This window comes from Schistocerca cancellata, chromosome 3 (assembly GCF_023864275.1).
Source record: "Schistocerca cancellata isolate TAMUIC-IGC-003103 chromosome 3, iqSchCanc2.1, whole genome shotgun sequence".
Classification (NCBI taxonomy): Eukaryota; Metazoa; Arthropoda; class Insecta; order Orthoptera; family Acrididae; genus Schistocerca; species Schistocerca cancellata.
In genome coordinates this window covers 463,064,658-463,208,836 of record NC_064628.1, presented here as the reverse complement: position 1 = coordinate 463,208,836, position 144,179 = coordinate 463,064,658, and positions in this window count along the sequence as shown.

The window sequence follows — 144,179 nt, the reverse complement described above, 5'->3', positions numbered from 1 at the left end:
GACGTTCCACACCTCCAGTCGTAGAACGTTATCCTTTAGTTGATTACTCAATCTTTTTCTCATGGTCACCTCCCCCTTGGCAGTCCCCTTCCGGAGATCCGAATAGGGGGACTATTCTGGACTCTTTTGCCAATGGAGAGATCATCATGGAACTTTTTCAGTTACAGGCTACGTGTCCTGTGGATACACGTTACATTTCATTAATGCGGTGGTTTCCATTGCCTTCTGCATTCTCATGCCATTGATTATTCCCGATTCTTCCGCCTCCAAGGGCAGTTTCTCGCCCCTAGGACCAGAGAGTGGCCTGAAACTCTGTTCGCTCCTCCGCCCTCTTTGACAAGGACTTTCGCGGAATGAGGGTGACTTCCAGTGCCGGAAGTCTTCGGCTGCCAGTTCTTGTTATTAATCAAAATTTAAGCAGTATCGCATTCAGAACCTGGGACCAAGGACGTTTTGATTACTAATCGAAGACGCTGCCCTTAGACCACATACTACCAAGCTATACCTACCTCCGCCTTTCTACCATCTGCCGACACGTTGGAAGATACCAGCCCGCCACCCGACACGGAGTAGCATGTAAGTCGGCAACGGTTGCCGAGGAAACGGAAGAGAACGCCGAACCCCTTCTGGTGACTGCCTCAATCCGATGTCTGCACAGGATGACGACAATGTTACTGGTGGTGCGATGTCCTCTGACGTCCTGACACATGACGACGCCAGGTCCTTCCTCGCTTCCATCTCCTGTCAGCGTCCATCTCCAGACATCGACCTTCCCCCCCCCCCCTCCCCCTGCATCTGATGAGGATGCTTCCCTTTATGTATCTCACGCTACCCGTGAGCGCACCTCTAATTGTGTTCCACTGAACTGTCCTGTTGAGACGTCTGTCTCCTGGGCGGACGACGTCGATACTGAGGATGGAGATTCTGGAGATATACAGAGAGATCGCCCCTGTGGTGGGGTCGGCTTCCTTCCGCATAATCCCTTCGATGGCGTCTTTCCAGACTTATAGCTTAGCCACAGTCAGTGTCATCACCATGCACGTACACCACAAACTGGCTTTACTCAATGACATGCTGTAAGCCGCGGACGTTTATGTTGCTTTCCTTCAGGAGGTGCACGAAGCAACTTTCTCTGCTCCCCATGATTTTACAGCACATGTCGGTCATGCTTCCCGTTGCAGTCCTCTTACGTGACGGTATCAGTTTCCTACCCCCTGGTGCTCCCTGATGCTCTCACGCTTTTGTGGCGTCAGGATAGTCAATGTCTATGCGCTATCTGGTTCGGGTCACTGCCGTGACTATTCCACCTTCTCAGAATTGGTTACGCCTCTCTTCCTGCGTCGGCAGCACGCATTGATCGTGGGAGGCGATTTCAACTGACCCAGGAACCCAAAGATCAACTACCACGTCACTGTCCGTGCGAGGCGCTAGCGACAATTCTCCAGCACCTCAGCGTTGTGGGTTCTTGGTAGCATGTTCACAGCGATCGTCTAGCATTTACTCATTTCACTAGCCATTATTGAAGTCGACTCGATTGTGTTTATATTTCCCGCTATATTGTCAGTGGGGTGCAGGGTGCTGAAGTCAGGTCTGATGTGCTCGTTCACTATGACGCATATATCTGCGCCATCAATCTCTTACGCCAAACGGATGGCGCGGCCGTTGACCATGGAAAACGAATACGATCCACCTTACTTTACCCGACTGCCGGCAGCTCATTGAGACCAAGTGGACAGCTTGTCGTCGACACCGTGATAACTCTCAGTCTGCCCTGCCTTGGTGGGTGCTCTGTGCAAAGCCTACCCTCTGCAATGCCTTGATTGGTTACGGTAGGGAGGTTGCAGCGTGGCGGCGACTGACCCAGGAATTCTGTTTCACCGTTCTCCGGGAATGTACTATGAAGCCGTATCCGCCAGGGTGCAAGGCGATGGTGAATCATGCCAAGGCACAGCTCACATCCCTCTCTCGCGGCCACCTTGCACGAGTTATGGTCAGGGTGCGCACGCGAGATGGGTTGGTGCAGGAGTGTCCATCTATGTATCATGCCATAGCGGAACGATGCCACCGTCAGAGGTCTCTAATTAATGTTCTTACGGCCAGTGTTTTGCTACCCAACGGTATATAGAGTCAGCACATTATGTACTCTGAATAGGAATTTTTAGTAGGTTGGTGTATAGAACCTGCACATATTCTGATAGGGATTCAAACAGTACATAGATATCAGTATGACCATACAAAGATGCAAACAGTGTAAAGAGATGAAAACTGACGTTAAATCGGTAAATTGCGAGAAAACCTGGTACAATCACGAAAAATTGATGTGAAGTAAGTTATAATTGAGGGAAATCCGATGAAATATGTAATATTGCGAAAACTTATTAAAATTACAGAAATTGACTGAGTGTAAAAAAATTTGAGAAAAATACCATAAAATAAGTACTCAGCTAAATCAGTACAATGGCCTGTTCTGGAGGAGGAGAGTAGACTGATGCTACATACACACACGTTAATAGTTGAAAAAGTAGGAATTTTAGACACGTGCCATCAAAGTGAAAGGGCAATACTATTCCACACATGAGCAATACAATCTAACAACGTATTATGACTTCTGTGTGCCACAGGAAGTTTACCAGGGGCTGTGATTAAATGCTATAAGACTGTTATACATCCTCTGGCTACTGATCATGGTGTTTATTTCCTTGTAAGATGTCATTGTTTCTTCATATGCATTTTCGGCTACCGACAATAATTTTATAGGACTGTTGTGAACATATCATAATTTCCGAAGTGTAATCGCTCTTGACCTTCATAAACAGGAGGCGTTATACACCTCCAGAAACCTATGTTGTGCTTGAGTAAAAGGAATGAATCTTTACTTTGCTGTGAAAAGCAATTCCAAATACGAGGGCAACATTTTACAGCCAGAAGCATATCCGAGGCCATTCCATCATAGATTTGGTTTCAGAACACATCACTTGGCATCTGCGGTGTTGACTACGCGACTGCTGGCCATTGACTGCTTCACGTGCTCTCTTTGTCTCTCATGCCGCCCAGACTGACCGCCAATTCCACCTTTTCTTGCGCTCCAACTCCATTCCGTAATGGAGGGGGTTCCCTACGCCTTTTCATTCCTTAGGGAAAAAACTCCCTATGTATGAACCTGTTTTTACATACAATTTTGCTTTTACAAACATACATGCTTTATAAAATTCCATTACTTCAGCACACTATTAAGTTGAACAAATTATACATCATAAAGTTCCATTTCCATTCAACAATTCAAAGATCTTAACTCATACAGAAATAATTCTTCATAGTTACATACACTTAATTACACTGTACCAATTACTCACAGTCGATAATGGTGTTACGTACTATATACTAATAAGGGGTGCTAACCTCTTCAACAGGTACGTATCTGGAGAGAAATCCTACGCACTTAGGTGGATGATGTGAGTAAGACTGCTGTACAGCAGTTATAGATCCAGATCGCCCTGCTCCTTCATGAATCGTGGAATCTATCACTTGTTTGAGATAGAGACACTCTTGGTGGGAGTAACACCTTCCAGGGTTGGCAAGCATATCAGTAATAGTGTACATGACTGCCATATGAGAAAACAATTGAAACGGAATACTGAGACACTTGACACTCCATCGCTGTGTAAGATGAGATTAAATGTACGGGTTATCACCTTCAGGCAGCCGTTTAGAAATGTCACAAAGACTTCCAGTTTTCATATGTCGTGACTCCTTTCCAGATGTTTTCGTCAAGAAAAACGCAGACTTTGTGTTGTGAGAGCAGCCACAACACAATGTACACCATGTGATGTCCAGCTTTCAGTCGGGGTCAGTGGATCTAAACGTATTAATGTCAGTTTAGCACCTGATACAGACCCCAAATTCATACTTGAAAAACAAAATCTATGGCTGTGTACACAACTGCAGTCATACACTGCTTTGATGTGTTATAGCAAACAGTAAATGTATCAGACAACGTCACTAGAATCCTCTCTTGCGATTGATAATCTTTGGGATTAGTCTTCCTAGAGTATAGCCGGTGAAACTTTACACTGGTCCGTGGAAGCGACTTCCGTCACGGCCAACCTGCTCCAATGGACCATATTTATTAGGTTCTCCACATATATTCGATGTCAACACACAGGCGGTATTTGTTTTCAGTATATCTGAAGAGAGGGGCACCGTAATATCTTATCTAATTCTGTACCAGGGGACGTTAGCGACGTTTCTATAGTTCTCAGTTTTTCTCTGCAGGATGGTACAAAATGGCAAGGATTTAGAGAATGTGTGACAAACATGAATCTCTGCAGGATGGTACAAAATGACAAGGATTTAGAGAATGTGTGACAAACATGAATCCACCCTCAGGGATGCAGATCTTCTTCAGACTGCAATATCTGTATGTAGTTTGGAAATGCGCCGCAATGCAGTAGCAAATTCTTCATCCTTGTTTCAGTTCCCATGTGATGTGGAGTCTTCCTAATTTTCCCGATGAGAAACACAGCCGTAAATGCTCGTACTGTATTTTCTGCTACCTCGTACTGCAGGAGAGAACTTCATTTTGCAATGGCCCTATATTTTACGCAGCAGGTTGAGCTATGACAAACATGTTTTCATTTCCACCACGAGGTCAAATCGCGATCGTCTCGCATTAACTCAGCTCACACTGTTTCTCCACGGGATGCAGAAGAGGGTAGATTTAACTCTCTCCTACTTCCTTTCAGACCGAAATGGACCAATCACATGAACAAAGCGGCAGGGAGGGCGGGACAGAGACTGCCGAACAATTACAAGATGCAGAGGTACTGTCAAAAAAAAAAAAAAAAACACACTGGAGTTGTTCTGTATGGGGCTCTTAGCAGATAAGTTAGGTAATGGTGACTCGTTTTCGAGACACGAGAAAGTCGCGAATATGATTCACCAGTGGCTATAATCATTAAAAGACCTCTCCATAGGATATAACGCAAGTGTCTGTGGTTGAATGGACTTGATTCCAAACTGCAGACACCATTTCTACCAGAAAGCGTAACACTATAGATCTGAAAATCCAGTGTATTGGTGATAGGATTTTGTGCATTTCTCATGATTTCAATCTAGCAATGCATTTTGACCGGGTGTAGAAGAATGAAACAGGAATTTTCCTATAGGTGATGCTAGCCGTCCGTATAGAGACCGTGAGGCTACGTCCGCAGCGTCATCTGCTTTCTTTAACGGCTCACGACGAATGCCAACACACAATAACCCAAGTTCCATAAACCGGCATCTGTTTCAAACCTGTAAAAATGTCGAGTTTTGTGCATACGAACTACGATTTGCGGACATTACTGGTTTTCTGTTATCATTTGAAGAAAACTGTAGCAAAATCGCATTTCGAAGCTTTCAGCGAGCATGCTCTTGGGAAAACACAGTGTTTCAAATGGTTCAAAAAATTGAAAAGTGGTGATTTGGACGTGAGAAACTACAAGCGCGAGATATCACCGAAAAAGTTCGAAGACAGCGAATTGCAGGTCACATTGGATGAAGATGATACTCAAATTCAAAAGGAACTAGCGGATCAATTGAATGTGACGCAGAAAGCCGTTTCTCTTCTGTTGAAAGCTATGGGAAAGGAGCAGAACGTGGGAAAATGGGATATGAATTAACTGAATGAAAGACAGCAAGCAAATAGAAAAACCACTTGGGAAATGATACTCGCCAGATGCAAAAGAAATTCGTTCCTCCATCGAATAGGGACAGGTGACGAGAGATGGATGTCTTTTGATAATCCTAAGCATCTAAAGTCGTGGATGAATCCATGCAAACCATCGACATCCACTGCGAGACCAAATCGCTTTGTAAAAAAGACAGTGCTATGTGTTTGGTGGGATCAGAAAGGTGTCATGTATTAAGAGCTGCTAAAGCTTCGTGAAACCGTTAACACTGATCGCTACCAACGACAAATGATCGAATTAAATCGAATATTACGTGAAAAACGACCGGAATATGGTAAACATTGACATAAAGTCATAATTCTCCATGATAACGCCCAACCAAACACAGCAAAATGCGTCAAGGGAACGATCGAGGCGTGCAGTTTGGACGTGCTAGGGCTTATTCTCCAGACTTAGCTCTGTCAGGTTATCATCTATTTGCGTCACTGATACATGTTTTCGCTGAACAACGCTTCAATTTGTATGAAAGTGTACGAAAATGACGCACTGACTGGTTCGCTTCAAAAGGAGAACTGTTTTTCTGAGTCTCATTCGTAGCCTGCCGGAGAGGTAGGAGAAATGTATAAACAAAAATGGAAATTATTCTGAATAAAATATTGCTAATCAGTTTCAAATAACAGACGTGTAATTATTGCAACCAAAACGATCATCGTCCCTCGCCTATAGCCCAATAGACATATCACAGAATTTCTGTTACTACACGGCATCGAGATGGAATGCCTTACACATACTGCTTTTCAGCGTGAGAAATATCTACTGGCTGCATGAGGAAGTTTCAAATATCCGCTTAAGACAACGTTCCTTAGCCGAATCACATTCTAAACTGAATTTATTACGAGCTTACACCACCGTTTACTTGCACCCGCACTGTTGTTCTGTTAACACATACCGCAGCGATCACAGTCTATATTCAATGTCGCGGTATTTGTGTGGAAGACCACTTCATTCGGAAGCAATACGATACCTTGATTTATAAAGCTTATATCTAATTTAACATGGATGTAGTTAGCGATACTTGTGTGCGCCCGAATAACCAAGACCGCTTCTTATGCAGGGTGGCAGTAACAAAGTCGTTGCGATCCTGTTTTTAATTGCTGATCGCTTGTAAAACGATTAGGTCTCTCTTCCTAAGACACACTGGTACCATTCACAAGAATAAGAAATAGGCATGACTGTCCATGGTGGATCTTCGCTCAGTATTATTTGGTGTCACCAGCATTCAGTTATTGGCCAAGTATTATACATAGTAGGGGATGTGTGAAGAGATTCACTGTGATCAGCAGGCTTACTAAGTATTTCTTAGATGTGAGGTTACCGTAGTCAGTGTTCCAACATCCGAAAAGAAAATGACTATGTCTGATCGTTAAGGACATATTGAATTGACGTGGAAAACTGCGATTTCAGAACATCGATAGCCATAATGGGGATGAAAGGTTTTAAGTGGAAAATTATGTGCAGTCATGAGAGGGATATAGATACTGATATTTCCAGAACCACAGCCGTCAGGAAAGGGTATTCCCGATACTTTTCTCATTGTCAAATGTATTCAGACTGAGGCTGCAATCGTAATATTTAATGGAATTACACCGATAAACATGTGGCTAGTTTCGTAGGACGACACTGTATGGTGTGCAGTGCGCGTGGCTGAGTTAGCCAGTGGCCTGAACGAATGGCGTTTCCTGCTTACGGCTCTCGCAAATGGCGGGTACAAAGAGAAACTGCGGCCAGCTGGCTAGTGACTTCTGGCCTGCAGCTGCAGGGGCACGTCCTAGCGGCCCTCTCTGAATAGCGAACTAATACTCAGTACGTGTTGGGTAGCCTTCATGATTGCGTGTGTTGCAAGTATTCTCTGTGGAAATGCCAGATGATTCAGTACGGTCGAGTGTGTGTGTGCTGGGCAATTATTCCCTCCAATATAAATTGACTACTTGATTGCTTGTTCTGCCATTCTACAAATTTCCAGTCTTTATTTGGTTGAGAGAACATTGATTGAAATGTGTGTTGTCTGCTCCTAGACGGTGGAAAACATGTGGAAGAAAGATTTCTGGCATAATGCCAAGCGCTGGCACGCCAGTCGGGAAGGACAGAGCAGAGACGGCTGTGAAGAACACGTCTGCCACCTGCACGCTGATCGACCTTCACCAGGAGGACAACGCGACAGCAGCGGCCTCTATGCGAAGAGGACATAAGCGCCGCGCCCGACTGCCCGCGGCCAGTTCTACAGAAGCTTCAAGACCAGCGACCTGAATAGAAGCGTCAAAGCTCGTTACTTGCTTCTACATTCTATGTCGCTTAATGTTAGAGTTGTTATACTGAAGAAACTCATTAATATGATGTGCTTGAATTGTTTGTCTAGCGACCCGAGAAATCACGTATCCTAGACACCCCATCTTTGACGACCAAGCAGGATTCAACACTCTAGACATGTGAAACACATACGATTATAAGTATTAAAACCTTAGGTACCTCGTGAAGTGCAAGGATGGTTTGGAATCTGTCACATAACTGAAATCAGTATTCCTTAAAAAATACGAGCGGAATTATTGTTTCCTCTCTTTTCGAATGTTCACATAAGGATTTTCAGAGACAAGGTAATTTTCTAGTTACTCAATTGTTTGCAGCAATTCAACATAAAAATCTTGGTAACGTTTTTGGTTTCTACATGTAATTCCCACTCTTTCTCTACGCAATTATATTGTGAAAGCGATTAGTAGCATACTGCTATGTAGTTGATATCGAGAACTATCTCGTAAATGGTACGATATTCTGGCAAACCATGTAAAAATACGAATGTTCTTCTAATCCCAGAGACTGGAAGTGATCGCAGCTCGATGCAGAAACCATGGCAGCAAGCAGGCCAGACCCGAAATGGTACTGTCACAAGACGTCTTTTTGCTGGAGGAACCGGCCCAGCCTTTGTACACCACTTTGTATAGTGGCCGCTGTCTGCAGAGGGCGCTCTGATCATGCATCAAGCCAGTGTGTGTAGCAGCAGTTGCCTCATGACCGTTGGCTGCCTTGGATGACCGACTGACCTCGTGGGAAATATCTAGTGCTGCGACTGTATATGATGACTGTGTCTATGTTTTCGGGATTTGTCTGTCTTCATTGTATGAGTGTCTGGTAGTCGATAGCTCTAAGAAGGATGCAGAAGTGATGATGTTGGTTGGTGCAGGATACGAATTGCGGTTACTACATGGATATGGTATGGTGAAACAATCATCTGTGATGCTATAGCCTGATTGGAGATCGGTTTCCTGCAGAAAAATTCTAGCATTTCTTGATAGTAGCTGAGAACTGTAGTTGAGGTAGTATCTTTAGCGGTAGTTTCCGTATTTAATTATCTGTAGACCACTTTTGTAGTGGTTAACTATCAGTGCAAAATGACTGCTATATGTTTCTCGATCTGTACAAAATAGTTTTGTCGTTGCAAGTCTCCTAATTGTCCATCTGCAGAAAGTGGTGGACAGGGCTCCCACACCGGCAGCAGCAGTTTGGCAGGTAAAATCAGTAAGAACCGGTCAGTATGCTCAGTTCACAGGAAGTTCAATGATGTCAGAGAGTCACAATGCATCATTGTGCAGGGTGTAGGAGCCTCCACAGACTGGTTCAGACAAGACAGGAGCAAGGTATGTATACAAAGCTCCGTGACGTCTGAGAATCATGTGTTGTCTTCTTTGTTCAAGTTTTCAGAGACATGTACAAGCAGACCAGCCTCCTCTGGTTCGAAAAAGTGGGATGCTGTCCCTCACCCTTCGTTGTGGCTTCAGAGCATCTCCACATTAGCAGTTGTAGAACATCGAAAATTCACTGGAGATTCGAGTGATTTCTATCTTTTGTTGGACAGTGCTTTGAATTCTGCTTTTTGTTTCACAATTTGTTGTGGGATACGATATATGTCATGATCCTTTAGAAATGTAATGATTCTGAGTTTTCTGTCTGCGCTTACACACCAGTCTGCTTCGAGAAGCGAGGAAAATAAAAAATAAGAATCTTAACATCCCTGACTCCAGCAGCAAATATAAACCAAACCTACTCAGCGTTTCAGAAAAGTGATGAACACTGCAGCAGCCCTATGACTGAGAAATTTTTCAAACAAATAGTTAAAACTCGAAAAGTGGTGGGTGTTCTGTTTAGATTTACAGAGATATTTATTTAGAGTTCCAAATATTGCCGATTTGGTGTGTAAAATCTGATATTTCAGCTCATATCGGTTTCGGAATCGGTTAATTAATTCGCTGTTGACGACTCATTTCTCAGTGACATAGCTTAGAAAGTAAATGTTCATGCTCACTGCTCCAGCTCCAGCTTTCAAGGTGCTTTGTGTGTAAGTGTGTTTCTAGTAATAGTTTTTCTGATAAATTCAATTTCTGAAGCAAATTGTTTTATAAATAATTCATGTTTCACACCTGCTGTAGAATCATCATTTCAAGACATGTATGTGATAATATTCTGCACATTGCTTGAACAAAACATTTAATAACTTATGAAGTAGTCCGTGTATAAAGACAAGGGTGAATGTGTGCCACAGAGAAAGAAAGCATGTTGGTGAGGAGCAAGCCTAAGGTATTTCCAGTATGATAGGAAGTGCTTAGCACAGTCCTGTGGCTGCCGGTGGCTGCCGGTGGCTGGTGGCACAGTGTAGCGAGCCCAGCACATGGTTTCTTTCAGTGACCATGACAATGGTGCATGGAGCAAGCAGGAGACAGTTTTTCATCTATGTTTAGAGCAATCTGTGACAATGTGATTATGTGATTCCTTTCTCTATTAGAATAAAAAAGGATGGCGACTGTTTAACAGCTACTAAATTGTTTAAGCACCTGCCTCAATTTACTGTAGTGATGTCCTTCCAGTCCAGCAGCTCGGCACTGACTGAACGAAATTCCCCCCAAATTCATGATGGGTGAGGAGGGGAGGGGAGGGGGTAGTCGAGGGCCAACAGCACTCTCTGGTGGTGGTGTTGTGAACTATGACAGTTGGTCTCTGGATGTCAATGTCAACACACAAAATTTGATATTCCCACCAATAAATTTGAATTTCAAGATATTTCCAAGGGTGGGGGTGGAGGGAGTTATGTTAGTGGAGGTAGCCCAATTGATCTAATTTCCGCCAAAATTGTAATTTTCAATCATGATGTCAATGCAACGTTGACATATCTATGGCCGCTATCTTTTATCCGCCACGTTGAATAAACTTGACAGCAATAAAGACTGGGTTGATGCTCGCCTTGTCCCACTACTGATGATTCCATAAATCCCTTACTATAAGTATGGGACAGTATCACCCATAATACAATTCAAACAGTTAACACTGATAATACTTGTTCATAACTGCTCGGTCAGCGTTTTTTCCCTCAGCACTAAAACTGTTAGCCAACTCGGTTCACACTGCTGACGTGACGATGGTACTCAAAGTGCTTTGTCTGCATTACCTAATACTAGGCTTATCAAAGAAATCCATAATGAGAAGAATCTAAACGCTGTGTGTCGTAGTTCACTATTGGGTGTATTTGAATTCATCATCAATCAAATCTTAGTTCGATATAGAGCTGTCCTTATCTTACAAGGCGAGGCCCGGACGGTGGGATCACGGATTTATTTCAAACTTTGTACACCATCAGTATGCCATTAAAACAATACAATGTGCAAGTACTAAGGTGCACTACTATGGTAATTGCGATAAACATGCACGAGAAGTTTTACGAGTCTATTATGTAAGCTATGTATCTGTGCGAAGGTGCGGATTAAAAGAATTTATTGTGGTCAAGCCGTAAGTCAGACTTTGGCTGTGTGAGGCGCGCGCGCCTAGTTCGCGTTTCGCTTGTTGTGCTGCTTGAGAGCGAGCGCGCGTTAGTTTAATTCTACGTTTTTTTTTTTTTTTTCTTTGGTCATCAGTCTACTGACTGGTTTGATGCGGCCCGCCACGAATTCACGAATTCCTTTCCTGTGCTAACCTCTTCATCTCAGAGTTGCACTTGCAACCTACGTCCTCAATTATTTGCTTGACGTATTCCAATCTCTGTCTTCCTCTACAGTTTTTGCCCTTTACAGCTCCCTCTAGTACCATGAAAGTCATTCCCTCATGTCTTAGCAGATGTCCTATCATCCTGTCCTTTCTCCTTATCAGTGTTTTCCACATATTCCTTTCCTCTCCGATTCTGCGTAGAACCTCCTCATTCCTTACCTTATCAGTCCACCTAATTTTCAACATTCGTCTATAGCACCACGTCTCAAATGCTTCGATTCTCTTCTGTTCCGGTTTTCCGACAGTCCATGTTTCACTACCATGCGTAGCGTCTTGTATTAGAGTCTGACTTCATCGACCATCATGGCGTTTTCTAACCGCCAAGCCGCACTTCATGCTTTTGATGACGAACAACCGAACGTGTATCAAGTAGAAAGTTTTACACGGGATGAAATGCATCTCACCCCACAAAATGTTCTTGAGCTACTACTATGTACGAGCTGTGAGCCAACGTTGCGTGGCGCCACAATAACGCTCTCAAGTTCCGATTCCGTGACAGACATACAGGGACTGTCGCGGTTGATGATGCTGGTTTTGGCCTCCGAGCGTTGTGGATTTTTGAACTCCCGTTTGAAGTACCGTCGGACGTTGTGGTGGTCGCCTTTAAATCTTACGACAACGTCGTCAGTCATGTGGCTGAAACATGTAAGACGTTCGAAACATACCGTGTCCTGAAGGGCGTTCGTCAGATAAAAATTGAAAGACGGAAACACGTGTCTTCCTACAAGGTTATTGCCAACAACAGGGCCATCGTCAAGTACGATCGCCACACCTGTTCAGATTGTGGCCGGGAAGGCCATGTCCAATCTGAATGTCTCCGACATAGATTGGTTCAGACGCCGATCGGAGACGTCACTATTCCTGTGGCGCTCACCGTGTTACCTGTGTCTTACACGTCGGCGGCGGTGCTGTCTGTTGCGTCCCTCTGAATCAGTCGGTAACGGCGTCGACTGCTCTCGACAACATCAAGGAAGCTTCGCCTGTCACTAGTACACTTCTACTGGAGGCAGTACAGATGAACAATGTCCGTCAGCAGGTACAAGCTGTCAGGAGGCACCCCATGGTTGTTGATCATTGTACTGCATCTTATTTTCTTCCTTTTTTTTTCTTTTTGTACGGAGGTTGGGGGTCATCAGCCTTCTGACTGATTTGATGCGGTCCTCCACGAATTCCTCTCATGCGAAACCTCTTCATCTCAGAGTAGCAATTCCAACCTACGTCCTCAGTTATTTGCGGCATTTGTTTCAATCTCTGTCTTCTTCTACAGCTTACTCCAGTAGCATTGAAGTTATTCCATCATATCTTAAGAGATGTCGTATCATCTTCATCTACATCTACATCTATACTCCGCGAGCCACCTTACGGTGTGTGGCGGAGGGTACTTATTGTACCACTATCTGATCCCCCCTTCCCTGTTCCATTCACGAATTGTGCGTGGGAAGAACGACTGCTTGTAAGTCTCCGTATTTGCTCTAATTTCTCGGATCTTTTCGTTGTGATCATTACGCGAGATATACGTGGGCGGTAGTAATATGTTGCCCATCTCTTCCCGGAATGTGTTCTCTCGTAATTTCGATAATAAACCTCTCCGTATTGCGTAACGCCTTTCTTGAAGTGTCCGCCACTGGAGCTTGTTCAGCATCTCCGTAACGCTCTCGCGCTGACTAAATGTCCCCATAACGAATCGCGCTGCTTTTCGCTGGATCATGTCTATCACTTCTATTAATCCAACCTGGTAAGGTTCCCATACTGATGAGCAATACTCAAGAATCGGACGAACAAGCGTTTTGTAAGCTACTTCTTTCGTCGATGAGTCACATTTTCTTAGAATTCTTCCTATGAATCTCAACCTGGCGCCTGCTTTTCCCACTATTTGTTTTATGTGATCACTCCACTTCAGATCGCTCCGGATAGTAACTCCTAAGTATTTTACGGTCGTTACCGCTTCCAATGATTTACCACCTACGGCATAATCGTACTGGAATGGATTTCTGCCCCTATGTATGCGCATTATATTACATTTATCTACGTTTAGGGAAAGCTGCCAGCTGTCGCACCATGCATTAATCCTCTGCAGGTCTTCCTGGAGTACGTACGAGTCTTCTGATGTTGCTACTTTCTTGTAGACAACCGTGTCATCTGCAAATAGCCTCACGGAGCTACCGATGTTGTCAACTAAGTCATTTATGTATATTGTAAACAATAAAGGTCCTATCACGCTTCCTTGCGGTACTCCCGAAATTACCTCTACATCTGCAGATTTTGAACCGTTAAGAATGACATGTTGTGTTCTTTCTTCTAGGAAATCCTGAATCCAATCACAAACCTGGTCCGATATTCCGTAAGCTCGTATTTTTTTCACTAAACGTAAGTGCGGAACCGTATCAAATGCCTTCCTGAAGTCCAGGAATACGGCATCAATCTGCTCGCCAGTGTCTACGGCACTGTGAATTTCTTGGGCAAATAGGACGAGCTGAGTTTCACATGATCTCTGTTTGCGGAATCCATGTTGGTTATGATGAAGGAGATTTGTATTATCTAAGAACGTCATAATACGAGAACACAAAACATGTTCCATTATTCTACAACAGATTGACGTAAGCGAAATAGGCCTATAATTATTCGCATCTGATTTATGACCCTTCTTGAAAATGGGAACGACCTGCGCTTTCTTCCAGTCGCTAGGTACTTTACGTTCTTCCAGCGATCTACGATAAATTGCTGATAGAAAGGGGGCAAGTTCTTTAGCATAATCACTGTAGAATCTTAAGGGTATCTCGTCTGGTCCGGATGCTTTTCCGCTACTAAGTGATAGCAGTTGTTTTTCAATTCCGATATCGTTTATTTCAATATTTTCCATTTTGGCGTCCGTGCGACAGCTGAAGTCAGGGACCGTGTTACGATTTTCCGCAGTGAAACAGTTTCGGAACACTGAATTCAGTATTTTGCCTTTCTTCGGTCGTCCTCTGTTTCGGTGCCATCGTGGTCAACGAGTGACTGAATAGGGGATTTAGATCCGCTTACCGATTTTACATATGACCAAAACTTTTTAGGGTTCTTGTTTAGATTGTTTGCCAATGTTTTATGTTCGAATTCGTTGAATGCTTCTCTCATTGCTCTCTTTACGCTCTTTTTCGCTTCGTTCAGCTTTTCCTTATCAGCTATGATTCGACTACTCTTAAACCTATGATGAAGCTTTCTTTGTTTCCGTAGTACCTTTCGTACATGATTGTTATACCACGGTGGATCTTTCCCCTCGCTTTGGACCTTAGTCGGTACGAACTTATCTAAGGCGTACTGGACGATGTTTCTGAATTTTTTCCATTTTTGTTCCACATCCTCTTCCTCGGAAATGAACGTTTGATGGTGGTCACTCAGATATTCTGCGATTTGTGCCCTATCACTCTTGTTAAGCAAATATATTTTCCTTCCTTTCTTGGCATTTCTTATTACACTTGTAGTCATTAATGCAACCACTGACTTATGATCACTGATACCCTCTTCTACATTCACGGAGTCGAAAAGTTCCGGTCTATTTGTTGCTATGAGGTCTAAAACGTTAGCTTCACGAGTTGGTTCTCTAACTATCTGCTCGAAGTAATTCTCGGACAAGGCAGTCAGGATAATGTCACAAGAGTCTCTGTCCCTGGCTCCAGTTCTGATTGTGTGACTATCCCATTCTATACCTGGTAGATTGAAGTCTCCCCCTATTACAATAGTATGATCACGAAACTTCTTCACGACGTTCTGCAGGTTCTCTCTGAGGCGCTCAACTACTACGGTTGCTGATGCAGGTGGTCTATAGAAGCATCCGACTATCATATCTGACCCACCTTTGATACTTAGCTTAACCCAGATTATTTCACATTCGCATTCGCTAATAACTTCACTGGATATTATTGAATTCTTTACTGCTATAAATACTCCTCCACCATTGGCGTTTATCCTATCCTTGCGGTATATATTCCATTCTGTGTCTAGGATTTCGTTACTGTTCACTTCCGGTTTTAACCAACTTTCCGTTCCTAATACTATATGCGCACTATTTCCTTCAATAAGAGATACTAATTCAGGAACCTTGCCCTGGATACTCCTGCAGTTTACCAATATTACGTTAACTTTTCCTGTTTTTGGTCTCTGAGGACGGACGTTCTTTATCAACGATGATAATGTCCTCTCTGGTAAGCCGTCAGGTATTTTATCGTTTCGCCCAAGGGGGGGTCCCTCTAACCTAAAAAACCCCCGTGTGCACGCCACACGTACTCTGCTACCCTAGTAGCTGCTTCCGGTGTGTAGTGCCCCTTATCCTTATCACTGTTTTGCACATATTCATTTCCTCTCCGATTCTGCGCAGAACCTCTTAATTCTTTACCTTATCAGTCCACCTAATTTTCAAAATTCGTCTGTAGCACCACATCTCAAATGCATCGATTCACTTCTGTTCCGGTTTTCCTACAGTCCATGCTTCACTACCATACAATGCTGTACACCAGACGTTCATTCTCAGAAATTTCTTCCTCAAGTTAAGTGCTATGTTTGACAGTAATCGACTTCCCTTAGTCAGGAATGCCCTTTTTGCCATTGATAGTCTGCTGCCGGTATCCTCCTTGCACCCACCCGTCATGGGTTATTTTGCAGCGTACGGAGTAGAATTCCTAAACTTCATCTACTTCTAGACAATCAATCCTGATGTTAGGTTTCTCGCTATTCCCATTTCTGCTATTTCTCATTACTTTCGTCTTTTTTCGATTTACTCTTAGCCCATTTTCTGCAGTCATTAGACCTATATTCCATTAAGCAGATGATGTAATTCTCCTTCACTTTCACTCACGATAGCGATGTCTTCAGCGAATCGTATCATTCATACCCTTTCACCTTCAATTTTAATTCCACTCGTGAACCTTCCTTTTATTCCTATCATTGCTTCTTCTTGAACAGTAGTGCCGAAAGACTACATCCCTGCTTTACATCGTTTTAAATGTGAGCACTTCGTTCTTGGTCCTCCACTCTTATTATTCCCTCTTGGATCTTGTACATATTGTATACTACCCGTCTCATCCTATAGCTTATCACCACTTTTCTCAGAATTTCGAACATTTTGCTCCTTCTTACACAATCGAACGCTTTTCCAGGTTGACAGATCATATGAACGTGTCTTGATTTTTCTTTAGTCTCGCTTCCATTATCAACCACAACGTCAGAATTACCTTTCTCATGCCTTTACCTTTTCTAAAGACAAACTGATCGTCATCTAGCACCTCTTCGATTTTTTTCAGGTCTTCTGTATATTATTCTTGTCAGCAACTTGGATGCATGAGTTGTTAAGCTGATTGCGCGATTTTATTTTCGCACTTATCAGCCATTGCAGTCTTCAGAATTGTGTGGATGATATTTTCCCAAAAGTCAGATGGTACTTCCTCAGATTCATACACTCTACACACCAACGGGAATAGTCGTTTTGTTATCATATCCACCAATGATTTTAGAAATTCTCTTTTAATGTCATCAATCCCTTCTGCCTTATTTGATCTTAAGTCCTCCAAAGATCTTTTAAATTCTGATTTTAATAGTGGATATTCAACCTCTCCTAAACCGTCTCCTGTTTCTTCTTCTATCACATGTCACATCAGGCAAATCTCCCTCCCCCTACCCTCTCCAAGTCATGGAATACTTCAATGTATTGTTTCCACCTACCCGCTGTCTCCTCTCCATTTAGCAGTAGAATTGCCATTGCACTCCTAATGTTACCACTCTTGATTTTAATGTCACCGAAAGTTGTTTTGACCTTCCTTTTCGCTTACTCTGTCCTTCTGACAATCATTTCCTTTTCTATTTCTTCGTATTTTTCGTGGAGCCATTTCGTCTTAGATTCTCTGCTTTTCCTGTTTATTTCATTCTTCAGCGACTTATATTTCTATATTCCCGAGTTTCCGTAACATTTTTTTTCCTTCCTTCTCTCATCAATCAACTGAAGTATTTCTTTTATTAGACATGGTTTCTTCGCAATTACCTTCATTGTACCTATGTTTTTCTTTCAGACCTCTGAGATGGCCGTTTTTAGAGATGTCCATTCCTCTTATACTGTACTGCCTAGTGAGCTATCCCTTATTGCTATGTCTATAGCTTAGAGAACTTCAAGTGTATTTCGTCAGTCGTTAGTACTTTTGCATCCCACTTGTTTGTGTACTGATTCTTCCTGACTAATCTCTTAAGCTTCAGCCTCCTCTTCATCACTACTATATTGTGATCTGAGTCTATTTCTGGTCCTGGGTACGGCTTACAATCTAGTATCCGATTTCGGAATCTCTGTCTGACCATGATTTAATCTTCCTGTAATTCTTGAACAGAGTATTCGCTGTTACTAACTGAAGCTTATAACAGAATTCGATTAGTCTTTCTCGTCTCTCATTCCTTGTCCCAAGCCCATATTCACCTGTAACCCTTTATTGTACTCCTTCCCCTACAACGGTATCCAAGTCCCCCATAACTATTAGATTTTATCTTCTTCTACAACTCTCGTGGGCACTCGTGGTCCAGGGGTAGCGTCTTTGATTCATAATCAGAATGTCTTCGGACCCGGGTTCGATCCCCGCCACTGTCTAAATTTTGATAAATAATCAGCATTCGCGGCCGGAGACTTCCGGCGTAAGAAGTCAGCCTCAATCTGCCAACGGCCTTGTCAAAGAGGGCGGAGGAGCGGATAGAGGTTCAGTGCACTCTCTTGTCCTAGGGGTGGGAAATTGCCCCTAAAGGCGGAAGAATCAGCAATGATCAACGACATGAGGATGCAGAAGGCAATGGAAACCACTGCATTAAAGACACGTAACGTGCATCCACAGGACATGTGACATGTATTTGAAGAAGTGTCATGATGATCTCTCCATTGGCAAAAGATTCCGGAATAGTCCTCCATTCGGATTTCCGGGAGGGCACTGCCAAGGGGGAGGTTACCATGAGAAAATGATTGAATAATCAACGAAAGGATAACGTCGGGGAGTGGAATGTCAGAAACTTGAACGTGGTAGGGAAACTAGAAAATCTGAAAAGGGAAATGCAAAGGCTCAATCTAGATATAGCAAGGGTCAGTGAAGTGAAGTGGAAGGAAGACAAGGATTTCTGGTCAGATGAGTATCGGGTAATATCAACAGCAGCAGAAAATGGTATAACAGGTGTAGGATTCGTTATGAATGGGAAGTTAGGGCAGAGGGTGTGTTACTGTGAACAGTTCAGTGACTGGGTTTTTCTAATCAGAATCGACAGCAGACCAACACCGACAACGATAGTTCAGGTATACATGCCGACGTCGCAAGCTGAAGATGAACAGATAGAGAAAGTGTTAGAGGATGTTGAAAGGGTAATGCAGTATTTAAAGGGGGACGAAAATCTAATAGTCATGGGCCACTGGAATGCAGTTGTAGGCGAAGGAGTGGAAGAAAAGGTTACAGGAGAATATAGGCTAGGGACAAGGAATGAAATAGGAGAAAGACTAATTGAGTTCTGTAACAAGTTTCAGCTAGTAATAGCGAATACCCTGTTCAAGAATCACAAGAGGAGGAGGTATACTTGGAAAAGGCCGTTTGATACGGGAAGATTTGAATTAGATTACATCATGGTCAGGCAGAGATTCCGAAATCAGATACTGGATTGTAAGGCGTACCCAGGAACAGATATAGACTCTGATCACAATATAGTAGTGATGAAGAGAAGGCTGAAGTTCAAGACATTAGTCAGGAAGAATCAATACGCAAAGAAGTAGGATACGGAAGTACTAAGGAATGACGAGATACGTTTGAAGTTCTCTAACGCTATAGATACAGCAATAAGGAATAGCGCAGTAGGCAGTACAGTTGGAGAGGAATGGACATCTCTACAAAGGGCCATCACAGAAGTTGGGAAGGAAAACATAGGTACAGAGAAGGTAGCAGCGAAGAAAACATGGGTAACAGAAGAAATACTTCAGTTGATTGATGAAGTACAAACATGTTCTGGGAAAATCAGGAATACAGAAATACAAGTCGCTTAGGAATGAAATAAATAGGAAGTGCATGGAAGCTAAGACGAAATGGCTGCAGGAAAAATGTGCAGACATCGAAAAAGATATGATTGTCGGAAGGACAGACTCAGCATACAGGAAAGTCAAAACAATCTTTGGTCACTATAAAGGAACGGTGGTAACATTAAGAGTGCAACGGGATTTCCACTGTTAAATGCAGAGGAGAGAGCTGATAGGTGGAAAGAATACATTGAAAGCCTCTATGAGGGTGAAGATTTGTCTGATGTGATAGAAGAAGAAACAGGAGTCGATTTAGAACAGATAGGGGATCCAGTATTAGAATCGGAATTTAAAAGAGCTTTGGAGGACTTACGGTCAAATAAGACAGAAGGGATAGATAACATTCCATCAGAATTTCTAAAATCATTGGGGGAAGTGGCAACAAAACGACTATTCACGTTGGTGTGTAGAATATATGAGTCTGGCGATATACCATCTGACTTTCGGAAAAACATCATCCACACAATTCCGAAGACGCCAAGAGCTGACAAGTGCGAGAATTATCGCACAATCAGCTTAACAGCTCATGCATCGAAGCTGCTTACAAGAATAATATACAGAAGAAAGGAAAAGAAAATTGAGACTGCGCTAGGTGACGATCAGTTTGGCTTTAGGAAAAATAAAGGGACGAGAGAGGGAATTCTGACGTTACGGCTAATAATGGAAGCAAGGCTAAAGAAAAATCAAGACACCTTCATAGGATTTGTCGACCTGGAAAAAGCGTTCGATAATATAAAATGGTGCAAGCTGTTCGAGATTCTGAAAAAAGTAGGGGTAAGCTATAGTGAGAGACGGGTCATATACAATATGTACAACAACCAAGAGGGAATAATAAGAGTGGACGATCAAGAACGAAGTGCTAGATTAAGAAGGGTGTAAGACAAGGCTGTAGCCTTTCGCCACTACTCTTCAATCTGTACATCGAGGAAGCAATGATGGAAATAAAAGAAAGTTTCAGGAGTGGAATTAAAATACAAGGTGAAAGGATATCAATGATACGATTCGCTGATGACATTGCTATCCTGAGTGAAAGTGAAAAAGAATTAAATGATCTGTCGAATGGAATGAACAGTCTAATGAGTACACAGTATGGTTTGAGAGTAAATCGGAGAAAGACGAAGGTAATGAGAAGTAGTAGAAATGAGAACAGCGAGACACTTAACATCAGGATTGATGGTCATGAAGTCAATGAAGTTAAGGAATTCTGCTACCGAGGCAGTAAAATAACCAATGACAGACGGAGCGAGGAGGACATCAAAAGCAGACTCGCTATGGCAAAAAAGGTATTTCTGGCCAAGAGAAGTCTACTAATATCAAATACCGGCCTTAATTTGAGGAATAAATATCTGGGGATGTACGTCTGGAGTACAGCATTGTATGGTAGTGAAACATGGACTGTGGGAAAACCGGAACAGAAGAGAATCGCAGCATTTGAGATGTGGTGCTATAGACGAATGTTGAAAATTAGGTGGACTGATAAGGTAAGGAATGAGGAGGTTCTACGCATAATCGGAGAGGAAAGGAATATGTCGAAAACACTGCTAAGGAGAAGGGAACAGGATGATAAGACGTCTGCTAAGGCATGAGGGAATGACTTCCATGGTACTAGAGGGAGCTGTAGAGGGCAAAAACTGTAGAGGAAGACAGAGATTGGAATACGTCAAGCAAATAATTGAGGACGTTGGTTGCAAATGCTACTCTGAGATGAAGAGGTCAGCAAAAAACGTACCTCATCTTCAGCTTGCAATGTCGGCATGTACAGCTGAACTATGGTTGTCGGTTCTGGTTTTATTTCGATTCTGATAAGAACAACCCTAACACTGAACTGTTCACAGTAACAGTCTCTCTGCCCTACCTTCCTTTTCATAACAAACCCTACTCCAGTTATCCTATTTCCTGCTTCCCAATATTAATCCTACCAGAAATCCTTGCCTTCTTTCCACTTCACTTCACGGACCCCTGCTATATCTAGATTGTGTCTTTGCATTTCCCTTTACAGATTTCCTAGTCTCCCTGCCACGTTCAAGCTCTGACGTTCCACACCTCCAGTCGTAGAACGTTATCCTTTAGTTGATTACTCAATCTTTTTCTCATGGTCACCTCCCCCTTGGCAGTCCCCTTCCGGAGATCCGAATAGGGGGACTATTCTGGACTCTTTTGCCAATGGAGAGATCATCATGGAACTTTTTCAGTTACAGGCTACGTGTCCTGTGGATACACGTTACATTTCATTAATGCGGTGGTTTCCATTGCCTTCTGCATTCTCATGCCATTGATTATTCCCGATTCTTCCGCCTCCAAGGGCAGTTTCTCGCCCCTAGGACCAGAGAGTGGCCTGAAACTCTGTTCGCTCCTCCGCCCTCTTTGACAAGGACTTTCGCGGAATGAGGGTGACTTCCAGTGCCGGAAGTCTTCGGCTGCCAGTTCTTGTTATTAATCAAAATTTAAGCAGTATCGCATTCAGAACCTGGGACCAAGGACGTTTTGATTACTAATCGAAGACGCTGCCCTTAGACCACATACTACCAAGCTATACCTACCTCCGCCTTTCTACCATCTGCCGACACGTTGGAAGATACCAGCCCGCCACCCGACACGGAGTAGCATGTAAGTCGGCAACGGTTGCCGAGGAAACGGAAGAGAACGCCGAACCCCTTCTGGTGACTGCCTCAATCCGATGTCTGCACAGGATGACGACAATGTTACTGGTGGTGCGATGTCCTCTGACGTCCTGACACATGACGACGCCAGGTCCTTCCTCGCTTCCATCTCCTGTCAGCGTCCATCTCCAGACATCGACCTTCCCCCCCCCCCTCCCCCTGCATCTGATGAGGATGCTTCCCTTTATGTATCTCACGCTACCCGTGAGCGCACCTCTAATTGTGTTCCACTGAACTGTCCTGTTGAGACGTCTGTCTCCTGGGCGGACGACGTCGATACTGAGGATGGAGATTCTGGAGATATACAGAGAGATCGCCCCTGTGGTGGGGTCGGCTTCCTTCCGCATAATCCCTTCGATGGCGTCTTTCCAGACTTATAGCTTAGCCACAGTCAGTGTCATCACCATGCACGTACACCACAAACTGGCTTTACTCAATGACATGCTGTAAGCCGCGGACGTTTATGTTGCTTTCCTTCAGGAGGTGCACGAAGCAACTTTCTCTGCTCCCCATGATTTTACAGCACATGTCGGTCATGCTTCCCGTTGCAGTCCTCTTACGTGACGGTATCAGTTTCCTACCCCCTGGTGCTCCCTGATGCTCTCACGCTTTTGTGGCGTCAGGATAGTCAATGTCTATGCGCTATCTGGTTCGGGTCACTGCCGTGACTATTCCACCTTCTCAGAATTGGTTACGCCTCTCTTCCTGCGTCGGCAGCACGCATTGATCGTGGGAGGCGATTTCAACTGACCCAGGAACCCAAAGATCAACTACCACGTCACTGTCCGTGCGAGGCGCTAGCGACAATTCTCCAGCACCTCAGCGTTGTGGGTTCTTGGTAGCATGTTCACAGCGATCGTCTAGCATTTACTCATTTCACTAGCCATTATTGAAGTCGACTCGATTGTGTTTATATTTCCCGCTATATTGTCAGTGGGGTGCAGGGTGCTGAAGTCAGGTCTGATGTGCTCGTTCACTATGACGCATATATCTGCGCCATCAATCTCTTACGCCAAACGGATGGCGCGGCCGTTGACCATGGAAAACGAATACGATCCACCTTACTTTACCCGACTGCCGGCAGCTCATTGAGACCAAGTGGACAGCTTGTCGTCGACACCGTGATAACTCTCAGTCTGCCCTGCCTTGGTGGGTGCTCTGTGCAAAGCCTACCCTCTGCAATGCCTTGATTGGTTACGGTAGGGAGGTTGCAGCGTGGCGGCGACTGACCCAGGAATTCTGTTTCACCGTTCTCCGGGAATGTACTATGAAGCCGTATCCGCCAGGGTGCAAGGCGATGGTGAATCATGCCAAGGCACAGCTCACATCCCTCTCTCGCGGCCACCTTGCACGAGTTATGGTCAGGGTGCGCACGCGAGATGGGTTGGTGCAGGAGTGTCCATCTATGTATCATGCCATAGCGGAACGATGCCACCGTCAGAGGTCTCTAATTAATGTTCTTACGGCCAGTGTTTTGCTACCCAACGGTATATAGAGTCAGCACATTATGTACTCTGAATACCGTCACCACACTGTCAATATTACAGCAGTCTCTCGACTCTCCTTTGGATCGGTTCATGTGGATCAGATGATGGATCAGCTTGAAAACTTTACAGTGAACGAAGTCCATGACGGTGTCCAGGCATGTTCTACGAACAGATCGCCTAGCCCTGATTGCCTCCCACTGGAGTATTATCGGACATTTCGTCCCCTTCTTGCGCCAGTGTGGAACGGATATTTGTCATGACCTTACGTGCCGATTCCAGACGATTTCCTCGATGGTTTCCTCATTCCCACCCACAAGCCTCGGTGTATTTCATAGATATGCGATTATCGTCCCTTGACGTGACTCAACACCGACACATGGATCCTCACCTGTCTATTGGCTATGCTTCTTAAACAGACAGCTCTGTACGTGGTTTCCCCATATCAAACTTCTTTGAGAGGTGCCGGTAGCATTCGCACTGCCCTCTATCGCTATCGGGACATAATCGCTCTTTCTCAGTTCACGGTTATCCAATGCCTGGACTTTTAGCAGCTCTTTACTTCATCTAGGCATTCGATAGGGTCGATCACATCTGGAACGGGTGCTCTGCAATTTGGTTTAGCCTGATACTACCGTCGACGTCGTAATGCGTCTCCTTCATGGTGCTACGTCTCGTGTACTCTACAATGGCCGTCTTACTCCTCCCATCTCGATCTATCGATTGGAGCGTCAAGGCTGCCCTCTCTCCACACTGTTGTATGCTTCCGCCATGGAACCGTTGCTCTACGTCAACTCCTCTCTGGGTTGGCTCTCGGTGACTGTGTATTCAGATGCACTGCTTATGTAGACGACCTCGTCGTCGTTCTTTGTGGCAGTGCTGTGCTCAGGTAGTCACTCTAATGGGTTCCCATCTACAGCGATACTTCTGATAGCCGCCTTAACCCATTTCTGCCTGAATTCTTTTTTCTTCTGATTTCTACAAATTGGATATTTATGTGTTCATTGTCATCAAAGAAAAGCAATACAACAATCAAAATAAAAAATAATCAATAATTGAAACAAAAAAGGGCATAACATATACGTCGCGCTAAGGAGAACATACATTTTAGGCAGAATATATAACAGCAAGTGGGATAATACACTGTATGTGATTTACATCAAGTTCAGGCGGCAGTACTCACTTTCTGTGATATGGCACAAAACATTCTACGCACAAACCAATATCACATTTGCAGCACATTGTTCTAGGAGTTCCTTTGCAGTTTTCCGACGCACAGCGCCTTCTTTTTTTCTGTGCCTCCATGACTACCAGACGATTTGTTTCATCATATCTAATATCATGCAGCACTCTGCCTTGGTTTGAATTACCTGCAGGGCGTCCAGGACCTCTTGGTACTGCAGCATTGGAAGTCAGGTAACATTTCACAACGTAGCGCCAGAAGTGCATCTGAGGCATATTTATACCAGTCTTTCTATGAAGAAGCCACCTTTATGTATAGAGATATCTAGAAGCCATGTAAAAATTGGCCACCACCATTTCTTTCCTCTGACACACACTCTATGTAACGCTGCATTTTCATCCATTCGGTCAGTTCCCCCCATATTTTTGTTGTATTTTCCAATTACATTAGGTCGAGGTACAAGTATTCTTTTCTTCTCTGTCTACAGTATCGGGCAACAGTGCTGACTGACTTTATACCATGGCTTGTGGAAGCAATTGTTACTGTAGAATTATCTAGCCATCTGGCAACGATTATTCCACTTTCCTTGCTGCTCTTGTAATAAAAATCTCCTCTTCTTTAGGCAGACAATTTTCACGAATAGTCCCAGTTGCACCAAAATCTCATTGCTTCAGGTAAATCAAAGTAAAACCTGTAAGGAAGATGTTTGTTCTTTTCAGGAAGATAATCGACCATTTGAATCAAAGGAGCTGCACATTTTCCAAAGGCTTTCTCATATTTTTAATTCCTCTGAGGATCAGCTCCTTGGTATATTTGAAAGACCACTAGATAACCCACGGTTGTGTTAATACACCATACTTTGTTGTTGTTGTTGTTGTGGTCTTCAGTCCTGAGACTGGTTTGATGCAACTCTCCATGCTACTCTATCCTGTGCAAGCTTCTTCATCTCCCAGTATCTACTGCAACCTACATCCTTCTGAATCTGCTTAGTGTATTCATCTCTTGGTCTCCCTCTACGATTTTTACCCTCCACACTTCCCTCCAATGCTAAATTTGTGATCCCTTGATGCCTCAAAACATGTCCTACCAACCGATCCCTTCTTCTAGTTAAGTTGTGCCACAAACTTCTCTTCTCCCCAATCCTATTCAATACCTCCTCATTAGTTACGTGATCTACCCACCTTATCTTCAGCATTCGTCTGTAGCACCACATTTCGAAAGCTTCTATTCTCTTCTTGTCCAAACTAGTTATCGTCCATGTTTCACTTCCATACATGGCTACACTCAATACAAATACTTTCAGAAACGACTTCGTGACACTTAAATCTATACTCGATGTTAACAAATTCCTCTTATTGAGAAACGTTTTCCTTGCCATTGCCAGTCTACATTTTATATCCTCTCTACTTCGACCATCATCAGTTATTTTACTCCCTAAATAGCAAAACTCCTTTACTACTTTAAGTGTCTCATTTCCTAATCTAATTCCCTCAGCATCACCCGACTTAATTTGGCTACATTCCATTATCCTCGTTTTGCTTTTGTTGATGTTCATCTTATATCCTCCATTCAAGACATTGTCCATTCCGTTTAACTGCTCTTCCAAGTCCTTTGCTGTCTCTGACAGAATTACAATGTCATTGGCGAACCTCAACGTTTTTACTTCTTCTCCATGAATTTTAATACCTACTCCGAATTTTTCTTTTGTTTTTCTTACTGCTTGCTCAATATACAGATTGAATAACATCGGGGAGAGGCTACAACCCTGTCTTACTCCTTTCAAACCACTGCTTCCCTTTCATGCCCCTAGAGTCTTATAACTGCCATCTGGTTTCTGTACAAACTGTAAATAGCCTTTCGCTCCCTGTATTTTACCCCTGCCACCTTCAGAATTTGAAAGAGAGTATTCCAGTTAACATTGTCAAAAGCTTTCTCTAAGTCTACAAATGCTAGAAACGTAGGTTTGCCTTTTCTTAATCTTTCTTCTAAGATAAGTCGTAAGGTCAGTATTGCCTCACGTGTTCCAACATTTCTACGGAATCCAAACTGATCTTCCCCGAGGTCGGCTTCTACCAGTTTTTCCATTCGTCTGTAAAGAATTCGCGTTAGTATTTTGCAGCTGTGGCTTATTAAACTGATAGTTCGGTAATTTTCACATCTGTCAACACCTGCTTTCTTTGGGATTGGAATTATTATATTCTTCTTGAAGTCTGAGGGTATTTCGCCTGTCTCATACATCGTGCTCACCAGATGGTAAGGTTTTGTCATGACTGGCTCTCCCGAGGCCATCAGTAGTTCAAATGGAATGTCGTCTACTCCCGGGGCCTTGTTTCGACTCAGGTCTTTCAGTGCTCTGTCAAACTATTCACGCAGTATCTTATCTCCCATCTCGTCTTCATCTACATCCTCTTCCATTTCCATAATATTGTCCTCAAGTACATCGCCTTTGTATAAACCCTCTATATACTCCTTCCACCTTTCTGCCTTCCCTTCTTTGCTTAGAACTGGGTTGCCATCTGAGCTCTTGATATTCATACAAGTGGTTCTCTTCACTCCAAAGGTCTGTTTAATTTTCCTGTAGGCAGTATCTATCTTACCCCTAGTGAGACAAGCCTCTACATCCTTACATTTGTCCTCTAGCCATCCCTGCTTAGCCATCTTGCACTTCCTGTCGATATCATTTTTGAGACGTTTGTATTCCTTTTTGCCTGCTTCATTTACTGCATTTTTATATTTTCTCCTTTCATCAATTAAATTCAATATTTCTTCTGTTACCCAAGGATTTCTATTAGCCCTCGTCTTTTTACCTACTTGATCCTCTGCTGCCTTCACTACTTCATCCCTCAGAGCTACCCATTCTTCTTCTACTGTATTTCTTTCCCCCATTCCTGTCAATTGTTCCCTTATGCTCTCCCTGAAACACTCTACAACCTCTGGTTCTTTCAGTTTATCCAGGTCCCATCTCCTTAAATTCCCACCTTTTTGCAGTTTCTTTAGTTTCAATCTGCAGTTCATAACCAATAGATTGTGGTCAGAATCCACATCTGCCCCAGGAAATGTCTTACAATTTAAAACCTGGTTCCTAAATTTCTGTCTTACCATTATATAATCTATCTGATACCTTTTAGTATCTCCAGGATTCTTCCAGGTATACAACCTTCTTTTATGATTCTTGAACCAAGTGTTGGCTATGATTAAGTTATGCTGTGTGCAAAATTCTACAAGGCGGCTTCCTCTTTCATTCCTTCCCCCCAATCCATATTCACCTACTATATTTCCTTCTCTCCCTTTTCCTACTGACGAATTCCAGTCACCCATGACTATTAAATTTTCGTCTCCCTTCACTACCTGAATAATTTCTTTTATCTCGTCATACATTTCATCTATTTCTTCATCATCTGCAGAGGTAGTTGGCATATAAACTTGTACTACTGTAGTAGGCATGGGCTTTGTGTCTATCTTGGCCACAATAATGCGTTCACTATGCTGTTTGTAGTAGCTAACCCGCACTCCTATTTTTTTATTCATTATTAAACCTACTCCTGCATTACCCCTATTTGATTTTGTATTTATAACCCTGTAATCATCTGACCAAAAGGCTTGTCCCTCCTGCCACCGAACTTCACTAATTCCCACTATATCTAACTCTAACCTATCCATTTCCCTTTTTAAATTTTCTAACCTACCTGCCCGATTAAGGGATCTGACATTCCACGCTCCGATCCGTAGAACGCCAGTTTTCTTTCTCCTGATAACGACGTCCTCCTGAGTAGTCCCCGCCCGGAGATCCGAATGGGGGACTATTTTACCTCGGGAATATTTTACCCAAGAGGACGCCATCACCATTTAATCATACAGTAGAGCTGCATGTTCTCGGGAAAAATTACGGCTGTAGTTTCCCCTTGCTTTCAGCCGTTCGCAGTACCAGCACAGCAAGGCCGTTTTGGTTAATGTTACAAGGCCAGATCAGTCAATCATTCCGACTGTTGCCCCTGCAACTACTGAAAAGGCTGCTGCCCCTCTTCAGGAACCACATGTTTGTCTGGCCTCTCAACAGATACCCCTCCGTTGTGGTTGCACCTACGGTACGGCCATCTGTATCGCTGAGGCACGCAAGCCTCCCCACCAACGGCAAGGTCCATACTTTGTACCCAAATCTATTGGGCTTACCTTTCAGAAGTTGTTTACATCCATGTCTGCCAAAATACTTTATCATGCTCTCATCGTAAGACATATCTTGCTCAGGCTGAAAGTGGAGAGCAAACTTTTTTCTTAGCATATTTATTAACGGACGAAGTTTTCACATTCTGTCATTAGCATCTACAACACTCCTGTCTGCTACTGCTGTACCATAACCTTAAAGCTGTAGGCAGGTCATGAAATAACATTATCTTATTAAAGCAATTATGGTACAACGCAACAGAGCCGTGTTACCCTCTGAGAGGAATTTTGTTATGTTGACCGTGTTGTACCTAATGGAGGTGGCTTATCGAAAATGAAAGAATTACGTAAAATTTTTACCAGTACAAACAATATTTTTGCCTAGCTATACTGTTTAAAGAATAAGGAAAACGGTCGCCAGCCTAATTAGGCAAGAGAAAGATTAACGTTCTCGTTCAAGAAAGTACATATGAGTAACTTCAACGGACAAACGCACCCTAGACTTGGCTACACGCGAGTGCAATGAACTCTGACACATACATATATTTACGGTAAGATTGAAGCTAGCATCTAGAGCAGCACAAACTATTTGCAACATTATAACAGATACCGAAACACACTATTACTTTCAGGGCTTACACAAACTGAATGGCCTTTATAATGTTATTATTACTATTCACTGCAGAATCATTAATTGGATATAGGATAAGTCTCTATCAGTTAAATACTTTAATATTTAAAATGAAAGTTAATTGGAATCCACTAACAGGTTGCTTCTCACTATCATTTAATTAAATAAATTATGTTTTTCCTAATTAGTGGTCTTTCCGTTACTTGTTACCGAGCATTAACGCAATAGACAAACAGTGGATCCTGTTATACTATTAATATGCACTTCTAATACACAGGAGAGACAAACACTTAGCAGACATGAGTATATAACGTTTCACATTGCAGGTTCCCACTTTTACTACATTGAGAGACAAAATAACTCTAGCTCACTCTCTTGCCACATTAACTTTAACTTTCTTTTTACTATGCTCAAGAGGCATTAATTAGTAAAAACACTGATCTTTAATGTTCTTTCAGTAGGGACACTCGGTAATCACTTTAGTTCAAACGGAGAGCAACCTGAGAGGTGTTATGATAAGGAAAAAATCAAGGTAGGTACATAAAGTCAGTTATAAGTTACCTTATATTTGTGCACACTGAAGTAACCAATGAGCTGATCCTTCACTGTACATTATTATAGCATTCCGATATAGTGATTGCGCAATGTAGTGGCAACTGCATGTTGGTAGGGGGATTTGCAGATAGAATTGCAGGACTCTGTCATTTCTTGGTGGCGATGATAGATACAAATTCCAGAATAGTTCCAGCTATTTATCCATCCATCCGAGGCATTGGAAAGTGGCAGAAAAAGCCTCTCTCGGAACCAGCAAAATATGCAATATTTACATGGCAGTGCACAGTTTGGAAGCTTGTCCCCGACTTGTAGCTCGTCCCCAACTGACTCTTGTTTCCACCTTTTCTACCTAGGCCAACCACAATTTGCGCACGCTACTTAGTTCCGTTCCCAAGGGGAACCACAACATCTTTTATGTACTAAAGAACTAAGAACCCTAAGTGAGGATCAGCAATTTACATAACAGCAAATAAACATTTTAAATAAAACAGAACATTTGCACATACTGACATTTCTACAAAAAACTATTCACACAAAATTACAATTATATACAGTACGCTTTGTTCCCTCCAAATGGAACAAAGAATTTAAATGACGGATACACTACATTGCATAGAATCAAATCATGACATCAAAGTTCTTACAAAGAAAGGAATATACAATTTTATGTTATCGATTCAAACAATTTTCAGAAGCTCAACGATGTAACATTAAATAAAACAAAAGCAGAATAAATCAGTAGAGTATAAGAGCTATGGTGTTACACATCTATTTTTGTATTGTCACACGAGTGAATGAATCTCATAATTGTTTCAGACCTGTCCCTTCTCATCGTGCTGTGAACCATTTCATTTCTATGTACAATCCAGAATACCAGTAATATCTTCTGCTAGGTAACGGGTTATAGCGAAAAAGAATTAAAATTCCTATAAAACCTTTTATCTCTTCATGTGTTATTTTTGGATCCGAGCAGTCCTTGAGAAAAGCATACTTCATCGATTCAGTGAGAAGAAATTCAGTTACTTCGTCGTTCCAAAATAATTCGAAGCACTGGACTGGAGACAAATTTCTGTATTTACTATAATCACTCTCAGGAAATACAGAACTAACACTACGCAGATCGTCTTTATTCCAATCTCTGATTACAGCTTTTAAGATCGGTGACTTTTCCTGTTCATCTGGTTTATCATAAGTAGAGAAATTAATCTCAGGTTCACTACCTAACCTGTTTTTTATTTGCTAAAACCACTTCTGCACCAGTCTGGAGTTGTCTTGGCCTAAGATTATCGACGTTTTCTCCCCGATCTTCTTCCCCAGAAATCTTCATCAGAATCCACATTAGCTTCAGAAGGTTCAATAAATGTATTTGTTGCACATTCTTCCTCCCCTTCAAGAATAGCCATGTTCTCATGGAGAGATAGACCTCTAAAGAGAACGAATCGTTATTTTCACTGTTTTGCCTAGCGTGACATATATGCAGCACAAAATTAAAACTGTGTTTGGAGCCACAAAAATAAGAATTGCATTTTCTAGATAACCATTAACATAAATTTCAGTACTCTTAACATTATAATCAACCATAATTTAAACAAATTGTATTATAATTTTAGATAAAAAATGATACTTACTTCTTATTCCAAGACATAATCGCAAACAGAAAAGTCTTCCGTACTTGAAGCACCAGTCACTGACCACTTAATGCTTGCAACTGATTGAACCCTACCTAAACATGAACAACGAAGCCTCCCTATCTGAAAGCCATACAAGAATAGCCACTCCAATTGCAGGCATTATTGCCAACGAGAGAAAACAATGACAGGCTGTTCCGTGACATATATGTTACGCTAGGCAGAAATGGGTTAACGTCCGCAAACGGGGCACCATGGCTATATGTGCGGGGATTTCTGCTGACAGTGCTACTGCTTTGCGTGTAGCTGATATTATCCGATGCTTAGGACTCGATTTAGCAAGTGATCTGCGGCGCACAATTGCACTCAACTACGTTCCCAATTAAGAGCTGAGCTCTTAGATCGCCGTATACGATCACTCGATCTTCTGCAACGGACACAATATATAAATGTATATTCGGCGTCACGCATCCCCCACGTGGTACTGACACTTCCTATTCCGCCATCCATTGCCTGCGGCATGATAGTGGCATAGGGTTCATTTGTTTGCCACGGCTTGTTGTTCAAGATAAGGTAGGAGACCCTCACCCTCCTTCACGTCAGGACAGACTTAGCTCTGTTTCATGTGCCTGACAGAGCGGTAGCCCTTTTCACCCTGTCCATTGGTTCTCACATGGCGTTGTGGCACCGTTGTCGCACGTGTCTTACCAGCGTATTGCTGGAGGTACTTGCTCCACACCCTCAGTCAGCACCTATCCAGCTTTCGGAGGTCCCGACGCCCTTGTTTTACTTTCACCACTTTTTCCTCGAGCTATGTCCGTACTGTGATACTGCCAGCGCACTTGACATCCACGTAGGCGATCTGTTGTTTCCTTCAGTAGCACAAGTCACCGAATGTCATTGAGGGGAAGCATCCCCACGTTGACTGGCGTGCCATTTAGCCATCGGTGTGCGTTCATTATCTTGACACTGATGGGCAGTCTGCATGGTACCTCATTGTCAATAGGAAGCAAGTATGGCAGTCACGCCTCCACAAGATTCACCCCGTTGTGTGTCGCATGTGATGTTTTGGACACAGACGCTCACCGACTGGCGTGCAGATCGACAAGTGGTATTTGGCTCTTGGTGCGCGATGTTGTCCCTAATCACCCGTACGACTCCTCATCAAGTACATAGTCAACTACTCCTCTTTCCGAACGTTGGGTACTTTCCGCGGGCGAGGATGAACTCTGTGAAGTGGATTAGTGGTCACCAAGCTCACTATTTGTTTGCTGATGGTGAGACAAGTATCCTTGATTTTTGGCGCTTCCTCAATGAACGCCATTGTCCGCAATCCTAAATACAGACAATATTTCTCCAACTTTTTTTTCCAGTGTTTTCCTTAACCCACCCCAGAGCTGGGGTGTTCCTATCATGAAGAAAGAGTTAATCCCCGCATCTTCCACACTTAAGAACCCATGTATTCACTTGTGATCGGAATGTTGCTCTCGGAAAAACTATACGTCGATAGTCTTAATGACTCTAACGTCTTTCTGCGCCCTCCTCCTCACAACGCCAGTTTCCTAGTGGTATCGGTGATATTAATGCTAAAGGAAAATAAATAAATAAACGTTCCCTACGATTTCCTTGGTTCCTGGAGGGTGACAACGGGACATGGTGGCCACGCCTCGGGTTGCGACTCTTACCCACTTTGCCCTACCCCTCCCTTTGGGCTCCGGGAAGATCCCTATTAAAAAAAAAAAATTAAAAATAAGAAACAGCGTTGGCACTTTAGAAATGACGTGAGGCCAAGGCGACTGTTTGAATCCCGATATAACTTACTTTTTCATCCTTTATTACAATATTTTCATCACTAATCACATTATTTAATTTACATCACGTTTGAGAGGCAATAGAATGAAGAAAATGACATGGATTTTCATGGGGTTGTAGTGAAGTTCATACGCTATTTGACTGCTTACTATTTATAATGAAATTTTCAAGGACGAGGGACAGGCTTGGAAAGCCCAAGTCAAACCTCGATTTATATAATGATATGAATGACATTTTTTTACAATCAGTATTATGGTAAGTCACAATGTGTCAATACACAATAATAATGTACAGTTATTCTTCGGACGTGCTCTCGCCATCAAACGTTGCAGGACGGTATTTGCCTTACGGGACATGGAAAACGTAAATTGTAACGCATGATAATACAGTACATCTTCAAATTCAAGTGTTTTTTTTCTTTATAGTATTCTCAAATGTCATATAAATTAAATATTATGACCAGTGGTGAAAAAATTAATTAATAATTAAATTTGGGCGGGCGTCGCTTCAATCATGTTCATCTTACGGAGCTCGAACGCTAATCACCTGACCACCTTGAACTCTAACGTCCAGCACCTACGCACAGCTACGTAAGCCGCATACCAGACGCATAAACCTTCTCTTGCGATTCCGTCTGAACTGCCAGAGTAGTGCACCTTTCTACTTGCACGTTATGGTCCGCTAAAGAAGTACAAAGTTTGAAGTGAATCTGTTATCCCTACCCTTGTTAGTTTATTAAGTGAGGTTTCAGAGTGAACGCTGTGGCTCACAGAGCCAGCAGTGTCCCAGTGCCGGCGGAGGTATCTACAGAGGTACATCTGTGTCACTGCATCTACGATGTTATTCCTCCACCTTAATTCTTCATTTATTTTGCGCGTGACCTGCTTTCAGATCTAATATGATGCCTTAAACCGATATATGGGAAGATGCTATCGGTTGGGTGATGAACCGGAGGAGAACGGTAGATGACAATAGCAGACAGAGAGGATTGCAATCGATCGCCATTGGCTTGCGTGGTCCTGCTTCCTTCTCCCGTATCGGACACTGTATCGAAGTACATCCTCTCCTTTGTGCTTACAAGCGCAGACTGGGCCGATGCGTCCACGGCAGGAGCCGGCACGGTACAGAGCGCTGGAAAGCCCCAGGAAGGCCCCGGCGACACGGGTGCCCACTCGGGGCGGCGCCCGGCTTAAGTTCTTCAGCAAACAGCCGCTGCGAGCGCAGCGCCTCGCAGGAAGAAACCTCTCGGATTCCGCGTCCGTCCACCGGACTCTCTTCTAAGACAAACGCTGCCAACTTTCATCCGCCTTACGCATCCGTGCGCTTTCAGCAGAACGACGTCTGCAACTTTCGGCAGCAGTCCCTACCGAATACTTTCCGCTGGGTTGGAAGATTCTGTTTCTGTAACTACTGTAATTTCGGCGTACTGGAGACTTTAGCTTCCATTAGCGAAGGCTGGTATTTTAGAAATGATAACGAAATAAACTGTTCCGACACACTCACATTGCAAGGTGAACATTGCGAGTGGCGTGTTATACAGAGCCAGTTGGTTCACTGACAACGCAATTCCGGAGGTTGATCAGGTTTCTTATATACGTTTCGACTTAAGAAAACGTCTATCTTTTTTCGGCATGTTATCCCGGCTTTAACTTTAGTGATTTAAATGACAACAAACTGAAACAGTTGCTTAATTTTTCATACCTAGCAAGACGCGTTAAAAGATTTATTCTCATTTTCAGGTTCTATTTTTTGGTGATGTCTGCATACGCGATTTTCAGCCTCGTTTGTACTGTCTTTTTGAGGATGCATTGCAATCGGAAAACCAGACGAAATGAATCTGAGTATTTTATATTACTGTCTTCAAAGTGGTACCTCTACCTCCCTCCTTACAGGTATTGTGGCTCCTCAGTTATACGAACTTAATATGAACAAATGCTATCTCTTCTACTGACTGTTTTTGTAATCAAACATGCTACTAAGAGATTATGACGTTACGATTTCACACAAACATTGTACAAATTCATAAGAGACATCCAATAATCACAGACAGTGGATTCAGTGAAGGAACTTTTAAATTTTTGTATACCACAAAAACCACAGAGAAAAAATTCTCAGTGATAAACTATCCACTGATTCACTTAACGTTTTCAGATGTTTGCCCTTCATGTGATAATTGTACTAATATTCATAAATATGTACATTTCCTCGTATATTATTAACGTTTGAATCGCGCGTAGCGACAGAGATGACGCTGAGACCAGTAATTTAATATAAGGCACGTAAGGCCGTATATGTCGGGAAATACCCTAAAAGAGGAGTTGAACATGTGACGTCATCAGTTGACGTACCTCGCCGCCCGTGCAGCGGTGGAGCCTATCGGTCTGTCGCACTTGATCATCCCAACACAAATCAACTACTCACGTCGGTGTGGCTCCGGGTCTGTGCGAACGAGTTTATTGTATGAGGGTTAGAGTTCGAGTCTAGCGTCTGGCGGGCAATATTTCTTCTCACTGGTAGAGACAATTACGTATTACATTTATGTAAGATTTGTTATTTTATTTACGAACGTCTTGGACTCCGCCGGTTAACTGCAAAGAACAGTGCAACAAAAGCCTGCCATATTGCGTCACAAGGTTGGCTCACAGCGCAAAAGCTGCAGAGCAACGATGCGGCCACGGACACCAGTCATTGACACCTGGCTGACCACTGGCCACGCTACGTACGAAGACGGCACTTGAAGTCAGCCACGGATTCAAATCGGCCCACAAATATGCCGAGCAACCACTCGCTGGAATCCGTGCCCAAGACGCTTGAGCAAGTGCTCACCTTACTCTCTCGGACGGACCTCTCAGGCCGTCGTCCTCATTCCGTTACCACTCGCCACCTCGCCACGCTACAGCACGCCCCGTCCCCATCAACAACTTCGACCAAAATCTTCGTGGCCTGAAACCAGAGGGACATCACACGACGGATCGAGATAGTGGCACCAGGAATTCGAAAGGTGATGCCAGCAGCCCCACCACCGCTCACTGGGAACTGCATCGGTATCAGTAAATGACTTACAGTATAGTATGGTGCGAAAAGTGTCAGTTGACTCTAAATAATGAAAATTGTGGGGTCTCCCACATGAGTACCACAAGAAATTCGTTAAATTTCGGTTACATGGTAAACCACACAAATTTAAAGGTAATCAATTATACTCAATAAATAGGAATTATAATTCTGAACAACTTGTATGTGAATGATCACATACATAATGTTGTAGGGGATAGACAAACCAAAGCCTGCGTTTTATTGATAGAACACTTAGAAGAAGCAACTGTTCTACTAAAGAGACTGCTGCATTACGCTTGTCCATGCTCTGCTACAGTACTGCTGTGACGTGAGGGATTTTTATCAGATAGGACTGACGTAGGACATGGAAAGAGTTCAGAAGACAGTAGGTTGTGTTGTATTAGAGCAAAATAGGGGAAAGAGTTGTGGCGCAATCATTCAAATAAGAGCGTTTTTCATTGGAGCGAGATCTTTTCACGAAATTTCTTTCTCCAACGTTCTCCTACGACTTCGAAGAAAAGCTTTACAACAAGCAGAAATGATCATTGTAATACAATAAGACAGATCAGAGCTCACACGGAAAGATTTAAGTATTCGTTTTTTCCCGCGCTCTTTTGTAGCGCCGATCAGTAGAGAAATAGTGTGAAAGTGGTTCGATGAACCCTCTGCCAGTCAGTGTAGTCTGAAATGCGGTGTAGACGAAGATCAGCCATGTGGAAATGGGCCTCATTAGAAGAAATTAAAGTAATGCCAGAGAGAACGTCCTGAGGAATTTCCTCGCACACAGCTCTGCGAGTTTTAAAATCTCTCTCACTTCATTCTTGGGTAACCATATGTTTGTGTGAGTGCATGTGAAGATAAATGCGCAGGATTCTTCTTACGCTACCAACAGTTCATCCCAATGCAGCTGCATGTTTAAATTCTGAATGCTTTGGAAATCGATGGACGGACGCTCTCACTCACCCCAAATTTCTCTGCGATGTATTCGTGGTCGGCTGGTAGGTGGTGGAGCAACTTTCTCAGGCAAATGTATTCCATGTTGCTAACATGTACCGTACAGACGCGATTGAAACTAATTCTGAATTAAACACCAGGCCAACTGTGAACAAGAATTCCTTTAACTCGACGTTTCCATTCTTTTCTTGGCTTAATTCAGATATAATGTCCCGGAACCCCGACGTTTAGAACAATTTTTTTGCGAAATCGTCTCTTGCACAAGAATAAAAAAATGCAGCTGTTCACCAGTCTCTAAGTGATCACTCAGATATGTTACGGTGACATATCTTTCGTGTGGCGAAAAACGTAAAAGTCGCTCCACAGCTTCGTTGCCGGTGACATAACGTCCAGACTGATAAGTTTGTATTTCATTTATGGCATTTGTGAGATCATTGTTTCTGAAGTTGAAAATAGCTTGATTCCTGCTTTTGTTAATGCTTCTGGGGATATATTTTAGCCGGCCGTTGTGGTCGAGCTGTTCTAGGCGCTTCAGTCTGGAACCACGCGACCGCTACGGTCGCAGGTTCGAATCCTGCTTCGGGCATGGATGTGTGTGATGTCCTTAGGTCAGTTAGGTTTAAGTAGTTATAAGTTCTAGGGGACGGATGACCTCAGATATTAAGTCCCATAGTGCTCAGAGCCATTTGAACCATTTGATATATTTTATACAACGCACTGAACTGAAAACCTCCAGAGTGATATGCTCATTAAACAACAGTGATATAATTAGGGAACAGAGGACTACGAAGCTGTTACCGACATTAAGGTAACTCCCGTTTAAAAGCTTTATGATTTTCTAGTGCCCTTCGTCGGCATTGAGGATATCCGTTTTCAGTGTGTACTGTCTTCTTGTGAAGGCTGCTTGGTATCTTCCTAGCGCATTGTACATTTTTCATGCCAGGAGACTGAGAACTGTTAAGAGCCACAAGGACCGTGGTTCATATTTTTTACTATAATGTTGTGTAGTGTCCTGCCAGTGTTTGGATCGGGTATTTTTGCGCTGACTATTTAATCAACCTGACCCCGTGTTAAACTTTTAACCAAAGTAAAATATGCGCTGCAGTAAGCGCAGTTTTGCCATTCAATTGCATACATAAAACATAGTATTTCCGCATATATTTTTCCATTAATTATAACCGACACTACTCTGTTTCTCTTTAACTTAAAAAGTCTTGCAACTTTACTACGTATCTCGTGCCCGTCATGCTAATAATTCATCTATTACTTTCTTCCATGAGAAAGTTACGATAAATCATGACGACAATATCTGTGCACATAGGCGAATGCATCCTGAATATATTCGTGCACGTAACATGGACCATTTACAAATGAAGAGGTGAAGAATCACTATCTGGCCTATGTTCTTGGGATTTTCAACTGCATCGTTTATCACAGCACCTTAAAGAAGACTATAATTCTCTGTTCTCAGCTTAAATTGATTGAATCACAGACGTTAACTTTCTACTTTAACTCACACACACAACAGTCCTCGAACTGATGTTCCAGTTGCTTGCATCGTGGCATCATATGAAAATTCTTTTCGAGTGACCTCACATTATATGCATAAAATTCCGTGACACTTTTCTATTTGGAAAGGATAACATCGTTATAAGGTTGAATTGCGGTATTTCAAAATGATAACTTCGTTGCCTCGTGCTTAAAATTAGTGGAAACTGCGATGAACTATAATACTGGTGTGTATCCGATACCCAGATTGATCTCTTATCACGGGCGTACTAATATTGACACTACAGACTATTTTGTGCAGAAAGTATGAGCAGTACGGAAGTGTATTGCTGTTAGCAGACTGTGCGTCAGAGGTTTAGAAGCACACCGTTTTCATCGCCGAATTTCGTTTCCCCGTTTTTCAGTCTCTTTTAACTGCCCAGAATTTATCTATGTCCGCAGTTCACCCTGCTCCGTTATATGTACAACGTGAGGATATACTCATATTCTCATCAGTTCGTGTAGTTCGCTCTCAGAGCTTGCTTTTCATCAACGTAATTACACCGTTGTGTTATCAACAAAAGCACTACGTAACCAAGTCGGTGATATAACGCAAATTATTTGAAGCTACCATAGTGAAGTTGCTGGCACTTTAACTCTCGCCGTGACGGTGTCTGGTCTGCACTTAAAAAAAAGAAAAATGTCTACAAAAACGCGAATGAGGGAGGAAAATAAATGTACACGTAATACACCTTCAACACAAGTAGTAGCAGTTTCTGAGGTATTTCAAAAACTGATTTACTGGCGGAAGTATTCATTGAACCAAATCAGTTGTTTATAGAGCTAACGCTTACTGTATGCACTAAAGAAATCAGATGCGTAATGGTCATAAAGCTAAGTACAGTATGACAGATGAATGAAGGTGACACGAACGAGGAGCGCAAAAACTAGTAGAATGAATCATTTTCGTGTAAGAGTTTGAAACGTGTTCAGTTCTTGAAATCCTCTGGACCTGCTGCATAACAAAACTCTTTCAAGGACACATTAAATTTTATATTACTAGTTACACTGGTATGAGTATTATCTTTACTTGAACTATAAAACTACTTCAGTTATACAGACATAATTACGTTATGTGTAATACAGTATGTTATAATTCTTGGTATAGTTGTTGTATTACGTGTGAGTTACGTATGGATAATATGATTTCACACAAGTTTTCAAGTGGTGACTCCTGTGCAGTTCCATTGTTTCTGTTGCTGTCTATTTGTTTATTGATTATATTCTTTCGACGATATTCTAGTGTTGTATCTTACGATATTTTCAGACACTTACCTAATAATGGTCAGAAATAAACTTAATTTCCACATGAAATTTCTCGACCGTAGTAATGTCAGATGCTAAGCGATACTATATATTGAATGGATATCCGTGGTGTTAGCTACTTAAATTTGGCCTCTGGTTGCATTATGGTTTATCCAGTACCTTTATGGATAATGTCAATAAAGTTTCCAATGATGCGTTCATATTTTAGGGCTATTTGTTCAATTTTTGCATTGAGGATTAAATGTGGATAATTTCATGTGCGTAAATTTATCTCGATTTCCTCCAGTATATCTACTATCGGTCCTTTTGGTGTTATGTGTAAAATATCGACAGCAATTTCCCATCGGACTGTTGTGTGTTGTTCATTTTTAATATGGCGGAAGAGGATGGATGGGTTGCTGTCACTTAGCCTAACACAGACCTATTGGAAAATGCTGTGGATGCCTTACACATAACACCGAAAGGACCGATAGTGAATACGTTGTAGGGAATCGAGATATATTTGCAGACAAGAAATTATCCACATTTAATCGCCAACGTACGAATTGAATTAGAATATAAATGCTTCATTGAAAGCGTTATAATCATCAAGAGGTATAAACCATTATAGAACCAGAGACACAATTTAAGTAACACAACACCACAGATATTCATTGAATACAATCTACTAATAAATATCTGTGGTGTCGTGTATTTATTGAATACAACCTACTACCTCCCCTCATGAACCATGGACCTTGCCATTGGTGGGGAGGCTTGCGTGCCTCAACGACACAGATAGCCGTACCGTAGGTGCAACCACAGCGGAGGGGTATCTGTTGAGAGGCCAGACAAACGTGTGGTTCCTGAAGAGGGGCAGCAGCCTTTTCAGTGGTTGCAGGGACAACAGTCTGGATGATTGACTGATCTGGCCTTGTAACACTAACCAAAACGGCCTTGCTGTTGTGGTACTGCGAACGGCTGAAAGCAAGGGGAAACTACAACCGTAATTTTTCCCGAGGGCATGCAGATTCACTGTCTGGTGAAATGATGATGGCGTCCTCTTGGGTAAAATATTCCGGAGGTAAAATAGTCCCCCCATTCGGATCTCCGGGCGGGGACTACTGAAGAGGACGTCGTTATCAGGAGAAAGAACACTGGCATTCTACGGATCGGAGCGTGGAATGTCAGATCCCTTAATCGGGCAGGTAGGTTACAAAATTTAAAAAGGGAAATGGATAGGTTGAAGTTAGATATTGTGGGAATTAATGAAGCTCGGTGGCAGGAGGAACAAGACTTCAGGTCAGGTGAATACAGGGTTATAAATACAAAATCAAATAGGGGTAATGCAGGAGTAGGTTTAATAATGAATAAAAAAATAGGAGTGCGGGTAAGCTGCTACAAACAGCATTGTGAACGTATTATAGTGGCCAAGATAGACACGAAGCCCATGCCTACTACAGTAGTACAAGTTTATATGCCAACTAGCTCTGCAGATGACGAAGAAATTTAAGAAATATATGATGAGATAAAAGAAATTATTCAGGTAGTGAAGGGGGAAGAAAATTTAATAGTCATGGCTGACTGGAATTCGACAGTAGGAAAAGGGAGAGAAGGAAACATAGTAGGTGAATATGGATTGGGGCTAAGAAATGAAAGAGGAAGCCGTCTGGTAGAATTTTGCACAGAGCATAACTTAATCATAGCTAACACTCGGTTCAAGAATCATAAAAGAAGGTTGTATACATGGAAGAATCCTGGAGGTACTAAAAGATATCAGATAGATTATATAATGGTAAGACAGAGATTTAGGAACCAGGTTTTAAATTGTAGGACATTTCCAGGGGCAGATGTGGACTCTGACGACAATCTGTTGGTTATGAACTGTAGACTAAAACTGAATAAATTGCAAAAAGGTGGGAATTTAAGGAGATGGGACCTGGATAAACTGAAAGAACCAGAGGTTGTACAGTGTTTCAGGGACAGCGTAAGGGAACAATTGACAGGAATGGGGGAAAGAAATACAGTAGAAGACGAATGGGTAGCTCTGGGGGATGAAGTAGTGAAGGCAGCAGAGGATCAAGTAGGTAAAAAGACGAGGGCTAGTAGAAATCCATGGGTAACAGAAGAAATATTGAATTTTATTGATGAAATACAGTAAATGAAGTAGGCAAAAAGGAATACAAACATCTCAAGAATGAGATAGATAGGAAGTGCAAAATGGGTAAGCAGGGATGGCTAGAGGACAAATGTAAGCATGTAGAGGCTTATCTCACTAAGGATAAGATAGATACTGCCTACAGGAAAATAAAGAGACCCTTGGAGAAAAGAGAGCCACTTGGATGAATAACAAGAGCTCAGATGGAAACCCATTTCTAAGCAAAGAAGGGTAAGCGGAGAGGTAGAAGGAGTACATGGAGGGTCTATACAAGGGCGTTATTCTTGAGGACAATATTATGGAAATGGAAAAGGATGTAGATGAAGATCAAATGGGAGATATGATACTACGTGAAGAGTTTGACAGAGCACTGAAAGACCTGAGCCGAAACAAGGCTCCGGGAGTAGACAACTTTCCATTAGATCTACTGACGGCCTTGGGAGAGCCAGTCCTGACTAAACTCTACCATCTGGTGAGCAAGACGTACGAGACAGGCGAAATACCCTCAGACTTCAAGTAGGATATAATAATTCCAATCCAAAAGAAAGCAGGTGTTGAGAGATGTGAAAATTACCGAACTATCAGTTTAATACGTCACAGCTGCAAAATACTAACGCGAATTATTTACAGACGAATGGGAAAACTGGTAGAAGCCGACCTCGGGGAAGAACAGTTTGGATTCCGTAGAAATGTAGGAACACGTGAGGCAATACTGACCTTACGACTTATCTTGGAAGAAAGATTAAGGAAAGGCAAACCTACGTTTCTAGGATTTGTAGACTTAGAGAAAGCTTTTGACAATGTTGACTGGAATACTCTCTTTCAAATTCTGAAGGTGGCAGGGGTAAAATACAGGGAGCGAAAGGCTTTTTACAATTACTACAGAAACCAGATGGCAGTTATAAGAGTCGACGGACATCAAAGGGAAGCAGTGGTTGGGAAGGGAGTGAGACAGGGTTGTAGCCTCTCCCCGACGTTATTCAATCTGCATATTGAGCAAGCAGTAAAGGATTCAAATGGTTCAAATGGCTCTGAGCACTATGGGACTCAACATCTTAGGTCATAAGTCCCCTAGAACTTAGAACTACTTAAACCTAACTAACCTAAGGACATCACACACACCCACGCCCGAGGCAGGATTCGAACCTGCGACCGTAGCAGCCCCGCGGTTCCGGACTGCAGCGCCAGAACCGCTAGACCACCGCGGCCGGCGCAGTAAAGGAAACAAAAGAAAAATTTGGAGCAGGTATTAAAATCCATGGAGAAGGAATACAAACTTTAAGGTTCACCGATGACATTGTAATTCTGTCAGAGACAGCAAAGGACTTGGAGGAGCAGTTGAACGGAATGGACAGTGTCTTGAAAGGAGGGTATAAGTTGAACATCAACAAACGCAAAACGAGGATAATGGAATGTAGTCGAATTAAGTCCGGTGATGCTGAGGGAATTAGATTACGAAATGAGACACTTAAAGTAGTAAAGGAGTTTTGGTATTTGAGGAGCAAAATAATTGATGATGGCCGTAGTAGAGAGGATATAAAATGTAGACTGGCAATGGCAAGGAAAGCGTTTCTGAAGAAGAGAAATTTGTTAACATCGAGTATAGATTTAAGTGTCACGAAGTCGTTTCTGAAAGTATTTGTATGGAGTGTAGCAATATATGGAACTGTAACATGGACGATAAATAGCTTGGACAAGAGGAGAACAGAAGCTTTCGAAATGTGGTGCTACAAAAGAATGCTGAAGATTAGATGGGTAGATCACATAACTAATGAGGAGGTATTGAATAGAATTGGGTAGAAGAGACGTTTGTGGCACAACTTGACTATCAGAAGGGATAGGTTGGTAGGACATGTCCTGAGGCATCAAGGGATCACAAATTTAGGATTGGAGGGCAGCGTGGAGGGTAAAAATCGTAGAGGAAGACCAAAAGATGAATATACTAAGCAGATTCAGAGGGATGTAGGTTGCAGTAGGTACTGGGAGATGAAGGAGCTTGCACAGCATAAATTAGCATGGAGAGCTGCATCAAATCAGTCTCAGGACTTAAGACCACAAGAACAACAACAACAAACTACTAACGTCGCTGGCAGAACTGTCAACATGCAAGTGTAAACATACAATATTGCTTATCATCTGACATAATGGCTGTCACGAATTTTCATCTGGATATTAAGCTTAGTTCTGACAGTTATTAATGAAGTGTCAGAACATACCGTAAGAAACAACATTAAAATAGCAAAGAAGTAATGTAACAAGTAAATAAGTAGACTGCAACAGAAACAACGATATTTCATGGAAATCAGGACATGAAAACGTATTTAAAATCATATTAAATGCGAAATCATATTATCCATAAGTAACTTACACGTAATACAACAATTCTGGAAAAAATTATGAAGCTTTCTATTAGAGATAACCTGATGATGACTGCAAAGCTGAAGTTGGTCTATAGTTCAAACAAAAATAATACTCATACCAGCGTAACTTGTTACACAAAATCTGTGTTCAGTTCTGTTCTGTTTTCCGTTGTCCCTTCTTCTGCAATATACAAAAGAATGATACTGCTCTCACAGTCGAAACGTCGACAAATAAAATGCAAATTTAGAAAGTTGAAAAGGACGTAGCATTTACACAGACACTGCAGCTAATAAAGATAAATGAAGAGTAATAGTTTTTGATATGAAACTTCCTAGCATATTAAAACTGTGTGCCGGACTGAGACTCGAACTCGCTCAAGGTAAAGGTTCAGAGTTCTATTCTCGGTGCAGTTCGCAGTTTTAATGTGCCAGCAAGTTTCATATCAGCGCACACTCCACTGCAGAGTGAAAATCTCATTCTGAGTTCTTGGGCTTTCTGTCTACAAGTATCAATCTTATATTGCCACGAAATTCAGGCCTCATTTACGTAAACAATTTTCCTTGCGCTGGGCAAATATTATTCTCAGATGAAGTGAAAAAATAAATTGTCCATATGTTCCTGCGCGGCATAAAACGTCGACGCTGGTTAAGCGATAGTACACTGCATGACTTGGTTTAAGCGAGGGCTCAGTGGTTACGGAGTGGATAGTAGTATTCAGGGGGAGGTGGATTCTTATCACCACTCATCCATTCGTCCGCAGTTAGATTTTCAATTATTCCTTGAACTTTCTTCAGGATAATGATTGGATGGTTCATTCCACAGGGTCCTGAACGATTCCCATACTGCCGGCCGTAGTGGCCGAGCGGCTCTAGACGCTACAGTCTGGAACCGCGTGACCGCTTCGGTCGCAGGTTCGAATCCTGCCTCGGGCATGGATGTGTGTGACGTCCTTAGGTTAGTTAGGTTTAAGTAGTTCTAAGTTCTAGGGGACTGATGACCACAGCAGTTGAGTCCCATAGTGCTCAGAGCCATTTGAACCATTTGAATTTGATTCCCATACTCTGTTACTTGTCGCTATAGGGAACTGTGTGATTAACAATATGTTTAATAAAAATAAGGTTTGGTTTAACCCTGCCCCCTGCTTCACATTTGCATGCTGTGATGAACTCTCCTGACATAACGACGACTGCCTGTATTCCACGATATCGAAGACTTGTCTGGCGATATTTTACATTCACTACTCAAACACACTAGCAACTGTTTCGTCAAAAAAATAAGACTGTGATGAATACAATACCCAGTAATGTTTCAAAAGAATCATGGCATGCTACAGCTATCTACCTAAATTTCACACGCTGGAGAAGAAGTGGAACATGATTCCCTTTAAAGTACAGCAATTTTTATAGCTACACATAAGTAGGTAACGAACAGAAATGATGACTTCATTATTTAAAACTAACACTTGGAGATGTTGAAGAAAGAAAAAAAAATGGTAAGACATAAGTCTCACTTTCATTTTTAGAAATTTGTTCAACAAGGGGGTAGAAGATGTGTGGAGTGTGCAGTGGGATATACTGATGATTGCAACGGTTGCGAACCAACTCTCACTCCAATACGTGTGCTGCATATGACGTTTCGGCCACTGAAACAAGTTCCCTCGTCCGACGTCCGCGCGACCGCGTGTCCCTCTGGCGCTGCTGGCTGGCTGACTCCCGACGCGTATTTTCCAACCTTCGGCACCAGGGCGCGCGATGGCTACGCCGCACCGTTGAATGCCAGCCTAATGAACCGAAATGTCCCAGCGGCGCACGGCTAATAACGGGTTGGTGGCGATACAGCAGCCTACAGCAGAGTTCAGCGGCCGCCTTTTTTTTAGTCGCTACGCTCTGGGACGGGCCGCGAAGCGACGCGACGGCACTATTTTCGCAACAGGCTACGGTCTGGTGCGCGTGCAGGCTAATGTGAAAGTTGGATTCAGGCGTGGGCGGCGGGCGCTGAGGCTGAGCGCCGGCTATTCTCGCGGCCGGCAGAGCAGCCGGCGGCGGCAGCGGCGGGCCGGCAGTTTAGGTCAGTTTGCGCGACAACTGGGAGTCCGCCCCGCCCAGGCGACAGCGCCGCCCAACTTCGCTTACGACACTTAACACTACAGCGGCGGGTGCGCGTTAGCACACTGCGGAGCGACAACCGTTGTGGCCCACACATAGGCTATAATCGAGGTTATATTTTTACAGGAATCGAAACTAGGTAAAGTGTGAGGTAAAATTTGCTGTCAGACCAAAGCAAAGCGCTAATGAAATGCTCAACGAAAGAAAATTGACACCGAAAACAATCACAACATTTTACAGTGGATGAATCATTCATGCGTTCTGATCAGATTTCGATCAACCTTGGTAACAAATTCTGTATCAAAATAGAATAAAATCTAGGCGTTCCACTACTTATTAGGATTAGAGGGAATGATAGCAGAGAGAGACTGGTGCTAATAAGCATCCCTGGAGTAGAGAAACAAATGATAAAGCTGAAAACAAATAAGACCTCAGGTCCTGCTGGAATCCCAATTCGGTTTTACAAAAAGACTTTACGGCACTGATCCCTCCCTTAGCTAGCATTAACGCCGATCTCTGTCCCAGTGCAAAGTCCCAAGCGACTGGAGAAAAGAAATACACACATAGGTGACTGCTGTACATAAGAATGGTAAAAGAGTGGAACCGCGTAACAAATATATCTTTAAGATCGGTTTGCCGCAGGATTCCAGAACGCATTCTGAAGTCCAGTATAATAAATTTTCTAGAGACCGAAAAGCTTATGCCCACGAATCAGCACATTTTAAGAAACCATCGTTCGTGTGAGTCTCAGCTTGCCCTTTTCTCACTTGCTATGCTGCTCAAGAGCAACAGACAGATTCCATATTCCTTGATTTCCGAAAATCGTTTGAGACGGTGCCCCACTGCATAACAAAGGTATAAGCAGTCGGAACTAGTTCACAGATATGTGGGTGCCTCGATGACTTCTTAAGTAATAGAACCCAGTATGTAGTGCTCGACTGCGAGTGTTCTTCAGAGACAAAGGTATCGTCAGGATTGCCCCAGGGCAGTGTGATAGGAATAGGACCGTTATTATTTTCGGTATACATAAAAAATCTGACGCACGGGGTGGCTAGCGATCTGCAATTGTTTGCTTATGATGCTGTGGTGTACAGGATGGTGTCGAAGAAGTGTGACTGCAGGATGATAGAAGATGACTTAGACAATATTTATAGGTGGTTTGTTGAATGGCAGCTGGCTCAGAATGTAGAAAACTGTTAGACAAGGCTTATGACTAGGACAAAACAACCCGTAATGTTCAGATAGAGCATTAGCAGGATGCGGAACGACACCCTCACGTCGATTAAATACCGGGGCTTAATGTTGTAAAGCTATATGAAATGGAACAAGCATGTGAGGATTGTGATTCAGACTTCGGTTTATTGGGAGAGTTTGGTACATCTGTAAAGGAAACTGCATATAGGACGCTACTGCGTACTATGCTTGCGTACTGCTCGACTGTTTGCGGTTCGCACCAGATCGAGCTAGAGGACGCCATCGAAGCAATTCAGCGGCGGGCGGCTAGATTTGTTACCGAACAAGACAAAAGTGGTTTGAAGATGTTTCGAGAACTCAAATAGGAATCCCTGGAGGGAATGCGACGTTCTTTTCGACGAATAATAGTGAGAAATTTTAGAGAACCGACATTTGAAGCTGACTGAAAAACGATTCTACTGTCTTCAGTATACATCTACCGTAGGGACTACGAATGTAAGATACCAGAAACTAGGGCTCGTCTGACAGGCATAAAAACAGTATTTTCTGTAGCTCTATCTACCAGTGGTCAGGAAGGGATAAGACTGCTAGTGGTACAGAGTACCCTGCACCGCGCACAGTGCAGTAGCTGGCGGTGTGTGTACGATGTTGTAAATTGTAAATGTGTAAAGGCATCCAAATGACTGTGATGTCACATGAATTGCTGCTAAATAAATGGGTGGAAAAATCAAAGAATATATGGTAGTAACTAACAGAGGAATAAATTTCCTTCATTTGGTCATTACTGATATTTTGTGAATAAAGTATCTTGATTGCATAGCATATTTCTTTATTTATAGCGTCATTTCGACTACTGCCAACATCAGATCACTACATGTTCTTTTACAATTAACGTGTTCTGATCTGATGACGGTAGTAGGGTAAACTTCGTAACAAATAACGAAGTATGTTAAGCTATCTGGATGACTTTACTAACAAAAAATGAAAGTTAGAGCAGAATGGTTTGATTGTTGATTAACGAAGGTAAACTCAAATACTTAAATCGTAAATACCGAATTCCTCGGGATAAAGGTGACTTACCGCTGTTAACTACACACATCAGCTTAAAGCTTTGTCGGTATCTACAAGGATGGTAATATAAAAATGTAATATTTTCCTTGATTCCGCTATGTGACAGAGGAACTTGGATGGATTTCAAAAGTATAAAGAACCTGATGATAATGTCCCCTAAACAGCAGTAAGGTAAAAGATTTATAGACCAGTGGTAGCTTACGGGAAAGGGAAATTATACAGGATGAGTAACTAACTATTGCCGCAAAGAATAACTCCGAAAGTATGATAGGAACTGAAAAGTTTGTTTTTTCTATGACAATTCTCTCTCTATATCGTGAAAATAGTAAATATTCGCCGAATACATCTTCTCCATCTTACGTGACATTGACATGTAGACACCATTTGACGGTTCAAAAATGGTTCAAATGGCTCTGAGCACTATGGGACTTAACTTCTGAGGTCATCAGTTCCCTAGAACTTAGAATTACTTAAAACTAACTAACGTAAGGACATCACATACATAAAAGCCCCAGGCAAGATTCGAACCTGTTACCGTAGCGGTCGCGCGGTTTCAAACTGTAGCGCCTGTTTTTATTTTTTATGTTATATTTTAGACCAAAATGTGGTAGAAAAAAGTACACTGGACGCGAACATACGACTACAAGTTTAGAATGCACGACGAATACCACTTTTTTTTTCATCCTAAAGCTAACTAGGACGGCCGTTCGCGACCACTTCAGGTTCCACCCACGAACAAAAATTAAATATACCTCTGAATATTTTATAAAAAAATAAAAGGAGAAAGGAAAGGGTTTAATACTTTATTATATTTTATTTGTTGCTCATTTTGTTCTTATTTTGTTCTTGTGTATTTATTTGGATTCCAAACGCAGGTCTCCTGCTCACTTTTTTTTTATCAATGTGCGAACAGTCATTGTTAATCAAGCCTGGAAAACTAAAACAGAATGAAGACACCATCGAAGATAGTAGGCATAAATAACATGAAAAGAAAGCTACCACTTCGTAGTTAGGCTTCCCAGCGACTTCGCCCACTGATAAATATTCTTCAATATATGATCGTCTGCAGTTCGTTCTGACCTCATCTGCCACTGCCTGGAACATTCCAGCTACACGGCGGGCTGTGAAAGGCACTCCATAGATATTTTGCGAAGGAGTGTCGATATCTCCTATGCCCGGAAATAGCATGATGTCTTTCTTGCAAATAGAGCCAGAAGTCAAGGAAATTCTTGTGTCCGTCACGACAGAGGTAATGGACCGCATGTCCACGTATCTAGGTGACGGAGTTGGTTCGAGTCTTGGGTTAAATTGTCTCATCCGGAAACAATAATGTGTGTGCAGATATATGCTCCGCCCTAACACGCAGGAGATAAGCCAGCATCTGCCGCAGTAGGTGCCAAACCGGTTCCGCCTCTCCACAGTTGAGGCGGTGCTCGTCAGAATCTACTGTATGATAACCCACACAATTGGGAGATTCTGCCATGTGGATATTGTAGAGACGTTCTTGCGTCACCAGCTTCCCATTAACGACTACGTACCACTGGGAAACAACATCGGAATCAAGCATGTCATCGTGCACAGTCTTCCACACCACGCGCCACCGTACGTCAGGATATTTTAGTTCGACCACATTTAGGGGGCGGCGTTGCAGCATGTCATGATATAGGCGTCGGGTTGTGGCCATTTGTGGTGTCGTGAGCGCTACACTGCGATAATTTTTTTCTAAATAGAAACGTCCTATATAAAGGAGGGGCGCTGGGATGTCCTGTAGTGGCACCGGCGCTCTTAATGAAGCAGGTCGTAGCGCCGTCAGAAGCAGACTCGTGTGGCTCGTAGGACAACGGCTCAGCAGACATAAGTGCGAGCTAACATAGAGGGCAATGGCCCTATCATGGACGATAACTAGGCCAAGAGCACCTTTTTCCTTGGAGAGGGTAAGAGATACGTATATGATCTTCAGTAACATACCAGCGGTGACGAAGTATCGCAGCGCTGCCATAATGCTACGAGCCAAGGGTTTGGGAATGGGTAGCGTTTGGGCGACATGTGGTATGTGGGACGCAAGGTATACATTGGCATAATACGCCCGCTGAACGATGTTGAGGGATCGCAAGCGCTGATTTGCAATTCCGGCCCTAATTTGGTTAAGAAAGCGTCGATAATTGAGCGTCGTCGCGCGTCGCATATCGTTCATGAAATCTAAGCCCAAACAGCGGACAGTATCAGTGAAGCGTCAGGGGGCAATGTGTTCCTGCGGTAGCCCAATTCTGATGCTCAAGGCGACAGACTTGTCAACGTTGATTTGGCTACCAGAAGCTGTACCGTAGGTTGCAATCCAGTCCAATGCCGCGGCCATATCGTCAGCTCCCCGTATGACGATCATCAAATCATCCGCATATGCGGTGCAGCGATAGATGGAGCCGCCGAACTGTATCCCAGTGAGACTATCTCGGAGACCACACAACAAAGGTTCTAAGGCCAATGCGAATAACATTGTTGATAATGGACATCCCTGTCGTACTGCTCGGCGGATCGGCAAGGGTGCCGTCAGTGTTCCATTAACAAGAATCGAGCAGTGGCCCCATGCAGAAGGCGTGTCAACACTGTGATAAAGGGTTCGGGGTATTCCATGCGCCGTAGAACGGCCGTGAGGAAAGTGTTGCCCACACGGTCAAAAGCCTGGCTAAAGTCGATAGACGCCAGGGCTGCAGGCAAACGTCTCGCCCGGGCAAGGGAGATGAGATCTCTGTAACGACATAACGCAGTTCTGATGTTGTTGGGTCCCCCCAAGGACGTCCGATCGCTGGACAGGACGTGCAATAGTGTGCCGCGAATACGTTCTGATAGCAGCCTCGAAAAGATCTTGAAGTCGCTGTTCAATAACTTTAAGGGGCTCTAATCGCGGACATGATTCCGTCCCTTCCGCTTATGGATGGGGACAATCAGTCCTTCCAAGAACGGTGCAGGCAACGGTATACCCGGGGACATCAACTCCTGACAAATTTCAACCCAACACGGTACCAACAGTTGTTTAAATGCTCTATAGAACTCTAACGGTAATCCGTAGATTCCTGGTGATTTATGGGGAGCACCTTTACCAATGGTGTCGAGCACTTCCTCTTCTGTCACTTGTCCCAGTAAAGTCGGTACCATGTCTGATGGAACTGTACCGTGGACATGTGCCGAAACGGTGTCTACCGTCGCCATATCAGGGAGCACTGCTGAATAAAGTTGAGCGTAATGCCCATGGAAGGCTTCTGCTATATCTGCTTGTTCTGCCACGTGTCGTCCGTCGTCCGTTATCATATCGGTTACCAGTGCCCTACGGCGTCTCCTGCGTTCTAGGAGCACGTGGTGCATAGATGACCTTTGTGATTGTATCATGTCTGGAGCACACCACCGTATAACAGCGCCCTGTAAATGATGGCGTGCTAAGGAGACGAGCTGCGCTTTCGCGCGATTGACTATGATCTGCCTGTCAGGTGAGGGCTCCATGGCAAGACATTCCCGTAGAATGGAGCAATAAAAGTTTTCCGTGCTCCTCCTTCATGCCGCCGCTTCCCGGCCGTAAGCCATGAAGGTGCGCCTATGAACAGGCTTCACTCATTCAATCCATCAACTGAGGGTCGATCGGTAACGACCACGACGGTGTAAGGACGCGTTCCACGACTCTTTGATAGCACCTTTACATGCTGGCTCGTCCAGATGGGCGACGTTCAGTTTCCAGGGGGGCCTACTGCGCCACACACGTGCAGGTTGGAGGGCAATGGTGCAAATATAGGCTGTGTGGTTGGTGAATGCAGTGGGCCAGAGCTCTGCTCCTCTGGTCGCCGTCGAACGGGTGCTTGTGACGTAAATCCTGTCTAAACGACTTGATGAATGACTCGTATAATGTGTGTAACCAGGAGCTAGACCATGGATGTGGCGCCACGTGTCGATCAGGTGAAGGTCACGCACTAGTATTTCCAATTCCGCACACGGGACGTGATGTGGCTGCTGATCAGACGGAGATAACGTACAGTTAAAACCTCCTCCGATCATCATATCGTCTATGCGGCCCATAAATAGACGCGTAATATCTTACGAAAAAAAGTGGGCCCGATCTCTCCGTCTCCCTGATCCTGAAGCGGCATAAACAATGATGAGTCGTACACCGTTGACAGTTACTGCCATGGCTCTTGCACTCAGTAAGTACAGTACAGCCGTAGCCGCCAAGCCGTCCCGTAGCATGACAGCCACACCACAATCGGTAGAAGAGGCGTGGGAGATGTGGGTGGTATATCCGTAGAAGTCAGGGAAACTAGCGACACATACTTCCTGTAAGAGGGCCACGTCGATGTCCGCCGCGTCAAGCATGCGTTGTAGCATTGTCAGTTTGTGTGGTGCCCTTATCGCGTTGATATTGATTGTGGCCAGGCGAAAGATGTGGTGCCTAGCCTCTTTACCTAGGGTAGACGCCATGGCAATCAAAGCTAACCGCAAGAGATAACGGACCCACGAAACCCGTTAAAAATTATGATTATTTGACGCTAGGAGTGGCATCCCCAATGCCAACCCTCCCCTGTCATCCGTGCCCTCTCCAGGAAGTTCCTCAACATCGTCCGACCACAGTGGGTACAACACGATGCTGTGTAGCTGATAGGCACCTAAATCTCTCTCACGTACGTCGTCTTTGGTAGAGGTAGACGGAGCGCCATCCATCGACACGACCTGCTGCATCTGTGGTGCAAGAAGTAACTGGGCACTCGTAGTATGGGCAAGTGAACCGTCTACACCACTTAAATCCTCAGCAGGTGCAGCATCCTTGTCGTCTGATGAGATGTCACCTTCTTGACCGGCCGTGTGTAGGAGGCAATCGTCAGAAGGGGTCCGCCGACGTCGCTTGCGTCGTCGATGTGAACGTTGCTTTCGAACGTGGACATCCGTATCCGAATTTGTGAGGCAATCCAGCGTCGTATCACCTTCCGCTAGGAAAGCCGCGGTCGGGACAATGTTCGCGTCCACGTCCATCGCATTCTGAATGTTATGTTGCGTCTGGATCCCGTGGGACTGTTGCTGCTGTTGTTGCTGTGGAGGGGGCGACATATGGGTTGGCATCGGGGGTCCTTCCTCCTCCGCCCTTGGCACTTCTGACGTCGATGGATGTGTCTGATCGCCCGTTTCGTCCTCGTCTACGGTGCGCATAGTCGTCTGAGCGTACGTGAGGGGCAGGATCGTCGTCACCGTCGGGGAAACGGAGTCTCCCACAGGTATCTGCGTAATTCTAGTTTTAAGAAGCTCGATCGAACTTGGCGTTCCTACCCACATCCGGAACAGGTACGCGGTTGACCGTCGTACATGATAATTGATGTTCAAATCGGACGGCACATGTTTCTTGAGCTCAAGTATAATTTGGGGCACACCATTGTAGACCTTATACGTCGAGAATGTTTGCCACTTTTCTGCAACGTGGCTGATGACATTGCCATATGGTCGGAAAGCGTCCTTGACAGCTTCCTCTGGGACCTCGAAGGGGAGCTCAAAAACCCTTACAGTCCTCAGGGCCAAGCCTGCATGATCCACCGTCACTGCACCGATATACCCGTCAGAATGTTTGAATCTGAGTGAGTTCGAGTATTTAGACACTACTGTCGCGCAGACCTCTGCACTGGTCATTTTAACATAAACCACGCTCGCCGTTATAAAAAAATGTATTCCGATCTAAACGTAGATCATCGCGTATGAACTGTTTTATTTCATAGGCTCGCGGACGTACGTGATCTGGTTGGAAAGTAATTTTGATCGTATCGTGGCGCCATGTGTGTGCCACTGTCGCACTGAACTTGGAACAAATACAACTCGCGCCGCGAGAAGGTAAACACAAGCAAGCGCTCACGGTCGCGCACGGCGGGGCGCAGAGGACGTCCTCGCCCCACCGCAGCCGAAAGCAGACTGTACATCACATACATCTATGCATCAGGCAAGATTCGAACCTGCGAACTTCGCGGTCGTGCGGTTCTAAACTGTAGCGCCTAGAACACCTCGGCCACCCTGGCCGGCCCATTCGACGGTTTCGCAATACGACACTAATAGGAACGGTAAGACTAGTATCGTCGAATCAAGCGAATGTGAACGTCGTATTCCTTCGAAGAACAAGTCGATATGCTTCTCATTTACGGAGAATGCCAACAAAATTCAGTGAGAGCTAGAGATTTATACGCTGAAAGATATCCTCAACGTACTCACCCTACACGTCGTACACTTAAATATGTGTATGATATATTGAGAACAACGAAGCCGGCCGAAGTGGCCGTGCGGTTAAAGGCGCTGCAGTCTGGAACCGCAAGACCGCTACGGTCGCAGGTTCGAATCCTGCCTCGGGCATGGATGTTTGTGATGTCCTTAGGTTAGTTAGGTTTAACTAGTTCTAACTTCTAGGGGACTAATGACCTCAGCAGTTGAGTCCCATAGTGCTCAGAGCCATTTGAACCCGAGCCCTTGAGAACAACTGGATCTTTAAAGCATCGGGAACATATCCGGCAAAGGAAAGTTAGTAACGAGGAAACGGGAATTGGTAGTCTTGCCACTGTGGTTCGAGATCCTTGTGTTATTTCGCGTCAAATCACAAGGGAATCTGGCATGAGCCAGAGTAGTGTTGTTCGTGTTCTGCATCGCCATGAATATCATCCTTACCATATAAGTCTCCACCAAGAATTAACTGGTACGAATTGAATGCGTAGCACTGAATTGTGCGGATAGATTCAACTGTAGATTCAGAGGGATGACACATTTGTTAATGTGACATTATTTACTGACGAAGATAAATTCACGAACCATGGAAATGTTAATTTGCATAACATACATTTTTGGGCAACTGAGAAACCATGTTGGCTGCGGCAAGTTGCACATAAACCGTGGTCGGTGAATGTATGGTGTAGGATTCTGGAGGACAGAATTATAGGCCCCTATTTCATCGAGGGAAACCTTAACGGTAGGAAGTACACCAAATTCATGCAAGAAACATTAAGTCTGTTATTGGAAGAAACACCTTTAGGAAAAAGAAGACGAATGTGATATCAACATGATGGGTGTCCGGCACATGTTTCGCTGATGGCTAGAAGTGAGTTGCAGAGACAATTCCCAAATCGTAGAATTGGACGGGGAGGAGATGTGTCGTGGCCGTCTCGTTCGCGTGACTTGACGCCTCTGGATTTTTTCTTCTGGGGATTCGTAAAAGGCATTGTCTATAAAGACGTTCCAACTACACCAGAAGACACGCGAGAGAAAATTGTGAGAGCATGTGCTTCGATAAGTGCCGATGTGATAAGGAATACCACTCAACCCAAGATAAGAAGATTTCAGGGCTGAATTGATACCAATGGCGATCACTTCTAACCCCTCCTGTTAATGGACGGTCATGCCACCTTTTTTCACCTTCGTAGACCTTCAAAGACCTTACTGTTACACATCATTGGATTAGTCTCGATAGCCACTATCAGAAAATATGTACCAAACTATGGCATCCCATTTGAAAAAAAAACAAATTTGACCTTCATACCTCTGACGGGTGACCCCACCTAGCAACAAAAAACCAACATCATATTATGGCCCCCATTTTCCTATGCTACTTTTGTTCCACAAACTTTACAGCTACTATCATACTTTCGGAGTTATTCTAGGTGACAGTAGTTAGTGACCCACGCTGTATAAATAGAGAACTGGGATACTTATAACATGCTTATCAGACAGCTGACAGAAAACTAAAGAGAAAAACCGTACAATGGACACGTATATGACAAAAGTATCATTCTTAAAGCAGTACATATTACACTATCCGTACGATCGTTACGAACACGCAGAGCGCAAAGACATTGTTACGATAATATTGGAAGCTTAACCCACTTCAGTGGTTAACGTGAGAAACCTTACAATAAAATCAATTGATTTCAAATCACTATTGTATCAACTACTACAAAACACCAGTGTTCGATGGACAAGTAATTACATTAGTATTCAATGACAATCGGAGGCGATAGCGTGACTGATTGGAGGAGGAGGAGATTAGTGTTTAACGTCCCGTCGACAACGAGGTCGTTAGAGACGGAGCGTCAGCTCGGGTGTGGGAAGGAAATCGGCCGTGCCCTTTCAAAGGAACCATCCCGGCATTTGCCTGAAGTGATTTAAGGAAATCACGGAAAATCTAAATCAGGATGGCCGGAGACGGGATTGAACCGTGAATGATTGGAGAAGTAGAATTGGATTGAACCGTGAATGATTGAAGAAATAGACTATCACTACACAAAAATCTGCTGGACTGGAAGTGGATTTTCTAAAACCACTTGCAAGATAACAACATAACAAGGATACGCCCGGCAAGGAAACATTCCATTCAACACAGTTTACTGAAACAGGACAAAAATTTGTATAGGAGTAAGGGAATCGAAACTAGTTATGTTAAAAGCGTTTTTTGCTATAAAAAATGGATAGTCAATGAAACAAACAGAATGAAACCAGTTTAATACTCTTTAATACATGTTTTTCTGCACTCGTTAATTTGCGACTAGAAGGAGTCCTGGATAAACTCAAGAGTTCACCGAACTTCGATATTGACTTCATTAGAGAATTTGCGCCTCTGATAAATCATGAAAGATATTGCACACGTCTTTCTTTCAAAGACCAACGTAGATTGGCATATAATTTCTCGTTGCTTTTATTCCAATGTCCAGTGACTAAATAACTACTCCACTATATTAAGTGGAAGTAATAAATATGACAATATTTGGAGAGTGGGATTAATTGTCGCGTTGGAGAGATATATTGGTAGACGGTAAAAGTGAATGGAAAAGTGTTTCATCACAACTCTATGAAAACTAGAATGTCAAAGTGGCATTGCAAAGTTAGAAAAGGCTTTTGACACGTGTACCCTGATATTACTATAAGATCAGGAAACTATTGGAATTTCATACTTCTGTTTTTTTCTTATTCGTCCATTACATAATCACATGATCAGAAATACACTGATGAGCCAAAACATCATCATCACCTGTTAATAGCTTGTGTGTCCGTCTTTGGAGCGAAATATAGCACTAATGTTGCATATCACGCGACCGAGAGTTTGTTAGTGGTTTGTGGGGGAAAAAATGGCTCCGAGAGCTATGGGACTTAACATCTGAGGTCATCAGTCCCCACGACTTAGAACTACTTAAACATAACTAACCTAAGGACATCATACACAGAAATGCCCGAGGCAGGATTCGAACCTGCGACCGTAGCAGCAGCGTGGTTCCGGACTGAAGCGCCTAGAACTGTGGTGTCACCGCCAGACACCACACTTGCTAGGTGGTAGCCTTTAAATAAGCCGCAGTCCGTTAGTATACGTCGGACCCGCGTGTCGCCACCATCAGTGATTGCAGACCGAGCGCCTCCAAACGGCAACACCGAGCGAGGTGGCGCAGTGGTTAGCACACTGGACTCGCATTCGGAAGGACGACGGTTCAATCCCGTCTCCGGCCATCCTGAGTTAGGTTTTCCGTGATTTCCCTAAATCGCTTCAGGCAAATGCCGGGATGGTTCCTTTGAAAGGGCACGGCCGATTTCCTTCCCCACCCTTCCCTCACCCGAGCTTGCGCTCCGTCCCTAATGACCTCGTTGTCGACGGGATGTTAAACACTAATATCCTCCTCTTCTATCCTCCCTCCAAACGGCAGGTCTAGAGAGACTTCCTAGCACTCGCCCCAGTTGTACAGCCGACTTCGCTAGCGATGGTTCACTGACAAAATACGCTCTCATTTGCCGAGACGATAGTTAGCATAGCCTTCAGCTACGTCATTTGCTACGACCTAGCAAGGCGCCATTACCAGTTACTATTGATGCTGTAATACATGTACCGTCAAGAGCGATGTTCACCATTTATGGATTAAAGTTAAATATTCCACAGCTACGTCCTTTTTTGCTAGTCTAATTTCCTTGACCTGTTCCAGACCTCACGCCACCCTGCGTGAGCTAAAACGCGTGCCTTTCGGCTTCCTCTCAAAACAGGGTTGGCTCTCTTGCCAAACCACAACAAGAACCGCTCTTCCACAGAGGCCGGCAGGGTTGTGGGGATGTGTGGCATTAGAAGTCTACGCAAAAGTCATGTAATTCGTGTAAATAATGGGCCGCTGTTCTGCGTACGCTATGACGGCGCCCGATAGCGAGCCAGATGGGATCCATAGAATTTCAGGCGTATTTGGTCGTCATCAACGAGAGCTCAATATAATGAACGTCAAACCACTGTAACACGGTTCTGGCTCCTAGAGGCGGACAATTATACTGCTGAAAGGTGATATCACCGTCGGCGAGGACATCAACCTTGAAGGGATGCAGGTGTTTCGCAGCTGTCAGAATGTCATCGATTACTACATCTACATCTACATTTATACTCCGCAAGCCACCCAACGGTGTGTGGCGGAGGGTACTTTACGTGCCACTGTCATTACCCCCTTTCCTGTTCCAGTCGCGTATGGCTCGCGGGAAGAACGACTGTCTGAAAGGCTCCGTGCGCGCTCTAATCTTTCTAATTTTACATTCGTGGTCTCCTCGGGAGGTATAAGTAGGGGGAAGTAATATATTCGACACCTCATCCAGAAACGCACCCTCTCGAAACCTGGCGAGCAAGCTACACCGCGATGGAGAGCGCCTCTCTTGCAGAGTCTGTCACTTGAGTTTGTTAAACATCTCCGTAACGCTATCACGGTTACCAAGTAACCCTGTGACGAAACGCGCCACTCTTCTTTGGATCTTCTGTATATCCTCCGTCAACCAGATCTGGTACGGATCCCACACTGATGAGCAATACTCAGGTATAGGTCGAACGAGTCTTTTGTAAGCCACCTCCTTTGTTGATGGACTACATTTTCTAAAGACTCTGCCAATGAATCTCAACCTGGTACCCGCCTTACCAACAATTAATTTTATATGATCATTCCACTTCAAATCGTTCCGCACGCATACTCCCAGATATTTTACAGAAGTAACTGCTACCAGAGTTTGTTACGCTATCATATAATCATACAATAAAGGATCCTTCTTTCTATGTATTCGCAATACAATACATTTGCCTATGTTAAGGGTCAGTTTCCACTAACTGCACCAAGTGCCTATCCGCTGCAGATCTTCCCGCATTTCGCTACAATTTTCTAATGCTGCAACTTCTCTGTATACTACAGCATCATCCGCGAAAAGCTTCATGGAACAGCCGACACTATCTACTAGATCATTTCTATGTATTGTGAAAAGCAATGGTCTCATAACACTCCCTTGTGGCACGCCAGAGATTACTTTAACGTCTGTAGACGTCTCTCCATTGATAACAACATGCTGTGTTCTGTTTGCTAAAAACTCTTCAATCCAGCCACACAGCTGGTCTGATATTCCGTAGGCTCTTACTTTGTTTATCAGGCGACAGTGCGGAACTGTATCGAACGCCTTCCGGAAGTCAAGAAAAATAGCATCTACCTGGCAGCCTGTATCTAATATTTTCTGGGTCTCATGAACAAATAAAGTGCCGGACGCGGTGGCCGTGCGGTTCTGGCGCTGCAGTCCGGAACCGCGGGACTGCTACGGTCGCAGGTTCGAATCCTGCCTCGGGCATGGGTGTGTGTGATGTCCGTAGGTTAGTTAGGTTTAAGTAGTTCTAAGTTCTAGGGGACTTATGACCTAAGATGTTGAGCCCCACAGTGCTCAGAGCCATTTGAACCATTTGAACAAATAAAGCGAGTTGGGTCTCACACGATCGCTGTTTCCGGAATCCATGTTGGTTCCTACATAGTAGATTCTGGGTTTCCAAAAACGACATGATACTCGAGCAAAAAACATGTTCTAAAATTCTACAACAGATCGACGTCAGAGATATAGGTCTATAGTTTTGCGCATCTGCTCGACGACCCTTCTTGAAGACTGGGACTACCTGTGCTCTTTTCCAATCATTTGGAACCTTCCGTTCCTCTAGAGACTTGCGGTACACGGCTGTTAGAAGGGGGGCAAGTTCTTTCGTGTACTCTGTGCAGAATCGAATTGGTATCCCGTCAGGTCCGGTGGACTTTCCTCTGTGGAGTGATTCCAGTTGCTTTTCTATTCCTTGGACACTTATTTCGATGTCAGCCATTTTTTAGTTTGTGCGAGGATATAGAGAAGGAACTGCAGTGCAGTCTCCCTCTGTGAAACAGCTTTGGAAAAAGGTGTTTAGTATTTCAGCTTTAGGCGTGCCATCCTCTGTTTCAATGCCTTCATCATCCCGGAGTGTCTGGATATGCTGTTTCGAGCCACTTACTGATTTAACGTAAGACCAGAACTTCCCAGGATTTTCTGTCAAGTCGGTACATAGAATTTTACTTTCGAATTCACTGAACGCTTCACGCATAGCCCTCCCTACGCTAACTTTGACATCGTTTAGCTTCTGTTTGTCTGAGAGGTTTTGGCTGCGTTTAAACTTGGAGTGAAACAGAGGAGAACGTGTCCTGTAGCATGACACTGCTCCCGCCACCCGGCGTCTGTGGCACGCTGCACGTCTAGAGGCACCGTTCAACTCGGTGACGGCGTTTTTGGAGACGGCCAGCGACCCAGTGTAGGTAAAGTTTGATTCATTGAAAATGGCGACACGTTTCAATTGATCGACAGGCGAATGCCGATGGTCCCATGCGCACTGCAGTGGTAATGCAGTGGTAATGACGATGTTGTTGGGTCATCATGTAAACACGTAAGTGTGGTCCGCTGCGGAGCTCCATGTCCGAAAATGTCCGTTGAACGGTGTGCTCCGAAACATTTGTGCGTGCACCAGCATTATGCTCTGTCGGCAGAGATGACGCAGATCACCATCTGTTCTACTTTGCAGAGCAGACTAGCCTCCGAACTCCACGTTCTGTGAAGAGCCGTGGACGTCTAACCATTTAGCACCTAGTGTTGTTTCACTGTCCTTCTGACTCTTTCCATAGATGCTGCTGACAGTATCACGTGAACATTCCACCAGCTTCGCCGTTTTCAAGATAATCGTTCATAGGTTCTACGTAATAATAATCTGCCCTATATGAAAGATGCTTATCTCAATGGATTTCCCTCTTTGCAGCCCATATCTTCGCTAGACTGATCACCCGTACGTGTCTGGAAACTTTTTTACTGCGTCACGTTCCCGCAACGCTACCATGTGGCATTCAACGTTACCGTGGGCAGTGTTCATAATGTTCTGGCTTATCAATGTAAACTTACATCGCACTGGGATACTTCAACTTAGGATGTTCATATCTTTGACAAAAGTCTTTGTTTCCGCAGATAACGCCATATAACTCTTCTTTGCTGGTGACACAATTTTTCCAAAGCTGAAAGACACAGACACCTTTCAAATTACCTGTCAAATGTTCGAATGCAAACAACATTGACTAATACTTGATTGAGTTACACGAACAAAACTCTGTCTCTCGTTGGGCCTTACATCTTGCCATGTTCCTTAAAATGGCAAATCAGGTGAGGAATTATCACTGACCATTCGTACCAACAACACATAGGGTGCCCTTTCTGACTGTCCAGTGAATAGCGCCTCTAGGCGCCTAGGGTTTACGTTTCCGCATAGAAATTTTCTACTGTGTGCATGTGGCTGGTCGTTTTCTCTTACAGAAACATGTCAGTAGCAACAAAATTAGCAGATACCAAGAGATGCAATAAGACGTTGTTTCAAACGTGGTATTAACTGTGAGAGCTGTACTGTTACTATTTTATATACTTTTATTTGATTCCACTGTGTATTCGTGTTCAGACCTGTAGCTGTGTGGCGGCCAAATAAGTGATTATTAACATTTCATAAATTCTGAAACAGCAACAATATCTAGAAGTAAAGAAAGTTGGAGTTTAGATTTTTGTCAGCAGCAGGCTCATCAGGCTGGGAGTACATGTTAAAATTTTATAGGGATTTGAAATCAAGTCAGCCATGGTCCCGCAAAGGGACTGTAGCTAGGGGAACACAATCATGAAGATCCTGTGTGAAGAAGACTGACAAAGATTAGAGCCCCACTTCTCAGGAATACGATTCCAGGCTGAAGTAACGCTACTCTTTATTGGAACGCGTGGTGGTAGAGGAGTAAGAAAACTTTGAATGTAGTCTCTTGATATCGTTAATGATTAAGTGGTATTTATTGTTGAGCTGATTACGTGTTCAGTGGATCAAGTAGTAATAAGTCAGCCTCCTGTTGTAGGAGCGACCGCAGTCATAGCCCGAATATTTGCCTGAGATCAGGCTGAGGACTTGATTTTCAGGTTTACATTAACTGATTGTTGGTATCAGTTGGAAGATTTAGCATTATCCAAAGACACTGTCTTTACTGCTAGAAAAGGGGCACTGAATATTGTTTCTTGTTTGCCGTGAAATGGAACGTGAATATTACTTTGTTTATCAATTGCGTTACAACAATAAACACAGGAAAATGCATACCACTTCTTTGCCGCGATTCACAAGCGACTGCTTCATAGATTATCGATACATTGGGGACACAATGAAAGCCATTTTAGGTCTTTTGCGTTCTTCACTATTTACCTAGGGAACGGATCAGGTTATTTTGAAGGAAAGCTCGAAAATTCACCAGACCAGCAATAATAATGTGAAACGTGGTGTATCAGGCCGTCAGGTCCTCTTCGACAGACTTTGAAACGGTATATCTCACACACACACACACACACACACACACACACACACACATATATATATATATATATATATATATATATATATATATATATATACTCCTGGAAATTGAAATAAGAACACCGTGAATTCATTGTCCCAGGAAGGGGAAACTTTATTGACACATTCCTGGGGTCAGATACATCACATGATCACACTGACAGAACCACAGGCACATAGACACAGGCAACAGAGCATGCACAATGTCGGCACTAGTACAGTGTATATCCACCTTTCGCAGCAATGCAGGCTGCTATTCTCCCATGGAGACGATCGTAGAGATGCTGGATGTAGTCCTGTGGAACGGCTTGCCATGCCATTTCCACCTGGCGCCTCAGTTGGACCAGCGTTCGTGCTGGACGTGCAGACCGCGTGAGACGACGCTTCATCCAGTCCCAAACATGCTCAATGGGGGACAGATCCGGAGATCTTGCTGGCCAGGGTAGTTGACTTACACCTTCTAGAGCACGTTGGGTGGCACGGGATACATGTGGACGTGCATTGTCCTGTTGGAACAGCAAGTTCCCTTGCCGGTCTAGGAATGGTAGAACGATGGGTTCGATGACGGTTTGGATGTACCGTGCACTATTCAGTGTCCCCTCGACGATCACCAGTGGTGTACGGCCAGTGTAGGAGATCGCTCCCCACACCATGATGCCCATGATGCAGTGTTGGCCCTGTGTGCCTCGGTCGTATGCAGTCCTGATTGTGGCGCTCACCTGCACGGCGCCAAACACGCATACGACCATCATTGGCACCAAGGCAGAAGCGACTCTCATCGCTGAAGACGACACGTCTCCATTCGTCCCTCCATTCACGCCTGTCGCGACACCACTGGAGGCGGGCTGCACGATGTTGGGGCGTGAGCGGAAGACGGCCTAACGGTGTGCGGGACCGTAGCCCAGCTTCATGGAGACGGTTGCGAATGGTCCACGCCGATACCCCAGGAGCAACAGTGTCCCTAATTTGCTGGGAAGTGGCGGTGCGGTCCCCTACGGCACTGCGTAGGACCCTACGGTCTTGGCGTGCATCCGTGCGTCGCTGCGGTCCGGTCCCAGGTCGACGGGCACGTGCACCTTCCGCCGACCACTGGCGACAACATCGATGTACTGTGGAGACCTCACGCCCCACGTGTTGAGCAATTCGGCGGTACGTCCACCCGGCCTCCCGCATGCCCACTATACGCCCTCGCTCAAAGTCCGTCAACTGCACATACCGTTCACGTCCACGCTGTCGCGGCATGCTACCAGTGTTAAAGACTGCGATGGAGCTCCGTATGCCACGGCAAACTGGCTGACACTGACGGCGGCGGTGCACAAATGCTGCGCAGCTAGCGCCATTCGACGGCCAACACCGCGGTTTCTGATGTGTCCGCTGTGCCGTGCGTGTGATCATTGCTTGTACAGCCCTCTCGCAGTGTCCGGAGCAAGTATGGTGGGTCTGACACACCGGTGTCAATGTGTTCTTTTTTCCATTTCCAGGAGTGTATATTCTTCTTCTGCTTTTACGGCCTCATTGGACCACTTCAGTCAATCATTTCTGGTCCTCTTCTTTGGTATTTTCCCCTTCCGAGTGGCCCAGTATCTCTTCATTCGTTCCGATGCTTTTCGTCGTTCCTCATCTGTAAATACCCTTTTCATTGTATGTCGTTTGTCAATTTTTTGTTTAAATCTTATTTCTGTGTCCCTCAACTTCTTTAAATTTGGCGTTTTGTTCTGAAAATCATCCAGAGTTATTTCCAGTTCTTCCATATCCTCTCTTATTTCCTTAAGCCATCCTCCTTGTTGTTTCAAATTCCAGAGTTTCTCAATAATTTTCCTTGATAATCTGGTTTCTGGTGTCCTCAGAATGTGACCACAAAAAGAGTTCCTTTTCTTTCGTATAGTATCGGTGATGGGCTCCAGTTCTCTGTATACCACTTCATTTGGAACTATCCGCCATTGCCCAGCTTTTTGATATTTCTTATTTATGCATGTTCTAGCAATTCTTCTCTCTACTTTTAAAATTTTGTCAATTCTGTTTTTCTGGGTGACTTTAAAAAGAGTTTCACTTCCGTATGTAACCTCTGGTTGAACCACCGTCTTGTAATGTTTTAATTTTGTTTTAATTGATAGACATTTTTTATTGTACGTAGACCATGTTAGTTTTTGAGCTTTTATCATTTTATTAGTTCTTGCTCGCCATGCAGGTTTCTCGTCCAGTTTATGTGTTATAATATATATATATATATATATATATATATATCTTTATGTGATATCAATTTCATCCGACCTATCATTAGCAGGTATCACTAAAATGTAGCTACAATGTTTCTTGCTGCCTGATACGAGGTAATCCCAAAAGTATGGTCTCGTATTTATTTATAAGCACAAAGACCTGTTTATTTCTACAATGGTTTACATCAGTTTACAGCATTTTTGAAGACGCTGTGGCAGTTTTTGTATGCACATGTTATACCAGCTCGCCGCCATGCTGTTCAGGAAGTTATGAACCTCTTCTTTCACCTCGTCGTCGGAGCTGAATCGCTGGGACCACAATTAACTCTGACAGGTACTGCGAGACACTGAAAAAACTCAAACGGGCAATTCAGAACCGGAGAAGAGGAATGTTGAGCAAAGGCGTACACATTCTCCATGACAACGTTCGCCCACACATCGCTCGGCAAACCGTTGCTCTCCTGCAGCAGTTTCAGTGGAACATAATCACCTACCCACCCTATAGTCCTGACTTGGCGCCCAGTGACTATCACCTGTTCCCTGGGTTAAAAGAACATTTGGCCAGAAAGCGATTCAGCTCCGACGACGAGGTGAAAGAAGAGGTTCATAGCTTTCTGAACAGTATGGCGGCGAGCTAGTATGACATGGGCATACAAAAACTGCCACAGCATCTACAAAAATGTATCGACAGAAATGGTGATTATGTCGAAAAATAGCTAAATGTTCAAGCTGTAAACTGATGTAAACCACTGTAGAAATAAACAGGTCTGTGTACTTATAAAAAAATAGGAGACCTTACTTTTGGGATTACCCTTGTGTAATGAAACTCATTTACATTAATGGTTTCTTTAACTGGCAACTCATAACGTTACATAAAAACGACGTTACAGTACTTTATTTAACCTGTGACATGTTTAAAGACCACTCCGGCTCAAATAGTGACGGGAAAGCTTTGTTGATCAGGCCAAACACTAATTGAATTTGAATTTCAGGTCTGCCTGTTCCGAGATAAAAATCAAGTGTGAAGTAATTTAATATAGTAACAGGAGTGTGTGACGAGAAACATTTTCACACGATGCTTTTAGTGTGATTCGTCTCAATATCCTGTACAGCCGAACCTCCAGATCTGGTGTACGCCTAGTCCGCTTCCTCCCCGAATGTTTGTCTGTCTGAAAGGATCGATGATCACACAAACACGCAAAAAGGGGATGGATAGCTCTGTGATGTGGTTGATATCCGTCAGAGTTTTTTTCTTTTTTTAGTGTAGCTGTGCAGCCACTCGACCATTTCCATCTGCCTCTCGTCTTGTTCCTGACGTGACTACCGGACAGTTGTGATGTTTACAGTCTGCGTCAATCACACAGCCTGAAACACACAAGATCTGAGGCGTCGTCACTCTTCGCGTGGCTCTCGCCGTCGGAGGTTCGAGTCCTGCCTCGGGCATGGGTGTGTGTGTTGTCCTTAGGGTAAGTTAGTTTCAGTTAGATTAAGTAGTGCGTAAGCCTAGGGACCGATGACCTCAGCAGTTTGCACCCATAGTCCTTACCCCAAATTTCCAAACACACAAGGAAGACACGGCACATGGCCAGAGGAACTGTGATCTGTCAATACCATCTACCGCGGCAAAGATGCATTTCCAGACACATGTTCACAAGACCTTTTCTCCTTCATTTCCAGTCAGGAATTCATCTTTTCTGTTTGTCCGTTTTATTGATGTTCAGGCAAGCATTTCTCACGGATGGGTCGTTCGCGAAGTAACAGGAACGGTTCACCAAGAGGAACAGAACGAGGAAGGAACAAATTCTAACGAACGGTCTATCATAGTTCACTTCGGTTGCGGCTTTCTGCTTATATTTCCCGGGAACGGGAAACGGTCAGTCCCATTCCCGCAACGGCACGTCCGCCGGTCTCGTTCCAACCTCGGTCCCGTTCCCGTCTCTGTCTCGGTCTCCCTCGGCCAGACTCGGTCTTCTTCGCGTGGCCAATTGTCGCAGTTCCACTGCCGACTGCTCTTAGTTTGTTTGGTATAGAACTGTAGTTGGTTTCGTTCGCTGCGCACACCCATTCTAGATTTGTTTCAAACCTTTCTTGAACTCTGGAGTTCAAGTTCTGTTCATCGTCCTTGACCGGTAGTGAAAATGTATTTTATAATTACGTAAATTACATAAAAATTACGTTGTATGTAATACATACATCTTTTCACGTAACAAAATGGCATATCAGCTTACTTCGTTATTTCTTTAAGCAGCAGAAGACATACTTACAGAAAGGCAAGTCTTTCTGATATTACACACGCAAAGGAATTAGGCACGGCACACACGAGTGACCATTTTCCGTCGTTTTTGATCCAATGTAAAACAGCATATTCACTGTTATGGAAGGCAGACCTACAATCGAATGCAGCCCGCGCTCCATAATTGAGTATTTGATCCCACATTTTGTAAAGAGAATATGATAACTTCTAGAATATGTTGTTTGTGGTACAGGATGGCGCACGAAAAATCGGCCCGAGTGTTAACTAGACTGCTCACTGTCTCCCGCCACACGTCATCTATTATTTAGAAGTTGTTGTTTGCATTATCTTATTTGTTATCTCTTTACTGTCTAATTATCACATGTTTATCTATTCTGCTCTAAGCGGTCAGCAAATCGTGCGTAACTGACGAGCAGTCTGCACTCGGGGCCGATTTTTTGTGCGCCACCTTATATTATGTCACTGTGATCAGCCACATAACGCTGCAGTTGGCTAAACGAGACGTTTTTCAGAAGCACGGAAATTCCTTCTACATGTGTGTGAGAATTCTGTAATGAATAAAAACTCTGTACCCCAAGTGTCTGGTCTTGGCGACTTCCATCACTCAGTCACGTATGCTGCTGATTTTCAAGTTTTCATAAGAACCATATTCCATGCGCAAAGGAACGGTGAACGAGTAAAAATGAACGGTTCCCAAAAAAAGAGCGTTCACCAGTGAAGTAGTTCCTAAGGATGAACGAGTTTGCCAAACTCTACTCTACAACCGTTCATAATTGCAAAATTGTTGTCAGTGCAGTATTTTGTGGATGAACTGAACTATCGATTATGTCCCATAAATGTTCGATGGGATTCATATCAGTCGATCTGTGTGACCAAACAATTGTTCTTCAAACAAATCGCCAAAAATTGTGGCCTGGTGACATGGTTCACTGTCATCCACAAAAATTCCACAGTTGTTTGGGAATGGCTGAAAATGTTCTCCGAGCTGCCAAAGTGACCATTTCGAGTCAAAGATCATTTCAGTTAGGCCAGAGGACCCAACCTATTCCATGTAAACACAGCCCACTCTGCAGCGGAGTGTGCCCTGATATGAATCTTCCTGTCAGATTAAAATTGTGTGCCAGACCGGAACTCGAACTCGGGACCTTCGTCTTTCACAGGCAAGTGCTCTACTAACTGAGCTATCCACGCACGACTCACGATCCCCCCCTCACAGCTTCAGTTCTGCCAGTACCTCGTCTCCTACCTTCCAAACTACACAGAAGCTCTTCTGGGAACCTTGCAGGACTAGCACTCCTGGAAGAAAGGATATTGCGGAGACACGGCTTAGCCTCAGCCTGGGGGATGTTTCCAGAATGAGATTTTCACTCTGCAGCAGAGTGCAGCCATCGCCAGTTTGGACAGTTCCTTGTTGACAAATTGCGTCCATGGTTGCGTGGCGTCTGCGCCATGCTCCAGCCCTACCATCAGCTGTTATCATCTGAAATCGGAGCTCCTCTGACCATGTCACGGTTTTTCAGTCTACTAGGGTCAAATTGATATAGTCACGAGCGCAGAAGGGCGCTACAGTTGGTGTTGTCCTGTTAGCAAAGGCACTTGCTTCGGTCGTCTGCTGCCACAGCCCATTAGCGTCAGTATTCACCGCACTGTTCAAGTGGATACGTTCGTCAAATGTCTCACATTGATTTTTGCAGTTATTTCACGCAGAGTCGCTTGTTTTTGGTATTTACAACTCTACGCTAGCGGCGCTGCTCTCGGTCGTTATGTGAAACACTCAGACCACTGCCTTGTCTGTGGTGAGATTTAACGCCTGAAAGTTGCTATTCTCGGCACGCTTTTGACACTATGGATCCCCTAATATTGAATTTCCTAACACTTTGCGATACGGACTGCCTCATGCGTCTAGCTCCAACTGTCATTCCGGGTTCCAAGTCTATTAATTCCCGCCGCCGGCCGAAGTGGCCAGGCGGCTCTAGGCGCTGCAGTCTGGAACCGCGAGACCGCTACGGTCGCAGGTTCGAATCCTGCCTCGGGCATGGATGTGTGTGATGTCCTTAGGTTAGTTAGGTTTGACTATTTCTAAGTTCCAGGGGACTAATGACCTCAGAAGTTGAGTCCCATAGTACTCAGAGCCATTTGAACCAATTCCCGCAGTGCGACCATAATGACGCCGGAAAGGTTTTCACGCGAATCACCTGAGTACTACTACAGCTCGGCTAAGGACTTTCCTCTTATCTCTTGTGTACGCGATACTATCGTGTATGTGCCTGTCGCTATCCCGTCTCTTCAGTGCACAGGAAACATCGCCGTTATTGTCAGTTTCCTGCATAGATACAACAACGAATACAGATACTTGACTGTCTTAAAACTTAGGTTATTTCATGTGTAACCATCCATAAACAATACATTGTGTTGCCACTTACCTTACAACAGCAATTGTCATCGCTACGTACACGAAATGTTTGCTTAGAACTGCAAGAACTCGCAGTCAGCAGCGTGATAATATTAGATTGTCCATTCATTGATCCATTTCTCCAATTCTTCTCCTCTTCCACTGGAGATATTAATGTTTTGAACGAATCAAGTAAGGTGCGAGACATGGATGACACTCCGGAATTTCTAAAATCATTAGATTAGATTAGTACTTGTTCCATAGATCATGAATACGTCACTTCGTTATCATGTGGAACGTGTCACGTTAATAAAAGGTGTCTATACAAGATATTACATTAGACAAAAATTACATGACACTCAATATTTTTATATTTTTTTCTTTTTCTTTTATTTTATTTTATTTTTTTTTTTTGTAGGGGTTTTGAAATTACCCACTTAGTATATCCAAAAATTCATGTAAGGAGTAGAAGGAGTTGACATTAAGAAATTCTTTTAATTTCCTTTTAAATGCTAATGGCTATCCGTCAGACTTTTGATGCTATTAGGTAAGTGACCAAAGACTTTTGTGGCAGCGTAATTTACCTTCTTCTCACCCAAAGTTAGATTTAACCTAGAGTAGTGAAGATCATCCTTTCTCCTAGTGTTGTAGCCATGTACACTGCAATTACTTTTGAATTCGTTCGGATTGTTAATAACAAATTTCATAAGTGAATATATATATTGTGAGGCTACAGTGAAGATTTCTAGCTCTTTAAATAAGTGTCTGCAGGATGATCTTGGATGAGCTCCAGCAATTATTCTGATTATACGCTTTTGTGCAATGAACACTCTTTTACTCAATGATGAGTTACCCCAGAATATGATGCCATACGAAAGCAGAGAATGAAAATAGGCGTGGTAAGCTAATTTATTCAGATGTATATCGCCAAAATTTGCAATGACCCTAATAGCATAAGTAGCTGAACTCAAACCTTTCAGCAGATCCTCAATGTGTTTTTTTCCAGATCAACCCCTCATCAATGTATACACCTAGAAATTTTGAATATTCCACCTTAGCTACCGATTTATGATCGAAGTCTATATTTATTAATGGGTCATTCCATTTACTGTGTGGAACTGTATATACTGTGTTTTGTCAAAGTTTAATGTGAGCCCATTTGCAGAGAACCACTTAATGATTTTGTGAAAAACATCGTTTACAATTTTACCAGTTAATTCTTGTCTGTCGGGTGTGATAGCTATACTTGTATCATCGGCAAAAAGTACAAGCTTTGCATCTTCGTGGATATAGAATGGCAAGTCATTAATATATATTAAAAACAGCAGAGGACCCAAGACCGAGCCTTGCGGCACCCCATTCTTGATTGTTCCCCAGTTTGAGAAATCACCAGCTTTTGCTATATTATGGGAACTGCTTATTTCAACTTTCTGCACTCTTCCAGTTAGATATGATTTAATCCATTTGGATGAAGAGACAACCTGACTGTTTCCTATGTATGGGACGGATATTAAAATTTATCCAACATATAAATGAGGAGCAAATGCTCTTTTCAGATGAAGAGATTGGCACAGGAGTGGAACTATTGGCGGGGCGCGTCAAATCAGTTAGAAGACTGATGAGAGTTGCGGCCAACATCGCCACTGCGTTGTACGCCAAGCGCGTTGACTGCCTTTTTCGCTCGCGGAGCCAGAACAGAAACTTGGCTCGGCCGCAGAGAAGGAAAACGAGTAAATTTCAGGTCGAGTTGGCCGTCCGTCACACAGAGTTCCCGACAGTGCCTGTGGCAGCGGTGGCTGAGGTGAGGGGCCCGTGCGGTTTGCCCCTGGCGGCCGCAGGTCCGACAGGAACTCGCCTCGGGCAAGCTTTGTCCTCGCTGTCTTCTTCCCTCTACACACACACAGTGCTGCTGAGTACTGCTGTTGTGACGATTTTACTCCCCCAGAGTTAACTGACATGTATCTCGTAATTAGTTTGTTGTCAGTGATTCTTCTGTGCAAAATTTGTTAAGGTACTCTGCTGCATTGACGATTAGCATGTCATTAGGCCACTTGAATACTGTCAAAACTAATGTCACCAGTGTTTTTCCTCAAAGAGGAGGGAATTTTTTAAAGCAGACCCTATCTTGGGGTAAGTTACTGATCTTTCCACAGTATAGCACGAAGTAATATTGAAGACTGCTGTTACCGTTACTGTTGATCAATGTATCAAAGTGGACACTCAACATGTGCAGCGCCTGTGGTGGGGTTCCAATGTCGCAGAATATGTTAGTTATCGTGTTTCGACGTTTCTGCTGTGTTTCTCTCTATGACCATCGATAGGAACACAAGCACCGAGACTGCTATTTACACGCCTTCAAGCACACCTACGTACTTCCGCATACCAACGTACGATATGTGCAAGTGAATACAAAGTTTACTACTATTACGGTATATTAATAATTTTTACTTATGGACCGTCTGACAGCAACTGAATAAAAGACACACACACACACACACACACACACTCTCTCTCTCTCTCTCTCTCTCTCTCTCTCTCACACACACACACACACACTCACTAGTGTGAGTGTGTGTGTGTGTGTGTGTGTGTGTGTGTGTGTGTGAGAGAGAGAGAGAGAGAGAGAGAGAGAGTGTGTGTGTGTGTGTGTGTGTGTGTGTGTCTCCAGATGATGTGGGGAAGAGTTTTCTTTTCTTTTTTTTATGTTATCATTTCCTTTACTAAGTGTAGTAGGGAGCCTGTGCTGATGTGTGTTTGTTCATTCATCACATGTTTGTTTTCTGCTATGGCTTTCTGGATGTGGAAGTTTTCTTGCATTTGTATAAGATGTTTGTCATGGTTGCTTATTCTCATTATTTTCATTTCTTGTTCCATGTTTGTAGGATGATGGTTGTAGTGTTTTAAATGCTCTGCAAATGTGGAATGGTTTGTTTCATACTTCCAACATCTGATATGTTCTTCGTATCTTGTTTGAAAATTCCTGCATGTCATGCCTATGTATACTGCATCACAACTTTGACATTCAAGTTTATACAGGGTGTTTCAAAAATGACCGGTATATTTGAAACGGCAATAAAAACTAAACGAGCAGCGATAGAAATACACCGTTTGTTGGAATATGCTTGGGACAACAGTACATTTTCAGGCAGACAAACTTTCGAAATTACAGTAGTTACAATTTTCACCAACAGATGGCGCTGCGGTCTGGGAAACTCTATAGTACGATATTTTCCACATATCCACCATGCGTAGCAATAATATGGCGTAGTCTCTGAATGAAATTACCCGAAACCTTTGACAACGTGTCTGGCGGAATGGCTTCACATGCAGATGAGATGTACTGCTTCAGCTGTTCAATTGTTTCTGGATTCTGGCGGTACACCTGGTCTTTCAAGTGTCCCCACAGATAGAAGTCAAAGGGGTTCATGTCTGGCGAATAGGGAGACCAATCCACGCCGCCTCCTGTGTGTTTCGGATAGCCCAAAGCAATCACACGATCATCGAAATATTCATTCAGGAAATTAAAGACGTCGGCCGTGCGATGTGGCCGGGCACCATCTTGCATAAACCACGAGGTGTTCGCAGTGTCGTCTAAGGCAGTTTGTACCGCCACAAATTCACGAAGAATGTCCAGATAGCGCGATGCAGTAATCGTTTCGGATCTGAAACATGGGCCAATGATTCCTTTGGAAGAAATGGCGGCCCAGACCAGTACCTTTTGAGGATGCAGGGACGATGGGACTGCAACATGGGGCTTTTCGGTTCCCCATATGCGCCAGTTCTGTTTATTGACGAAGCCATCCAGGTAAAAATAAGCTTCGTCAGTAAACCAAATGCTGCCCACATGCATATCGCCGTCATCAATCCTGTGCACTATATCGTTAGCGAATGTCTCTCGTGCAGCAATGGTAGCGGCGCTGAGGGTTTGCCGCGTTTGAATTCTGTATGGATAGAGGTGTAAACTTTGGCGCATGAGACGATACGTGGACGTTGGCGTCATTTGGACCGCAGCTGCAAAACGGCGAACGGAAACCCGAGGCCGCTGTTGGATCACCTGCTGCACTAGCTGCGCGTTGCCCTCTGTGGTTGCCATACGCGGTCGCCCTACCTTTCCAGCACGTTCATCCGTCACGTTCCCAGTCCGTTGAAATTTTTCAAACAGATCCTTTATTGTATCGCTTTTCGGTCCTTTGGTTACATTAAACCTCCGTTGAAAACTTCATCTTGTTGCAACAACACTGTGTTCTAGGCGGTGGAATTCCAACACCAGAAAAATCCTCTGTTCTAAGGAATAAACCATGTTGTCTAGAGCACACCTGCACGTTGTGAACAGCACACGCTTACAGCAGAAAGACGACGTACAGAATGGCGCACCCACAGACTGCGTTGTCGTCTCTATCTTTCACATCACTTGCAGCGCCATCTTTTGTTGAAAATTGTAACTACTGTAATTTCGAAAGTTGGTCCGCCTGAAAATGTACTGTTGTCCCAAGCATATTGCAACAAACGGTGTATTTCTATCGCTGCTCGTATAGTTTTTATTGCCGTTTCAAATATACCAGTCATTTTTGAAACACCCTGTATATTCCTGATTGTTGGAATTTGTCTCTCTTGGTAGCTGGCTGGCATAAGTGTGATTGAAGGGTTTGCCCAGGCATATATATTATTCTGAAGCCCTGTCTCTTTAGGATGTTTGCAACTCTGTGTGTTAGTTTATGTGTGTAGGTCATGGTGTACCATCTGGTTCTTTTCTGTGTGGTGTTGTCATTGTATGTGTTTGTTGAGTGTGTTTGTAAGTTTTCAGCTTGTGAGTTCTTTTGTATTCTGGAACTGTTGTGTTTGTTTTTTATTTGTGTTTTTATTTTTTGCTTGAGCTTGTGTACCACATGTGTGTCATACCCGTTGTTCATAGCTATTTGTATGATTGTACTCATTTCTTGTTCATAGTTTCTCTTGCTGAGTGGGATTCTGTTTAATCTATGTAATATGTGTCTTAGTGCTGCAAGTTTCTGGCTGTGGGGGTGGTTGGATGTGGAATGTATTATTGTGTCTATTCGCTGCGGAAGTACAGCACATCGGCACCTTTCAGATTTGAAAGTAAAGGATCATTACGTGAAGGGTGCTTCCTACAAATAATCAGTAAGCATGCATGAATATTTAATCGTCAATAGAGACAGTTATTAAACAATTAAGACAAAAATGTGCTGTACTTGACTATTTAAGGATCATAGAATATTCTAATAAAAATGCATAAAAGTCATGATAATACGATGTACAAGTGGCAATCAAATGAAAACGAGTAATGTGAGAAAAAAATAAGTAAACTGTCCGTTTTTCAAAATTAATCACCATAACAGTCAACACATTTATCCCACTGTGAGTTACGATGGCCAAGGCTTCGTGGAAAAATGTTTCCGGTTGCATGGTAGCGCCCAACCGTCCATTTCTTAGTCGAAGAAAGACAGCAGCCACTAATTTCTTTCTTCAGTGTTACAAAAATATAGAAAGCGACTGGGGGGTGTGGATATCGGAGATGTGTGGAGAATGTATAAGGGTTCCCCCGCCAACATATGGGCAAGGCCATAGTAGTTGACTCCTAGCCACGTTCCACTCAGTGGTCGAGTCCTTCGCGGCGATGTACAGAGTCGGATAAGGCAGTGATAAACAAACTATAAAGTTAAAATGAGGTTATTGATTATCAGTGAGCGCCGCGTAACGGCGTAGCCAGGAGCCGCCCCATTGGAAGGTGGGACGTGTGTTTCAAAGGATTCTTCCTTAACGGTTGTATTAAAAAACGTTGTTAACATTTGACAACTGGCAGCCATGACATTGTTAATAGCGGTCCACACGTGATGACAAGGCAATATCTGGTTTACTTGGCATAAATCTGGTAATTAGTCGTATCGTTAGAGACCCTTACTTCTCTAGACTATTACTTTATCAAGTTTAATTCACTGCACTTCATTAAATACTGAGATCATTAAATTGCAGGTCATTTAAGTCTGGTGAATAGGTCTGTTCAAGCACCTACAGTGAACTGAGAAAAAGGATTAAACTAGTAGATCTTCTTCGATAGCAGTTTGTGTTTCTTTGATACGCTGCTCGATATCTCGTACAGCTAAAACTATTGGTAAGACGGTCGTCGTAGAACTCCGCATTGCAACGACGCTGCAGCTGCTATTTCTTGTGATGTCGGAACTTGGAAAAGGATTCAGCGGAGCACTTGAGACTGATTGGAGACTACCATTAAATTTAGCGCTCTCCAGACCTCTGGTCTGTATAGGAAAAAAATTTATATTTGATGTAACGAGGTTAACAGAAAACTTTTTCATATATAAAGTCGGTCTGCAAGCGGGCTCGGTCCCACGATCACTTCTCAAGGATTTCAAAGTCAGAATGATCTCTGTCCGTAGTGGTAATTATATTGGTCTGTTTCGTTAAAGAAAAGAATTTTACATTGTTAAATATCTTGGATTTATTCTCAGAAAACGGTTTGGTAGTTAACTGAACACTTTTACACTTGTACAACGCCACAACTCAAACCAGATAAAAGTGGAATCATAAGTAATTCTTCTTGCTGCATACAATGAATCACAGATAACCTACCATCCTCCTACAATGCCGCATTACTATGAATGTATATGCGGTTACCACTGCTCGTAGCTATATCGTTGTGGGAAAAATAAAACTTTCATTTACAATGTTGCACGAAAGACAGCGTAAATCACATTTAAGTCAATTGTCTCTCAGGTGTGCGCTCTCTATTAACGAAATTTCATATCAATACTTCTTAGCTTATGGCATATCGAAACTGGAACAGGGCGTCGTTACCTTTGATGCATTATATTGACCCTGTGGAAACACATTTACTTAGCGGGCTATTTGGACAAGCGCGTATCTCTTGTGACATCTTTGTCACTTGTTCGTAGCACATTGCTGCAGAGTACTCTGTTGCGTAGGTTTACTATGATACATGTTAAGGGTAGGTTAAGGGTAGGTACCATGTTACCTTTGCGTGCGCAAGACTGACATTCACTAGTCGTTTGTTTGTCAAATAAACAAATAGGATGCAAAGGGATACTTATTTTAACAGAACAGCCTTCCCATTCGGGCAATGTGTCAAAGGGAAACCACAGAAAACCTGGAGAAAGACAAAACACAAATTTGCGCCTGTCCATATATGTTACTATGGTTTAAAATTGAACTTCTATGATAACAGTCAGAGAGTTTTGACAAATCTGGAACTTATTGGGGTTGTTAAATTTGAACAGCTAAGATAAATAAATTCATAGTTATATAACTATTAAATGGGTACACATACTTCAAAAATTCGTGTTCTAAACTCTGCTACAGCTGCTGAAAAAGAAATTATAAATGTTCAGTATGAGCAGGTTCTTGACATGCGTAGTGAAATGATGTCGGTAGAGCATCAGGTGGGATGGGGTGGGTAGGTTAAGTTCTAAAAGTACCATAATTTTCAGAAGAGCAGAGCCAGTCTTAGTAGCAGAGGGCTGTGAATGAAACAGGAACAATGCTTGCCATGCTCTGAGTACATATGTATGGGGGATACATGGAAATAAGTGTAACAGGAGTTATTATCGAGAAATGGTTTAATTCCTGGAAAAGAACGTATTAATCCACACGCACGACTCATATGTTTCCCATACTAGACCGGCAGATTCATAAGTCAACCAATGGGCAAAATTCCACGCTACGTTTTATTCACGCCGATGGCACAACAATTCACTCGGTGTAACCACAGATGGTATGCATACAACTGGAGATTGTCAAATTTTGTGGGGTAGATCCCTTAACATTCAATTCGTACAGCTTCACATCGACTGTACAACACTTCACATCAAGTCCGTTGTTGTCTGTTTACTGGCATTTACTTTGTGGCTTATGGTTTAAACTTTAATTCGATGTCACACATAATTATATTACCATACAACTGATCAGTAAGTTCGCGCTTTCGAAACGGAAAAATTCAGGCACTGAACTCTAATCTCAATGAATTTCATACGCTCTCATTATGGTTTGAGCTAGTGGCTCACAGAAAAATTATACGTTCAGCACGAAATGCGTGCAGCAACCACACACCACCTGTACCAGTCACTCATACATTTACAGGCAGCAGCTTTGACTCATTACAATAATTGTCCGGAAGGTAGTTAGCTTCATATTACTCTTGAAATCGAACAAAATCTCTTCATAAGAGTAAAGTTAAGCAATTAATTTTTAGGCTTTCATTGAATTAGCTTTAGTGGCTCTAGAAAAAAATTAATTTTTTCCAGTAATAAAAACTGAATTACTCATCTTTGAAAAAATCACTTATTTGTAACTACGTAATAACTCTTACTGTTACTAATTTCCATTGCCATTACATAAATCACAAGAACTACATATACCAGTATCATTAAATATGTCACATCATCTGTGAAGGAAATATTAGAAAATAAAGTGGAATAAATATCTCTTATAGTGGTTTTCTTCTTATCTTCTCTGGGAAACAAAATTCATGACATACAAGTAATATACATACCTCTTATATAGGGTGATTTTTTCCAGCGTGTGCTATATCTAGGGATTGCTCGATGAGAAGAAACTAAATGAAAAAGTTCGAATGAATTTATGTCCGCAAATATTTGGTTTCCGTGCTAGAGACCATTTATTCAATCATACATTGTTGCAGAGACTGCGGTCTAATACGCGCTGTACGAAGCAGCCACAGTTGCAGTTTCTTCCTGGAGGATGGTGCTGTTCCTCGTACCCCACGCACTAGCGTATCCTTCTGCCGTAGTATTTGGTACTGTTGTGTCCGATTCAATGCTCTTGCTGAGTCACCTTGTAGTGGATGTGAGACAACGTTGTTCCACATTCGAATCGAGAGCATGCTGACATGTTGTTTACTTAGAGAAAGGCAAACGGCAACGGGCGTCGTGCAGCAGACTGTGTCAGAAGACCTACTTCAGTCGACAACAATCGCAGCATTCAATGTTTGCAACAGTGTTCCCCGTTTGTCTGAGACAGCGTCGTTGCAGGAAGTAGGAAATCACGAAGGACGTACCAGATATGTTCGGACACCTGATTTGGAGGGAAATGTGATTAACACTGTGGAAGGCGACCGACGTGTCGGTACCTGACAGTTGGCCCGCCAGTACAGGGTAAGCCAGACGACCGTGTGGAACATTCTTCATGACCATTGCTACTACCTTGTCACCTGCAGCGTGTGCAGGGCTTAATAATGACGAACTTCCCACGTCGGGAGCAGTTTTGTCACCGGTATCTTCACCAGGCAACCACGATTTCGGGATTTGTGTGGTCCATCCTATTCAAAGACAAGGTCACCTTCAACTTTCATAGCATTCATCTGTGGGATAGTATGCAGAACCTCCATGCTACGGTGACAGCGAAGCATCAGCATCAGTACGTCTGGAATGTGAGGGCCGGGATAATTGTCGACCGTATTTTAGGACCAATCTACCTTCCATGTCGTCTAACAGGCCGGAACTATCGACGTTTCTTGCGGGTGACTTAGCCTCCTCTGCTGGAATATGTGCCACTGATGATTCGAAGGGTTATGTGGCTGCTATATGATGGTTCCATAGCTCACTTCGCCTTTATGTCCAGTTGCGTGTCCCACTAGTTCGCCTGATCTCAAACCAAGCGATTTCTGGTTGTGGGGCCATCTACAAAAGTCTTGTGTACGCAGAGCCCATTCCACATGTGGAGACACTGGAGCAGCGTATTCACAGTGCCTCAGAAGCAGTTCGGATGCAGCCTGGCCGATGTGAACACGAGAGACAGAACATGCTACGGCGCGTACTCGTATGTTTTGAGGCACATGGAATCATTTTCAACACATGTTGTAACTATGGCTGCATGGTAGAGCATGTAAAAATTTATGACCGAATAAATGCCCTCTAGCTTGGAAACTATGCATTTCCCGACGGATGTTCATCAGACCTTCTTTCATCCTTACCCAATCATCGATAAATCCCTGGAGTTTGCACACTGTAAAAAAAATCACCCTGTCTATACACAATTAAGTCCTTGTTGGTCATTCCACACAGTAAGGAAATAATTTCCTTAGGACTTCATGAGTATGCAAACATGTAATGCGATTGGTTCTGGAGCATCGCAATAGATATATACCCGGATGTGGTATCCTCATTATTGAAAATGGTCCAACGTACAAAACTTACCATTTTTTTTATTTTTCCTGCTTAGCATCACGGTTTAGTGTTTTCCTCAGCATAACATATTTTTAACAACAAATCACTGCGTTCTCAATTTCTTACATTAATGCATAAGCATTCGTAGCCTTACCTTTTCGGTTAGTTTACCTAAAGCCATTCTAAGCTTTTCTTCCCACTCGTCGGTTTCCGTTGCAACTTTCGGCATTCTGTTGAACCATTCGTTCCTTTCCTTCGTTTTCTACATTAGTTTGGAAGGTGTATTGTATAATGCGTTGGTGTAAGCGAAAGATTTCATGACCTCTTCAAAATCGATGGATGGTATTTATTTTGCATTGCAATTGGTTCACACGTCTGACAGAATTTGCCTTAGGTTGGTACTGGGGAGTGAATATCTGCCGGATAAGGCTTGATTTAATGCATTTCACCTAGAAAGGTACTTGTTATCTGATGAGATCGTTTCTCGCATTACACCTTCCATTTTACATCTAGCACCTGATATGGCCCAAGAGTGATGAGGTCACTGGATGAGTTGCTTTCGTGTGCTTCTGGAATGCATATCCACCAATTTGTAGCATTCACATTCATTTAGTGAACTATTACATAATCCACTAGCTTGTAAAACTAGCAAATGTGATGGAATAAAATGGCGGTGCTCCATTGGTGATTCAGGTTTGGAATAAAGAACCTCTAGTCCCTCCGAGCATCCATCCACAAGTAAACCAAGTGCCGTTGACACGGCAGGATGCTACAGAGTTTCTGAACTCACGATTCGCTCTTAACATAATTGAAATACGATTCGCATTCTTTTGTGCACTCTCAGGGCAAGTTTTTCCACAGTATAATCTACACTGTCTCGGTGTTCATGGCCTGATCTGACACAAAATAGCTATAAAATGGGGCAAATTGAAGAAACCCTTTTAATTGCCTCTTGTTTTTGACAGCACGAATCTTCTCGAAGTCACGCTGATTCCGTTTTGAATCTGTGAGTTGTTCGAGAAACTGTATTTCTTCTACACCAAAGTGAAACTTTTGGAGATTATCGGTTACTCCAAATTCTGAAGATGTCTCTAGCGCACAGGTAAAATGTGAAACATGTTCAGCCCATGTTGATGTAGTGATTAGCAGATCATCGACCAACAATTTGGGGCTGTTTCGCAGCTTGAGGCGAGCGCATAGTTCAACATAGAAATAAACGCGCTGTAACTTACACTGCGTCCAAATGGCAAAATTTTAAACTAAAGGTTACATCCACATACAAAAAGGCTATGTACTTCCTGGACGATTGTCCAAGGGCTACTTGTCTTTAGTTAAAATGGTTCAAATGGCTCTGAGCACTATGGGACTTAACATCTGTGGTCATCAGTCCCCTAGACCTTAGAACTACTTAAACCTAACCAACCTAAGGACATCACACACATCCATGTCCGAGGCAGGATTCGAACCTGCGACCGTAGCGTTCGCGCGGTTTCAGACTGAAGCGCCTAGGACCGCTCAGTCACAGCAGCCGGCTCTTGTCTTTAGTGGAGAAGCACCTAATGCCATTGAACTTTTATATTAATTCATCTAAACTCTCAGGATGAGTGCTTACTAGAACTATGAAGTTATTCACCATCCAAGCAAAACTTACCACCAAGTTTGGGTACCACGAGGACGGGACTGTAGTATGGATTATTTGAGAGTTCTATGACTTCCTATTTAATCATATGATTAATCTCTTTTTCTACTCCATATTTTAATTTCCAGTGGACTACATAATAGCTCTGACAAAAGGTTGGTTGTTTGCAAACGATAAGTCACATTATATCCTCAGATTAAAAATATTTTCCTTCAAAACACTACAATTTTCGATTAGAAGATTTGCTAACTGTGTCCTCTGTTCTGGCGCTCAGTAGCCTGGATCTTTTAGTTTCATCCATACTTAGCCAGGATCTAGTACAGGATCCTCTTGTTTTGAATATAGCGGATTTCTACGGTTGTTATCGATAGTTAACAGAACTGGTGCCCTCGTAGTATCTCTGGTGGTTTTTCTCGCTCCCTAGTAGGACCAGTTGGGCCTCCTTTCCATCTAGCCTCGTAACTAGCATTCGTTTTCATAAGTCGAATTTATTGTACTTCTCACATATTGTTTCCAAGCCTAAGGCACAGTCCACTATCAATTTATTAATTACTAACAAGGAGAGATTCCCAATGGTGGGATCTGCATGATGATGTCGCTTAAGCCCAAGGTATCACACCCTACAGCCTTTCAACCTGGTGGACCCTCGTTTGCGAGTAGCCGATGAAAAATTATTTCGTTATTTTGCGTGATGCTCTACAGCTATCAGAATACTACCGTTAATTAAATTGTTGCCGTAGCATAACTGGCATCAAGCGGTCCTTCCGTGAAGAGGCTTGTCGGAACCGTCCGCAGCTCGTTCTCGCTACCCGAGCATGAGGTCCCGGATTCGATTCCCGGTGCTGTGAGGGATTTTCACCTGCCTCGAGACGATTGGGTGTTCATCGTCAGTCGTGAATGGGGCGAGTTAGGACTGAGCAAAGGTTGGGAATTTGTACAGGCACTGATAACGGTGCAGTTGAGCGCCCCCCAAACCAATCATCATCATCATCATCATCATCATCATTGTCATCATCATCATCGTGGGAATCGAATTTTGTTAGTTTAACTTGCACGTTCCATGTTGCAGGGCATACTCGTCAGTAACATCGGTTATTGCCGTACATTTCTCCCGCCAGTTCTGGCTATTCAGTTGATGTTGACATAGCTGGTATTGTAGATTCCAGTCTGAATGATTGTCAGTCGGATTGCTATAGTAAACCTGACCATATCATGTTTCTGGCATACACTGTATTCCCTACTGTCGGACGTTGGATCCATTTCCGTTAGATCTATTGTTTTGATTACCATAAGCACCATTTTCACCATAAGTGTTTGACTGTGAATATTGATTCTGGTTACCATACTGATCATTCACTGCATCGCAAGTGTATGCAGGTTCATTCGAGTTGCTGGGGCCTGGTGACTATCCATTCCTTTGTCTATATTTCACGTTAGAATTCTATTGGAGTTTGTCGATCGAATCCCTAATCGACGTAAAGTTGAAACGTCCCCTTTCAACAATTATATATGGCTGTGCTTAAACTGACACACAATATTTTTTCTGACTTTCATAAATCCCTACAAAGGAATGGCCCTGACTAACATTAACCTTTACCTTTCACAAATCACTTACCTCACAAAAATCTTCGTTACTCAAGCTACTGCAATACAGCGAGCGCCACTACTGCCAGCTAAATAAAAAATTCAAACTACAGAAGGCACTAACTACTGATAGGCATAGTTAGCAATTGAAAGATGTTAATAGAGAACAAACAATGTATTTACCTTAACAGTCATAATATATATAGTAGTTCATGACATCCAGTGTTACAAATTTCAAAACTCCGTCATCTCTCTCCCCACATCCACCACTAATGGCGGCTCACCTCCAACTGCGCAACGCTACACGCTGTTCACATCCATCTGCCCAACACTACAATGGCAGACAACAATGCAAACTAGCCACAGACTGCACACAGCACAGCCAGTGATTTTCATACAGAACGCTACGTTGCCAATAACAAAACATAAACAGCCTACTTACATAGCCCCCATGCTCCCCACAAAAAATTTTACAAATTGTTTTGGGCAGTGGCCAATAATGATTTGATAAAATTTTTCATAATTAAAATAACAAAGATATCCAATGCACACACTTATTAATACAATGTTGGTCAAAAGCTAAAATTTTCTCACACTCCAGAAAGACAGTCCTGATCATTCAAAACAGTAAAACTGCCGTTCCTTTTATCAAAGTCTGAGCAGTAAAAGACAATGCACACGGAAGTAGTGGATTTCCATGCAGTCTTGAAGAAGTAGTGTTGTCCTTCCAACGGAAAGACAGTGCTGACTCTTGAAATGCTGACAGGTAATGGGTTACAACAGAGCAAACCCACAGCAGAGTCATTCGAAGTTTTGAAGAATATTGGTAAGTAGGTCATCACAGTGCAGACCCACTGTAGTCCTGGTAGAGAATATGGTATTGGTGGGCCACCAGAGGTACAGACCCACCCTAATGGTATTGGTGAGTCATCAAAGGTGGAGAGCCACTGTAGTCCTTGTAGAGACGGCCAGCAGCCATCTGTTGCGACTGTGCAGGTGCACAGTCACCATCGAAGAGTCTTGCAGAGAATATAGCAAGTCCATAAACCACCACTTGTGCACTCACAAAGTTTTTGGAATTGTCCTTAGAACCAGCAATGCTGTTATCCAGTCCCTTGCTGAATTATCGACACACGTGCAAACACTAACAGTCTCTGCTTCTCACATATTGTCCATATAGTATGACCAACAGAAACGTGTGCAGTGAAATAGAACTTACAAGTTAATAATATGATGAACTGGGGTCAATTACAATTTTATAACATAAGAATACAATTACAAAGGTACAAAATACATCATTAAAGAACATAACAATACAGATAACATTTGTAGTACAAGCTTTACAAAAGAATAGAAATAACATATACATCAGTGTTCCAGGAATTATTTATTTATTTATTTTATTTATTTATGCATTTATTTTACCTGGCAAGATTAGGGCCTTCAGGCCCTCTCTTACACCTAACCAGGCATACTCAGATTCAACAAATTTCAGTTTCTACAGAACATTAAGGGCATATAGCATGTTATACAGTATTAATGTTAAATAAAAAAAATAGAGATTATAAAAGTAGTACAATGATAATTATAACAATCAAAAAATAATTATAACAATCAAGAATAATAATAATAATAATAATAATGACTATGTATATGAAAGTAAACATATTTTTCTTTTATGAATGTCAGTCCTATTGCTAGTTGGGAATTTTCTCGTTATATTCTCGCAGCTTGTGGGTTATTCTCATCAAGCAGAGACATAAGACGATAGAATGGGGTGAAAGAGATATGGAAGAGGTAGATAGGTTAGAGGAAGAGAAATAGAATGGTAAAATTCGAAGCTATGATGGAGAGGAGAAAGAAAAAGATGAGAGGGGCACAACAATGGTGGCTATACCGTCCCTAATATGTAAGTCTCGAGTTCCCTCTTGAGTGTTAAGTGGTTCTGAATAACACGCAGATCACAGGGGAGCGCGTTCCATAGTCGTATGGCTGAGATGGAAAATGACATGGAGAAAGATTTTGTGTTATGTAAAGGTACAGCCAAGATGCTAGACGTATCCGATCTGGTATTGCGGTTGTGGAATGATGATAGGTGTTTAATGTGAGAAGATAAGTATTGGGGGCACCAGTGGCTAAGAAATCGATGAAGTAAGCACATCGTGTGGAGATCGCGTGCCTTATATGGGCGTATCCAACCTAGCTGGGAGTATGAAGTACTGATATGATCATACAACCGTATATTGCATACGTATCTAACGCAAGCATTCATCACTAGCTCGAGGCATCTCGAATTTTCAATATTTGTGCCGTGTTGAACTACATCACAGTAGTAAAGATTAGGCAAGACTAGTGTTTGGACTAATTTTTGTTTAACATGGGTTGGAAATATTTTTCTAAATTTTTGAATTGCATGTAGGGAGGAGAGCGATTTCCGGCAAGCTGTGACTGTTTGTTCTTCCCAGTTTAGGTGTTCATCCAAGATTATTCCAAGGTCTTTTACTGTTTTTTGGTATGGTAGTTGGGTACCATTGAGGAGTATTTGAGGGACTGTTTCGCGAAAGTACCGACTGATTAACTTTGGATGAGATGTAAGTATGACCTGGGATTTCTTGGGGTTTAGTTTCAGACCTAGGTTCTGTGCCCATCGAGAAACAGAGCAAAGATCTGCGTTCATACTCGCTACTGCGTCAGCAATGTTCTTGGGGCTTGCACTTATGTACAGTTGGATGTCGTCGGCATATAGATGGTAGTTGCAGGAGTGAATCACTGGAGAAATATCATTAATGTACAGTGAGAAGAGTAATGGACCAAGGACGGAGCCTTGGGGAACTCTAGAGCGCACGTTTTTCCATGATGACTTTTCCGACCCACAAATGACTTGTTGACTTCTGTTTTTGAGGTAGCTGTCGAACCAGTGTATTGCGCTGTTTGAGAAATTCAGCTGCTTCATTTTAATTAGTAATATATCAAAGTCAACTGTATCAAAAGCCTTGCTAAAGTCAAGCAGTGTTAGGATGGTAGCTTCACGTCTGTCCATAGCATGTTTAATGTCATCAGTTACTTTGATTAATGCGGTTGCTGTACTATGGTGCTTTCGAAAGCCTGACTGATATTTGTCATGGATGTTATGAGTTTTGAGGTAATCTGTCAGCTGTTCATGGACGATGTATTCTAGGGCTTTAGATATTGCAGGTAGTATGCTGATCGGCCTGTAGTCACCTGGCGACTTAGGGTTGTCAATCTTGGGTATAGGTTGAATTAAACTTTGCTTCCACTCAGTAGGATATGTACTACTGACAAGAGACAGGTTGAAGATGTCTGTGATAACTGGAGTAATAGTGTTTACGACGTTCTTAATCATGCCAATGCTCACTCCATCATTTCCTACTGCCTCTGAAGAGATTCTCATAATTGCCTTGTGTACTGTGCCGGTAGTGACATGTTTTAGGAAAAACTTGTCTCACGAGAGATTGATATTTTGGGGCTGGTAATTTGTCGCTGCGTGGCAGTTTACAGCTGTTGAGAAGAAATCGTTTAATTCTTCTGCAGACGCTTGATAAACAGCGTCAGATCTTCGCTTCCCTATACCGAAACTGCGCAGCTTTTTCCACAGTGCAGCAGGTTTTGATATGCCGCATACGACAGAGCGGGCATGTCTGATTTTGGCATTCCTCACGCTTTGCTTGGTTCTATTTCGGAGTTTCCTATAAGCTTCGTACGCCTCGGGAGTTGGGTTACGCTTGAAGGCCCTATGTGCAGCATCACGTTTATTCATTAACTGGCGTAATGCAGTGGTGAGCCACGGAGCGGGAGCTCTCTTTACCTTGACAGTGCGTTGAGGAGCATGTTTATCATACAGTGCAATAATTTTGCGACCTGTACTGAGTAATTTAAGAATATCACGTCGTGAGCAGAGAGTCCTGGAGCGGATGTCTGATTGGCGCGAATTATTTTATCTGGTCGCTTTGTTGCTATTATATCTATGAGTGTATGGCTGTGTGGCGTGTGATGAGTTGGGTCCAGCGGTGTTAAACTCATATCATTGGAGTGGAACAGTCTCCTTAGTTTTTCTGCAGAGGGAGATTTTAACTGTAAGTCGATGTTTGTGTCGCCCATAATGATTATGTGTTCATACAGTGTCACGAGCGAGGACAGGGCAGACTGAAAGGAGGACATAGCACCGACGTTTGGAGGTTTATAGATTACTCCAATTAACAGTTTCTGATTTGATGTATTTATTTCGAAAAACAAGAACTCTGCTTCTCCTTCGCCCTTTGCATCCGATGTGCATAGTATAGTAGGTCTCAGATCAGAGCGAACATAGGCACCCACACCACCCCCGCGTCGTGTTTCACGATCTGCCCTTAGGAGAGAGTAACCAGTGACTCAGATAGCGTCGGAAGAAATGTTTGGTTTCAACCAAGTTTCAGAGACGAGGATAACATGGAACAGCGATTGGCAGAACAGGTCACAGAACTCGTCGAAGTGAGCCGTTAGCGACTGGGCGTTCGCGTGGGCCACAAAGAGCCCGCCGCCGGAACCGGTCCGTCCCATTGTGGCCGCCTGTAGGACCGAGCGCGCTCCGTCTACCTGCTGGCCGGAAGAGGGACAAAAGCTGGATTTCGCGGGGGAAGACATATTTACAGGTGTGTCCAAGGTCGTGACTGACTCAAGCGTCTGTGGGCTAAAGGTGAAAGACAAGCTGGAGGTATCGGAGAAGGGAGTGAAAAGAAAGATGGAAAGTGGCAGTAGTGGTTACAAAAAAGATAATAGTAGTAGTAGTGGTAGTGACGAGGATGAAAATAACAGATATAGAAAGGCGGTTTTTAGGAGATTCCTGTTAATGGAGAATGTTAATTCCCGTTTGACTGACAATATGAATATACATGAGCACTTATGATAGACAAATGAAGAAGCAATATTTATGTGAAACAATTGACTGATTTTAAATAGAGTACTTATGGTACTTATAGAAATAACGAAGCAATATTTACGTAAAAAAATGAAAAGAAAGAATAAAAATTAACTTATATTAGACAGAGTACAATATGAGACTTTGTGTCTCGCGAGATTTCGCTCAGTCTTTCAGTTCGGACATGTTCGTCACCGTTTTCCTCCCTCCTTCCGTCTTGACTACGATCCTGCCATCCTGGGTCCATACATTTTGAAGGTTGAACTGTGTGATCACAGTGTTCAAAACTTTTAGTCTTTCACGCGTCAGATCTTCCCTCAGGGTAACCCCACTCTTGGCGAGTTTTCTTTTCTGGGCAAACACTTCAGCTCTTTTCCGGTATGATACAAATTTAATTATTATGGGCCTGGGTTTCATCGCACCTGGTATCCTGCGCCCAACACGGTGGCTTCTGTCAGTATCGGCCACGCCGATCTGCACACCAAGTTTCTCACGCACGAGGCTAATGGCCAGGTCGTCGGTGTTTTCACGATCGTTTTCAGCTACCCCGAACAAGCGCAAGCTGTTCCTTCGCTGATACTGCTCAATTTCATCGGTGGCCGCAGACAGTTTAGCTTCTAGGTCGGCGGCTTTTTTCTCTTGTGCGGCCAGCGACTTTTTAAGAGACTGGATTTCGGTGCTGTTGCGCCCGACAGACTCTTGCAGTTTGTCCATGACCGCGGCCCTCACAGAGTCCGTGATGGACTGCACGATTATGTCTAGTGTGTCTTTACTGTGCAGCGCCGCACTCACCTGGGACTGGACGAGCTCCCCGATGTCGGGAAGCGAGGCCTTACCTGCCGCCGGAGACCGCGCGCCCGCGCTGCCTGCGCCCCTGTAGCCTCGCCTGCTGCCGCTTACTCGTGCTCTTCCCATTTTTCACTCACTTATCACTTATCACTTATGGTAATCAACGGAGAACAACACACCACGGCAAGTAACACTTGTTTAATTGGATGCACACGTTGTGGACTGCCGCACTTCTCTGTAACACCTTCAATGAGCGGAAAAACTCGCGAGCCAAAGAAACGCGCGTCACTCAGTGGCCGCCATCTTTATGACATAAGTAACTACATAAAAGATCAGAATAACTTTTGAAACATCAACTTTACACATGAGCATTAAAACAAAACAGACTAAATAATGTCTAAGCATATTTACAATGTAAATAACATATTATTAATGCCAATTATATTTTAGGATAACAGTATTCCTCATCATACTGAATGTAGCTTAGTATTAGAAGAAGAAAAAATTCTATGAAACTACACAGAGACAGGAAGAAAACAAATACACAAGGGTACACAAACACATAGTGGGATAACACAAAAGGACAGGGTTCGTTTTCAGTGTAACAATTGGTACAGCAGCCCAACCCTAAACTTCATTCCATAGATCTTTCACCTTATTTCAACATTTGTTTCCACCAAAAAAGTCCAATCCAAGCATGCTCTCTGTATTTATCTCGTATAACCTCACAGTGCATTTCTTCAAATTCATCGCAACTCATTCTCTTATAGGCTACCCCCTCTTAAGCTAACTTAAATCTACTGAGCTCAGATGCTAAACTAAGGGATGAGGCAATGCAGCAGCACAAAACAATTAACACAAACATCAATGACAAAAAATTCAAATTGGCAAAGCAATTGCAATATTACAACAAATATAAGGCACTGTGCAACAAACAAAATAAATCCGTAGTAAACTGGCTTAGAAGAGTAACACAAAGTCAAATTCAGTGACACTATGCCTGGCAAACAGCAGCAGCAAATGAAATAACTTATATCTAAACATGACATAGCTCAAGCATAAAAAAAAATTACACTAAAGACAACAATGCTGACAAGGGAAATGTATATTCACATCTTAATGTCTATGTAATTAAAGTGGTGCACCACAAGAAGTTATTCTACAAAAAAAATTACCAAGTAGTTGAAAAGAAAATTCCGTATGCAATTCCTGTGAAGGGAAATGTCTTTGTGCTCCCCCATTTTTGGGAAATGTATTACAAAATTAGTATTTACTGGATCTGTAAACAGAGAATATTTATATTAGTACATCTATAAAATTCTATTTTAACCAATGCTGCAGTGCAGCTAGAAACTAGATATTAAAAAAAAATGAAAATATGTACAAAGTATGGCATGAAACATCATTCACTAGCCATATGGCATTTCATAAGGTAGTAAAAAATCTCTCAACTATAAAGACAGTAGTCATAATAAGGTGTATAGACATAAAATATTTCTCGTCATTTCCTTAGGCATTTCAGTAAATCTTAAATTAAGTGCTCCACAGTGTAATCATATGTTTTCAAGTTTGAGCGTGTCGTATTTGGGATGCTTTCTACAAAGGAATGTCAATAGCGAGGATAAGGGCCTCCTTTTTTTTTTCTACCTGTGCCTCTGAAAACGCATACACTAATGGCTTCTTCTCCAGGCGTCTGACACAGCTGGGTGCCCATGACGTATTACGTGCAGGTGGTCACTTAACTTTCTTACAAAAATATTTACGACAGTAGTTTCTGCTACAGTGACAGTCTCATATACGAAATTTCACGGGTCGAGAAATTGCGTTGCAAATATGTAGAAACAAAATCTTATGAATATAACAGTGTCCAAAAAATTTTCGCTGGCATTGTGATACATTCACGCATTTACACACATTTCATAACTCTTAAAGTACAATTCTTGGTTTCCAACATCCTTTTCACAAGTCAGAGTCCCTAACCACTATTCATTACTCCTTACCACATTACACATATATATATTTGTCGATATGTCAATCTTGCGACGACACTTCAATATTTCATCATAATAAATACAGTACATAGCATAAACAAATTCCTCATATAGCATCATCTCATTGATCATAAACATACCTCAACAGCATAATACACATCGTCGTCGTAAAAATAACATCATAACACCTCAGTCAAATCTCAAAAACTTCGTAGCTTTCTGCAATAATTTCAAAACCTAAAGAAAATTCTCTGCTCATTTGAGTAGTGTCATCTACCTCAAATGTACTTTAAAAATTATGATCCCATACCAAATACATCATTCAAAGCTCTCATAGTATCACAATGGTTCCAAAAAAATATAAACAGTTCACAAAGTACAGACAAAATACAATTTCATAAGTGTGAAGTTATCTAACTGTGTAATTGCGTAAACATGTGTCATCGACGTAGTAAAGAAATGTTTGTTTCTCTGTTAAATGATCAGATAGCTTTGTAATTTTGTGTTAGAGAAATATGGTACCGAAGTGTAAAGTTGTGTAAGCAAATACCATATTAGCTAGGGCTCCTTGTGCTTGCCAAACACTTGATGCACAAAGTAAGCGTGTACTCCCCTGAGGATTAATGTAATTATACCATCAGGTATTACAGATTACAAGAATGGAATGAAATGTATTACGGAAAACCTTTGTATCTTTGTACTTCAAATATCTTTAAAAATAAATGATTTAAGTACAAAATTAATCACTCAAATACTTGTCCTGTAGCGCTAAATGTGCGTCTTGCTGTAAGATAATCTCTGTGGAAGTGTCGTAGTTATTGTCCTCCGAAAGCTAAGTTCTGCAGAAGTCAATGTACTTACCTCATGATAAAAAAATGTGAAATGCTTTGCGTATAGATATCTTAGTTATTACGCTTATTTTGTGATGAAGAAATTACTGTGCTGTAACGTATTGTTGTGTTAAGGAAAAGGCTGTCTCATTGTAGCTATACCACAAAAGTTACTACTAAAACATGTTTTACTTTCCAGAATAATACAGAAAAACTGTGCAGATATGAAACAGAAACCGCAAAAGCAATATTGTAAATTGTCACTCATTAGTAGTGTGATAAAATCGTGTAGCTGTCACATAAACTAACCACTGTCTCATCTGGTATCTCACAGAAAGTACCTTAAATCCAGAATGTATTTTCAAGTAAACCAAAATGTTGCATTAGAATCTCATTAGCAGTACCAGTATATGTTCTAAGTATGTGAGCCTTATAGTCGTTACATAATCGTGCAACTAACAAGCAAGAATGTACACACACAATAACACTGTGTCGTCTGTTCGCAATAACAATGCATTCGTAATTTCTGTTTAAATAAGTTCTCCTGGTTCTTGACTGGGTATTTAACTTCAAACATTGTTGCATGTTAACAGATTCTAAGTCTGACAAAGCATACTAGAAATGTGAAGTGAAAAATTTTATGGCAAAGACTAAGTTATAAAGCATATTATCTTTCAATAAACGGTTTTACATGTGAAATGTGGTGCAATCCTTTACTATTCCTAGTACGCAGAGGTTCAACTTGAACGGAATTATCATGCGGTATACGTCGGTAAAGAATACTGGAATTTTTCTCAATGTTAGCGTCTATGTCATTTTTCTTGAAGCCAGCCGGCGCACGTGGCTGCCTGCGGTGCGAGTCATTGTCTGTTTCTTTGTTGGCGCGCGTCGTTACTGGGATTGGGAGACCTAACTTCTACAAATTCACTGTGACGAGAGGGCCCTGCACTGTTTAAATCTCGCCAGTTCTGATGCAATTCATGTCTGTCGTTACGATCATATCGTCTGTCGTCATGTCGGTAGATTCCACAGTTTCTATCTTGTCGGTCACGTGGTGGAGAATTTCTCCCTGAGTCGTAACTGTGCGCTGGACCGTTGCGTCTAAAGTTATTCTGTCTCCCTTGATAATAATTATTTTGGTTCCCATATTGTCTGTTTTTCTGATTGTCTCTGTGATAGTCATTACCGCAGAGAGGTTATCTTCCCCTGTAATTATTACTACTCTGCCAACGGTTGTCATACGGGTGGTGTCTGTTTTGGTCACGATTTACGTTGTAAGAATAGCCTTGTCATGTCCATTTATTATTTCTGTCATCACGGAATTGTGACAGATGTGACCTGTAATTGTTGTACTCCTGTTTTCGCGTTCCGCGATTGTCAGTGTCAATTTCCAGTTCTTGTAACAGTCCCTGAAAAGCTTCAATGTCGTCTTTGCAACGTCCTGCAAAATTAATATGTCGTAAATGTTCAGGCAATTTGATTAAGCAAATGCGGATGAGTTCTGAGGGGCTGTATGGGTTTGAAAGATACTGATTCTTATGCAACATGTCTTCAAAATATTTCATAAGACTGGAAAATTCAGATTGTTCGAAACATTTCATCATTATGATGCTATGTTTTACTCGGTCTTGTGTAGCTTGAGACCAATACGCTGAGAGGAAGGCATGATAAAATTCTCCTTCACTGTGACAACCGTGAATGACCGATCGCATTCTTACAGCTGGTTCATTCTCCAAGTAGCCACACATAAATTCTAACCTGTGCTCCAATGACCAGTTGGGAAGAAAACAATGAGAAAATTGATGAAGCCATGCTTGTGGATGAATGTCGTTGTCAGAATTCTTAAATGTCTTGAATTTACGTGTAGTAATGAACAGCTTATAGTCGAAATCATCGTGTCGGCGAGTCGCACATCGCTCACTGTCACTTCGTTTCGGCGGTTCCTTCTCAAAATCCAATGCGCCTTGCCAAATTATTTCATAATTTTCGAAGTGTCCTGTGTTATTATTTTGTGGTTGTTCCGTATTTCTGTGTCCCTCTTCCCATAATGGAGCGCGAGTGTCCTCTGAAATGTTATTCTTGCATTACCTGCGTCAACTGACCTTGTACTTCCCGGATTTCTCTTTTGTATTGCGTATTAATTTGATTCTGATTTTGTTTGAATTTCTTAATTTGTTCATACTCTTCTGTGTCAGTGAAGGCTATGGGTCTTGTGTCATTCAGATCATCATCTACCTTTGTAGACAAGTTAGTGACCTGATCCGAAAGTTCGGCTACTTTCTCCGATAGTGAACACATTTCCTCAGTGTGTTTTTCTGAACCAAGTTTCAGAGTGTCCATTTGTGTTGAAATCGAATCTACTGTGTCCATTAAGTTTTCCTGAGTTTTTGCAAGTTGCGTAACCGAATCGGTAGATGCAACTGAGTCAATTTCAGCCCACAAGGTCTCATGATTTTCATGAACAATGGTTAGCAGTTCTTTTATGGCTGCTTCGTGATTATGTAATGCATGTTCATGCCGCGAAAAAATAGGTCGAAAATGCTCACAAATTTGTGTTTTTACGTCATTACAGATTTTTTGACATTTCGATTCAATGTTATGTAACTCAGTAGTTAAATCTTCACGTGTTTGTTCAAGTGTGGTGTCTAACTTCCGAAGATTTTGTTCCATTGTGTCTAACTTTTGAAGATTTTGCTGTGTTTGTCTCTGATTTTGTTCCATTGTGTCTAACTTTTGAAGATTTTGTTCCATTGTGTCTAACTTTTGAAGATTTTGTTACATTGTGTCTAACTGTTGCTGTGTTTGTTTCTGGTGTTGTTCCATTGTGTCTAACTTTGGAAGCCTTTGTCCGATTTGTCTCTGGTTTTGTTCCATTTGTTGCATTAATTGCAATAATAATGTATTAGTGTCTGGAATCCGTTTCTCTATGCTTTTTGGCAGTGCATTTTCACCGGCAACATTCACATTTTGACAAGCAGAATCTGTGTCTTGACTCATTTGAGAAACCGGTGAGGACCCAAAACCTAAGTCTACAGTATTTGCATATTGTGTTCTGTCATTTCGGATTCCTGAGGCGAGCTGTTGCCGTACGATCGATCGATAATGCTTCCTTGTTCACTACCTGTTTCACTGTCTACACCATTATTTGCCGCCTGCTCCATTTCCCTGTGCACTGTTACCAAATTACTACTTCCAATGTCTGTTAATTCACTACACAGTGGTGCTGATAAGCTACGCTCGTCGTCACTATTATTTCTCAGTTTACTTTGAAGCCTAGTGTTACGTTTTTCACACGCCATTATTGTCACAATATTTCACACGATAACACAGAAAAGCACAAATTGAAGAAAAAATTAGAGAACATATTAACATAGCACTGAAAATAATATGTAGTTAATTGCAAGCGCAGCTGCGAAATACTTGGTGCAAATCTACATGCATGCCACAACTGTTTTACTGTACAACAATGAAAGACTGCAACTACAAAGGAGATTCTTTCTACAATTACGCACTAGCAATAAACAATAGCTACACTAATTACACAAACTACAAGAAAAAATCAGAAGATTCCAGTGAGGTATCCTCGGCTAAGGGTCGACATATGAAACGACCCCTTTCAACAATTATACATGACTGTGCTTAAACTGACACACAATATTTTTTAGCGCAACGCAATCTGACTTTCAGAAATCCCTGCAAAGGAATAGCCCTGACTAACATTAACCTGTACCTTTCACAAATCACTTATCTCACAAAAATCTTCGTTACTCAAGCTACTGCAATACAGCGAGCGCCACTACTGCTAGCTAAATAAAAGATTCAAACTACAGAAGGCACTAACTACTGATAGGCATAGTTAGCAATTGAAAGATGTTAATAGAGAACAAACAATGTATTTAACTTAACAGTCATAATATATATAGTAGTTCATGACATCCAGTGTTACAAGTTTCAAAACTCCACCATCTCTCTCCCCACATCCACCACTACTGGCGGCTCACCTCCAACTGCGCAACGCTACGCGCTGTTCACATCCATCTGCCCAATACTACAATGGCAGACAACAATGCAAACTAGCCTCAGACTGCACACAGCACAGCCAGTGATTTTCATACAGAGCGCTACGTTGCCAATAACAAAACATAAACAGCCTACTGATGATGATGATGTTTGGTTTGTGGGGCGCTCAACTGCGTGGTTATCAGCGCCCGTACAATTTCCCAATCTTTGCTCAGTCCAATTTCGCCACTTTCCTGGATGATGATGAAATGATGAGGACAACACAAACACCCAGTCATCTCGAGGCAGGTGAAAATCCCTGACCCCGCCGGGAATCGAACCCGGAACCCCGTGCTCGGGAAGCGAGAACGCTACCGCGAGACCACGAGCGGCGGACAACAGCCTACTTACAAAGTGCTCAACATTATCTTCGTTCCATGGATTTCTGTTGGTAGTTTGGATTTTAAAATTCGCAGAGGATCTTCGTGTTTGATGGGCTCATCCCAACAGCGTGGTAAATTCACATCCTTCTTGAAGTATTGTCTTAAACGCCCACAATTGTAGGAGGAGGGCTCAGTATTAAATATTTCCTTCCTGAACCTCTCTTCTACACATCTTGAAGAATACTCTGCAAAGAAGGCAAGTACAAATTCCTCGTAGGATTCATGAGAGTCCATCATTGTGGTTGCCCATAACAAGACATCTCCTTCAAAATAACGTGTTACATCTTTTGGTACTCAGACAACGCATGTCGCAACACTCCTCTGAAACCTCTTACAAAAGCAACTGGGTTTATAGATTTCTTTTCGAGGAGAAAGGATGTTTAAACATCTTTCTTCTTACATTCTCATAAGTGTGTATAAGTTCGGAGGTGACACACTCTGTCCTGCATCCGGATTCTATTTGCCAAATATCTCATAAGAGAGCACTTTGTTACAGTTGATGCAGTTTCATCCGCCGTAATTCTGGAGTAAACATTTCTCCTTGGCCCTCGGATCTCTTCGATGTCCTTAGAGTGGCTTCTGCCTGGTTGGGCTATTCTTGTGTCCTAGTGAAGAAAACCAGTGGCTAGTTGTTTCTTCATTTGCATTAGTTCTTGAGTGAGCTGTTTGTTTGATGGTAATTCTGTGACCCTTAAATTAGATTCAGCTTCTTCAGTGGATTCTTGTACATATTTCGCAGCCGGTTTTTCCTTCGGCTTAGCTAGTTCTTCTAGCTTGGATGAAAAATAAACTGTGTGTTCATCGAACTAGGTTGCTAAGACTTCTTCCAAGTCTGAAGCATCGTTATTTAAAGTTGTTGTCATTTAACTAAGATGGTTTCGACAATATCTTACCATGTTCAGATTTTATCCATCTCCTGTGTCAGTTTCGGTAACTCACTAGGAGTTGTTTCCTGAGCTAACCGTACCTGAACTAATTCATTAGCTGTCTTCTCCTGTTTGTTGCTACGTCAGAGACTTGAGCAGTACCTGATTCAAAATCTTGCTTTGTCACGAGATTCCTTGCCTTTTGTGAGATGACTCGTACTGTATTTGCTAACTAAGATTGCTGAGTATCCATCTCCGTTTGTTGATTATCCATAAAGGGCTGTCGTGTGGCAACACTTGTGACTTTCCTTGCCACTTCAGACTGCTGTGAGGCTAACTGTCTTAACAATTCAGGGACCTCGGCTAGAAAATCCATGGTAGCTTTGGACACCCTAGCTGCTTCATCCTCCATAGAAATATTAGTAATGTTTCAAAAACTCGCTTCTTGGTTGCTCTGCATTTTGGAATACTGCCTGCGACTCTTGATCATAGCCTCACATCCACGCTCACATCCACCTGCTAATAGCTAACGTCTTCTGTAAGTGTTCACAGTGATTAATTATTATTAATAAGAATCGTCGCACTTTACAAAAGTCGATTAACCAATACTACACTGTGCACGGTGCATAGTAACTTACAGTGACTAAGAGTGAAATGATAGACCTATTTATCCTATAAAGCCGAAAGACTTACGGAGAAGCTGGTACAGGCGGAATATAGTGAGAGAGTGACAAAATGTTCTTGTCTGGCCGTAAGTTCTGCAGCAGGCTGCACTCTTTCGTGATGAACCAGTCGCTCAGCTTTCCGCGATTTCACCAATCAGCAGTGTCGAATGGAAAAGAAACCAAACGTTATTACAGGTCTTACACTACTCAAGACATAAATACATACAAGACAAACTCAATCCTAGCACTCCTTCAGTGTAGTAGCCATCGAAATAAATGTTTAATAGTGGAAAGGCAATGTTTGATTTACTTGAGATATTTTTGGTAATTAATTTATTGCTACCGACATTTAGTTCATTAACGTACTACTCTTGTCAAGTCTCACTCACTGCAATTCATTAAATGCTGACTAATATTATTAAACTGCAGATCATGTAAGTCTGATATATTGATCTAGTTCTTATAGTGAATTGAGAATAAAGGAATTAACGTAACAGATCTTCTTTGATAGCAGTCTGGTTTGCTGGACACGCTGCTCGACATCACGTAGAGCTGAAACTATTAGCAAGACTGTAACCGTATAATTCTGTATGCTCACGCTACTGCAACTGCTATTTCTTGTTGGATGTGAGGTCCGTCAGTTGTGCAAAACACCGTTTTTTCTCAGCAACCAAACATATTTCGGCACCACTGTGCTATCATCAGTGGGTTTTTGATTTTATTTATTCTTTACATTTGGTGTGCATTAACAGAGAAAATTCTTCCATATATTAAGCCGACCCGCAAGCAGGCTCGAACTACGATCACTCCCCATGGGCTCCAACAGTCAAAATGACGTCTGTCTGTAGCGGTAATTACATCGGTAGGTTTTGTCGATGAAAAGTATTTTAGCTTGTTAAATATATAGGGTTTACGCGCAGAAAACCGTTTCCCAGCTAACAGAACATTTGCCGTAACCCAACCCATAACAAAAGTAAAATCGTAAGTAATTCCTCTCTTTATTGACAATGAGTCAAAGATAACCTATCATGCTGAAGTAATGCAGTACTCATAAGAGTTTATATACTGTTACCGCTGTTTGCAACCAACCCACAGTTGGGGAAAAAACGTGAAAGACGCCGTCTGTCAGTTTTCATTAAACTGTCCGCAGGCCGGTATTAATGCAATTTCATGTCAACAGACTTTATTACTGGCTCATCACGTCATTATGTTCGATCCGTTAAAATGTGTTGCCAAGCTTATTTTGACTACGCGGCGGAAGTTCCAATGCTAAAAACCTTGCACATCCCCATTCAGTTTCGATCTCTCCTCATACCATTCCCACACTTTTGGAGCGCGGAAGAAAGACATTCGCGGCCGTCGATTTGCTTCAGACGGAGAGGTGCAACCTGGGAAAAAACGTAAAGCAACAGTAATTTTCCATAAAGACACTGGCCGTATTGTCACACAGTGGAATAAATGTGTTAACAGTTATGGCGAATACTTCGGAAATTATGAACAATTCACTTACTTTTTCCCATGTATCTCGTTTTATTTTTACTGCCTCTTATATTTTATCGCCTTATATACTTGTTACAATAGGAATATAAGAATGCACATGAACTAAATGTAGGCTCCTGCATGATTAGGGATGTACTATTTTGACATATAAAAGTACATGAGAGTTTTGTATTTTTTCTTAGTATAATTCTTATTCTTTGTGGATGCCAAGAAAAAGTTGCATTTCTTTTCGAAGTACAAATCAACGTAACTCTTATCGCAATTACTTTACTTGCCTCGCAGTTCGCCATAGCGCATCTGCTTCTCTTCTGGTCAATGTCTAGCGCCGTCCTGGGGAAAAACACGGTTCTGCAAGTTACAGAAGAAGCTTATAGGTTAATGTCTTTTGAAAGCTACTAATGTTACAGTAGAAACCAAGGGATAAAAGCACACCCTATCAATCTCTACAATTTCTTCATGTAGCATCCCTATTTTTGGGACATAATGGTCGTCATCCACATTACCAGATAATTCACCCTGGAAACTATAACACGCATTCTCTATCTATGTGCTCCACCTCCCATACGGGCAAATAAACTTCTCTTCCTTCCCTAATCACAAAACTTTGAAATAATGTCTACCACATTACCTTTTTATACTCATTATACCTTAGAGTTATCTATGTCTTCCTCAAAAGTTCATATGTATCAACAACTCAGGCAAATACTTCCATGCAATATGGAATTACCAATATCTACATCTACATCTACATGGATACTCTGCAAATCACCCTTTTGTGCCTGGCAGAGAGTTAATCGAATCACCTTCGGAATGATTCTTTATTATTCCTATCTCGAACTGTGCGCGGAAAAAGCGAACACCTATATCTGTCCGTGCGAGCTCTGATACCCCTTATTTTATTATGATGATTGTTTTTTCATATAGAGGTCGGCATCAACAAAATATTTTCGCATTTGGAGGAGAAAGCTGGTGATTCAAATTTCGTGTGAAGATTCCGCCGCAACGAAAAACACCTTTCTTTTAACGATGTCCACACCAAATCCTGTGAGAGCCACTCTCTCCTGTTTCTCGATAGTACAAGAAGTGCTCCCCTTCTTTCAACCTTCTCGATGTGCTCCGTTAATCCTGTCTGTTAAGGATCCACACCGCGCAGCAGCACTCCGAAAGAGGGCGGAAAAGCGTGTTGTAGGCAATATCATAAGCAGATCTGTTGCATCTGTTAAGTGTTCTGCCAATAAAACGCAGTCATTTATTCGCCTTCCCCACAATATTTTCTATGTGTTATTTCCAATTTAAGTTATTCTTGAATGAGATTTTCACTCTGCAGCGGAGTGTGCGCTGATATGAAACTTCCTGGCAGATTAAAACTGTGTGCCCGACCGAGACTCGAACTCGGGACCTTTGCCTTTCGCGGGCAAGTGCTCTATCAACTGAGCTACCGAAGCACGACTCACGCCCGGTACTCACATCTTTACTTCTGCCAGTACCTCGTCTCCTACCTTCCAAACTTTACAGAAGCTCTCCTGTGAACCTAGCAGAACTAGCACTCCTGAAAGAAAGGATATTGCGGAGACATGGCTTAGCCACAGCCTGGGGGATGTTTCCAGAATGAGATTTTCACTCTGCAGCGGAGTGTGCGCTGATATGAAACTTCCTGGCAGATTAAAACTGTGTGCCCGACCGAGACTCGAACTCGGGACCTTTGCCTTTCGCGGGCAAGTGCTCTACCAACTGAGCTACCGAAGCACGACTCACGCCCGCTACTCACAGCTTTACTTCTGCCAGTACCTCGTCTCCTACCTTCGTAGGTTCGCAGGAGAGCTTCTGTAAAGTTTGGAAGGTAGGAGACGAGGTACTGGCAGAAGTAAAGCTGTGAGTAGCGGGCGTGAGTCGTGCTTCGGTAGCTCAGTTGGTAGAGCACTTGCCCGCGAAAGGCAAAGGTCCCGAGTTCGAGTCTCGGTCGGTCACACAGTTTTAATCTGCCAGGAAGTTTCATATCAGCGCACACTCCGCTGCAGAGTGAAAATCTCATTCTGGAAACATCCCCCAGGCTGTGGCTAAGCCGTGTCTCCGCAATATCCTTTCTTTCAGGAGTGCTAGTTCTGCTAGGTTCGCAGGAGAGCTTCTGTAAAGTTTGGAAGGTAGGAGACGAGGTACTGGCAGAAGTAAAGCTGTGAGTACCGAGCGTGAGTCGTGCTTCGGTAGCTCAGTTGGTAGAGTACTTGCCCGCGAAAGGCAAAGGTCCCGTGTTCGAGTCTCGGTCGGGCACACAGTTTTAATCTGCCAGGAAGTTTCATATAAGTTATTATTAGTTGTAATTACCAGGTATTTAGTTGAATTTGTAGTTGTGACGCGTATTTGTATCTTAGCATTACAGAGAAAGCAGCAGGGGTATCATATCAAACATACACAGCTTGTGTTAAACAATTTTATTTACCTTACAAAACTTAATACAGCAAGACAGCTTGGAGTTTAACAACCTCACCACAATTACAATAAAACTTTACTCAAATCCCTATGAACATTTACTTAACCAGTGTATAAAGCATTAATTAAAGTTGATCCTGCCGGCCGAAGTGGCCGTGCGGTTCTAGGCGCTGCAGTCTGGAACCGCGAGACCGCTACGGTCGCAGGTTCGAATCCTGCCTCGGACATGGATGTGTGTGGTGTCCTTAGGTTAGTTAGGTTTAACTAGTTCTAAGTTCTAGGGGACTAATGACCTCAGAAGTTGAGTCCCATAGTGTTCAGAGCAATTTTTTTTAAAGTTTCTCCTGGCACCAACATTTAATAAAACCAAACCTTGCCAAACTGAAAACCGGAAAGACTAGGCTATACAGTGACTTCCCTTTGCAATAACATTTAATACCAAAGAAATAACATAATTAAATATTACGAAACCCAAGGAATAAAAAGGTAAATTCTAAAATCTTAACGCGCCCTACTGAAGGCAGTCGGTGCCCAAACTTGTGACTAAAGAATAATCAAGTAGGTGCCAGTTCAGATAAACACTAAAGTAACAAAAAATTAATAAAATAGACGCTTTGCAACTAAATATTGCTTGTTAACATACACACATATAATCTTGTTTTGTAAAAAATTTTTATCTTTACAACTCACACACAAGATACAAGTAACAACATCTTGAATGATAAAAGAAGGACCATTAACCAAGTGGAGCCTTAATGAATCTGATTGGGCACTAATGACAGAGTGCGATTGAACGTTAGAAGATCGAAGCCATACTTCGAGCCCAAAGTACATTCGCCAGACTGGCGGAATAACGGGGTACCAGGCTTAACGATCCGACGGAGCCAGAGACCATGAGCGAAGCAATACTCAAATTATAAACGTGACCTAGGAAGAGGAGTTGGTCAAACGAATCACAGTTCCTCTGGCAACGGCTAAGTCGTCAAGCCCGATGCCACACCCCACCGTACGGGACGAAATGCATTGTGCTCCACGTTTCTGAAACAAATCAATTACCACTGCACACTTATATTTGCACATTCATACTACACAAGACATAAAACCATAACATGTAAAGCAAGAAACTCGCCTAAAATGGTTTTTAACACAGCAACTATGCATTCATTGAACACCATAACACCACGAGATAGTAACAGCTGAGTCATAGACTGTGCGGCTGGTCCCGGCGGAGGTTCGAGTCCTCCCTCCGGCATGGGTGTGTGTGCTTCTTCTTAGGATAATTTAGGTTAGTTAAATGTAAGCTTAGGGACTGATGAACTTAGCAATTAAGTCCCATAAGATTTCACATACATTTGAACAATTTTTTTTTAGTAACAGCTGAGTTTACTTTAAAGACAAGGCCGAGCAGAAGTATATTTTCATGAAACATGATGTGATTCTACGAGAAAGCGTCGTCTTTCGTTACTCGTCACTAATGTGTAGACACTTGTAGTTAAAGAGCTTTGTTAGCACCACCATCAACATAGAGTCACTAACTAATATGCAGCTCACAGGTCTTGCTTACATATCTGTTGATCCATTTTCAAGTAGTAACAAACCAGGGTGGAACGCGTAAGGACCGTTATCATGGCATGTGTGACTTAACGTGCCGTGACACACGCGGGACCAAACTCACACTGCAGACAACATTGATTAACCATTAATAGATATAACTAAGCGCACAATTGCACCGGCTTTAATCAAACATACATCATATGAGCAGCCATACCGTAAATCCAGGCGACGCTCCGGCAAGCTCTTCTCAACGGTCACTGCGTGGTGAGCACAAAACCAAACACCACGCAAAATGCCGGCCGCGGTGGCCGAGCGGTTCTAGGTGCTTCAGTCCGGAACCGCGCTGCTGCTACGGTTGCAGGTTCGAATCCTGCCCCGGGCATGAATGTGTGTGATGTCCTTAGGTTTAGTTAGCTTTAAGTAGTTCTAAGTCTAGGGGACTGATGACCACAGATGTTAAGTCCCATAGTGCTTAGAGCCATTTGAACTATTTTGAACCACGCAAAATGCCAGAACCCAACTTCGGCATTAGCACCCCATTCATAGCACGCACAGTGAGCATGCTCACCAAGTTAAGGGTCAACCTGTCGACGCCGCAGTACGTCGCTACCGACAGACCACACAGTCCCCTGCTGCCTCGACGCTGCAGACTTAAATAGCCGGACCGGCAATGAACTGACCCACGGCCGCAGAAAGGAAAATCTAAAACGAAGGTAACACCTGCGGGACAGAAGTACTGGCGCCAGCTTATCAGTAGCCTTTACATTTGACTGATTTATCGTGCAACCGAAATTTAACGGATCTCTTTTAGGACACTTGTGAATATCCTCACACTTTTCATTATTAAGGGCCAAATGTGAATTTTCGCGCAATGTAAGTATCTATTCTAAATCGTCTTGCAATTTGGTTTGATCTTCTGATGACTTTACTAGAAGATAAACGACGACATCGTGTGCAAACAACTTAAACCGCTTCTTAGATTTTTTTCCTAAAACGTTAACATAGACAACGACCAACAAAGGGTCTGTAACACTACATTGGGGAACGCCAGACATCACTTCTGTTTTACTCGAAAATTTTCCATCAAGTACTACGAAGTGTGACCTCTCTTACAGGAAATCACGAATCCAATAACATCACTTAGACGATACTCCATAACCACGCAATTTAACCACAAGCCATTTGTGAGGTACAGTGCCAAAAGTCTTCTGTAAATCTACAAATACGTAATCAGTTTGAAATCCCTCGTGTATAGCACTTAACATTTCGTATGAGTAAAGAGCTAGTTGTGTTTCACAAGAACCTTTTCTAAATCCGTGTTGACTGTGTGTCAATAGACCGTCATTATTCTTAATAGAGTAATATTCCAAAATCCTGCTGCATATCGGCGTTAGTGATACGGACCTGTAATTTACTGGATTATTCCTAATGCCTTTGCAGATTACTGGCGTGCAAGATTTTGGGTATGTATCTTTCGTAGAGCGGGCTGTTACACATGATTAAGTATGGAGCAATTTCATAAGCATACTCTGAAAGGAACCTAATTATTATACAGTCTGGCTAGGGAGACTTGCTTTTATTACGTGATTTAAGTTGCTCCGCTACTCAGAGGATATCTACTTCTACATTACTCATGTCGGCAGCTTTCTTGATGATAATTCTGAAATGTATATTTCGTCTTCATTTTTGAAGGAATTTCGGAAGGCTGTGTTTAGTAACTCTGCTTTAACAGCACAATTGTTGGTAGTATTTCCATTGATATCGCTCATAGAAGGCATTGACTGTGTTTTACCTCTAGTATATTTTATATACGACGTGAATCTCTTTGGATTTTCTGCCGATTTCGAAACAATTTTTCTTTGTGGAAACTATTATAAGCGTCTCTCATTGAAGTCAGAGACACATTTCGATCTTCTGCAAAATACTGCCAATCACGGAGATTTTGCGCTAGTTTGTATTTTTCATGCTTTACTCACTGTTTCTGCAACAGTGTTCTGAGTTGTTTTGTGTATCGTGGAGGATCAGCTCAGTAGTGGGGCTAAGTATGTGTCCCGACAAGCAGCATTGTTGCCAAATTTATTCGACATGGTGGCACTGACGTCATCCAAGATGGCGGCATGTAGACTTGGCAACAGCGCATGATGTCATACAAAATGGCGGCTTTTGGTGGGAAAATAGGTCAATTGTGCTATGTCCACTAACCTAACCTCCAGAAAAAATGGCGGTAATTTTGAATTTTGGCGGGAATATAGACCAATTGGTCTATGTCCACTAATCTGAGCCTCCAGAAAAAATAGGTGCGAAATTCAAAGTCCAAAAGGATAACACATACAAAACAGTACTTGTCTTTATTATCATTTATTATCATACATTATCATTTATTATGATTCATTATCATTTATTATCATTTATTATTATTTATTATTATTGACCTGCCTCCACTAGAAAATTCACTCCAAATTCAAATCACCAACGATAATGGCTGCAAAACCTTACTTTTGTTTATTATTATTCATTATTATTCATTATCATTTATTAACATTCAATATGATTCATTGTCAATTATCATCATTTATTATTATTTATTATCATTTATTATTATTATTATTAATTATTAAAGGCCTACTTCTGCTAGAAAATTGCGCCAAATTCAAATTCAAACACGGTAAAGTCTCGAATACTGTACTTCTATTTATTACTATCATTTATTATTTATTCAAGATGGCCGATTTTCTCAGTGAGAAATCCATTTTCCTTACAACCATAACAAAAATCTATCACAAGTTCAAATTCCAACTCCATAATCGATCACACATACGAACTTTCTCTGTCACTTATCATTTTTCACTGGTAACATATGAGAATCGCGTCAAATAAAAAAATGCACTTATAGTAACCTAAGTCACGCCCTTTGATATTGCAGGGGGGAAGGGACTGAAGACTTTATTTCGAGCAGTACGGTCATCACTTGTTCTCCAACACAATCAGCACATATCTTTGTTATCACAGTGCATTCGCCACGACGTCCGCGCTCCAACTGAGTTAGTTCAAATCCTCGCCACCCCCTGGCCCGGGCGGCAGCACGCAGAGCCACTGCCGACGCCTCTCACGTGAGGCGGCCGCTCGCGCTGGACTGCCGGTACGCTGGGGGCGAGCCCAGCGCTCGCTCCCACTTCGTAAACATGTTTTCGCAGGACACGCTGGAACTTGCCGAGTTTGACGTCACAGCGGTCCCTTGTCCGCTCACCACGTGTATTCGTCGCCTCCGCACGTTTCCCGCCAAAATTGTTTGCGTCGGAGCTGAATCACACAAGAGTCGGCCGTTCCCTGTCACACTTTTGGTGCCAATGTTGTTTTCCTGGACACGTTGAAACCTGTCGATGCTGACCGCTCACCATCCACAACGGGTCCTTGTGTGAGCGAGAACGCAGTGCTACACTTTTGGTAGCAAAGTTTTCTCGACAGTGGAATCCGCCATGACTGTATAACAGCACGTTTAGTCGGCAATAGAACGCTCGCAAATTGACTCTCTCTCGCGCACGTTGTATGCGGACAATCGCTGCGCCGCGACCCCGCTTACTTTACACACCCTCATACACGCGACAGACATAGTCTTCTGAAAATATGTTAACTCCCACATCGCTCATCTAACCTATCAATTACCTTAGTACTTCATTCCATTAAAGTTTTAATCATATTAAATAATTCAATTTACTATTTCATATACATATGCAAAGGTGTTCAACTACTTTTCGAGGACCAGACAGCCACCTCTTCCTAGGAACCAGCGCCGAGTTTGAAATCTGGCAGCAAAAAAGGGTCACTTCCGCTTTCTCTACCAACCTAACAAAATTGTTGTAAAGAAAGGGCACTTGTACTAACCTCAGCCACCCGACCACCACTTCCTCCTTGGAACCAGCGCCAAGTTTGAAATCTGCCAGTAAACAAATCTCACTTGCGCTTCCGCCACCAACCTAAGAAAATTGTTGCAAACGAAGCTCATCACCACTAAACTAAGCCACCAGTACTCAACCTCTTCGTGCACGTTTCGGGTAAAAGGACTCACTCTGGACTAGGCCCATGGATGGAGGAACCAATTTACTTTATTTAGGAATGGAGTATACGTATCACACCGACATGTTCCACACCATACAGACCTGCAAACCCCTCCTACATAACTCATTTATAATGCTCTAGACACATGCTTGCTAATTGTAAACAGTTAAAAATTACTCATAACACAGCCTACAGACATGCGAACCACTCATAAATAATGCAAAAATTTACATCCAAATAGCCAAACAACTCCTAATTTTCGGAAGTAATTTCAGTCCATAGGCTGATCGAAGGAGGAAGGAGTGTACGACATATCTTTTAGAAACTTTTGCATCTCATAGGTTTCAATATGTAAGGCTGACATAAGGCAGGTTCTGAACTCCAGTAGTGCACTACACGTGGCAACACAACCACACCCATCAAGATATTCATTCCAATCCAGACCTCTAACTCCTCTACAGATAAATTTGTCCAGTTATTTGTTGACTCATTCACAGTCTGACCAGATTGCCGTTTTTGCGAAAAAAACCGCTCAGACGGCGCTGTGCTGCTCAGGGAAGTAAGGAAGGACAGCAGTCTACTTATTTGGAGCCCTTTTATTTAGTCGTGGAGTATATTTATCACAACACACCAGCACTGGTCCGACTGTGGTCATCTGACACAGGCCACAAACACGTAAGCAGCTCCTAATTTCAAAAGACAATTGCAAACAGCTCTTAAATAATGCAGTACACAATATCAGTAGACGAGCTCTGACTCTTAAACTCTCCAAATAAAGCACCGCACAGTGCACAGACATGCTCGGAAAATAGTGCAACAGACGCGCCCAAACACCGCCAGCTGCCAAGCCGACCAAAAGTCTCTGCTTGACCTCCCCTAACCATGACCTCAACACAGTCGCAATCGCGCCTAACACTGAAGAAATTGATATCGCCTATGCGCGTTAGATTATGCTCCAAGGCAGGCCGCGCGCAAGTGGGGTCGGTGGGGGAGGGAGTTCCAGAGCCTCCAGCCAAATTCAGCTTCCGAGCGCTCGTGACAGTCGACCAGAAAGGGCACTCTCCTCTGACACATGTGAAAGCTGTCTTGTTCTTCTCATGTATACCGCCGGCGTCTCAATTATGGACCTGCCTTCACGTCTATTGTCAGAATAGCCCATGGCTTGTTGACACACACGATTAACGTGGCCAGGAAAACATTTACTACTCGCATGCAACCGAGATGATGACAGAAAACCAGTCACTCTGATCTGCGCTGCATCAGTGAGGACACTCTATTTATTTTTTCGAACAACTTATTTAACCATACAGTATATCTTTCACACTATCACAAAACACCCACCCAGATGTGCCCTGGGCCATGTTGCACAGTCCACGGACACGCACCCAATCAAAAAAATGGCTCTGAGCACTATGGGACTTAACATCTATGGTCATCAGTCCCCTAGAACTTAGAACTACTTAAACCTAACTAACCTAAGGACATCACACAACACCGTCATCACGAGGCAGAGAAAATCCCTGACCTCGCCGGGAATCGAACCCGGGAACCCGGGCGTGGGAAGCGAGAACGCTACCGCATGACCACGAGCTGCGGACGCACCCAATCATAATTTTAGTACACACTATAGCAAAATTCTACTAAATAATTCTTCACACAGATGTGTAAATACGCTCAGTACTCGTAAACTATCCTAATAACGCATAGCAGAGTCTGCAGATCCGCTCGCAAAATAACTCAGCAGAAGCTTGCCAGTGCTAGCCCTCCCCCCTCTGCACCCTGCCCACAGGATCGTGAAGTCACCCATCCATCTAATTTCAGACCTTGCACAGCCCCTGCTCGGCTTCCGCAAGCGTGAGTTGGCGCAGTCAACGCGCTCTTCAGCTGTTAAAGCGCACACATACGGCCGTCCAGGACCGCGATCCGACACAACCCCGAGCGGCGACCACCGAACGTGGGTGAAAGTCAACTTTATATCAAAGTAGCATAATACCAAAGTGCAGTCTCCATATACTAGACACATCATAGCAGCAGCACATGTCTTTACCTCCTATGACACACTGCGCATTGCTCCTGACACGACATTACCCGGCCCTTTAACTGAACAGAACTACACATCTTTGCTCTCGCCTCGTCTCGTGACCAGCCATCTAAATACTTCTCAATATTATTCTTACTTTACAACATCTTTTTTTTAAAATAAGGTCTAATTTACTCCTGCCAACGCACGTAACCTCACACCCGTCCCACCATCAACATACACCAACGTCCTCAACCCTATCTTGATGCTTATATATTACCCAACAAACCACGTCCATCAATCAATTTACCACTTTCACCTCCTCTTTTCGAATTACAAACGTAGCCTCTATTTAAACACCATTCAACTAATCTTTCTCGCACTTTTAACACTAAAATTAATTTTACACACACCCAGAAATACCAAACGCAATTAAAGAGTCAACCTCTTATTCAGAGCATCAAGCACATACGACACTCACACCAACATTCAAAGCCTGGTCCATATTTACTACCTCCACCTATGATTAAATATTATTACCATTGCCTCAACATTATGCCAGCGCTCGATTTGGACCTATTTTTCCGCCTCAACTGTTGTCACTAACGGTCGAATATCACTATCTATAGATTGCAAAATTTCCACATTAAAAAAATCTCGCCCAGCTGTTTAGAGACTCCTATATCTGAACACATAGCATCATTCAACAACTATCACTTGCTCTTAACTAATAATTCCTCCACCAGGTCTGGGGGCAAGGTCACCCCTTTCTTTCTCTCTTTCAGCAGCAGACAGCTATTTTTTACAGAGGTAGCTAAATTGCGCCATCAACTTAACACCAGAAATCGCGAAACATATTTTCAAATATGTAAACACTCTTACTCAACTACACGGCGGTCCTGCTGAGGGCATGACCTTCAATATTACAGTTCTTAATCCAATCACCACCAAAACAAGTACTAAATGCTCAAACAAATCCCATAGCGGCTTACAAAGCGAGCGTCCGAGCGCCGCCGGCGGCATGTCAAAGCGACATATCTGTCCATCTAAACAGCCGTCCACTCAGCCCCAGGACCAGCTTGCTGAATTGGGCTCTCTCTATACCTGCTCTCCAGCTATTGTCTAACGACATACAGTGCACAAGTGGACTCCTGAATAGCGCAGATCTCTGACTGCCCCTTGCATCTCCAGCAGGACATGTAAACAGTGTCTAGCCCAGTCCAGCGAGCCAGACGTCATTCACCCTTCGCTGACAGTTTCCTCTCACAAATCTTAAACACTCGCGCTAACAATCGGTCAGGACACTGCCTTTTATATACAGAGATAATATTTCCATCCCATGACGTACTTCCGTAGGAGAAGACAATTTTATTTGCGGTAGGGGAGAAGAAAATAATCTTTGCCACGTGGTGTAACCCTTTAGAATTAATGATTTCATGAAACGTAATTAATAACACAGTTAAGCGGATGTTCTATAGATGTTCTACAGAAACATGAAAGTTGAGACTGAAGGCACATATAAATCTAACACTGAAGATATTGATTGCACATGGCTGATGTTTGTTACATATACATACTTTCCGATTATTGTGCAAGTACTTTCTTACATTTGTGAAATCAAAATTCAGAAAATGGAGTCATAGGAAAGATATTTTTGTCAGTAAATCCTTGCATAACATGGCATTTGTCCATCTAGATGCGAAAGATATGAAATGTAACAAACAACGATGAATAACTTGAAAAACCACTCAGATGGCATTATGACCACCACACGAAAAATATTTGTTGAATTTCGTAACGTTTGGCAAATCTGTGAAATTTGTGTGTGCTAAAACTTGAGTTAGATGAACTCCCTTCGAACTGTGTTTATTTATGACTGACTGTCATTCTACTTAACAATACTGCATCTACATCTACGCAAGACACTGTGGACTGCGTGGCAGATGCTACTTCTCAGTGTGTTATGTATTGGGGTTTCCTCATGTTGCATTCGCATGTTGAGAGTGGGAAGAATATTTGTTTGTATCCCGCCAAATACTATACATCTTCTCTGAAACAACCTATAATAGTTATTTTGCAATCCCACTCATAAAGTCAGTATAGGGAATGGACAAAAGCATGAAAACACCAAAAACACAACACATTACCATTGCTAATACAGTGTGTGAAACCCTTCTGCATTCCAAACAGCTCTCAGTGATCTCGGAAACATACCATTCTTCCTGCAAAACAATGTAAAGCTGAGATAACGATTATGTAGGTGGACAGCGACCATGCGTCCTTCTTTCCCAAATAGACCACAAAGACTCTGGGATATTGAGGTCTGGTGAATTTGGTGCCAGGGGTGATGCGACAATTCATCCTGATGCTCAGAAAACCAGTCCTGGACTATGCGAGCTTTGTGAACAACGACCTTTCCGTCTTGGAACACAGCATAGCCATTGAGGACCAGGCATATTATCGCGGAATGGACTGCATCAGCCAACATGGTTACGTAATCCCTGCCACTAATGCGACGTTCCAGAGTTACCTTGAAACCCATGCAATACCTCGATATGGCTCCTTACTCATCACCGACCCACCGCCATTTTTCACTCCTTAGACGTAAACTCGGCCACAAACTGGAAATATTGTGAAAGAAGACTAATCAGACAAAGTTACTTTCGTGCATTGTTCCATTGCTTTGACACTACATTTTCTGTTAGAGGCACTTGCATCATTGTATACGGTATCCACGGTACACGTATGAGGCCTGTAACTGAAAAATTGTCATAATGATCTCTTCTTTGGCAAAAGACTCCGGAATAGTCCCCTGTTCGGATCTCCAGAGGAGACTGCGAATGGGGAGCTGACCATGAGAACCAAATTAAATAACTAACGAAAGGGTAAGGTTCTACCAACGGAGCGTGGAATATCAGAAGTCTGAACGTGTAAGAAATCTAGTTAATATGAAAAGGGAAATAAAAAAGCTGAATCTAGATATTGTAGGGGCCAGTGAAATGAAATGGAAAGAAGATAAGGATTTCGGGTCAGATGAATATAGGGTGAAACCAACAGCAGCAGAAAATGGTTTAACGGGAGGAAGATTCGTTATGAATTGCAAGGTATGGCAGAAAATGCATTTCTGTGAACAGCTCAATGATAGGGTCGTTATAATCAGAATCAGCAGCAAACCGACAGTGAATACGATAGTCCAGAGATACATGTCGATATAGGAAACTGAATATGAAGAGATACAGACAGTATATGAGGATATTGAAAGGGTAATACAGTACGTAACGACATATTAAAATCTAATAGTCATGGGGGTCTGGAATCCAGTTAAAGCTGAAGGAGTAGAAGAAAAGGTTGTAGGTCAATATAAACCTGGGACAACGAATGAGAGAGAGGATATAAGATAATAATACTCTGTTCAAGAATCATATGAGGAGGTGGTATATTTGGATATGGCCGTATGATACCGTATGATACGGGAAAATTTCAGTTACATTACATAGTGGTCCGAAAGAGATTGCGAAATCAGATCCTGGATTGTAAGGCGTATCGAAAAATGGCTCTGAGCACAATGCGACTTAACTTCTGACGTCATCAGTCGCCTAGAACTTAGAACTAATTAAACCTAACTAACCTAAGGACATCACACACATCCATGCCCGAGGCAGGATTCGAACCTGCGACCGGAGCGGCCGCTCGGTTCCAGACTGTAGCGCCTACAACCGCACGGCCACTCCAGCCGGCGGCGCATTCAGGAGCAGATATAGACTCAGATCACGATGTATTAGCGATGAAGATTAACCTGAAGTTTAAGAGATTAGTCAGGTAGTATCAATACGGGATACGAAAGTATTAAGGAATGACGAGACATGCTTGAAGTTCTCTAAAGCTATAGAAACAGCAATAAGCAAGAGCTCAGTAGGAAGCGAAGTTCAAGAAGAATGGGCCCTCTAAAAAGGACAATCACACAACCTGGAATGAAAAACATAGGTACAGAGAAGAACTGCGAAGAAACCATGGGTAACAGAAGATATTATTCAGTTGATCAAACAAAATGTACAAAAATAGCTAAGGAAGTTCACGCATAAAGAAATACAAGCCGCTGAGGAATGACATAAACTGGAAGTGAAGAGAAGCTAAGAGATAAAGGCTGCATGAAAAATGTGAAGAAATCGAAAAAGGAATGATTGTCGGGAGGAGTGACTCAGCATATAGGGAAGTCAAGACAACCTTCGCTGAAATTAAAAGCTAGGGTGGTAACATTAAGAGTGCAGCGGGAATTTCACTGTTAAATGCTGAGGAAATAGCAGATAGACGGAAGACGAGTACATCGGAGGCCTGTATGGCAGGGCAGATTTGTCTGATGTGATAGGAGAAATAACTGGAGTCGATCTATAAGAAATAGGGGATCAACTATTAGAATCAAATTTAGGAGAGCTTTACAAGACCTAAGATCAAACAAGGCAGAAGACACAGAACATACCATCAGAATTTCTAAAATTATTTGGAGAAGTGGCAACAAAACAACTGTTGTTGTGCAGGATGTATGAGTCTGGCGACATGCCATCTGACTTTCGGAGAAATATCATCCAAACTGTTCCGAAGACTGGAAGAGTTGACAAATGCGAGAATTATCGCAGAGTCAGCGTAACAGCTCAAGATTAATATATAGAAGAATAGAAAAAAAATTAAGGGTGTTTATAAAAAACTAAAGGCTCCAAAGAGGCAATTCTGACATTGCAGTTGATAATGGAAGCAAAACTAAAGGAAAACAAGACACTTTCATAGATTTATCGGCCTGGACAAAGCGTTAGACAGTGTAAAATAGTGCAACATGTTCGAAATTCTAGACAAATAATGGTAAGCTACAGGGATAGATAGGTAATAAGTACCCAGAATCAGATATCCCTCTGCAGCGGAGTGTGCGCTGATATGAAACTTCCTGGCAGATTAAAACTGTGTACCCGACCGAGACTCGAACTCGGGACCTTTGCCTTTCGCGGGCAAGCGCTCTACCATCTGAGCTACCGAAGCACGACTCACGCCCGGTACCCACAGCTTTACTTCTGCCAGTACCTCGTCTCCTACCTTCCAAACTTTACAGAAGCACTCCTGCGAACCTTGCAGAACTAGCACTCCTGAAAGAAAGGATATTGCGGAGACATGGCTTAGCCACAGCCTGGGGGATGTTTCCAGAATGAGATTTTCACTCTGCAGCGGAGTGTGCGCTGATATGAAACTTCCTGGCAGATTAAAACTGTGTGCCCGACCGAGACTCGAACTCGGGACCTTTGCCTTTTGCGGGCAAGCGCTCTACCATCTGAGCTACCGAAGCACGACTCACGCCCGGTACCCACAGCTTTACTTCTGCCAGTACCTCGTCTCCTACCTTCCAAACTTTACAGAAGCTCTCCTGCGAACCTCGCAGAACTAGCACTCCTGAAAGAAAGGATATTGCGGAGACATGGCTTAGCCACAGCCTGGGGGATGTTTCCAGAGTGAGATTTTCACTCTGCAGCGGAGTGTGCGCTGATATGAAACTTCCTGGCAGATTAAAACTGTGTGCCCGACCGAGACTCGAACTCGGGACCTTTGCCTTTCGCGGGCAAGCGCTCTACCATCTGAGCTACCGAAGCACGACTCACGCCCGGTACCCACAGCTTTACTTCTGCCAGTACCTCGTCTCCTACCTTCCAAACTTTACAGAAGCTCTCCTGCGAACCTTGCAGAACTAGCACTCCTGAAAGAAAGGATATTGCGGAGACATGGCTAAGCCACAGCCTGGGGGATGTTTCCAGAATGAGATTTTCACTCTGCAGCGGAGTGTGCGCTGATATGAAACTTCCTGGCAGATTAAAACTGTGTGCCCGACCGAGACTCGAACTCGGGACCTTTGCCTTTCGCGGGCAAGCGCTCTACCATCTGAGCTACCGAAGCACGACTCACGCCCGGTACCCACAGCTTTACTTCTGCCAGTACCTCGTCTCCTACCTTCAGTCTGCCTTCGGCAGTGACACAGTGCGGACCGTGTTGCCTGCCGGCCGCGGTGTGGTGCGCGCGCCGGTTTGTTTACGCCGGAGAAGCTTCGCGTGTGCGGTGTTGTGAGTCTAGAACGAGATGGCACACTCGTACAGAAAAACGACTTTGAAGTTCAGTTTTGCGAACGACTACACACGACCAAAGGCACACGAGATTGAACGTTTCTTAAGAGAAGAGGTCAAAATCGATCCACAGGAAATCGTGGGAATCAATTTATCGATCGTTTCTAGCGTCGTCTATGTCAAGCTTGTTGACGAGGCGGCTTGCGAAAGACTTCTACAACGATCACCGAACGGGTATCGTTTCTGTCATGCCGACGGGAATGTTGGTGCGGTTACGGTCGATCACGCGGGAATGGGGATCCGCACTATACGAGTCTTCGAACTTCCGTTTGAGGCCCCGTCTGAACTTGTTACCGACGCCTTTCGACCATACGGTACAGTTCTACCCCATGTGGCCGAAAAATGGTCGAGTTTTACCACGTACCCCGTTTTAAATGGGGTGAGACAAATACGGATAGAACTGCGAAAGCACGTCCCCTCTTATTTGTACATCGGAGGTTGTCGCGCGATTATAATCTATGATGGGCAACTTCGCACTTGCTCGGGGTGCGGGAAAGAAGGTCACGTCCGCTCGGAATGCCTCCAGCGACGTTTAGTACAAACTCCACATGATGACGTTCCGGCGCCACAACAGATGACTGTCTTACCGTTGACCTTTGTGGAAGCCATGAGAGGCGATGTGAGGGAGATTTACGATGGGCACCAGCAGCTGCCCCCTATAGAGAACATGGACACCAACGGACTGGAACTCCGACCACCGGTTCCACCACAGCAGACACAGGACACCACACAAGAGATGCAGCTGACGGCCGCTCCAGGCTCATCCGTGGTGGCTGCCAGTGCTTCCACCGAGAGCATGATAGGCCAGGACCAAGACGGAGGATACGAAACCCAAACAGCCGATGCGGAAGCAAGGCAACGGAAACAACGTTCGCCAAAGAGAAGAAAGAAGCGTCGACTGACTTCTGCTGACGATAGCCATAGTCCCGAGGGGACAGTGGACGACAACGATAGTATCGACTTGAGACCAGTGGATTCAACGGATACCGAGATGACGATGCAGTAATTACACAGCGACGATCACTTGAATTCTCCTTCTGGTGACCGGAAGGCGGAAGTGGTGATGACAACTGTCCAACATCAGAGCGGTGACGACGTTGCCTCCCATCCTTCGACCAGTTCCGGAAATATGCTGGGGGACTGGGCGCAAGAAATGGACCAACGGGAACAGAATGAAAATAAGAACGAGCCGATTGAGGATAGTCCTGACCAGAGACCGGGAGGGGTCGGGAAATGTTGAAAAACTTAGTGTGGTGAGGAGCGCCGGGAGTGCAGATAGACGCTTATTGACACCGCCCTACAACTGATGAACACACGCCAGGCGTACCGCATTGCCACGATAAACATTAATGGCATTCGGACATCACTTAAAATTCAAATGCTGAAAGATATGTTACGCGCTGCGGACGTGGATATTGTACTCCTCCAAGAAGTGCGTTTCACGTCGCTGCCAGAGTTCTACGGCTACGAGGCACATTATTCAGTGCACGATGAAAGTGGATGCGGTGTGGCGATCCTCACCAGGGAAGGAATAGGACTGGAGGACGTCATGTCCCTCCCTTCGGCACGTGGCATAGCGATCACTGTCGATGGCGTACGTTTCATCAATTTATACGCGCCATCTGGCTCCACAAAACGCAGAGAAAGGGCGACTTTTTACACCGAAGACATAGCACCGTTGTTCGCTGGACGCTTTGATAACTATGTAGTGGGCGGCGACTTTAATTGTGTCGTCGACAAAAAGGACCAAGTACCTCATTATGTGCCATGCATGGAACTGCGTGCGTTGATTACCGAAATGGCGCTTCTGGATACCTGGGAACTGCAGCATGGCGACAGACCGGGTTATACGTTTGTAACGGGACATTCGGCGAGTAGACTTGATAGAGTGTATGTGACACGAGCTCTACGGACGGCGATACTGGATGCCGAAATCTGGCCAGCGGCTTTTACGGATCATATGGCGTACGTCTGTACGATTTCACTAACGCGTCAGAAGATATGGCGGAGTAAGGGTCACTGGAAAATGAATTGTGCACTTTTACGAGACACTGAATGTCGCCGGACGATAGAGGCGGCCTGGGAGACCTGCGTTCGCCGCCAACGAGCATACACCTCGGTTCTCCAGTGGTGGATTAAATGCGCAAAACCAACGTTACGGAGAACGTTGATACGATACGGGCAGGACAAATCGCAGTGGACGGCTGATTTTTATTTTACAGCCCTGAGGGAGCTGATGACCCAACAACCATCGCCGGAAAGGCACACAGCCATGCGCAGGATAAAAGCCAAGTTATTACAGCTGACGAGACTACGAATGGAAGGTATAATGGTCCGGGCGAGATTGGCGGACACAGTTGCTGCCGAAACCCCCTCCATGCACCATGTAGTACGTGAACGCCAACGACGACGCAGGACATTGATCAGGGAACTAATCTCTGAAACTGGCCAGCAAGTTGTGAACCAGCGTGATATTGGGCATGTGTTTACTGACTATTTCCGCCAGTTATATGGACCTGTACAAGTGAACCACGAGACACTACATGATGTCATCTCGGAAATGCCGGATAGAGGACCACCACTGGATGCAGAGACTTTCATCACAGCGATAACGGAGGACGAGCTGGCAGATGCAATTGCCAGGGGGGCTCCGAACAAGTCCCCAGGACAGGACGGCTTCCCAATTGAATTTTACCGCGCCTTTGCACCCCTCATGGGACGGACCTGGATCCAGATGTACAACGAACTCCTGTTACCACAGACTGAGATACCTGCCGAATTCACGGAGGGTATCATCATCCCAATACCAAAACCACGCGGTGGCAGAAGGCCAGGAGATTATAGACCACTCACTCTCTTGAACTGCGACTATAAGATCTTCGCGCGCATCCTTGGGGCTCGCCTGCGGTCTTCACTTTCTGATAGGCTCCTCATAGATCAAACTTGCCTCGGCGGTAAGAGTAACGTACATACGGCGCTCGGTGACTACCGAGATATCATCGCATTAGCAGCGGCATGCCGAGTGCGCGGGGCACTCGTCGCAATTGACTTCGATCATGCGTTTGACAGAGTGGATCATACCTTTTTGCATGCGGTGATGGGCAGATTGGGAATCCCACAGGTCTTCATTCTAGTGATCATGCGACTGTTACACGGCGTGCGATCAAGGGTCTCGGTGAATGGACGGGGCACTGACTACATTGTTATTTCACGGTCAGTTCGTCAAGGTTGCCCCCTTTCAATATTTTTGTATGCAATGGCTTTGGAACCCTGTCTATATGGTCTCCGAAGACGGTTGGAGGGAGTGCCGTTGCCACAACTGACCTTTCATTGCCGCGCTTATGCTGACGATGTGATGCTGGTGGCACGGACAGGCGAAGAAGTACGTACGGCGTTGGCATGGATACAGCGATACGGGATGGCGGCAGGAAGCGTGCTTAATCTACAGAAATCAAGCTGCATGAATGTCGGTCGAGGATTACAACCGGGTGAGGAAGGCCCGCTCATGTTAGTTAAGACCATAAAATGCCTAGGTATTACGTTCCACACGGATGTGCAGCGGACAGCAGCGGATAACTACCGACGCATATTGAAGCTGATGCGGACAATGGTGCTGTTACAGAAATTAAGAGCGTTGGATATGATTCAGAGGGTGACCTATGTTAACGTATACCTAGCACCGAGACTCACTCACGTAGCGCATGTCCTGCCTTTAACGCGCACAATGGCATCACGGATACAAGCAACTTTCGGAACCTACGTGAGTGTGGGACACCTATTTAAGATCAAATACACAACGCTTACGCTACCACCTGGAGAGGGTGGACTTGGTCTAGTGAACGTATATGAAAAGGCACGGGCGTTATTCGTCAGTACAATTTTCCGACAGTGGCGCGGTCAATTTCGCAATATCTCGGGTGCGTTGGCCGAGGTACTAGCGCCGACTTCAATGCTGCCCCCAGTCAATGTGGGCCATATTTCACCGAAGCTGTCACATTTCAAGTCTTTTTTTTTGGAGCTTAGCTATGTCAGAGATTCCTTCCCAACAACACGACTACCGACGACGCGAGATGTATACCAACTCTTACTGCGCCGGTGTCCCAGGAATACCCTGGAAACGAAGTACCCAGACAAGAACTGGCGACAGATATGGCGCGTTATACGGAACGTTTACCTCCCAACGTCGGTACGCTCGACATGGTATGTGGTGGTAAATAGGAAGTTCGCAACGAATCAACGGCGGCACGCGATTCATTTGGCAGACACTCCACTATGTTTAGGCTGCGCAACAGTGGACACTGATGAACATCGTTTAGCATGTAGTGAGACAGCTCCAGTGTGGCACTTGGCACAACAGATATTGGCGTTCCTGTTACGCTCCGCACCTCACACAATTTCATCAGACACCCTTTTGTTCCCCCAAGAATCTTATTTTCCGGTCCAAAAAACCAATGCAGTGACATGGGTACGGGGAATGGTGGTGGACTACGTGTATAACGAATCGGAAAAGGACAAAATTGATTTTTGGCATTTTCTCTTGGATGGACACACGAAGCTGCAACAGCATAAGAAATATGGGCAAGACTTCGCTAATTACTTGCGACTTACATTTACCGACCCGCCGGCCAGATGGGGTGTGACGGGTGAGAGATGAGATAGACGAAGAAGCCGAGACAGACATCGATCAAACTTACGGACCCTTAGTTCATTTCGAGAAGACGACCCAGTCTTACACCAACGTCTGGAGAACGAGTCGATAGATGGCTCTCTTGCTCTATCGAACGTCGGGACGTGAGCAGGTGTCGCCCCCGACACGAATTTCATTTCATTGCTACAGGAGCATGTTTCTTTTACATTTGTACTATCCGCAATGCCTTCATATCTTTCATTTGGACGTTTTCTGTGTTATTCATTTCCTTAATTACTTAATTTCCTAATTAGGCACTATTTGTCAACATATGGAAAAAAAAAAGATGGTAGAGCGCTTGCCCGCGAAAGGCAAAGGTCCCGAGTTCGAGTCTCGGTCGGGCACACAGTTTTAATCTGCCAGGAAGTTTCAGGTAATAAGTAGTTTCTACAAGAGGCAAGAGGGAATAATAAGAGTGGATGACCGAGAACGATGAGAACGATGGGTTCGGAATAAGACAGGTGTGAGACAGGGATGTAGTCTTTCACCATGATGATAACCAATCACTGTTGTCAAGCTGCGGATTTAGGACAGTTAAAATTTAATGTGTTACACAGCTGAAAATCCCACCACATGCTTTTCTTCTTAAACTTTGGCAGCGAGAAGCCCCTTTTTTGCGTTTGTTATAGTTGTTGGCACATCTGGAGTAACTTTTACTGTATTACTTTGACAATTGTTAAAGGAAACCAATTTGTGCTAATATATTCAATGATTTATCTTACCTGTGAATTTCATTTCATATTTACGCATCCCTGTGGATAAATAAAGAAACTTGGGGATTATCTCCCACCCACCGGTCTACTGCTGGGACGAAGATTAGTGTTTATTAACTCAATTGGCCACAATTTAATTAGAATGTTTCTTTGAACAGAGACCTAGACACTTAACTGACGTACTGTCTCTCTCTCTCTCTTTAACAGCGAGGGGGTGTTTCATGAATTTAGCTGTGCCTAATCTACCACGGTATCGTAGTTAATTCCATTTTAGTCGATACTGATCGGTGCGGCCGACTCTGATAGCAGTACTGTTTAACTACCAAGCCCCCGTACCCTAAGCAGGACAGAGCGCAACCAGAACACACTTCCTGCATCAACCACGGCTAACCAGATCCCACATTACAAGTGCTTCCCAGCTCACCATATACTGCCCTGTCACTTCACGCTACGGAAATCGCTTCTGGAACGGCCTACAGGTGGCGTCACCGCGACGAGCCCAAGGTCATCGCAGCTCCAATGTACTTACAATTGGTACAAACTAAAAAGCAAGTTCATTCGCAGCAAACGTATTTTCTGTGGTACAGAATCTTTGGCGAAAAAGACAAACACACACACACACACACACACACACACACATACATACACACACACACACACACACACACACACGCACCATATACACACACGCGTAGCAATGGCACACACAGACAACTAACGAATTTAACTTCTCTACGGAACATGAGAGAAGCTAGTTGCCCTTACCTTCTGCAATGGACACACAACTATGGTGTGAAGGCAACTGAGATAATAGTCACTGCTTATGTATGGCTTCCCGATACGCTTCAAATCGAGAAATTGCGAGAAATGTGTTATCGGTGTACCACTGAGCCAGCCGCCCCCCCCCCCTTCCCCCGCCACTTACCTTTCTCTCCTAGGAATGAGCTTGTGCCGACGAAGCTGTGCAGGTTCCGAGAATGCTGGCAAAGCAGTACAGCTGTGTCATATGTAACTATTGACACCCTTTCCTCTTTTTCTAGAAATGTGTGTGGGCCGACAAAGCAGTGTGGATGCTGCAAGTAGCAATAAAGCAGTACAGCTGTGCCACAAAAGACGTAGGAGAATAGTGAGAAGGAAAACCGCACTGAGTCATCTCGTCCTTGGAAGCGTGTTACAGTGTCTACAATTAACATTTCTTTTAAGTAAACTATCTTTTGCAACACTCAAAGAGGAAAAAATATCGAAAAATTGCAGAATTAAGCTTTACGTATTGCGGATGGGTCAGTAATATGGACATCATCAGTTATGAGTGAAAGTAACTGCCAAAACACTTGCATACGTAGAAAAAATGCAAATAAAATAGAAAGAATTTCTTGAAAAGGTATTGTTTCTTTATTCAATAACTTTCGCATGTACAGTGTTTCATTTTCCACAATCTGTTTACAAAACTGCTTTCAGTCTCTGAAATATAATTAAGCCTCGTTACCCAGTTGCTTGAAGGCGTATTTTCTATAGCTGAATCATGAGCAGCCAAACAGTATGCTATCGTAGTGCTTGGGAGCAGCATTCTTGCATGCATTTCAATCATAAGTTCAATGGCAGGTGACTCCAGTGTTTCAGCATTTTGATGCGAACGATAAATGAAACATATGGGGTCAATTCGGAACTGTGCGACTTACTGTTAGTCCCTTCTCTTCACAATGGTTTGATTTATAATTGTAGTATATTAGACACACTTGCACAGTATTCTTCATTCTAAAATCGTGTGAATAGATCCCTTTAAGATATATAGACGATTTCAGTTATATCTGCAACACTCTTAAGTTTATTGCATCGAATATGCTGCAGTCATCTGTTTGGAGAGGTAAAGCCCAGTGACAGAAAGACACACTCTATTCTGATAATGTTGGTGTGTGCTAGAAAACTTGCTAATTTATCTGTTGTCCAGAAACTTTAAAAACACAGGTGGCAATCACACTTACTTCTAGATGATGGAAGGATATTGCAGTTACGTTTTATTATATAATTAGAAATACCTCACTGTTTCCAATCGTCAATTTGCAGATCCATCGAAGAAATATGCAACATTACACTTCTTTTCGTTAGGTACCAAGTGGGAGCAAGGTCCACGTTCTGTATCGAGGGTAACAATCTGTCTCTCATATCTTTCAGATTTTCATTCTTTTTGATTAAAGTATCTCTCATTAACAACCACTAAAGTAAAATACTTCCAGTTTTTAGCAGAGTCATCTAAGTCAATGATAGTGTACTATATCTTCGAAAATCGGTTAAGGCGACCTTTTTTTGTCAAATACAGACCAGTGTATGGAAGCCACAAAGTGTATGAAGGAGTCCGCGATCACGAGTCCTCCTTGATCACCTATGCTGTAAAATCGACAGTAACAGATTCCGGATTATCGCTGTCATGACCGAAAAACACACTAAAGCGACAAGCTAAGAGCTAAATATTCACAATATTTAGGAACACTTTAAAAAGTTAACATAGTTGACTGCCATACGCACCACTAAATGTATTGTAATAAAAACATCAACGTCAAATATTCCGTACATGTAGGCAAATGACAAGATATCGTGGTGGTCTACGGGTAACCTATATTTATACAAACTCAGATAGAGATTTGAGGGCACTAGTGCTAAGGTGTATCATAAATTTGATATCTTAAAATAAAATATGCATAGGCAGAACTTAGTATTGTTTACATAAATAGCACAGGGACCTACATTCTACTCACGTCTTCTTATTAGTTAGGAGCAATTAGTGATCTCTTGGAAGTTGCTACATAAGAGGGTAAGGATAGGAAGGCTATAGTGAGTGGATGCCACCCTGATCCCCATTCTCCTTTCTCCGAGGTACAACGACACAGCTGCTTACTCGACTAAAACTAGAGAGTTGACACAGTGAGCATAGTGTAACTAACGACGTGGAAGATGAATATCAGGTAATTCAATAGTTAATGGTTCTTCTTCGTGGAGGCCCAAAGTCATGGAGAATTTTTGAAAGATATTTACTCAGTCTTACCGCAAATGTGCTGGCATTTATTTCATACAATCAGAATTTAGGTTTTACAGCTAGTCACAAGTGCAGTTTCAAGTCCAAAGAAATATCATACCTACCTAAATGACATGTCGTCCGGCATTGTAACCGAATCAACGTATAAAGCATGTGAGTACAGGTCAGACTCACATAGTATGCCTGAAATTATGCTTAGCAAACGTGCTGTATTACGTGTTTGATATGCACTCTATTTCTTGTATCGATGACTGGTTTATAAGACCAGATAAATGTTATTTCGACGATTACATGTCATTTAGACAGCTTGGACAATTTTTGAGACTTTAAATTGCTCTTGGGAATGGCTGTAAAGCGAAATTTCAATTGTATGAAGTAACTGAAAACAAATTTACAGTCATGCGGCTGAAATATCTTACAAAAATATTATGCAGTATTGTTTGCTCAGCTCATGAAAGGGGAATGCGAAGTGAAAACAATTGTAAATGTATTAGTGCTTCTGTTACGGGCAGTTTCTCAAGCAGCAATCCTATAGGCTGGGTGATTCTAGAAGAGAGGAAATATAGCAAGACAAGAGCCCAGATGTGAGTGGCAGCGAGCCAGTGCGACGAGCTCTCCAAGCAGTGACCAGCCTCCAGGAAAATTAGGTGGCTCTGAAGTACGTAGTCTTCTATATCAGGAAGTGCATCAACAGAGAAAGACACAGCAAAAGATCCGCACCCGGTGACAGCACTGAACATAGGTGTGGCATCATGATGCATTTTCAGTCGATTAACTGGACTGCGTACCGTGTCGTGATGAACGTATCCGTGTGTGGAGGCTCCGAGATGAACGAACCGACTTCCTCAATTATTTGCTTGACGTATTCCAGTCTCTGTCTTCCTCTACAGTTTTTGCCCTCTACTGCTCCGTCTACTACCATGTCTTAGCAGAGGTCCTATCATCCTGTCCCTTCTGCTTATCAGTATTTTCCACATATTCCTTTCCTCTCCGATTCTGCGTAGAACCTCCTCATTCCTTACCTTATCAGTCCACCTAATTTTCAACATTCATCTATAGCACCACATCTCAAATGCTTCGATTCTCTTCTGTTCCGGTTTTCCCACAGTCCATGTTTCACTACCAAACAATGCTGTACTCCAGACGTACATCCTCAGAAATTTCTTCCTCAAATTAAGGCCGGTATTTGATATTAGTAGACTTATCTTGGCCAGAAATGCCTTTTTTGCCATAGCGAGTCTGCTTTTGAAGTCCTCCTTGCTCCGTCCGTCATTGGTTATTTTACTGCCTAGGTAGCAGAATTCCTTAACTTCATTGACTTCGTGACTTCAGTCCTGACGTTCAGTTTCTCGCTGTTTTCATTTCTACTACCTCTCATTACCTTCGTCTTTCTCCGATTTACTCTCAAACCATGCTGTGTACTCATTAGACTGTTCATTCCGTTCAGCAGATCATTTAATTCTTCTTCACTTTCACTCAGGATAGCAATGTCATCAGCGAATCGTATCATTGATATCCTTTCACCTTGTATTTTAATTTCACTCCTGAACCTTTGTTTTATTTCCACCATTGCTTCCTCGATGTACAGATTGAAGAGTAGGGGCGAAAGGCTACAGCCTTGTCTTACACCCTTCTTAATACGAGCACTTCGTTCTTGATCGTCCACTCTTATTATTCCCTCTTGGTTGTTGTACATACTGTATACGACCCGTCTCTCCCTATAGCTTACCCCTACATTTTTCAGAATCTCGAACAGCTTGCACCATTTTATATTGTCGAACTCTTTTTCCAGGTCGCAAATCCGATGAAAGTGTCTTGATTTTTCTTTAGCCTTGCTTCCATTATTAGCCGTAACGGCAGAATTGCCTCTCTCGTCCCTTTACTTTTCCTAAAGCCAAACTGATCGTCTCCTAGCGCATTCTCAATTTTCTTTTCCATTCTTCTGTATATTATTCTTGTAAGCAGCTTCGATGCATGAGCTGTTTCCGTCTTCGGAATTGTGTGGATGATGCTTTTCCGAAAGTCAGATGGTATATCGCCAGACTCATATATTCTACACACCAACGTGAATAGTCGTTTTGTTGCCACATCCCCCAATGATTTTAGAAATTCTGATGGAGTGTTATCTATCGCTTCTGCCTTATTTGACCGTAAGTCCTCCAAAGCTCTTTTAAATTACGATTCTAATACTGGATCCCCTATCTCTTCTAAATCGACTCCTGTTTCTTCTTCTATCACATGAGACAAATATTCACCCTCATAGAGGCTTTCAATGTATTCTTACCACCTATCTGCTCTCTCCTCTGCATTTAACAGTGGAATTCCCGTTGCACTCTTAATGTTACCACCGTTGCTTTTAATGTCACCAAAGGTTGTTTGGACTTTCCTGTATGCTGAGTCTGTCCTTCCGACAATCATATCTTTTTCGATGTCTTCACATTTTTCATGCAGCCATTTCGTCTTAGCTTCCCTGCACTTCCTATTTATTTCATTCCTCAGTGACTTGTATTTCTGTATTCCTGATTTTCTCGGAACATGTTTGTACTTCCTCCTTTCATCAATCATCTGAAGTATTTCTTCTGTTACCCATGGTTTCTTCGCAGCTACCTACTTTGCACCTATGTTTTCCTTCCCAGCTTCTGTGATGGCCCTTTTTAGAGATGTCCATTCCTCTTCAACTGTACTGCCTACTGCGCTATTCCTTATTGCTGTATCTGTAGCGTTAGAGGACTTCAAACGTGTCTCGTGATTCCTTAGTACTTCCGTATCCCACTTCTTTGCGTTTTGAATCTTCCTCACTAATGTCTTGAACTTCAGCCTACTCCTCATCACTACTATATTGTGATCTGAGTCTATATCTGCTATTCGGTACGCCTTACAATCCAGTATCTGATTTCGGAATTTCTGTCTGACCATGATGTAATCCAATTGAAATCTTCCCGTATCTCCCGGCCTTTTCCAAGTATACCTCCTCCTCTTGTGATTCTTGAACAGGGTATTCGCTATTACTAGCTGAAACTTACCGTTATGTGCACTTAATACCTGGTTATTTGGTGTGGAGTGCAGTTGGGTACACTACAATATAACTTCTGGTTCACATGGCTGTTAGCCTGGGCAGCCCAGTACCTTTTGTGAAGAGTTAAGGTCGACGACTCCGTCTCATTTTTGAATTCTCCATGACGTTATCTTTCAACAAAATAACGCAAAACCGCGTGCAATCTTTGTGACCTGGTCACTATTTTCTCCACATCTCTCACCCAATGAAAACATTTGGTGAGTTGTTGTCGAGTCTGGTTCACCATCAGTCGCCAGCTGACACAGAGTTGCAGCAGTGTGAAATGACACCCTTATATCTGACATCCAAGCTCATTTCCAAGTGATGCCCTGCTGAGCAAGAGACACTGATTGTGACAGCTCTGTGTACCAAATTACGCAACATGTATACCCCTAATCACCCAAAAATTTAAACGTCTTTCATCCTTCGCCGGCCGCTTATGGCCGAGTGGTTCTAGGCGCTTCAGTCTGGAACCGCGCTACCGCTACGGTCGCAAGTTCGAATCCTGCCTCGGGCATGGATGTGTGTGATGTCCTTAGGTTAGTTAGGTTTAAGTAGTTCTAATTTCTAGGGGACTGATGACCTGAGATGTTAAGTCCCATAGTGCTCAGAACCATTTGAACCATCTTTTCATCCTTCTTCAATAAACAAAATTTTGTTATTTGTTGTCATACATGATGTTGCATTTTCGACGGCCAGTAGTGCGTGATTATGTGACGTGTTCATCGGTGCACTGGTTTGAAAACTACACGATGTTTAAAATTAGTTATAGAAAAGTAATCTTTCGTTGTGAAGAACGTCAATAACTTGCAGAAATGTTTTATACAGCTCTGAATGGAATATATCTTCAAGCTATAATTACGTTTGTTCAATGTGGCTACTGCTCGTAACGCGGCAAATGATCCAACTGTAATCACTTTCCTGCCAAAAGCTATGAACTCAGTCTTGATGTATGGTGGCAACTGCTTGTGTATCCATTGTCACAGTTCGTCGGCCCCACGCTGAAGCGGGGGAACATTCTGTCTTTAATGGAACCCCACACACTGAAGACTGTTGTTGTTGTTGTTGTTGTGGTCTTCAGTCCTGCGACTGTTTGATGCAGCTCTCCATGCCACTCTATCCTGTGCAAGCTTCTTCATCTCCCAGTACCTACTGCAGCCTACATCCTTCTGAGTCTGCTTAGTGTGTTCATCTCTTGGTCTCTCTCTACGATTTTTACCCTCCAAGCTGCCCTCCAGTACTAAATTGGTGATCCCTTGATGCCTCAGAACATGTCCTACCAACCGATCCCTTCTTCTGGTCAAGTTGTGCCACAAACTCCTCTTCTCCCCAATTCTATTCAATACCTCCTCATTAGTTATGTGATCTACCCATCTAATCTTCAGCATTCTTTTGTAGCACCACATTTCGAAAGCTTCTATTCTTCTCTTGTCCAAACTATTTATCGTCCATGTTTCACTTCCATACATGGCTACACTCCATACAAATACTTTCAGAAACGACTTCGTGACACTTAAATCTATACTCGATGCTAACAAATTTCTCTTCTTCTTAAACGCTTTCCTTGTCATTGCCAGTCTACATTTTATATCCTCTCTACTTCGACCATCATCAGTTATTTTGCTCCCCAAATAGCAAAACTCCTTTACTACTTTAAGTGTCTCATTTCCTAATCTGATTCCCTCAGCATCAACCGACTTAATTCGACTACATTCCATTATCCTTGTTTTGCTTTTGTTGTTGTTCATCTTATATCCTCTTTTGAAGACACTGTCCATTCCGTTCAACTGCTCTTCCAAGTCCTTTGGTGTCTCTGACAGAATTACAGTGTCATCGGCGAACCTCAAAATTTTTATTTCTTCTCCATGGAATTTAATACCTACTCCGGTTTTTTCTTTAATTGCGATTAAATCAGGTGATCTAAGTGACCAGGATGTTGTTCCACCATGTCCAGTCTCCGTCGGCACACTCCTACGGAGATATGCGCCAACTTAACGATGATAATGTGGTGGCGCACCGTCATGAAGGAAAATAAATTCCTGTACCCGTCTTTCTGTAGTAACTGAGAATTTGATAATGAGGCCTTACGTAACGCTCAAGGACATTCAGGTACGATGCACCAGTTACGTTTTGAGCCAGATTGATGCTAGCTCGATCTTGATTGCGAATGTTCGATTTGATTTTACGTGACTGCTATCATTCGCCTGAAGTTGACAGCGGCCGATGTAGTGACGCCGCCGTGGGTTTTGCGATGCTTCTCGTAGCGGTGAGCGGAGGCGCTCGCAAAGAGTCGGTGAGTAAAGTGAAACAGTGAGATTCTGCCAAGGCAGAACTCGTTGTAGGAACTAGTCAGTGTACCTGTGTAGTTGTGCGCAGAGCCCGCAAGGAGTGTAGGCGCAGCAGTGGTAACGCTGATTTCGAGTCTGTCATGTGCAAGGGGCAAACGTCATTCTCACTCCGCTATGGGCAGCCTGTGTAGCCTTCTGCCCGTTATTACTTGTGATTTACGCGAGCCACGGGCGTCTTGGTAGAACTGAGCCAGTTGTTGGACGTCGAGCGTACTCCTTCATTTGCGGACAAGGTGTGACCTGGTACACTCTACAGTATGATGGAGGGCAGTAGGAGTGGGTCGTTTGTGGAAACTGCCGACCCCAACTGCTGGACGCATCTTTCGGCAGGGTGCTGTTAGCGAAGGGTAAGCATCGCGTCTGTTCGATGCACGAGCTCTTCGCTTAAAAACGAGCTGTCTACATGAGCCACTTTCTCTGTGTATTGCACACATCAAAAAAAGTTTTGTATCACCTCGGTTTTGAGAGTTCCGAAACCTGTACAGAAAATTGCAACAGAGATCAAAATAAATATCATTTCCGCCCTTTTTCAAAAATGGCTCAAATGGCTCTGAGCACTATGGGACTTAACATTTATGGTCATCACTCCCCCAGAACTTAGAACTACTTAAACCTAACTAACCTAAGGACATCACACAACACCCAGTCATCACGAGGTAGAGAAAATCCCTGACACCGCCGGGAATCGAACCCGGGAACCTGGGCGCGAGAAGCGAGAACGCTACCGCACGACCACGAGCTGCGGACCGCCCTTTTTATTGCTCAAGAAAACCACACATTGCATGTTCTACCCTAGTACAGTGAGACCTTAGGAGGTGGTGGTCCAGATTGCTGTACACACCGGTACCTCTAATTCCCAGTAGCACGTCCTCTTGCAGTGACGCATGCCTGTATTCGTCGTAGCATACTATCCACCAGTTCATAAAGGCACTGTTGGTCCAGATAGTCCCTCTCCTCAACGGCGATTCGGCGTATATCCCTCAGAGTGGTTGGTGCATCACGTCTTCCATAAACAGCCCGTTTCAATCTACCCCAGGCATTTTCGATAGAGTTCATGTCTGGAGAACATGCTGGCCACTCTAGTCGAGCGATGTCGTTATCCTGTAGGAAGTTATTCACAAGATGTGCACGCTGGGGGCGCGAATTGTCATCCTTGAAGACGAATGCCTCGCCCATATGTTACAGATATGATTGCACTATCGGTCGGAGGATGGAATTCACGTACGTACAGCCGTTACGGCGCCTTCCATGGCCACCAGCATCGTACGTCGGCCCGACAAAATGCCACCCCAAAACAGCAGTGAGCCTCCACCTTACTGCACTCGCTGGACATTGTGGTTAAGGCGTTCAGCCTGACCGAGGTGTCTCCAAACACGTCTTAGACGACTGTCTGGTTGAAGGCATTGTGCTACACTCATCGGTGAAGAGAACGTGATACCAATCCTGAGCGGTCCGTTCGGCGTGTTGGTGGACCCATTTTTAGTGTGCTGCGTGGTGTCGTGGTTGCAAAGATGGACCTCGCCATGGCCATCAGGAGTGAAGATGCGCATCATGCAGCCCACTGTGCACAGTTAGAGTCGTAACACGACGTCCTGTGGCTGCACGAAAAGCATTATTCAACATGGTGGCGTTGCTGTCAGGCTCCCTTCGTGCCATATCCGTAGGTAACGGTCATCCACAGCAAGAGTAGCCCTTGGGCGGCCTGAGTGAGGCATGTCATCGACAGTTCCTGTCTCTCTGTATAACTTCCACGTCCGAACAACTTAGCTTTGGGTCACCTCGAGACGCCGGCAAACTTCCCTTGTTGAGAGCTCTTCCCGACACAAAGTAACAATGCGGACGCGATCGAACCGAGGTATTGACCGTTTAGGCATGGTTGAACTAAAGGCAACACGACCGTGTATCGCCTTCCTGGTGGAATGACTGAAACTGTCAAGCTGTCGGACCCCCTCAGTCTAATATGCGCTGCTGATGCATGATTTTGTACATCTTTGGGTAGGTTTAGTGATATCTCGGCACAGTCAAACTTGTAAGTTGGGAAACATTAATCTTCCCACGAAGTGTAAGTCATGGAACTCAGATTTTTTGTTTGTTTCATTCTTAACTGTTGTTCACTACCATAGTCTCATGTTAGTTGGTCATTAGTACTTAAGCTGTTTGCATTAAATCATTTTTCTGCTGTGATGCAGGAACAGAGTTATTAAATTTCCTGTAAAGCTTAGCTTGATTAAATTCATTAAGTTGAAGTTTTCCAACAGGTCAGGGGCTTTTAAATCTTCTTAAGGAGTTCATTGCCAACAGTTAAGATCACAAGTCTTAAATTTTACTTGTTGCTTCGTTTCTAAGGATTCCTTGATTTATTGCTTCAAAGACATTTTATTATCTAGAGCTAAACTTAAGGGTTTCATTGCTAATGTCTTGTTGCCTACTTGTTAAAAGGAATCTTATTTTAGGCTGATTCTGACTCCCCTTAACATTTTATGTTTTGTGTCTTTTACTATGTACCTTATCTCTGTTTTGGTTGTGCCTTGACTGTCCAAGGGCCTATTCTGAGAATCGGTTCCCTGTGGCTCGGAACTGCATCATTCTAAAATTAAATTTGGAGTGTTCTTGCTGCTATGAAATGCTAAATTTGGTAATGAGATGTTGCTCTCTTGATCATTGATTGTCTTGTACAGGGTGCATTAAGTATTTTTAAGTATCAAGAAAGAGACTGTTCGGTTAAATACTTTCGTGGCGTAGACGCTTATTGCTCAACCTAAATCTAAGGGCCACACCACATTTGAGTCGCAAGAAAGAAGGAACCGTAAATATTGCTACAGCTTACAGCACAAAAAAACGTTTCTACCAATCAATAATGGTTGTATTTTAGGTGGTGACGCGGTATACCTAGTCTAGAATTGGCTCTGGAGTATCGTAGCGGATATGGGTTCAAAAATGGCTCTGAGCACTATGGGACGTAACATCTGAGGTCATCAGTCCCCTAGAACTTAGAACTACTTAAACCTAACTAACCTAAGGACATCACACACATCCATGCCCGAGGCAGGATTCGGACCTGCGATCATAGCGGTCGCGCGGTTCCAGACTGTATCGCCTGGAACCGTTCGGCCACACCGATCGGCGCGGATTTGGGCGATGAATCTTAAACTACACTGCGCAGGCTTAGCATCGTTAAATAACTCCGTGGTGACTGTTGTAATAACTCATTCGCGCATGCCACCTAGCGGGAATTTCGGGATTAAGTACTACGTGGGAGTAAAACTTGGAGATGTACTGTATTCAGTACTGCCTCAAACATTTCTGTACAGTATCTACGCTTCTACATCTACATCTACATCCATACTCCGCAAGCCACCTGACGGTGTGTGGCGGAGGGTACCTTCAGTACCTCTATCGGTTCTCCCTTCTATTCCAGTCTCGTATTGTTCGTGGAAAGAAGGATTGTCGGTATGCCTCTGTGAGGGCTCTAATCTCTCTGATTTTATCCTCATGGTCTCTTCGCGAGATATACGTAGGAGGGAGCAATATACTGCTTGACTCTTCGGTGAAGGTATGTTCTCGAAACTTTGACAACAGCCCGTACCGAGCTACTGAGCGTCTCTCCTGCAGAGTCTTCCACTGGAGTTTATCTATCATCTCCGTAACGCTTTCGCGATTACTAAATGATCCTGTAACGAAGCGCGCTGCTTTCCGTTGGATCTTCTCTATGTCTTGTATCAACCCTATCTGGTACGGATCCCACACGGCTGAGCAGTATTCAAGCAGTGGGCGAACAAGCGTACTGTAACCTACTTCCTTTGTTTTCGGATTGCATTTCCTTAGGATTCTTCCAATGAATCTCAGTCTGGCATCTGCTTTACCGACAATCAACATTATATGATCATTCCATTTTAAATCACTCCTAATGCGTACTCCCAGATAATTTATGGTATTAACTGCTTCCAGTTGCTGACCTGCTATTTTGTAGCTAAATGATAAAGGATCTATCTTTCTGTGTATTCGCAGCACATTACACTTGTCTACATTGAGATTCAGTTGCCATTCCCTGCATCATGCGTCAATTCGCTGCAGATCCTCCTGCATTTCAGTACAATTTTCCATTGTTACAACCTCTCGATACACCACAGCATCATCTGCAAAAAGCCTCAGTGAACTTCCGATGTCATCCACCAGGTCATTTATGTATATTGTGAATAGCAACGGTCCTATGACACTCCCCTGCGGCACACCTGAAATTACTCTTACTTCGGAAGACTTCTCTCCATTGAGAATAACATGCTGCGTCCTGTTATCTAGGAACTCCTCAATCCAATCACACAATTGGTCTGATAGTCCATATGCTCTTACTTTGTTCAATAAACGACTGTGGGGAACTGTATCGAACGTCTTGCGGAAGTCAAGAAACACGGCATCTACCTGTGAACCCGTGTCTATGGCCCTCGGAGTCTCGTGGACGAATAGCGCGAGCTGGGTTTCACATGACCGTCTTTTTCGAAACCCATGCTGATTCCTACAGAGTAGATTTCTAGTCTCCAGAAAAGTCATTATACTCGAACACAATACGTGTTCCAAAATTCTACAACTGATCGACGTTAGAGATATAGGTCTATAGTTCTGCACATCTGTTCGACGTCCCTTCTTGAAAACGGGGATGACCTGTGCCCTTTTCCAATCTTTTGGAACGCTACGCTCTTCTAGAGACCTACGGTACACCGTACGCTTTTCGCAGCTTCGGTGTAATTTATAAATCTGTACTCTGTACAGTAACAACATTGGCTAGGCCGTGACAGTCATTGCCTGTGTTACTTGCTGTCGCAAAGACCCTTAGCGTGAGGAGAGCCCCAGAGAGCGTGGCATGGGCGGCGTCTGGCGTGCCGTGCTGCCGCAGTGCCCCACATCTGGTCGGTAGCCGGCTCGGGGCGCCTATCGCATCCCGCATTATTCAGATGTCAGCGGTATGCCGCGCTGCGGCTGGCATACCGGCCAGAGGTTCCCCGCGGCCGCGCATGCGCACCGAGGTGAGCCAGTGCTGCGTACGTGCCGAAGGTCGCAGTGCACCGTGTCTCGCTTCCCTGCACCCTGACGTCTATCCTTCTGCTGCAAAACCACACGCAACAACGCTTCTCAGTACAGAGTGGCGCAACAGCTGCAAGAGCAAAACAGTACGGAAATGTCACCGCGTATAATGAATTGAAATTAACAATGAAAGCAGTTCAGAAGAAATTCAGTTTCCAGATAAATGGATAATATCACATTTTGTATAAATATTACGAGACCTATTCGGAAAGAAAGGTACGATCGATCTAGAAATGGAAATCACTGTGGAAAAAAAAAAAAAAAAAAAAAAAAAAAAAAAAATTGATTTCAACTCTGTGAAAGTAAAAAACGTTTGATTTTAAGTAGTTAGCTACACCTTCCAGTCACTTCTCGAGATAGTCACCGCTCCGACTTAGACATTCGTCTTAGCGTTGTACCAACATTCCAATACCCTCGTCGTAGAATTCAGCTTCATATGCTTTCCGCCAATTCTCTGCCTGGTCTGCAGCTCGTTGTCTGTGCCAAAATGTGGTCTTCACAGCCAGCAGAAATGAACATCAGAGGAAGCCACGTCCGGCAGTATGTTGGGCGATCAAAGACTTGTCATCGACCACGCTGCAAGAGAGTCTTTACTGCCCGTGCAGAGTGCGGCCGAGAATGGTCATGAAGAAGGAAACGCATGACAGTTACGTTACGCTGCGCTGCATAACACCACGTGAAATCTCTCACTAGATCCTCACACTTAGCGGGTGGCACTATTTTCTACGTATCCTCACATGCTCACTGTGTCCTAGGAACTGAAACAAGTAAAGTGCAGCGATCGGTGAGCACGCTCGAGACAGCGAACAAACAACTGTAACGCTTCATTGGATTTTTCACAGTAGTTTCCACTTAGCGTGCGATCAGATCCTGCTTTCCGAAAAGCCCTCCTACAACTTACTGAAGCTACTTTTTGTTGATATTCTTTATTCATATTACATATGTCACCGATTTCGAAATATACATGCCTGAGAAACTGCCCTTACAACCGTGTGTATTAAAGCGCCGATTCGGCACGGAAAGATGCCCCGGCCCCGGATCAGAACCTCTCGGCGGATTAACGACGAGAGTTGGTGCACCGGCTCGCCTCGATATTGTTTTTAGGCGGTTTCCTACATCACACTAGGTGGTTACCGGTTTGGTATCCAAATCCCTCCTCAGTTATGAGATTCGCAAACATTTAGAAAATTGTCGCTCACTTTCAGATTAACAACACCACCGCCAGACAGCTGGGATACACATAATCTCTCCTTGTGGTTGAGGCGTGGCGCCAGGAATGGTATCCGGCCATCGCTTAATCCTGCCTAATCCATTCTAAATCTTGCCGACCTTGCGGCGATGCGAGACAAAGAAACAATAAAAAGAAGAATTTATACCTGGAAAACCCAACTGTAATAAGAGATCAAAAAGTTTCTGTGGTGTCACCGCCAGACACCACACTTGCTAGGTGGTAGCTTTAAATCCGCCGCGGTCCATTAGTACATGTCGGACCCGCGTGTCGCCACTGTCAGAAATTGTAGACCGAGCGCCACCACACGGCAGGTCTAGAGAGACTGACTAGCACTCGGCCCAGTTGTACGGACGACTTTGCTAGCGACTACACTGACGAAGCCTTTCTCTCATTTGCCGAGAGATAGTTAGAATAGCCTTCAGCTAAGGCCATGGCTACGACCTAGCAAGGCGCCATTAACCATTTCAAGAGCGAGTCTCACTTGTATCATCAAGAATGCTGTATACAAATGATGGATTAAAGTTAAGTATTCCAGCAGCTACGTACTTTTCTTTATAGCATTCATTACTTATCCTGTTTCAGACTTAACGCAAGCCTGCGTGAATTAAGCGCGTGCCCTTTCGGCTTCCTCGCCTTGTGTCTAGACTGTCTTGTCTAGACACAACAGTTTCCGTTTAAGGGCGTTGCTCGCAGCGAATATGAAACATAGGGCGACTCTGACGCGGGTGTATGAGCACTCATATGCAGGTAAGGTATTGGTGTGTCATTTGTGTCTTACCGATTTACGTGCACTAAATGCGAAAATATTTGGCGATGTTATTACCAAATGCATCCAAACAGGACCAATGGGCTTTCATTCTGGTCTTGGCTGCTGAAGCACGGACACCAGTAGACATCTATCGGCGAATGAAAAACTTATATGAGGCAGTCTGTGTGTCGAAAACCACAGTTGTTGAAAATTGCGACAGCGGTTGATGTTGATTCATGATAATGCACATTGCCACATCGCAAATGACGTAACGCAGATGCTACGCCTGTAGCAGACACTCGAGCACCACCCCTCCAGTCCTGGCCTCTCCCCGTGCTATTACCAAGCCTTCGGACCCTTAAAAAAGACGATTCCTGTCATATGAGGATGTGCAGCAAGTAGTTCCGGAGTTCTTCAAACAACGGGACACGTCTTTTAGTATAGGTATCTTCAACCTGGTGCGTCGGTTCGATGATTGTATCAATGTTCGTGTTGATTTAGCGTGATTGGCATACCGATTCAGGACTGTACAGCCTCATAACGGAAACCTTTCGTAGATCCAGTAAGTTCCGATCGCTCTTGAAATGGAAACCACTGTTAATATAAGTATGTTTTATTTGCAACAGCTAGCTACACCGTAAAGGCTCTTCCGTACATAGCCACCGCTGCAGGTTTGACATTTGTGGTAGCGTTGTACCTACTTTCCAGTATCCTAGTCATAAAGGGCTGCCGCTTGTGCTTTCTATCAATTCTCTATACTGATCTGCAGTCGTTGTCTGTGCCAAAACGTTGAATTCATAGTCAGCAGTTCATGTGAGCAGAGATGAAACTCAGGGGGAGCTAATTACAGGCTGTGTTGTGGATGATCAAACACCTCTCATCGAAAACATAGAAGGACCATTTTAATTGCCCCTGCAGAGTGCGGCCGAGAACTGTCACGAAGAAAGATCTCCATGACAGTTACGTTATGAGGGCTGCGTGACATCAGGCGAAATGTCTCGCCATGCAGTCATATTCAACGGGAGACACTATTTTATAGGCATCGTTACGTTATCACTGTGGGCTCAAAGATGATAAGAGTGACAAGACGCGATCGACGGGCATACTAGAGACACCGCCCAGTACGTATGTGCAAAGCTTCATCGGACTTTCGCAGTAGTTTCCATTTCGTAACCGATCGGAACTTACTTTCCGAAAAGCCCTCGTGCGTCAAGACTTGGGTACCCGATAAGCACCTGTAGTCATACACTCCTGGAAATTGAAATAAGAACACCGTGAATTCATTGTCCCAGGAAGGGGAAACTTTATTGACACATTCCTGGGGTCAGATACATCACATGATCACACTGACAGAACCACAGGCACATAGACACAGGCAACAGAGCATGCACAATGTCGGCACTAGTACAGTGTATATCCACCTTTCGCAGCAATGCAGGCTGCTATTCTCCCATGGAGACGATCGTAGAGATGCTGGATGTAGTCCTGTGGAACGGCTTGCCATGCCATTTCCACCTGGCGCCTCAGTTGGACCAGCGTTCGTGCTGGACGTGCAGACCGCGTGAGACGACGCTTCATCCAGTCCCAAACATGCTCAATGGGGGGACCGATCCGGAGATCTTGCTGGCCAGGGTAGTTGACTTACACCTTCTAGAGCACGTTGGGTGGCACGGGATACATGCGGACGTGCATTGTCCTGTTGGAACAGCAAGTTCCCTTGCCGGTCTAGGAATGGTAGAACGATGGGTTCGATGACGGTTTGGATGTACCGTGCACTATTCAGTGTCCCCTCGACGATCACCAGTGGTGTACGGCCAGTGTAGGAGATCGCTCCCCACACCATGATGCCGGGTGTTGGCCCTGTGTGCCTCGGTCGTATGCAGTCCTGATTGTGGCGCTCACCTGCACGGCGCCAAACACGCATACGACCATCATTGGCACCAAGGCAGAAGCGACTCTTATCGCTGAAGACGACACGTCTCCATTCGTCCCTCCATTCACGCCTGTCGCGACACCACTGGAGGCGGGCTGCACGATGTTGAGGCGTGAGCGGAAGACGGCCTAACGGTGTGCGGGACCGTAGCCCAGCTTCATGGAGACGGTTGCGAATGGTCCTCGCCGATACCCCAGGAGCAACAGTGTCCCTAATTTGCTGGGAAGTGGCGGTGCGGTCCCCTACGGCACTGCGTAGGATCCTACGGTCTTGGCGTGCATCCGTGCGTCGCTGCGGTCCGGTCCCAGGTCGACGGGCACGTGCATCTTCCACCGACCACTGGCGACAACATCGATGTACTGTGGAGACCTCACGCCCCACGTGTTGAGCAATTCGGCGGTACGTCCACCCGGCCTCCCGCATGCCCACTATACGCCCTCGCTCAAAGTCCGTCATCTGCACATACGGTTCACGTCCACGCTGTCGCGGCATGCTACCAGTGTTAAAGACTGCGATGGAGCTCCGTATGCCACGGCAAACTGGCTGACACTGACGGCGGCGGTGCACAAATGCTGCGCAGCTAGCGCCATTCGACGGCCAACACCGCGGTTCCTGGTGTGTCCGCTGTGCCGTGCGTGTGATCATTGCTTGTACAGCCGTCTCGCAGTGTCCGGAGCAAGTATGGTGGGTCTGACACACCGGTGTCAATGTGTTCTTTTTTCCGTTTCCAGGAGTGTATGTTACCAGTAAAATAAGGCAAAATTATCAGAAAATTTTTGTCTTCCCTATACTTCATTTGTTTTGTAGCACATTGGGAACGCATCTTCCAAAATAGGTCCGATGATGGAATGTGTACTCATTTGAGCCGCAACATTATGACCACTTCTTACGTAGCTTGATGGCACACTTCTGTAATGGAATGCAGCAGCTATACTACATGGTATGGATTCGACGGGTCCCTGGTAGGTTTCCGGAGGTATGTACCACCGGATGTCTACGCACGGGCAACGCAGTTCCCATAAATTACAGGCCAGTGGTTTATGACTCCCGAGCCAGCGGCCGGTAGCGTTAAAATCTTCCTCTAATGGTGGCAAAGCGTTTTGCCCTTCGACGTAACCCTCGGGCTCAACGAGGTTCCAAACACCTACATGTCGACCAATACGAAAAGAAAGCCACACCTCAAGTTAATGTGGCGTCTAACATGGATTAATGACGTCGAAATTGCATCATATTTCACCAAAATTCTGCGAAACGACCCCATGGATAAGTCACACGACGGAAACGTCGTCACTGCTACTCTTATCCACATTTCACTCCATCTTTTGACGCCTCTGCAATGGGGGCTAGAAAACGACACCCAGCGTTGCAATCACGCGGTTTTCTTATAAGGAACCGAAGAAATTATTCCAGACGTACCACCGCTCAGGGTCGTCGCGAAAATACCTTGAAAGTGACATAGAGGGTGGCAATGAAAAACCCGTTTCGCTGGGGCGTGGATTCAGATACATTTTGCGGTTGAGAACGGCACCTCGCAGTGCGATAGCAATAGGAGAACGTTCCTGACAGACTGAGGCACTGCGGACAATCTCGGGCGTTTCAATGCTACTCTAAGGATATTGTGGGGCTGCATCCCAGTCAAACGTTATCTGACCACTTTGGGACCCAGTGTTACCCCAATTTTTGCTCTCGTGTGCAGGGTGGAACCACTAGGGACTGTTCAAAACCATCTGACGGTATTTCAACGTAATCTGTGGCAGGAATTGGTAATTATCTATTTTAATCCCTCCTGTTTCGCCTCCTCCTCTGGCGTGATCACGGAAGGGTGCGACACTGAAACGGCAAAGTGAAGAAATGATCGTGAAACCATCTGGAAAGAGCACCGAGGCGCCTCCAGGTAGGTACCTCATTGCCAACCCTGAAAATCCTGCTGCTTGCCAGCAAGTGTCTTGGACTACTGCACTTTCATTTTTAAACTCCATACAAATTATAAAAATGGATGTACGTATGTGCGTAAAGATGTATGTGTATATGATCCTCATCTTCTCCTAAACCACTACACCACTTTCTACCAAACTTTGTATACGTATTATTCACTGTGTAGAGATTATTACTGTGGGTAAGAACCAACCACCTGTGGGGTGTAGCGCCACGAAGCGAAAATATCCACTCTTTAGTCATTCAGTATTTCAGAAAGGGAGCAGATAGAGATCTGCAACAGGCTATACAGATAATTTCTAAGCGTTACGAAACTGTGTGTCACTGACGACGTCCATAAGATGATGATTATCTGCGCTTTTTGTTTAGCTTCTTTGCACTATTTCATTTAGACACATGACAAGAGCAATACGCTGTGTGTATCTTTTTATGCGATAGTTATAATCTTCCGAAGAAAGGCACTAAGTGCCTGAAACGATGGTTGATTACTACATTTTTCCTCCTCACGCAGTAAAACTGCTACATGAAGCAAAACGTTTCGATTTATCACTTCCTTAGTCATAGCTGCATCTGCGACCCATTTTGCTCTCTTTTTCAGATATAACACTAAATGTACCAGAATAATTTCATCATTGAACTACATCATTGAATGACACCATAAACACTGAATATTTGAAAAACTACTGCATCATGCAACACGTTTAAACCTGTTACTTTGTTGCTACTAACTCTGTTCCAAACACATTTGCTGCTGAATGTATCTAGAAAATTATATCGTTGTACAGCACATAGTCAAGAGATATTATACCACAAACATTAAGATGTGTGAGAAATTGTCCCGTCACGCCTGATATTCTGCAGCATTACATCTTTACTACTATGTCGCATTATAACACATATAGGCGCATATACTACAGGATGTACCTGCAAAATTATATCAATGTACAGCACACAGTTAAGGAAATAAGACGTCATAGACACTGAACTGCTTAAAAGTGAATCTACAGGCTAAAATTCGCCGGACGTACATGTGAAATACATTTACAGCTACGCGTGAAGTATGTTCAGATTGTGTGAAATATGTTTGACACGTTGGTATTCACGCATGACCACAGGCAGAAGCTTATCTTAAGCCCCTGAACCGTGTGTGATATCTTTGGCATTTACATATTCCAGTAAAAGTACAGAAAAAAGCTCATCCTGAACTCCTGAGAAGACTGAATCAAGTTTGGTACACACTTCAATATAGACAAGAAGGAACAGCTGTAGGGATAAGAACCAGTAACCCCATATTGAAATGTGTAATAACGTGGATAGAAGACCACAAGATGGACAGACAGTGAGAGAGGAAGGAGGAGTTGGACAGAGAGAGGTATAAGAGGAGATGCTCTGAGACAGGAGAGGTAAATGGCCAGGGGGGGGGGGGGAGAGAGAAGGAGATGGACAGAGAGAAAGGAGGAGATGGACAGAAACACGAGGACGTTGAAATAGGCAGAGAGATGGGAGTGGGAGAGATACACAGAGGGTTGGAAGAAACGGACAGACTTAGACCGGGGTTGGAGGAGGTGGACAGATTGGGTGGGTGGAGTATATGGACAGAGAAAGGGAGAACGAGATGGAGAAATAGGAGACTGCTGTAAGTACATACCAGTCCAACTCAGCTTGTTCTTAATAAAGCTGGGCGGTTGTGGAATGGGGGATGGGGGCGGCTCTCAGAAGGATCCTTTGCCGTTCTATTTACGTATTTCTCAACTTAGCGTCATCTCGTGATCACGCCACAGGAAAGCACGAACTAGAAGGGATGAAAAGCATAAGCACTCCTTGCTGCTTTAGATTATGTTGAAATTTCGTCTTAGAATTTTGAATGGTCCACAGTGGTCCCAACCTGTACAAAAATTGGGGTCGGGCTGCCCTCAAAAATTGTCAAAACACTTTTTATAGGGATGCGGCCCTACATTGTCCTTAGGGAAGGGTCGAAACATCCGTGGGTGTCGGCAGTCTAAAGTTGTCAAGAAAGTCTTCCTGTTGATCATCGCACTGCGAACTGTCGTTTTCGACTGTGAAATGTGTGGGAACGGACTCCCCAAGGGATAGGGGTAGTTTCTTCGACGACATTTGAGGCACCCCAGAGGACTTTTCGTGCCGTCTCTGAGCGATTGTAAGTCTGGAATATTTCCTTCGATTCCTTACAGGAAAACCCGTGAAAGCTGGACATCGTTGTACAAAGCTCCATTGCAGAGGCGTCAAAAGGTGGAGTGAAATACCAGTAAAAGTGACTGTGACGACGCTGCCATCGTGTGACACTTCCACAGGGCCTTGAGCAGAATTGTGGTGAAGTCTGGTGTCAATATGACGTCGTTAACAAACTTCACACGACACATGAACTTCCTAGCTGTGACCTGTTTTTCGTATGTACGTCACGTGGCTGAAGTGTCGTCGAGTTCGAGGGGGATGTCGGAGGGAGCCACACATTTGCATCAGTAGAGAGGAAGTCTGAATCTACCGTTGAGCTAAATTTCAAACTTACGTGTCGGAATACTTTTCGAAAAAAGTGATACCTCATTTGTGTTGCTTACTGATTGGCTATATTATTACACTCATAAAATTTGTGTTTGTGAGGTGGGTTCGGAATCACTTAAATACTCTGTTAACT